The sequence below is a fragment of the Cuculus canorus genome, chromosome 2 (genome assembly GCF_017976375.1).
Source record: "Cuculus canorus isolate bCucCan1 chromosome 2, bCucCan1.pri, whole genome shotgun sequence".
NCBI classification, from domain to species: domain Eukaryota; kingdom Metazoa; phylum Chordata; class Aves; order Cuculiformes; family Cuculidae; genus Cuculus; species Cuculus canorus.
In genome coordinates, this window is record NC_071402.1 from 16,444,178 (window position 1) to 16,588,356 (window position 144,179).

Sequence of the window (144,179 nt, forward strand, 5' to 3'; positions counted from 1 at the left end):
CCAGTAGGTATCTTTTCTTATATTTATCCATTTTGGTGTATTACTTCAGCCAAGGGGTGACCATCAGATGAGCACACTCTTTAAGAATTGATTAGGACATTGATAAGCACAAGATCAGGAGGCCAAAGTGTTGTAATTTTTACCCCTTACATGTACACTGGAAATGCTATTTCTGCTTCTGTTAGCTTCTGCATAATATCAGGTACGGAACTGTGCCCCTCCTATGCTGGGGTTCCTTGTCACAGGAGGCAAAGGGTATCGCACAGGAGATGGGGTCAAATCTTAGTCAGAGTGGTTCCACACCTCATGTAGTACCATCAAGAATCAATATAATTTCTGTCCAAGTCCAGGGAAGTCCTGCATGGTCACTGGATCACACCACTCAGAATAGTCACATGATCTCTTCCAGATGAAATCACTTTTATGCTGTAACAATTGAGAGTTCACCCTGCTGGGCATAAATACCTCACATCTGGTAGAGCAGTAGGGGTTGTGCCATCGCTGGGCAACTCTAGAGGGCTGGGCAGGCAGTGATATCCCTGCCACAGATTCTATGGGACAGAAGAAAAATACACAGGCAGGCTAGGGTGCTTTACTGGATTTGACATATTTTTAATGAATTAGAAAGTATTCATGGTAAATTCATAGGTCTTTTCCATGGGGATCTCAGTCCTGCAGCTGGGATTTAAAGGTCCTGAAATAAGATGTAGCAGCTTTCCCCTTGGATGAGGCCCAGAGAATGTACTGGAAAGATAAATGCACACTTTTCTCCTCATCTTCTTTTCTACTCTGTAAAACATTTAGTCTCAGATCTTCCCTGGAGATAAATTGGCACTGTTTCACTCATTGCAATAGAGCTGCAAAAATTTACGAAGGGTCTATGCATTTTAAATCACATCAGTTATGGCAGAGACAGAGGGAATATTGCAATCCATGGTCCTTTCTGAACGACTACATCCCCTCCAGCTCCTGGTCCCCAGCTGACTGCTCTCCCTGTCTCCTCTTTAAAGCAAGGCTGGTTCTGACCTGGGTACAAGAGGTGCCTGAAGGAGCAGGGTTACAGCCCAAAGCAGCTCAGTGCCTGTGTACCCACACTAGACAAGCCAGTGGGGTCCCACTCACTGCAGTGAGTGCGGGCAAAGTCAAGGCTCCCTGGGAGTGGAACCCTGAGGACCCCACACTGCCCCTGCTGCCATCCCTGGGGCTCCTGAGGGGAGGTTGGGCTGTCTCACACCCCTTCCACTTCACAGCCAGAGCTGGGGCCCCGCGTCCAGCCCAGCCTTGCAAATCCCCCAACCTTCCCCTGGAGCCTTTGAGGGCTTTGGGGTTTCCACTTTGTGCCCTCTTAAGTAATTAATACAGAGGGCCATATGCTGATTCCTCAGAGCCCATTAATCACTTTTACGGAGACAGAGGGACTGTTTGTACAAAGTTTGCAGAGATTATCACACTGGCTCCAAGATTTGTCGTGTTGCATTACAAACGGTGTTTTAGTGAGCTCCTCAGTTCCCAGTGGGCCACAACCTGTCTGAGGCAAAGTCAAATATTGTCAAGCAGCAGAGGTTTCCCAAGAAGGGCCTTATCTGTTCCAGATTGCTTGATTATATAAATAGGACGTCGATATGAGATACAAGTGCAATTAATTTCTCAAGGGCTACATTTGATAATGGCACAGAAATTACTCTTCAGTCACAGAAATAACACTGGCTCTTTCACAAAGCTTAAGTAAAAGCCTGTACAGATATCTGCTATCTCACCAGAAATATTGCTTTATTTTCCCTTTTTAAAGAATTATATTATTATTATTATTGTAACCTACTGAGATTTCTTGTTAGAAAATGTTTTAATGGGATTTAATTCATTAGAAACTGAAGGAAAGGGCTCAGCAGCCACGTAACAGCCAAGCTGCAAGCACTGTTCTCCATAAGCAGGAGGCTGAGCCAATGCTCCTGGCTTTCAGACCCGCTCTCTCAGCCATAATCTGGTAGAAGGATGAACCAAGACTAGGTTCTACAAAGTCATCTAATGTCCCAAAGTACTCTGGTGTAAGTTAGTTGTCCAGTACCGTTGGGGAGCTCGTTCTAAGTAAAAAAATGGATTATTTCCCAGGGGCAACTGAGAAAATGTCATATGACTGTACAAGGAGGTACTGATCATAAACCCATTCCTGGAAAAGTTTACCAACAAGACAGTCACAGAATCACAGAATCACAGAATCACAAGGTTGGAAAGGACCCATTGGATCATCGAGTCCAACCATTCCTAACACTCCCTAAACCATGTCCCTAAGCACTTCATCCACCCGTTCCTTAAACACCTCCAGGGAAGGTGACTCGACCACCTCCCTGGGCAGCCTGTTCCAGTACCCAATGACTCTTACTGTGAAGAATTTTTTTCTGATATCCAACCTGAACCTCCCCTGACGGAGCTTCAGGCCATTCCCTCTTGTCCTGTCCTCTGTCACTTGGGAGAAGAGGCCAGCTCCCTCCTCTCCACAACCTCCTTTCAGGTAGTTGTAGAGAGTAATAAGGTCTCCCCTCAGCCTCCTCTTCTCCACGCTAAACAACCCCAGCTCTCTCAGCCGCTCCTTGTAAGACTTGTTCTCCAGCCCCCTCACCAGCTTTGTTGCTCTTCTCTGGACACGCTCCAGAGCCTCAACATCCTTCTTGTGGTGAGGGGTCCAGAAATGAACACAGTATTCAAGGTGCGGTCTCACCAGTGCCGAGTACAGAGGGAGAATCACCTCCCTGGACCTGCTGGTGACCCCATTTCTGATATAAGCCAAGATGCCATTGGCCTTCTTGGCCACCTGGGCACACTGCTGGCTCATGTTCAGTTGGCTGTCAATCAGCACCCCCAGGTCCTTTTCTTCCGTGCAGCTCTCCAGCCATTCTTCCCCCAGTCTGTAGCGCTGCATAGGGTTGTTGTGCCCCAAGTGCAGGACCCGGCATTTGGCCTTGTTGAACCTCATCCCATTGGTCTCGGCCCAGCGGTCCAGCCTGTTCAGATCCCTTTGCAGAGCCTCCCTACCCTCCAGCAGATCGACACTTCCTCCCAGCTTAGTGTCATCTGCAAACTTGCTGAGGGTGCACTCAATGCCTTCATCCAGGTCATTGATAAAGACATTGAACAGAGCTGGACCCAGTACTGAGCCCTGAGGAACCCCACTTGTGACTGGCCTCCAGCTGGAGTTAACTCCATTGACCACCACTCTCTGGGCCCGGCCATCCGACCAGTTTTCAACCCAGGAGAGTGTACGCCTGTCCAGGCCAGAGGCTGACAGTTTCTGCAGCAGAATGCTGTGAGAAACTGTGTCAAAGGCTTTACTGAAGTCCAAGAAGACTACATCCACAGCCTTTCCCCCATCCAGTAGTCGAGTGATTTTGTCATAGAAGGTGATCAGGTTAGTTTGGCAAGATCTGCCTTTTGTAAACCCATGTTGACTGGGCCTGATCACCCAGTTCTCTTGCATGTGCAAGAGTCAGGTAAGGACACTCATAAAGCCAAGGACATTATGAAGAGTAAATATTTTCAGGACTGTATTATACAATTTTCAGACATTCCTTCTGCTTTCAAATGAAGAGCAGAATTTCCACTCTTAAGCTTTTCCTTAAAGTAAACTTAGTAATTTGTATATACTTAAACGTAGTAACTATTAGTGTTATCCATTCCTTTTTTTAGGTTAGATTGTCTTTTCTGGGTCCAATATATCTATACATGTAAATGCATCCAGGGCCTTCCCCAAACTCATTTTCCATGTGGTAAGTGACAGCTGTATTCAGCTCACTGTCCATACACCGTGTATGTCCATGCAGAAGACCGGTTTTTCTGTGGCTTCCAGAGAGGAGAGGATGTGGAAAGAGATGGAGGAGAGAGAGGAGAAGAGGTGAAAGGAGATAAAAAATCTAGCTTTGATGCAGAGATGCTGGTGCAGGGGTACAGGTGGTGTTCATGTTGCTCTCCACACAAGTGGTGTTTACCACTAGGCATATGGATAGGATATCAAGAGAAATGCATCCAGGGACTGGGACATATAGTTTTGGCCCAATCACAGGAAAAAAAATGCTGAGAAATCCTTCAGGAAAAACAAATAAATGTGAAAGTAGGGCATTACTCTTCTTCAGCATAAAGGTACCAGATTTGTTTGTGGTGGAGATAAGTTTGTGTAAAATAGAAGGATAGCTGAGAAAGTCTTAATCAAACATAGATTAAAAAAAGCATACATGAAAGAAAGGTTTTGTTATTTAGAAGTTTGGTGATGATGTATTTTGAGCAATCCTACCACCTGCAGCTTGAGTCAGCTAGCTACTTCAGAGACTTTTGGAAGGCAAAAGTGAACAGATGGTATGTTTGTGACACCATCAGGCAGTGGGCAGTAAATCTTAGTAAACTGGCAAGTACCCACCAAAAATTATTCCAAAGCAGATAATTAAATAAGTTATAAATAACAACAAGTACAACAACAAAAGATAAGAAACCTCAATAGTTGAAAAGGAAGAAATGAGGGGAGGAAATGAGATTTTTTTTCAGATATATTATAAAATCTTATTTCTTACCTTTTCCTAGTTCATTACATCCACAGACCAATTAAAGATCCAATAAATTAAACATCCATCAGATATTGTTTACAACTGAAGCTAATCGTCTGCCATTTTGATATGGTCAAGCACATGTAATAACAATGTTCTAGTTCTCACTGGCATTAAGAAATAAACACAGACTTGAAATAAATTCCCCCAGACCTCACAAAAAGCTAGATAGAAGGAAAAACGTCTACTGACTGGCAAAGAGCAGTGATTTGTATTAATGTCATGTCCCTGTTTTAGATTTTCCATCTTCAGCTTAGAAGCTTGGCAGGCCTGCATGGGTTCCAATAGCACTGATCTTGGATTTTTTGTGCACGTTTCTCTGTGACTCAAGCTTGACACCAATGTTATTGTTCCTGTTTAGGGCAACAATATATCTGACTTCTTTTCTACACAATGCAAAAGGAAATATTGCAATCTGGTAAGCATTCTGCTGCTGATGCAGACACCTTATACCATTGTTTAATAACCAGGTTAATTGAGAAAAAAATCTCACAGAAACAAACAACTCCCATTCTTAAAACTCACTGTGGATACTGAGAGGTGAGGTCTAAAAGTGGGACAGAAACATTGTCACCAGATATGGGAGAAGATTCTGGCTATGGAAAGGCAGCCAAGTAGCCACTAAGGATGCCTACAATCTTGCTATGGCAAACAGAGATGCAGTCAGGAAGGCTAAGGCTCAGCTAGAACTGAAACTGGCCCAAGTTGTCAAGAACAACAAGAAATTGTTCTTCATATATGTGAGCAGTAAGCAGAAGCACAGGAAAAGCATAGGATCGTTGCGAAACAAGGTAGAGAAAATAGCTACTTCTCAGTGCAAGGCCACTGGCTGCAATGCTTGAAAAGCTGTGGAGGTCAGGGAATATCCGTGATGACTGGAAGAGGGCAACCCTCATACTCACCTACAGGAAAGGCCTAAAAGAGGATCTAGGAAACTACAGGCCCATTAGTCTTACTCCAGTCCTTGGGAAAATAACGGAATGACTCCTAATAGAAATTATCACTAACCAAATGAAACAGATGATTGGGAAAGCACAGATTTACCAATGACAAATGATGCCAGACTAGCCTGATCACCTTAAACAACAAAATAACATCTTGTCTTGACATGGGAAAGCAGTAGATGTTATTCACCTGGACTTCAGTACGATCTTCAACACCATTTCCCACAAACGTCTCCTGGACACACTGGAAAAATACAGATTGGGTGGGTGGTCAGTGAGATGCGCAGGGACCTGGCTAACAGGACACACTCAGAGGGTGGTGATCAATGGTTTTCAGTCAGGGTGGCACGCTGGCACAAGTGGGAAGACTGATCAGGGGGCTGGAGAACCTGCCTTGTGAGGGAAGACTGAAGGAGTTAGTTTGGTTCTCCCTGGAGAAGTTAAGGCTCAGGGGGACCTCATCACTGTATTCCAGTATTTAAAGAGTGACTACAAGTAGGACAGAGACTCTCTTTACAAGGAGCCACATGGAGAACACAAGGGGCAACAGGAACGAGTTGCACTAGTAGAGCTTTCGTATTAAGATAAGAAAGAAACTTTTTACAGTAAGAACAATAATTCAGTGGAACAACCTTCCCAGGGACATGGTGGATTTCATGCCACTGGAGGTTTTCAAGATGCAATTGAACAGGGTGCTGTATAAAAATTGACACAATCATTCCACAGGTGAGAAGACAAGACACTTCCAGAGGCAATGCCATTCAGCTCAGGCACCCAAGTGGTAAACCATGAATTGAATGCAGAGTTCCATTTTTATGCCTTTTCTTACAAGACCACTCTTGTCTATCCTCTTCCTTGAAGAAAATCCATCAGAAAGCAGAGACATTCTTGTTCTCTCAAGTGAGCCTGAATAAGCTGAAATCTTCTTTCCTGTTAGGTGTTACTGTTAGGTGCTGCAGAAGACGCTTTGACCTGGAAAAAAGATGAATGAGTAGAAATAACACAGAGGTCTATGCAGTTACGAGTGGCATGGGAAGGATGACTAAGGAATGACTGCTAAATGTTTCATCCATTACAAGGCCTAGCTACTAAGTCAAAACAGATATGTGAAAGTATTTTTCCTAAGATGTGTTCAAATTGTGCAACCCCTTACCGCAGAAAATTAAAAGCTTAAAGTTTACATGGTCTCAAGGAGACACTGGACAAACTAACGAAACAGAAATTCATTGTGTGCTGTTAAAAACAAAATATTTTTCCTGGGTCAGGAGCTCCCTAACAAATTGTCATAAAGTTGGAAAGTCATCTGGGGAAGTACGAAAAAAATGTTTTCTCTATTTTCATCCTATTCCCGAGGAACAGCTTTTGGCCACTATTGGAAGCGTGATGCTGTGCTAGACAGATTTTTGGATCATCTTGGAATAGCCCTGCTTGTATTCTTGGGAGCTGAAAGAGAGGTCAGGGGTGGAAAGAGGGAGCCAGGAATTCTAGAAACTGCTCTCTTCATGTTTTCTGAAAACTTGCCTGTCGAAATGGGCGCCAATTTACAAAGTGAAAAATTTCCTCAGTGTTTCTCCAAGACAGTCTGAAAGAGTAACCACCCTGAAGAGTCAAATCAGTAGCATCTTTGGCCCCAGAGGAATGAACATGGCAAAAAGATCATTCTGGATCAACTAGAAGACTGCAACATGAAACTTTTGAAGTCCCCTACTGAGTTCATGGAAGGAGATTATACTTAAAAAAAACACATACCATGCCTTGGGTCATGATTTCTACAGCCAGAAGAGTCTCAATCTATCCTAGGCTATTGCTGAAAGTACCCTCAGGGGCAATGAACTACATGGATTCACCCTACCAATAATGGCATGTGTAAGGTTGCTCCTGGATGCAATATCTGTGTGCTGGGCAGTGAGCCACAGGCAATGTCAGGCGAGCTTTACAAAAGAACGATTTGGCTGCAAACTTGACAGTGCCTCAAAGTGTGTAATATTGAAAAACCAGAAAGACAAAGAGTGTTTGGCATCCTGCATTCTGCAGGAACTCTCAGGCTATCAGCGCAGGAGCTGTGACTGGTTAGTCAGTCCAGCTCCCTGTTTTGAAAAGGTAGAAACAGAGTCAGAAAGGGCAATGAAGTTTTCTTACGGGTATTAGAAAGATTTTGTTTTCAGTTGTTTATGGTTTTTACGTTGTTCCTTGCTCTCCTTGACTGCTAAGCCACTTCTAGTTCACCTTTGCTACTGACCAATTCTTTCCTCCAGTTAACACCCAAAAAACCTCATATAAATTTTCTTCTTTTCTTGGTTTCTTTTCAACACCAGTGACTAATGTGCTGTGTCTTTCCTTTCCCCCAGCTCTCAGCTCTGGGTTGTTTTTGATTGGACCCTTGTTAACAGCTTCATTGTTTCCCTGTATCTGTACACAGAGCAGCTGCGTGTTTTCCTCAACTGCAGCAGAAGAAATCAGAAAATAAAGTTCCCCCGAGAAAGCCCAGCCTGTCTCTGCTGCTAAAAGTTGAAGCAACTTTTGCAAAATGACTGCCTCGGTAGGCAGACAGCTGAGCTCTCTGAGACAAATTTGGGGCTCAGAGAGCACAGACATAATAATTACCAGAAATACATCACAACCTCCTCTCCTGGCATTATTTAGGCCATTCCTAAATCACAAGGTGCACTCTCTCTCTCTCACTTCTGACTCTGGGTATGAAAACTTTTGCTTTCTGTCATTCTCTCTTGGTACACTGCAATTTTTCTCCCTCAAATTGTAAATGATAACACCTGCTGGGGCTCTTATTTGTTCATTCCTCGTATCTCCGACTGCTCCCTGTGTGAGATATTACGCCCACACAGAGGTATGAAATATACAGTAGCTGCTTGTGAAACTTCTATATGAAAGATGCAATGAGTATAAATAATGGTATTGTTCTGACGTTCTTCATCTTGTATCTGACAGAACATGTTCAAGAAACTCCAGGAACACTATAAAGCTGATGGAGAAGTCATTCACACTGCACCAGCATAGCTGAAAACAAATGAGCAGGACTGCTCTGGACATCCCATTTTCCTTTCACCACCAGAATGCATTTATTCTTCAAGTCATACCATATTCATATTTACTTTAATGATTCATAAACATACCAGGTTCCAGAAGCTTCTAATTAACTCATCTATTTAGTGTTGTTAACAGATGCTCAGTGAGTGATTTATTGTACAATACCGGATCACACCAACGTATAAATCCAGCCAATTGAATTGGCAGGCAGTCTGGGTAAATACCTTCTGCTGCTGGTAGATGAGACTCTGTCCTGAATGCAGCATTAATGCCCTGCAGACTGGGGCTGAAGCACTATTGTTCTCTTATTCTATTACTCTGTATATGTAGTATACGTTGTGCTGTACAGCACTGGTTATCCCTTTTCTTTAAAAAAAAAGATTTAGCGAAGTACCATATAGGTTTCAGGGTACACATCTACCCTGCCTGAGAAAGGAGAAAATCAATAGCCCCAAACAAGTTGTCACTCAATCTTTAATTTACCTCTGGCATTCTGTAGTTTCAAAACCAAAACAAGTCCCTCTGACACACTGCAGCAAAAGGATCCCAAACTTTATACTAGAGAAGTCACCCTGGGGACCCTGTCTATGTGGCCAGATCTCCAGACCATATATTGATCAATAAGGGAGCAGGACTGGCCACCATGGCTTTGGGCAAAAGACAGAATGAACAGCTACAACAACAGTTAGCTCTCTCACCACAGTGGTGTTTTACACAATGCTGAGGGATGCTCCCAGTGACTTACATTGCTGAATTATCAGAAGGAGCTCAGAATGGTTTCAAGTCTGGGCCAGCTAAACCTGAGAGCATTTACATGGGGCCATTCACAGGCAGCCACACCAGCGTGTGCTTACACAAGCCCAGCCCATACCAGCTGGGCTCAGTGTTACAGGCTGGTCTTAGCGTTACGGATTTAAAGGCATAAATACAACAGGCATTGGCCTGGTGGACTTGTTTTACTTGAAACTAAGGCAGTTTTTTTCAAGTTTCAAAATGGTAACAACACAGGGTCTGATTGCTTCTGTTCGTTGCCTGGGCAGGAGCTCTCTTCCAAAACCAAAAGACAAGTTATCTACCTCACTGGAGGAGAGCTGCAGCTATGCTGCAGACAAATTTTACAGCTTGTCTCTGAAGAGCTCACTCCTTTTTCATTCCAGTTCTTACCAATGGCAACACCATTACTCGGTTTAACAAAATACTAAGGAAACACAGACAAATATTGTTTTAAATTCCTTAAGGTGGGAGTCATAAGAGGGCTGTTAAAATATACTTTTTTGGCCGCAATTATGCTCATCCGTCTGTTGTCTTCAAAAAAGGTGTATGTAAGCTTTGCGTTTCAACAGCACTGAAAGGTACCATTGTAAATAGTTACAGTGGATTTTCTGCTCAGTTTCTAAAAAACATTTCTGCTGTTCCTACAGCAGTGCTTTCTGCAGGTGGCTTTAGAGAGGGGGAAGAAATACAAGCAATATTTGAGAGGGACAGGGAAGCAAAACTACATTAATACAGCACTGTGCCCAAAAAAATGAAGGAGAACAGGACAGTTTGAGAACAGTGATACACATTAAACAAATATGCTGCATTAAGGAATTTTTAGGAGTTATTAAATTTCTCCTCAGGATTTACTGTTAGCCACCAATGTAGGAACAATACCATGATGAACATGACTATAATGTTTAAAGCTTTTGCCTTAAGTACAGCACCCTTCCTTGCTGCTTCGCTCTCTCACAGTCAGTTCCCAAGGCACACATGGTCTCTCATATGGAAAAATAAAAGCACAATGCACTCCTAGCAGCTGTGTTGTGAGGAATGCTCTCAGCCTGGGGTTACAGCAGCAGTGTACCATGCTGCAAGTGCAGAGCACACTGATGTAGCTCCCCTGTGCTGCCTGGAGGAAATCTCTGCACGTTCTAGAGCACAACCCAGCAATTTCTGCTACAATTGGCCAACTCGCATGACTCCAGCTGATTTCTCAAACACAATCGAACAACTGTCCTTATAGTTTGAAAAGCCAAAAGAAAGTAGCACACATTCTAGCTCTGTATGTACTCCTGACACTCAAGAACCCAGACAGCTAGTGCACATATGAGAACCACTTTGAAAATGTATGACACGCAGGTTCCAGGACCGTTTAAAATAATGGCTTAGACTCATATAGGTGAAGAAACAGAAAGGTTTAAGAATTACACCTTGGTTAAGTAAAAATGTAACGAGAAAAGTAAAAAATCTGGCAAGAGGTGACTGGGAACACTGTTACCGCACCCCTGTGCTACAGCATGTACAATACTGCATACTCCTCTATTAGGTCATCTCAGTCACTCATGTCTGCCTCCTAATGCCACCCAACCTGCAAGGTACAGGAAAGAGCACTGAAGAAAATCAGGTACTTGAAACAATTTTGGCAGCTCCCTCCTCCAGCCCAGTTCTATTCTGTTCATAACCTTACAGAACAGTGAAACATGCATCAGGGTCCAGAGCCCCAACACTGTCAGCTGCCTGTATTTCACAACTCCTATGCAGCCGCGCTATACTGTGACAGCATTAGGTGTTAGTCAAAGCTATGATTCAGTATTTTTAAGTTGCATTCTTCCTATTTAAAAAGGAAGAATAAACTAGACATAAACTAGACGCATGAGAGATGCCATTATAATGTCAGGAATATCAACACAATTACATGCCCTTCCGGATCTGAATAAATAAAGATCATGAACCACAAATCTATCAGTTCACATGGAGTTTACAGAGTAATTTAGGCTGGAAGGGGCTTCCTGAGGGCACCCAGCCACTTTGCAAGAGTTAACTTCTGTATTCAAACAACACAGACAAATAAGATACTACGCTCTTTTAGGCCAATTCCACATTCTGTAACAGAACAACTGTCAAAAGTAGTTTTGGTAAGAATACTACCCTATATTTAGAAAAACGTTCAGTATCTCACCAAACCCCATGTGAAACCCACGAAGCATTTCTAAAGAATTGCCACCGATCATGTAACTCTCTGGCAGGAATTAAAATGCCAGAGAGAATAATGAAACATAAGTGTTCCTAAATATCTTGTCACAAAACCAATTACTAAACAACAGCATAAATTATTAGGACAATCACCTGCAACTCTTGAGATGCAGTAATAAGCAGAACCACTTCAGAAAAATAAGTTTTAATATTAACAACTTGATTTCACACGACTGCATATTAATCTTGTTTTTTGCAAAGTTCAAACAATGCTCAAGTCCTGCATTGTTTACAAAGATGGTTTTATTCCTCTTCATTCTTCTGCACTGACTGCACAGCTTCTGCTTTAATCCTATTTCGCTTTCTTTTTCTTCTTTTCTTCTTTTCGGCAGAAGCTTCCTGACCCTCCTGTGTTTTCTTCTTTTTCTTCTTCAGACAGCTGAGAGGATTGGGGCCACCTGCCCTTTTGCGTTTTCTTCTTTTTTCACCTTGTTGGTTTGCTAGTCCTGCTTTTTCTTTAAGCTCCACAATACTTTGTTTTTGGTGCTCTGGAACAAGCTGATTTGTCTGCATATTTTGAACAAATGCCAAAGATTTAGGAGAAGGTTTGTCTAACACCATAGTGTTCTGAATAATAAAGAGGAGAGGAACGCCAGCCCTCTTTTTCACTTTGTTTGCTAAATCCGGGTCCTGTAAAATCGAATACTTTAGTCAATATTATGGGATTAAACTATATTTGCAATTCAAATGTACCTACTTTTAACACAAAACTATGAAGACAAATTACGTTATGAAAAAGATAAGAAACTTAATCTAGCAGATATACATGGCGATGCCTTTCAGAGCAATTTAAATTTCAATTTTTCTCCTTCTGATTAGCTGTACTTCTAATGGAAAATGTTAATACATTTCCTTTTTTCATTTTTTGAGTAAAAAATCCCAGTTCATCACTATGTAGTAAAAGAAGTAAAAGTAAAATAATTTCTTCTATAACAAATAATTTTAAACTCCTTGTATCTTACAGAAGTATACAGAATTTTACGTTAGCCATTTCATATATAACATATATAATTTGCACACAGTCCCAGTAACAGACTAAGAAAACACTTGCTTTCTTACTTGTACACAAGTTCAACCTTTAGCCTTTAGTTAAAACCTCCACAATGTCTTAAAATTGAAGTTACATGGTTGTTTACCACTTTTCAGACTACTGTGCAAATCTGTTTAGGCCAGGAGATGCACACACAAGCAATATGTAAATTAACATTCATCAGTTGTTCTCTTACCTGTCAATAGGTACTCAGCATGTTTTCTATACCTTTTGTTAAACTAAGCAATATCCTTCTAGGGTAAAAGAATCTAGTCATTCAAATAAGACAAAAGCTTCCCTTCTTCATAATCGGCAAACACACTTCACAGCGAGCAAGGCTTTACAAGATTAATTCCCACAAGCTATTTAAAAATCTCACAATTGAGTTTTCTGCAGGTTTCCTTATCCTTTGATATCAAGGGATCACTTCAAATAAAATGGAGTTACATTTTCCATGAGCATTTACCTGTGTAGCAATAAAGAAGTGATGAGGGTTGCCTTCTCGAATCATGGAAAATAAACAGGCCGAACCACTCACAGGATCCTTGTGGTGAGAACAGTTCTTAAGTTGAAATCTTTGGGCAATTAATTTTGCCCCGTACAGTTCTTTCCCCAGCAACTCCAGTTCTTTTAGAACACATCTGAAAACCAAAAGCAACAGTGATTTCTAAACAAGAAAATAACTACACATTTTTTACAACAGCAAAAGGGTGACGTGAGTTAATTAGGAATGAGAAATGCCCAGTTGTTCAGGCTCTATGATCTGTAAATGGCACCCAGTAATTTGAGAGCAGTAGCACATCTGAAGATGTCAGCAAGTTTTGTTGGTTCCAAACAAGATCCACCAGTAACAACATTAAGCCATAATAAATTATTTAAAAATATTTTGTATCTGTGACAATGCTAAGCCTTCACATTTATGTTTGGATATCACCTAGCATATGAAGTACTACTTAACAAGTAAAATTACTTCAATTGGCACAAACTGATGAATCCCTGCATTCAAGTTAAATGCTGGATTAGCGTCCATCACCTTGCTTCAAACTTCCTACCAGAATACAATCAACTCAAGCAAAAAATGCAAGACTGCCCATATGATTGAAGATCTAATAGTTAATGGCGTCACAACATTCCAGTTAAACAACAGAACGCAAAACTAAATTGCTCCTCTTACCAGCACTTAGAGCAGACATTCATACAGGACAGCATACCATGCTATGAGGTTGCTAGTTTGGATACTCAGAAATGAACAGGAGATGAAATCTAAGTTACTTTGGCCACTGAGCCTTACTATTAGGTTAGTGCAAACATAATTGCCATTTTTAACAGAGGTTTTTTTGTTTTTTTTTAAAGGAGGTGTATCCCAGCTTATAATAAAAATTATCAATCAAAATAAGAACCATTACAGTTCAGGCATTTTTGCCAACAAGGAACAAGTCTATTATTCCAGTAGCATAGAATTCTGCAGTCCTGGAAACACCAAATTCTGCAAAGGCATTTTGAGCTGCCACTTGGTTGTGGAAAATCTTCTCTTGCAGGAGTTGCTGAGATGCTTGAAAATATGGTAATTGGTAGGAGAGGTCTGGTGAGTAAGCCAAGCAAGGTAGAGTTTCTCAACCTAGATCATGCAGCTTCTGCAGAGTCATTTGCAAGACAGGCAGCCAGGTGTTATCGACAAGAACTGGTGCTTTCCAACTGAACAATGTTGGACATAAACTCAGTGAAATAAACCTATAATGCAAAATAAGTATCACAGTTTACAATAACAAAAATGGCAACTGTTTTTGCACCAATCTAATACAAAATATAAACAGAGCCAGGAATGTATGTCCTTGAAATACAGCTTCAAGGATATGGTAGCAATTATTTTTCTTTCAAGAGAAGAAAGTTTAGCCTTTGCAGACAGTCTTTGTAGAGATGTTAGTCTGTTCTTTTTGCAAAGACACACAGTGAGCCAGCTCCTCTCCTCAGGGAAGCTCTGGTCATGCCACTGAGGTGCTGCCTCACCAACTTAACATTCTGACAGCAGAGAAAACGAGTCTATTCAGCTGCCCTAAGAGAAAACAGGTCAAAAAGATCCAATAGATACTGCTGAAAGAAGGAACCAAAAAGTGACATTTAGACATGACTGGAACACAGTTTGGATCAAAGTGATTCCAAAGTGAACCTTTCAGAACAGAAGTGTGAAAATACTTTATACTTTCTCCTGTTTAGAAGTACAGGCCAGTTCTGCATGTGTTGCATGATGTCTCAGCATTTTATTTTTGTAGCCTAGGGTATACATCTTTCTGAGATTTTCAGTAATTGTCTCCACGATGGGCAGCTGGTTATTTTGTCATTATCGAACTCCAAGTGAGGGAGATTTTATCATACCCAATATACAAAGTTAAACAAAACATTGTGAACTTCAGGTGAACATACTGTGCATGTTTTATTTCCATGCTTTTGCCTAGCACATCCCTGCTCTCCCTTGAGAACAGCCTTGCTCTAAACAATCCCTCACCGGCAGCTGAAACTCCAGCCACCCTGCAATTTCCTCCCTGCCCGAGGGATCTCAGCTTGCCTCTGTTGTTCTTACTTCACCAAGGAGACTCTGGGAATGGGAAGTGCTGCATGCAGATGTCCCTCACACACCAGTGTGAGAAACACTTATGCACTGATAAAATATTGAAGAGGACAAAGTCTTCAAAGCAAAGGCAATAATATTTTTATTTTACAATTCAGCGCTGAATCAGATGCCCTTCTAAAAAAGGTGTCCCATCTTACAAAAGCAGTAGGTATATATACTAGTTTCAGACAAAGAACCGTGTAAGTCCTCAAGGAATGTTTATTTTTTTAGGTTATCCAACCATGTCTGCAGATTCCCTTCAGGTTATCTCCTGACCCAAGACAACTACATCTCACAAGTCAATTAAGCACATCAATAGATTCTCACAGCTCTAAGACAGGTTATCTCTTGACCCAAAACAGCCACAAATTACAAGACAATTAAGCATATCAATAAATTCTTGCAACTGTAAGAGAGTGTTTATTCTTTCAAGTTATTCATTCACGTCTGAAGGCTGTCTGCATATTATCTCTTGATACAAGAAACATTTATATTACAATCCAACTAAACCTACAAACCAGCTGCAACAAAACTTATCAATGAATTCTCACACCGGGGTTTACCCCTCTAACCATTTCTGCCGCTTTCAGAACAGCAGCTGCCACAGAAAGCAGCCCCTGTCCTTCTGCAAGTTGAATCCTCAACATAAGAAGAAAATAGAGCTGTTGGAATGGATCCAGAGGAGGGCTACAAGTATGATAAGAAGGCTGGAACACCTTTGCTATGAGGACAGGCTGAGAGAGTTGGGCTTGTTCAGCCTGGAGAAGGCTCAGAACAGAACTTATAGCAACCATCCAGTACCTGAAGGGGCTACAAGAAAGCTAGAGAGGGACTGTTCACAAAGGCTTGTAGTGATAGCACTAGGGGAATGGCTATAAACTGAAAAGGTGCAGATTTAGACTGGATATAAGTAATAACTTCCTCACTGTGAGGCTGGTGAGGCACTGGAAGAGGCTGCCCAGGGAAGTTGTGGCTGCCCCATCCCCGGAGGTGTTCAAGGCCAGCTTGGATGGGGCCTTTGGCAGCCTGGTCTGGTGGGAGGTGTCCCTGCCCATAACAGGTGAGTTGGAACTAGATGGTCTTTAAGGTCCCTTTCAATCCAAACTATTCTGATTCTATGCAAGTGACCTAGAGCCCACAGCGCCCGCCCCTCACCACGACCACCGCCCTCGGGCCACGCGAAACCGGCGCCCCACGGCCCGCAGCCCCTGAGCGGAGGCTCCACTCCTCGACTGCGCCTCATGCGCGGGCTCCGTGGCCGCGCCCCGCACACGCGTACGGCGGCTCGCGCGCCTCCCGATTTCCGCGTTCTCCCTCGCGCTCCCCCGGCGCATGCGCACAGGACCCCGCGCCCACCCGGGCCTGTGTGCCTACCTACCCCGCGCATGCGCACACCGGCTCTCCCCGCGCATTCGCCCCGTAGCGGCCGGCCCTACCGTGTGGTGCAGAGCTGCGTGGCGCCGCCCAGGTACCCGGGCAGCTGCTCCCGGATCTGGATCTTGTTGCGGAGCGCGGCTTGGCAGAAGGTGCCGTCCAGCAGCACCTGGAAAGGCTCGCGGAACTGGAAGTTGTGCTTGTAGAAGCCCATGTTCTTTTTGGCGTGCTTCTGCCGCGTGAGCTTCATGGCGCCGCCCGCGTCCTGCGGAGGCGGTGCCGGGGCGGGGCCTTCGACACGCCCCCCGAGGCGCGGGGCCCGCAGGGAGCGGGCGGGGAGGTATCGGGTAGTTTGAGTTGGAAGGTAGCTTGAAGATCATCCAGTTCCAAATCCCCTGCCATGGGCAGGGACATCCCACCAGACTAGGCTGCCCAAAGCCTCGTCCAGCCTGGCCTTGAACACTTCCGGGGATGGGGCATCCACAGCTTCCCTGGGCAACCTATTCCAGCACCTCACCACTCTCGTAGTGAAGAAATTCCTCCTTACGTCTGGTCTATGTCTGCCCCTCTCCAGTTTATACCCATTGCCTTCAAGAGGAGGTTGGATGGGGCTTTGAGCAACCCGATCAAATGGAAGGTGTCTGTCCTCATGGCAGGGACGTTGGAACTGGATGATCTTTTAAGGTTCCTTCCAACCCAAACCATTCTATGAAACCTGCTCATTTCCCCAGGTTTGTGGTTCTCAACTTGCTCCTGGCATTTGCTAAGATCAGAAATACACAAGATAGGTTGGGTTTTTTTTTTTCCTAACTCAGTATGATGATAAAATTACCGTTACTGTCCCAGAGACCTCACTGTCACTGCAGTGTAATCATCCACCAGCATCTTTTCCTTAGGAAGACTTACACAATACTTGCTTTGATTCTTTGCCCGTATTGGGTACATCAACCAAAGCTCTGTATGCAGAAAATGAATTAAAGTTGAAAAGCACATATATTCTACATGTTAATACTCTTTTTTTTATGACAAATAGAAAATTTATTTTCCCTGTGGTGTGGGGAAATAACTGTCATTCAGGAAGCTAGATTGTACAAACTCCTCCCTGTTCATCAGCAAACCTGAGCACACCAGACATCTGGCAGTTAAGAAACTTAACTTAATGTCTGTATTTTAGGCAGACAAAGGGATGTGGTAGCTTAACACCATCATAAATTATAATTAGAGACATCTGTCTCACTGTGCAGGTACAATGACAGAGATCTTTCTGCCAGGGACGACTGTATTGCAAGCAGAAAATTGCAGGTACCTGCCAGTTAGCTCACAGCCATCAGCCAGACTGCGCTAAGGGCATTTAAGCAAATATCCACCTGTCATATTAGTCATTTTGCTACCAAATAGACATGGGAAACATCTGCTTCTAAGCAGGTTAGTTAGTGTTAAGATGCACTTAATTGTTATTCTAGAAATTCAGATGTTTAAATGGGAAGATACTTATAGTGGCTACAGGATGGCAAGTGCCAAGAACAGGTGACTGAGAGCATTTTCCATGGTGTGTGACTGTGCTATTGACAGTATTTGTTTGTCATTAAATCCTTCTTTCCAGCTGTCTTGAGGGCACAGTTGTGTGGGCTCACGAATATCATGGATATACACAGATACATGCTGTACTCTATGAGCCTGAGTTGAATTCATTGGTCTTTATTAAACTTCAGTCCTGTGGCTGCTATATTCTGATAGTGGTGTGGTGTTGCAGGTCCTCTATCTGACATCATAGTTTCAGTACTTAAAAAACTAAACAAAAACTCTCACCAAGAATCCAAAGTAAAACTTCATTAGATGATTTAGATGATTTTTTAATTTTTCTTCCTTTTTTCTTTTTTCTTTTTTCTTTTTTCTTTTTTTCTTTTTTTCTTTCTTTCTTTCTTTTTTTTTTTTTTTTTCCCAAAAGGAACTGTCCTAAGAGAGGCAGTTATTTCTTATTAAGATGTGATTTAAGCTAAACTGGAGTCAGCTTTGTACCTCTTAACTCAGTCACCTCTTAACTCAGTCATTCTAAGCAACTTTATTCTCTGAAAGATAACTGTATGTTTTTCAGACAGCATTCTTTCTAGAAGTGATAACACAGGGCATTGGTATGCAAAAAGGCCAATGCTTATTACTTATACCTACAGCAATCAAGGCCATCCTCAAGTGGAAAAGGGTGGAAAAGGGCCACACCTGTGCGGAGGGGCAAGTAGGGCAGATGACCCTAAACTGATAACAGAGTATTCCATCCCATATATGTCATACTCTGTATATAATTGAAAGATCCTGAGGGTATCATCCCTCTTTTCTGATGGCTGATGTCTAGTGAGGACTTTGTCTGTCTGGTTGCTCCTGATCCCAGATCTGTGCGTACCTGAATCCAGTTCCTGAGCTCAGCTCTCCCCTAGCTGTGGAACCATTCCCTTGTGTCTGCTCTGCAGTATTTGTGGTGATGTACAGTCATTGAAGGGTGGGGGCACCGTCTCATATATTTGTATATAGCTTATTACTTTCTAATTATTTTCATCATTATTATTATCATAATTTCTTTAAAGCTGTAGGTTTAGTTTCCAACCCACAAGTCTTTTTCCTCTCATTTTTTTCTCCCCTTTCCCTGGGGGTTGGAGGGAAGGGATGTGGGAGTTCCAGCTGCACGGCTTTAGCTGCCGAAATTTACCTGGGCTGGAGCTGAACTGTGAAAGTTATTTGGCGCTTAATGTGGGGCTTAAATCCACAACCCAGAGATTAAGAGTCTCATGCTCTATCGACTAAGCTAGCCAGGCCAAACTGGATCAAACTGACCTAAACTGGGCCCTTTTGAACCACTCTGGAACGTTCGCTAACCTAACCTGCCCAGATAGCTCAGCCAGAACTGTAGGGAAAAAAAAATCTGTGTCTTCAAGTGCAGGCAGTGGCTCAGCCGGCCATCCTTGGCCAGCTCTGCTGATAAGGGTCACTGGGCAGAGTGATAAGGCACTGCAAGCCTGAAGCTGCTGGTCTTGAAGCTTATCAGGGCAGATTTGAAAAGTACAATTGGAAAGTGTTACAGTTTTTTTGGTTTTTTTTCCTTGAGAGCTGAAGGGTTGGAAAATTAAAACAGACAGCTAGTTTATGTTGCTTTTGAGAAAATGATTACATTTTGTTCTTGTAAATTTTTTCTGACTGTTGATTAAAATGATAACATATTCAGTAATAATGCAGATACTAATGGCCGAAAAATGGATCATGGGACTTGTGGCCACCTGCATATAGGCCCTCAGTTTTTTTTGCGTGTTATTGATTGGAGGCACTGAGAAAAGGCAACTAACATCATGAATGTCCTAAACCTGATTTATTTGCTAGTATTTATAGCAAGCTGTTTCCCCAATGATATTTCCCTGTGTAATTTTGTTTACAGCTAGTTTCCTGAATAAGGTATGTGAGACAGGTGAGATGTTACAGCTTACTTGCTCTCCTCATCATTCTGGCAGTTACCAATTTTAATCACTGGGTAATAGAGATACTTGTTATTTGTGGTGTCATTGTAATGTACCATGCAATATGTGTAGCTGTGGCCTTACCTGAGAATTTTGGGCATTATCTAGTAAGCCTTGTTTTGAATTACACTTTTGGCCTTGTCTGGGGTAAGATCAACACTCAGTTTAGCTGCCAGCCTGAAGAGATAAACTGGGGGAACTACACTTCCTTGTATTCTACTGAGCCAAAGTCCTTGTAGATACTGGTGCACAGTGCACCCTATTGCCACTGAATTATAAAGGGACAAAATCCATCACTATTTCTGGAGTGACAGGGGCATCTCAAGAACTGACTGTAGTGGAGGCTGAAATGAGCCTAACCAGGAACAAATGGGTAAAGCATCCCATTGTAACTGGACCTAATGCACCACGCAACCTTGGCATAGACTTAAAAAGATCTCAAAAGACGATACTGTAAAGACCCAAAAGGGTATACGTGGGCCTTTGGTATAGCAACTGTAGAGACAGAGAATATTGAAGAGCTGTCTGCCTTGCCTGGCCTTACAGAGGACTTTCTGCTGTGGCATTGCTTAAGGTTGAAGACCAACGGGTGCCAATTGTTAACAGCACGGTTCATCAACGACAGTATTGCACCAACTTGGGCTCTGTGATTCCCATACACAATCTGATCCAACAACTGGAAAATCAAGGAGTGATCAGCAAAACTCGTTAACTCTTTAACAGTTCTACATGGCCTGTGCAAAAGGCTAAAAACAAATGAAGATTTAACGGTGGACTACTGTGGTCTAAATGAGGTTATGCCACCACTTAGTGCTGCTGTACCAGACATGTTAGAACTGCAATATGAACTGGAATCAAAGGCAGCGGGGTGGTATGCCACAACTGATATTACTAATGCATTTTTCTCTATTCCTTTAGCAGCAGAATGCAGGCTGCTGTTCCCTTTTCTTGGAGGGGCATCCAATACACCTGGAATTGACTGCCCCAGGGGTGGAAACACAGTCTTACCATTTGCCATGGACTGATCCAGACAGCACTGGAGAAGGGTGGAGCTCCAGAACATCTGCAGTATATTGAAGACATCATTGTATGGGGTAATACAGCAGAGGAAGTTTTTGAGAGAGGTGAGAAAATAATCTAAGTTCTTTTGACAGCTGGTTTTGCTATAAAGAGAAGCAAGGTCAAGGGACCTGCACAAGACATCTAGGTTTTAGGAATTAAATGCCAAGATAGGTGTTGCCAAATCCCATTGGATGTGATCAACAACATAACAGCCATGTCTCCACCAACTAACAAAGTGGAAACATAAGCCTTCCTAGACATTGTGGGTTTCTGGAGAATGCATATACCTGTGAAGCCTTTTCATGAAGTGACTCATAAGAAAAAGAGTCTTAGCTGGGGCCCTGAGCAATGACAAGCCTTTGAACAAATTAAAGAAGACATTGTGCATGCAGTAGCCTTCGGGCCAGACTGAACAGGACAAGACATCAAAAACGTGCTTTATACTGTAGCTAGAGACAATGATCCTATTTGGAGTCTTTGGCAGAAAGCACCAGGGGAGACGCGAGGTCAACCCCTAGGATTCTGGAATTGAGGATACAAAGGCTCTGAGGCCAACTATGTTTCAACTGAAAAAGAGATCTTAGCAGCATATGAAAGAGTTAAAGCTGCTTCAGAATTAATTGGTACTGAAGCACAGCTCCTCTTAGCACCCCAGTTACCAGTACTAGGTTGGATGTTCAATGGTGAAGTCTCTTCTACTCATCAGGCCACCAATGCTACATGAAGTAAGTGGATTGGCTTAATCACTCAGTGAGCCCATATAGGAAGCCCTAATCATCCATTAATCTTAGAAGTGATCATGGACTGGCCAGAAGGCAAAGACTTTGGAATGCCAGCAGAGGAGGAGGTAACACGTGCTGAAGAAGGCTCACCATATAATCAGCTATCAGAAAACGAGAAAATGTATGCTTTGTTCACTGATGGATCCTGCTGTCTTGTAGGAAATCAACAAAGATGAAAAGCTGCTCTATGGAGTCCTGTACAATAAGTCGCAGAGGAGACCGACGGAAATGGTGAATCAAGACAATTTGCAGAATTAAAAACTATAAAGTTGGCTTTAGACATTGCAGAACAAGAAAAGTGGTCAGTACTTTATACTGACACATGGATGGTAGCACTTGCAGCTCAGAAAGCCAACCATATCCTAGGCTGCATCAAAAGAAGTGTGAGCAGCAGGTTGAGGGGGATGATTCTGCTTCTCTACTATGCTCTGCTGAGACCCCACCTGGAGTACTGCATCCAGCTATGGGGCCTCCAACATAAAGAAGGAGGGACAGCTATTGGAGGGAGTCCAGAGATGGGCCACAAAGATGATGATAGGACTAGAGCATCTCTCCTATGATGAATAGTTGAGAGAGGGACACCTTATTGTGACTTTACAGCACTTAAAGGGGGCCTACAAGAAAGCTGGAGAGGGACTTCTTACAAGTACATGTAGTGACAGGACAAGGGGAAATGGCTTCACACTGAAAGATGGTATATTTAGATTAGGTATAAGGAAGAAATTCTTCACTATGAGCATGCTGAGGTACTGGCACAGGTTGCCTAGGGAAGTTGTGGATGATCCATCCCTGGAGGTGCCCAAAACCAGGCGGGATGAGGTTTTGGGCAACCTGGTCTAGTGGAAGGTGTCCCTGCCCATGGCAGGGAGGTTGGAACTAAATGATCTTTAAGGTACTTTACAACCCAAACCATTCTATGATTCCATGAAACACAAATTCCTGATCACTGGACAGGATATTGGTCTAGGCCACAGTTCTGATCTAACAATACAAAGCATTCTGTGATTCTGTGATTCCTTGAAAACAGTTCCTGTGACTTTATCAATAATACTAATACCTTATGGGTAAATATACAGTATTTATGAAAATAAGGTGTCACACTGAAGGAGACCTTCCATATATCCAGAGCTCATCCTGAATTTACCAGATCTGAGCAATGACAGGCGTCATAGAAAACCTGGCTTCACTCATTGCACTGCACACAGAACTTGCTTCAGCGGACTATTAGCTCTTCGCAGAGAAGACCATCTCTTGGCATGTATCAGTTCACCTGGTTTTGAGATGCTAGATAAAGCTGCAGAATAATTAAATAACATAAAATCGCCATGGCATGTATTACTTGAAATGAAAGCTGTTCTTTATCAAAAGAGCTTTGATTTCGGCCTAATAAAGAATTTCCTTAATAGCTGGCATTTGGCATACGTTTGTAGCTTGGTGAGAAAAAGATCTCAGCTTCTGTTTCTCCCAAACTTGCCATGTTTGGGAGACCTTTTTAATCTGAATGTGTTGCTTTGGACAAATGTGCTCTGTGCTTATCTGCAATAAGTTTTAGCACCAGACATGCTTAAATATGAAAAATGAACTGATTAACAAAAAAAAAAAAAAAAAAAAAAAAAAAAGATAGGGTTTTCAATTACAAGATTTGAAAACAAAACTGTAATAAATAAACACAGGACAGGAAAACATTATTGGAGTGTCTCTGAAAGTAATTTTCTTAGGTGTATTTTAGAATTTTTCTGAGGTATGTATAAGCCAGAGAATAAGATTCAGCAGTATTTAATAAGCTAAGTTCTATTTGTCAGGATGTTTACTATTCATAGCTGGCTTCTCCTTTTATCACTTTGAGGCTGGTTTTGAGCTTTTGAATTTTAGACTTCATCACATACATTCACCTTTTACAGTTCCTATTTTTCTGTTATCTCATGAGGATGCAGCATCTGGATTTATAATAAGCATGGCTGTGACAAGCCGTTTTTTCTTTATGGATTTGTATGAACACAGCAGATGAGAATTTTGTATATGCTAAAGCTTTCTGCACCTTTCTGGCTCTACTGTCACCAGCCTTCTTAGTTAGAAAATTACTTTGGTTTATATACCATATCACAGCATGTCCCACATTAACTATCTTTTAAATTGTGTATCAGAACAAACACAGATTTATTGTAGAGGTTAGGATATTTAGTTTCATTACAACTTGTGGCTTCCATGAATAAGAAATGGAATACAATGGATATCTATACAGGCTTTTAAGTGACTGCTTATAGTAGCAAATACTTTGGGGATGCTCTTGAGAACAAAGTTTTTGCAGGTAACTTTAGCTTTCTTCCCAGATCTGAAGGAAATTACAGGGTAGAAAATAATCAGTGGGATCCTTGACAGCTTCTCAAAATGGTGTATCAGCTTTTCTCATTTGACCTTGAGCTAAATTCACATGAATGATGAACAAAATATGATCTTACCTAATTTAAGTAAGCCTTTTGACGTTCTGAATAGATACACTTCACTGATACACATCATTAAGTTTATGCAGCATTTTTGGTTGATGCTACTCTCCAAGATGTACATGTTAAACAATTGGTTTCGTGCTGCTTTAAGGACACACACAGGCATCCTTTCGGAGCAGCCTTTCCTCCCTGCACTGTATGTTGAAATCTGCACTAGTTAGTTGCCATTCTGCTCCGTGTGTGACGTGCTGCAGTACTGCTCCCTCTTTATTGACAGAGCTTATGGAAGCACTTAAAAGAGATGTGAAAGTGCTGTAATCTAAAAAAATAAGAAGTACCCAGGACAGGAATTGTAACTTCAGTCTAGGGAGTGGGAAGAATGCAGAAGGCAGGAAGTTATCACACCAAACACTGGTTATGTGACAGCTGATATGCTAGGTAGACGGAGGGGAAGAGTGGAGTGATGCTTTACATCTTGGCTCCTGTTGTGCCTATGAAAGTATCCATTGCTTCATGTTGAGCAGAACATCCCTCTTCCCCCTTTTAGTATTTACTTTCTGATAGAAAGTAAATATACCAGGTCCATTTCAGTTCTTTTAAACAACTACATGATTTTCTTTGGAGATTATGGTAAGCTGGAAGTCATAAAGCATTTCGAATTTTTTGTATTCTTGCTTGTATTTGTTTCCTCATTTCTTGTTCTCCTTAGAGAAGGTTGTTATCTTTGGCATATGATAGCTCATGTGTCATCAAGAATCAGAAGGTGCATTAGTTGATTATGAAGATGAGGCAGAACAAATTGACATCAAAAGAGAAATTACATGGGAAGCCTATCTCAGACAAGAAATTAACGTCACAGCCAAAATTCTGATTTGTGCAAAAGAATTCAGTTCACTTGCCTGAGACACTATATGCATCTTTTCACTCTTTCATTGATCTCAGGGAGAAATCAGTTAACTAGGAACAGAGATTTGGAATTTTTACATTGTGGTGATAAATGATATGCACTCTCTATGCTTACATAATTTTCTACCTTGATGCTGCAGCAAGCTGGCTCTGCTTAGAAATATATAATGATTTTGTACAAATAACTTTTCTTTGTTTTACAGGCCAAAATTAGCACACAAATGTGTCACTGTTTTTCATTAACTACATTTTTGATTAGGTAATTTAATTGTTAATTCCTATGCCAAGATTTTGAAGTGCTATACTAAATGATCCATTAATAAGAAAAAATATCTACAAACACCTGGGATTTAAAGAGAGTGGATAAAAATAGAAGGTAACCAAACACATTCATAAGTTATTGAAAAAAGCATAGAAGAACTTGAGCAATGAAACCCAAAACAAAACACTTTCCCAAGAGCAGTACTTGTATTTTAAATATTTCCTTCATGTGCAGAAATACGTCATTATGCTAATGTCCAGGACAGCTGCTCCATTTTTTTAATAATACTTTTACATTTAGTCAAGCAAATGCTAAAAGGTCGCCAGTCTAAGAGCATGGCGGAAACCATGTGTGGCCTCTGAAACCTCCATTCTTACAGAAAAGAAATTGAATTTTCAAAGTTCACATTCTGGTCCTGTAGTTCCTTTATTGCATTTGATGTTTGTCCCTGGGGGCTTCTGTGCTGTTGCAGCTCCCACCTTTACCCTTTTTCTATCACTCCTGCACCTTATTACTTTCCATTTCTTATTTCAAATAAAAAAAAATCCAATAAAACTTATTTCTTCACTTTGATTCTTCTGAAGAAAATTAGAAAAAAAATTTAGAATGGTCTTCAGTATCAGCACAAATAACATCTAAAATCACAATTCACCTCATGACAAATACTAGCATTTAAGCATTCTTTGGCACAATGTGCATATGGATTTATGTAGCCTCATCTTAAATTTTCACTTTCTGTAAAGTAGTAAACACTGGAATATCTGACACTAAAGATTGTTTGTTGGTGAAACAGAATGCTGTAGATGCTGTAGATGTAAGTAAACAAAGCGCCTGTCATCAGTGATTTGCATCTGGTGAAGTGATCAGTGATATCTGAACAAAGTGGCAATGCAGCGCTTCTTTATTTATCCAGGAGAACTTTTGTTAACATAGGTTGATATGCTAGGGGATATTTCATTTACTTTGGCCTTAAAATGCTGCAGTCAGCAGAACACAAAAGGCTGAAAGGCCTGAATTACACAGGATTTATATGCAGTGCTGCTTACTGAGACTGCAGTTGGTATTTGGAAATGCCTGCGGTGCTACTGAATATAAGTCTAGTTAATGGAAAAGTGACAAATGCACTTGGCCAAACTGTGTCTACTGGAGGGACCCGAGGGTCCCCGGTACATTTTTTTCCCAAAGATTTTTTTTTTAAACAACGGCAAGAAAAGAATCACAGAATCACAGAATCACAAGGTCGGAAAGGACCCATTGGATCATCGAGTCCAACCATTCCTAACACTCCCTAAACCATGTCCCTAAGCACTTCATCCACCCGTTCCTTAAACACCTCCAGGGAAGGCGACTCGACCACCTCCCTGGGCAGCCTGTTCCAGTACCCAATGACTCTTACTGTGAAGAATTTTTTTCTGATATCCAACCTGAACCTCCCCTGACGGAGCTTCAGGCCATTCCCTCTAGTCCTGTCCCCTGTCACTTGGGAGAAGAGGCCAGCTCCCTCCTCTCCACAACCTCCTTTCAGGTAGTTGTAGAGAGTAATAAGGTCTCCCCTCAGCCTCCTATTCTCCAGGCTATTCCCTCTAGTCCTGTCCCCTGTCACTTGGGAGAAGAGGCCAGCTCCCTCCTCTCCACAACCTCCTTTCAGGTAGTTGTAGAGAGTAATAAGGTCTCCCCTCAGCCTCCTCTTCTCCAGGCTAAACAACCCCAGCTCTCTCAGCCGCTCCTCGTAAGACATGAACATTTAAGAGATTTTGTCTGTCCCATGGCTTCTGAAACTTGATTCACAGGTCTTCTTGCCTTCCTCCTGTTTTTTCCCCATCCTGTGGGAGAAGGGGGTGAGCAAGAAGCTGAGTGGGTGTTTGACTATTAGCCGGGGTCAAGCCACCACAGACAGCATTGACACAGAGGGACCTTCTCTGCACAAGGATTTTCACTCTTAAGAGTGTCAGGCAAGTGAGAGGCTACTATCAAATGATACCCAGTGAATAAGAAAGGGATTTCAAAAGAAGTAAAGAGACCATGCCATGTGTAGAATTATACAGAAAAATACTTCTACTTCCATGTAGGGATTAAGTCCAGCCTTATATTCACTACACTTCTCCCAAAAATAAGTAGTACTTTACACAGAAAAGATGTTAGATACTTCATTTTTAAGCGATGCACCCGCCTGCTAAGGCACAGTTGGTACATTACTTATAATGGCACATTGAAAAAGGTCAATGATATATTGATATGAAGATGTGTCATGTGTCTGTGTTTCTTGATGTTTGAAAGTTTAAGCCTGAATACCTCATCAGTTCAAGAAAACTAAGCTTTTCTGAAATTCATTCTTCTGTAAGGGTGGAAGACATTACAAGGGAATTTAAAGCCTGTGTTAGGAGAATCTGTTGCCACCGAGTTTTGGAGATTATTTTCCTGGAAACACTTTCTTTTTGTAGATAATTAATGTTGGTTTAGGCAATTGTAGCTATTAGTGCAGCTTTGTATTTGGGGTGGCATTGTGTTTCAGTGCAAGTACAGACTGCTATATGCGTATTTTAAGTGATTCTTCCCTATTCCTCTGTACTTTGCGATAATGAAATTAAGGTGTTTATTAGGCTTAGAAATATTTGGAATTGCTCAGAGGGTAGGAAGGAAAAACACAGAATTCTGACATGACCCATTTACTAACTGGTAACAAGTCATTGCAGGTTAGCCCATCTCTTGTAAGTATTCATGGGCATGGTCTTAGCCTACAGCATACACAAACGTAATTCAGGTTGGTTTAGCCCCTAAGGTAAAGTCAGTCTGACAATTTGGAAAGGATTACATCTTTGAACCTTTAATCAGATAATTTCTAGCAGCACTAGTTTTGCTTACAGCACTGATACGGTACAGCAGTGCTGTAGAGATAAATGACACATCTGAACTATACCAAGGTTTTTAGTTAAGCGGGACTGGGAATAAAAGTGGTTTGGTTGGTTCCAGCTATCTTTTGACTTGAAGCACCATTTAAAGATGACTAATGGACTTTGTGCACTACTTGAATTTTCTAAATTATTTTGTGATGGAAGTCACATGTTTTGTGGTTTTCTGAGTGGCTTAGGCAATAATACTAAAAATTTTCAGTCTGACATCCTTTTTGTGTTCTCCTTCACAAGAATTCACTATTTTCAGTGATGAAATTGTCTATGTCCTCTTGCTTCCAGTGATCTAGTGAGTTCTGTAAAGTAGAAAGCTCATATTTGTGTTTAATTTTTCATGTTAATCATAATTAACCAAATTGACTGAATTATTCTGGCAATGCATGAAGTAATGTGAGCCCTATGCCAGTCTCTCAAATAGGGCTATTTTGGATGCCCACAGCAACCTCTTTGAACATGCTGGTGTTCTGTACTGTAGGTACTTGTTGGTATGGTTTTTTTTTTTAATTACATTAAGTTTCTGTTCAAAAACTGATATGAAGGAATAATGTATCACATTTGTCTTATCCCAGGGTTATTTTTCCTTTTCAGATCCCTGTGAATTTGCCAGCAGTAAAGCACCGTGCATTTACTGAGAAAGCTTTTTTTTTTCTTTATTTAAATACCTTTCACCAACACCTTTGAAGTAGCCACAGATCTTCAGCAGTCCATGGACTGGAGTTGAAAACCACTATATTAACATAATACTGTTTCCTAATCCTAGGGTTTTTTTAATTAAAACTATTTGATCATATCTGTGAATTAAAACTGGATATGCATGCATATATAACAGCAAAGTGAAATATTAACATTGAACCAAGCAGCTTTGTTCTCTAGAAAAGCTTCAAAAAGCAATGCCAGTGGCAGTGCAACATTCAGGTGTGGGAACTTGCTAAGGATAGAACTCAAATTTGCAACACCTATGTGGTGGTTGAGCTCACTGGCCGCAGCATGCTGCGTTGAAACTCCGGGTCGTTATTGCATCAGCCTCTCTACCAACCTGTTTTTAGAACACCACCCTTATCCCGCTGTACATGCAGACTTCCATCTCATTGGGGCACAAGGCACACCAATCTCAGTGATGCTGAAATTCTAAACTTCACCCTTAATCTCCATTTAACAGATTTTTTCCAAAGGGAAATCTAAAGTGGGATTCATCACACCCTGCTTCTAACACGTATCGTGAGGTGTTCTTAGCTGAGCTGGTTTCCTGGTTGACTCAGTGCAGATCTGGTCTGCAATACCAGTGGCGTGCAGGTTTGCCTAGTGGGGGCAATTTATCATCCTAGATTCTTTACCTGAATTTGTTCCAGCCCTGATGCAGGCAGCTGATGGGGAATATTCTTGTGACATTAAGGCCATTTTACAGGAAAGCACAAATGCTGTGTCTGTCTGCTAGAGAATGCAGATACCTCTTTGTATTGGTGTTGATAAATATGTTCTCAGTTAGAATTAATGTCAGATACCTCGTTGAAAATGTTCACAGTGAAGTATTATGAGGTCACATATTTGGCATAGTGTCTGGACAGCTTTAGGGTCTGTGGGATGTGTGCCTTTCATAGCCCATTTCATGATTCAGAAGAATGTGTAGGATTTGAAATACTTAAAAAAAAAATCAAACAAAAAAGAGCAGCAAAGCAAACCCAACAGTTAACTTTTAATGCAACACTAAACCCCTTTCCTGACAACAGCACCCGTAATTGATAGTTCAGGAGTTTGTTTGTATCTAATGTTAAGATTTAGTATCCCTGCTCCATGCGCTGGTGGCTCCTTATTCATGTTCATTCACTGAAATCCAGAGCAGCCTGCTTTTTTTACAGCTGAAATCCAAAGCTTTCAAGTCTGTTCTCTTGGAAGTGCCTCTACCGCAGTACCAAGCACGTTTACTGGGAGCAAGTGGTCCCGCGACTGGAGTGTCTCCAGCCTTCCGCACACCAGGCCTGGCCCCATGGCATGGCTGTGCCTTTACATGATCGTAAGCATCGCAGCCACTCAAGGGAGCCATGGCCCTAGGTTGTCAGAAGTGCTTTGCCAGGTGCCAGCCAGAGTGTGGGGAGGAAGGTGGAGAGGAATCATAGCATGGTTTGGATTGGAAGGGACCCATAAAGGTAATCCAGTCCAGCCCCCCTTGCAGTAAGCAGGGACATCTTCAACTAGACCAGGCTGCTCAGAGCCCTGTCCAACCTGACCTTGAATATCTCCAGGAAGGGGCACCTATGACCTCTCTGGGCAACCTGTTCCAGTGTTTCACCATCCTCAGCATAAAAGAATTCTTACTTATATCTATATTAAACCTCTCCTCTTTTAGTTTTAAAACTATTACCCCTATGTAGACTGGACATTAGGAAGAATTTCTTCACCATGAGAGTGGTGAGACAGTGGAACAAGTTGCCAAGGGAAGTTGTGGCTGCCCCATGCTTGAAGGTGTTCAAGGCCAGGTTGGATGGGGCCTTGGGCAGCCTGATCTAGTGGGATGTCCCTGCCCATGGCAGGGGTGTTGGAACTAGATGATCTTTGAGGTCCCTTCCAACCCTAACTATTCTATGATTCTATAGTACTATGACTACAGGCCCTGTTAAGAAGTTTTTCCCCATCTTTCTTATAACCTTTAAGTACTGAAAGGCCACAATAAGGTCTCCTTGAAGTCTTCTCTTCTCCAAGCTGAACATCCCCAACTCTCTCAGCCTCTCTTCCTAGGGGGGTGTTTCAGACCTCTGATCCTTTTTGTGGCCTTCCTCTGATCCCGCTCCAACACGTCCGTGACTTCCCTGTCACTGAGGACTCCAGAGCTGGACACAGTACTCCAGGTAAGGTCTCACCAGAGCACAGTAAAGAGGCAGAATCACCTCCTTTGCCCTGCTGGCCACGTTTCTTCTGATGCAGCCTAGGAGAGTCCCTTGGCCCCTCTACCACCACCGGTTGGGTGAGTTGGGATGCCTTGCACAAGTGATACCAAAATGCCAATAAACTTTCCAATAAAAGCAAATAAACTCACTAAGACTTCTTTTGGAGTTTTAGAAAGCAAGCATCCTTTAATCAGGCCTGGGCAATGTTAGGGAGTTATCTCATCAATCCTGTGCAATGAGACAAGAGCTGGGTACAGAATATATTTCCCGCTTACATGCATATGCATAAGTTTTCCCAGAAATCTTTTTCATATTCTGTTACTTTCCATGGCCTAATTTTAATGTTATCGTGAACTTCGTAAGAGTCAAAACTCTTGCTAATTTGGAGCTTTAGAGCCAGCTCTCTGGCTGACCTTGCATTTCAGATAGGGAAACACTGCAAATACAGGTAATTACAGAAGAGACATCTGCTCAGCACAGGTCATACTGTCACCAAAATCGGGACAAGAAACTCCTTAACACCTATTTGGTATCTTAAGAAGTAGGCACTCTTTTAATATAGCACCAAATACACGGGGAGATCAATCCTCCTACTGTATATACCAGCAACTACAAGTAGCAAGCATAAACTGAATTTAGATATATTATATTTCTTGTAAAAATATTAATCACATTTCCAATACTAATTATAATAGGTGCCTTCCCCCTCGCGCATGCTCCACACAGTCCTTTAATGAGTCTGAGGTCTGCAATGCAGACCCTACTCTAATTCATTGGCATCTGTCCTCTTTTGCAGTTTCCATATAAGGTTTGAAGCAAGGATTATCTTGACCTCCCATCTTTTTTGGCTTCTAAAGTGCTGGCCAGATGATGTTCTTTTGCAGCCTTCATTGTTTTATAACTAAACAAGGACTTTTCTGTTCATTGATTTCTAGGATGAGATTAGGCATTAGTATAGACACTGCCTTTTACATAGCAGCTCATATTGGTTTACTCAGGAGTACAATGCTAAACATAAGATGTTATTGTCTTCCAAGAATGAACAGCATCTGGGAAAACACTGCTTGAAAGAAAACAAGCTGCTAGAGAGATATTCTGTCTAACTTTCAAAAAAATTATAGAATCACAGAACCACAGTTTGGGTTGGAAGAGACCTTAAAGATCATCCAGTTCCAAACCCCCTGCCATGGGCAAAGACATCCCACTAAATCAGGCTGCCCAAGGCCCCATCCAACCTGGCCTTGAACACCTCCAGGGACGGGGCAGCCAAAACTTCACTGGGCAATCTGTTGCAGTGCATCACCACTATTATAGTGAAGAAATTCCTCCTTATGATTAGAATAAGTCTGTCCTTCTCCAGTTTATAGCCATTCCCCCTCGTCCTATCACTACAAGCCTTTGTGAACAGTCCCTCTCCAGCTTTCCTGTAACCTCTTTCAGGTACCGGAAGGTCGCTATAAGGTCTCCTCGGAGCCTTCTCTTCTCCAGTCTGAACAAGCCCGACTCTCTCAGCCCGTCCTCGTATGGGATGAGCTCCAGCCCTCCGATCATCCTTGCAGCCTTCTCTGGACCCGTCCCAACAGTTCCACATCCTTATGTTGAGGATCCCAGAACTGGACATACTGCTCCGAATGGGGTCTCACAACAGAGGACTTAGATGAAACTTAATTCTACTTCAGCTTAAATAAGGAACGCCCTCTCTGTCACACAGCCCACTCTCCTCGCTCCGCCCGGGCCGCGGCCCCTCCCAGCGCGTTCCCGCCCGCCCGCGCGCCGCCATCGCCGCTTCCGGTGTTTCGTTTCTCTCTTTCCGGCCGGCGCGAGGGCAAAGATGGCGTCCCGCAAGGAGGGCTCTGGCGCTGCCGGCAGCGGTTTCGGCGCCTCCAAAGGCAAAGGCAAAGCCGCCGCCACCGGCGACTCGGCCGTCAAGCAAGTGCAGATCGACGGGCTGGTGAGCGGAGACGCCGGGGCCGCAGGGGGCGGGCGGGGCGGCCGCGTGGAGCCGCGGCGGGGCCGGGGCCGGTGCCCGTCTGTGGCCGAGCCGGGTCCGTGCCGGTGCCCGTGCCCGTGGGTCAGGACCGGGCTCTGTTGATGCCGTCCCCGGGGCTGGTGTCTGCGCTCCGGAGTCCGCCCCCGGGGTCAGGGGGGCGGTGTCATCCTCCTCCCGACCTCCCTGCCCCGCGGCCAGGCTCCCCCCCCCGCATGCTCATAGAATAAGGAAATCGTTTGGGTGCGGAAGACCTTTGAGTTCATTGAGTCCAGCCGTACCTGTCCACTACTAAACCTGATCTCTGAGCAACTCGTTACCCCTTCTTTTAAAGACCTTCAGGGATGGGGACTCCACTACTGCCCTGGGCAGCCTCTGTCAGTGCCTGAGAACCCTTTCTGTGAAGACATTTTTCGTAGTGTCTAATCTAAACCTCACCTGGTGCAACTTGAGGCTGTTTCCTTTCATCCTATTGCCTGTCAGCTCTGGGGATGAGAGCAACTTCTTCCACTTTGGAAACAAAGGTCAGGACAGGACAGGAGAGGAATTAAATACCTTTAAATATTTCCTTCCTTCTGCTCTGATGTACAGAGTTTTTTGTTTCCACTTTTCATAGCTTAGGCTGTTGAAAACTACCCAGGTGTGAGAAATGGTGAGCATGGTTGGGTTTTCCCTCATCTGTTGTGCTTTTTGCCTTCTCTGTCAGGACTACTAACACCAACTGTGTTTTATTAATAAGAAATAAAAATGAAATGATGGATTGAAGGAGTTTAGTAGAGGATGAAGCCATCGTAATAGAGGTGACCCATGCAGACACTAAACAGAAGAATATCTGCTGAAGTTGATTTCTGGCTTTGCTGTTGGATGTTTTAGTGTTAGTTCATGCCTTATACAGTTGACATTAGTCATAGTGACACAGAGTCAGGAAAGAATAATTACTTAAGCTTCTTGAGGATAGAAGCATTGCTTTTTAATTCTCCGTTATGGTTCTCTAGTGTCACCGTAACACAGTACAGCTGGAATGTGAAGGAGAATAGGTATACTGGTAATGAGAAGGAAGATTGTAATATTGGCAAGGTTTGAAGCCTGCTTGGCATTTATTAGTCTCCAACCATTATCCTGGCATTACAGAGTATATGAAGCGTTTGGGAAGAAGAAGAATAACTTATTTTTGTATAGTGGTTCTAATGATAGTATGATCTTTATCTATCACAAGTGGTTCTTATGATAGTTAAAAAATCTTAGGATTTTTTAGATAAATCTGAAATAGAGTATTTTCGCAATATTCTGTTCAATTCTTTGCATACCCGTGGCTTTGGCACACGTAGTGTTTTCGAGTAGTAGTGAAAACTGACCAGCCGTGAGACCGCTGACATCAGGCTGCTGTGAGCAGGCTACAGCCAGATACACACTGGTGTGTTTCTGGCTTTTTATTAGCAAGTTTTCAACAATGAAAAAGGGAATAGTTAAGAGCATGGTGCACGTTGGCACTTTTTATTTCCATTTCTGTGGGTGCAAAACCTGTTCTATCCGTTTTGGACTGAATGACCATGGTTAATTTTTATTCTTTTGTTTCAGCTTCAATGAAATAAAGAGAACAGAGTTTCAAAACTGTTCTGTATCAGATGTGTAATCTGCTTTGTGAACTACTGTTCATTCAAGTCAGCTGTGAGTGGCTCTGCTTCTCACAGCCCAACAAATGCCTGTGCTTACTTTTTGCTTTATGCTTTTGTTTTTTCTTTGTCCTTGTGTATCATTCGGATACAGCATGGAGGTGTGTCTTGCATGGAGTCTGTACAGAGGCAGGTGGCTTACTGAAAGCAGTGGAAAGCTTCCACTTGTAGAAGATGTCTCTCAATGGATCTTAAACGGAGCATTCTCAGGACATTAATGCTGCAGTTCACAAAGTTCCATGACTCATGTGGCAAAGCGAAGTATTGGCATAAATTTGCTTGCTTTGTAAATAAAGTGGCTCCAATTGCAAGCCCGTAGAATGTCTTACGGAAGTTCTGCTAAAACTTTTCTAATACCTGATTGAAATGTCTTACCTCTGCTCTCACAAAGTAATGAGACTTCATCAGTCATCTTGGTGGTGACCAGAGTGACTACATGCTGAAACCGGGACAGATTTTAGTGGGCATCAGGGAAGCTGGTTAGGAATCTCTTTCTCTCCACTGGTTCCTTATCTCTTGGCAGTGAAATAAATAATCCTTTCAAATGGGACTGCTTTGAAAGGGATGAGGTGTTCTAGGTTGCTTTTGGGTCTATATGTGCAAAATACAAGATGTGTTAGTCTTCTGTATATGTGAGAATGTGAAAGTACTTTTAGAAAACTTTTATGTCAGAGGAACAGTAAAGTAAAAGAAACTAATATTAGTAATAGAGAGAAGAAGTTCTAAATGTCGGTATGTTGCCTTTAAACATAACACATAATAATGCAGCAATACCCACTTTTATGGCCTTTTAAATTTTGTACAAGTAGAACATCCTATAGTTAGCTCCTTTCTTATTTGAATCAGATTAATTCATTATTTTATTATGTGGTGGTGTAATTTGGACTTAGATCAAGCACAGTTTTGTTTCAGGTAACACAATAGAAAGGGACCTGCAAGAAAGCTGGGAAGGGACTGTTTACAAGGACTTGTAGTGATAGCATTAGGGGCAATGGGTATGAACGGGAGAGGAGCAGATTTAGACTAGACATAAGGAGGAATTTCTTTGCGATGAGAGTGGTGAGGCAGTGGCACAGGTTGCCCAGGGAAGCTGTGGATGCCCCATCCCTGGAGGTGTTCAAGGCCAGGTTGGATGGGGCCTTGGGTAGTCTGATCTAGTGGGATATGTCTCTGCCTATGGCAGGAGGGTTTGAACTAGATGATCTTAGAGGTCAATTCCAACCCAAACTATTCTATGATTCGATGAATACAAGATTTCTGTTACTCTTTTATGACAGTATTGTGATTTGCTTGGGTTTATTTAGTAATAAAGATTAGTAGCAGCAGCCTATGCTTGTTCTACAGGTCACTGTGTTTAATTCATCCCTAGTGAGCAGGGGTGTGTAGTCTGTATAGTAATTTGTACAATTGTAAGAGGTAACATAGGTTTAGTTACATATTATGGAAGGTCCTAATATGTCACTCATTTGTGCTATCATAAAGTGCTTGTGCTGGTTCAGTGAACAAAGCAGCCCATGCTTTTAAGTTTTTGCATTAAGTTTTTGTTGATGTAGCAGTGTGTCAGAAAAATTTAATGAGTAAACCTCTAGTCAAAGCAGTTTCCAAAGTAGGTGGTCCAGTGTTTGTTCTTTGCAAGAAATGTTATAAATCATAGGTTAAAAAAACCCTCTTAAGTTCACACTTGCAGCGTGCTTTTTCTTTCAGATGAGATACAGACTTTGGTAAGATTTTGTGTACTAAGTTTTCAACCGTCCTGTGAAAAAGATATGAAGATGACTACACTACTTGACGTTCTGTTGTCTTCACTTCCTGTTGTGGAAATTTCAACAGTGTAATTTGGGTAGATATTCCATCGCGTTCTCCATTCAAGTAGCCCAAAGAAAACTTTAAGCTACTTGGTAGTAGTAGTGGTCATGAGCATAAGATATTTCTGGGTTTATTTATTTTTTTTTTTTATGGAGAATGGGAGTGGGAAGTGTTTGGCTTTCTCTAAGGCTGTAGTTAAGCAACTATTTAATATTTCCAGTTTTCTTGAGAGATTAGCATTTACCTGATCACTTGAACTTGTGATGGTTACTGTTACGAGGAGTTTTATGAAGAACCTTAAATACCTTCTGTCCATCTGCAATAATTGCAGAAGGACAAATGATGCTTTTAATGTAAGAACTGGGAAAAAAACCCCAAACCCTCCATGGCTGGGTTTCTGCAGCTTGGATGTAATTAGAGCTCACACCTTCTTAAAGCTGTTTCTCTATTTGGAGTACTGTGTTTTTACCTTGCGTGGAATGCTTTATAAGGACATCTTTTGAAGGTGAGTGAGCTTATTCTTAAAGTAGTCTCTTTACTCTGCTCAGCTATCTGCTTGCATTGAGTCCTTAAGAAAGAGACCTGTCTTTCTTAAGTTTAGTAAAGTTGGCAGTGTGGGTGGAAGAACTTGTGTATGAGCATGCACATCATATAAGTTCTAATTCTGTAGGGAACTAGGCTAGTAATTATACTGCCTCAGAGTCCTGTATGATTGGAACATGCACATCTGATGTGGTCACCCCAAACTCTTGTAGCTGTGTTTCAAAAGAAATAGAGGACTAAGATCATCTTATGATCATCTTTTGCCATTTGAGAACGTGACAGAACTCACTCAAATCGTTTGGTTTGTTATTAGTTCTGGCACCACTGCTTACTCTCACTTGCCTGGTGGTAGATCAGGGCAGCTGGTTCCAGGCATACCAGCAGCATGCACAGTTGATTGCAACTGTATTTAATTGCAGGAGTATTACTTAGAGATTGGAAGGGATGTGGTTGTGACCAAACATCTACGATGTCTTATCTCTTGTGGACAATAAAATTTTGCCTCTGTTCACCTCTTCTTTGAAGGAGAGGATGATATAATTGGCTTTTTCTAAGCCACATATGGAGGAGATGCAGTAGTGCAGCTCTAGGGTGTATGTGAGGAATGAATGGAAGGGGCGACTACAGGCTTTCTTCCTAGTTGCTCATATACAGCATTGTCTGATCGATTTTTCTTGCTGAAGGGAAAAGTAGCAACAGATGCAACAAGTGTTGTAATGTATACCTTTTACTACACTTGCTGGAGGCCCTTTTGATTTTTTTTTTTTGTGTAGGTGGAGGAGTCCAGGTATGTGAGGAAGTGTATTATAGCTCGAACATTTGCGTATTAAAGGAGGGATATAGGAAATATGGGGGTAGACTTTTTAGCAAGTCCTGTTGTGACAGGATAAGGAGAAATTGTTTTAAATTAAGAGAGGGTAGCTTTAGACTGGATATGAGGAAGAAATTTTTTACAGTGAGGGCGGTGAAACACTGGAATAGGTTGCCCAAGGAAGTAGTGGAGACCCTGTTCCTAGAAATATTCAAGGTCAGGCTGGATGGGACTCTTAAGCAACCTGATTGTGTTAAAGGTGTCCCTACTTCTGCAGGAGGTTGGACTGAATGACCTGTAAAGGTCCCTTCCAACCCAAAGCATTCCATGATTCTATGTTTCTGACAAAAATTATGTATCAAGTTTAGAGTAGGTTGTGTGTGACTCTAAGCCATTTCCTCAGAGTTTGTAAGCTTGCTGTATTTTCAGTTTCATGGTTGTATGAGCCTTCATAGCAGAGAACTCAAAAGCCACTCTCAGGATCTTCCCCCAAAGGGGTGATAATTATCATAGAGTCTTAGAATCATTAAGGTTGGAAAAGGCCTCTGAGATCATCCAGTCCAACCATCAGCCCAGCACCACTGTGCCTACTGGTTATTACACACCATCTGAAATAAATGTTGAACAGTGAAATAATTTTCTTACCTTTCTCTTTTTTTTGCAAGAGATGTTGGTAGATTTTTGTCTGGTGTATTTCTAGAGATATTTTAGTGGGGGCTGTATTTTTGTTAGCTGCTGAAATTAATCAGAGATGGCCCACTAACATTTTATTCTTTTCCTTCAGCAAGATAAGGTACAATAAATTTGAAACGGAAAGCTAATGGATTTTAGAAGATTAGGAGTAGTTATTCCTTTGACTGGAAAGAAATTTTCCGGTTAGGCATGGCAGTTTTCATTTATGAGTACCTACCTGTGCAGTCAAGCGACCTGTGTTAATCCATGAAAAGGTACTTGGACCATGCTGTTTCTTGCAAGGAAGCAAAGAGGAAGGTTGGATTACCAAATGATTGCATTTAGTAATGTCAAAATGCAGAATAAAAGTAATAAATTTGCTGTGATGTTTACAAGACTCTTGTACCTACACTTATTGGTCTGAGTGGTCTGAATTTGTGAGGTTGTGTATAATTGTTCATTCTTCTTGTTTCTACAAAACTGATCTTAAGTCTGAAGTTCAAACTTCAATTGCATACCTAAAACTTTTGTAGCTATGTCTAAAAATTGCCTATGTTCTGGGAATGTGGTTAGTGGTGCTGTGTTGATATATATAGATAGCTATGTTGTAGATAACCTTTTCATGGAATCATATTAACTGGTTCGGGTTTTTTCATTTCATGTTTTTTCCTTGAAGCTAACAAACAATTTTTCCGCTTTTTCGTTTGTGTTTCTGTATTCATTTGGGATCTGCATCACACCATGGAGATAATGCAACAACAAAAAGTTCCCTGGTTTTGTTTGGTGTTATGGCTGTATCGTGATGCACTTCTCTGTGCAGGGTTTTGGATAAATACTTATTTGTGGAATATTAATGTTCTCTTCAGAACACTCATTATCTTCTAGAGAAAAATGAGGGGGGAAATACTGTTTTAGTTTTGTGCTTATTGGATTAGTGACGGATACTTGGATTTCTTGCATCTGGAATTTTAAATAAGAGCCATTTTAACACTAGGAGAGAGTGTAATGAACAAACTTGATTAGTTGCATTTCCTGATATTTATCTTTTAAATTTTAAGTTTTTTTCAAAGATACTATTCTGCTGTTGCATTTTTTTATTCGGCCTTTTTTACATATGTACTAGGCTGTAGCCTTTAACTGTATGTGTGCCAACTCTTTGCTCTAAGTACCTTTACATTCTTTCTCTCATACAGCAAAGTGAGTAAATGAAGCAAAGAGGAGAAACTGATACTGAAGCAAGTGTGCCGTGACTATGAGAGCAGCTGGAGGAAGTTAGTTGTCATGGAAAAGTCTTGTCTTCCAGTTTGCTGCATTATTACAATGGAGGTTTGCAGGATAACCTTGTTTCGTCTTCACAGAAGCCCTTCAGCATTTGCTTTTGCAGTCATAGAATCATAGAATAGTTTGGGTCGGAAGGGACCTTAAAGATCATCTAGTTCCAGCCTCCCTGCAATGGGTGGGGACACGTCTCACTTGATCAGGCTGCCCAAGGCCCCATCCAGCCTGGCCTTGAACACCTCCAGGGATGGGGCATCCACAGCTTCCCTGGGCAACCTGTGCCACTGCCTCACCACTCTCATCGCAAAGAAATTCCTCCTTATGTCTAGTCTAAATCTGCCCCTCTCCAGTTCATACCCATTGCCCCTAATGCTATCACTACAAGTCTTTGTAAACAGTCCCTCCCCAGCTTTCTTGCAGCCCCCCTTCAGGTACTGGCAGGTTGCTATAAAGTCTCCTTGGAGCCTTCTCTTCTCCAGGTTGAACACAATATTGGCGTTCAACAGTCACATGTATGATGACGTTGTTTAGGGTCAATGTAACATTGCTTGGCTGGAAGTAGCTCGTTGATGGCTGTAGGGCATTGTAAAACTTCAGCTGTTTTTTTTTTATTTAGAGGCTGGTTTCCCATTATTTATCTTAGCCTCATCTTGCAAACTTGTACGCTTGTGTAAGCTTATTTCTGGGATATGCAACCGTTCAGTTTTATACGAGAAGGCAGCATGCAGGTTCTCCAGTTTTTAAATCATCTACTCTTGCAGTAGTGGGAAACAAGTTTTGAATTTCCATCAAAGTGTGGAGACTTTTCTAGAATGTTTTTGTGGTGAAATGTCTAACCCTACTCGGCTGTCTAGAATTGCAGTTGCCAAAGGCTGCCTCTACATATTTCTACAGTTCTCGAAATTTTAGTTGTGATACTAGGTGAGATATGAAACAATAAAAGCAGAGATGAACTGGTGTATCACTGACTTAAGATCAGATAGGATGAGTAACATTTTTACCAAGTAAGCATGAAAAGTTATGTAATATAGAAATAAAACTGATATTCAAAATTGGAGTTACTCCATGTAGCGGATTGTGGGCCATGTCTGACCACTAGTGCGTAGGTAACAGGTATATGGAAACTTTCTTCTGGGAAAATAACAGCTGTGGGTAGGAAGATGGGAAACTTTTAGCAACACCTCGAGTAGTTACAAAGTACCTTGCTACAGCAAAGCTATTTCATTTTTTGTAGATCCTCTGTATGAGGATGTTTTGGAAAAGAGAGTAAAATTAAAGGAAAATAATTCATAGAATCATGGAATAGTTTGGGTTGGAAGGGACCTTAAAGATCATCTAGTTCCAACCCCTCTGCCACGGGCAGGGACAAATCCCACTAGATCAGGCTGCCCAAGGCACCATCCAACCTTCCTCATTTAACTAAATCCTCAAGTGCCAATGTATGACTTTATTTTTTTCTTTTTAAAATCTTGAATGTATGGATGCATTCAGAAAATTATATCCATGCTTTTGGAGAACACAATATTGACAAACTGAATAAGGTTTTCTTATGCATTACTCTTGCATAACAATATAAATTGAGCCTTAACAATGTGCTAAAGCACTAATATGTATGCTGCTCTTATTATTTCATTAATGGCAATGCTGTTTCCTGTTCTATTAAACCACTGCATATGAATTCTTTTTACACTTATGCCCATTGCACACAGATTTTACATATTATAGACAGTAATAAAAGTGAAATTGGCTTCTCAAAACAACCGTAGGTTTCTGTTCCTTTGTTTTCATAGCCGTTGACATGGAAAGTCTTAATACTAATAACAAATAGCAATTCTGTACTAAATGAATATTGCTAGAGCTTTCAACAGAAGCGTGTATGGATAAGAGTGGGTGAGGCATGCCTGAATTTTTAGGCCATCAATCCCTAAGATGAGCATTAGAGGCGATGTTAATACTCAAGATGATCTTCTAATGTCAGGTAATATTTGTTCCAGCTACTTAATTCTATGGGTTTTTTAACATGTATTTAAGTGCATGTTTTAAAGTTTAAAGTATAGAACTTAGTTTAAGTAAGTTGACAAGGATATCTTAAGATTTATCTTAAGTATAAACATAGGTTAGCCAAAACATAAATTTGTTGAAAAATAGTTAGAAGTTGGAGGCCCTGTTTGCATTTATGTTTGCAGCAGTGTGGCTATAGTGTAGATGTTTCTCTTATGTTGGGTGTGACTGATTCACTCAAAGATTGTTACTGTAAGCTTCGTTACTTCATCCCTGATTTGGTGATGATGCAGTGTGCCTAATGGTTTGCATGCTCATCTTTGATATGTATGTTGTTTTTTTTTTTACATAGATAAAAGTTTTTGAGTCTACCTTTAAAAAAAAAAAAAAAACAACAGAAAAAAACCCAAACAAAAAACACAGCCCCATCCCAAGGCTGTCATTATTGAACCGTTTCTCAGTAGTTACTCACCTGAGTGATATCTGAGTTGCTTGTGCCTTGTTTTCTTATTGCCATGCAGTTTTGTCCTATAGTTGTGTGATGGAGCATCTCCAGCTGTTGATAGGGAAGGTCTAGTCAGCTTCTTGGGTGAGAAGCTCTTTAGGATGATTTGTCTGCTCACAGTAAATAAAACAAAACAACACTGTGTTCATTGAAAATCAGGTTTAGATGTTTTTTTTTTTAATAATAGATTTTGACCCTCTTGGGAGGAAAACAACCAATTTCTGTACTATGGCCAGTACCTGTCACTGCAAGTTGGTAATAACAGTGAAGTCTGTATTGAACTGGCTAAAGATCTTTGAGCTTTTTCTCAAGTTGTAACAATTGTGCTTTTCCTAGCTTTTATTGGGTTTTTTTCCCTTCTCCTTCACCTTTTTCAAAGAGTTGGTGAAAATGCCCAGACCATGTGTCCTGCCTCCTGTTCTCGGTACAGTTCCTTGACATTGCAGGACTGTAGAATGGGTTTTTAGGGTGTAACGTCTTTCTGGCTGTGCTGTGTTTTATGTGTCGTCCAGAGGAGTTTTAAAGGAATTTTTGAAGTTTAATCTCTTTGACTTTTCTTTGACCTGTTTCTTTAAAAAGTTATATCAGATTTAGCTGACATGGAGAGTTAATATGCGAATTAAATACTAGCTTGTTGTGTTCATGGATACATTGAACCATGGAGAAGCCAGAAGTGTTTTGTATTAGTTGGTTGATATGTATATACTTTCTATTAATCTTCAGGTACAATGAGTATCATGAATATAACCCAGAGGGGAATTTCTGATATATAATCCATGTTTACATTCAGAAGAGAAAGCATCGGTATGTGTTAGCAAGTTGAAAGGAGAAGCTACTTGAAATAGAACACTTCCCATTTTTCAAGCTTAGTGAAGTTCTGAGGCATCACACTGTGTTGGCTTTCTCAGCCTTTCTTCTCCCATCTGGCTGCGTCTGTTCGTAACACTTCAGCAGGACACTTTATATCACTCTATGGAAAATGTCCCACGGTGTCTGACTTGCTGGATTTTATGAGTCGGCTTTGTCTGTTATCGGAGTAACAGTGGTACAAATCAAAGCGGTAAAGAGTTGAATGAAGTGTGCCAAGAACACTGTGCTTTCTGTGTTCTTTATGCCTCTTTTTACATTGGCACATTTCTATTTAAAGTGAAATAAAAAGGATACATTTGTTGGCTTTTCTTTTCTTTTTTTCCTTTTTATTTTTTTTTTAGTTGTGCTGTGTCTGAGAGTGGTTTCTTCTAGCAAGGAAGAGACTTTATTTAAATTGTAAACTCTTGTTCTTGCTGTTGATTTCATTCTTAAATATAGGCACTATCCTTTGAGATTTTTAAGCTGAAATAGGTAAAGTACCCACATCATGGTGCTATGAGGATTAAAATTGGATTGTCTCATCAATGCAGCAGTATACCTGCTAACAGAGCACAAACTTTAAATGGCTTGTAAGAGTACATTAGTGCACTCAGCATCTACTAAGTGTCATGGTAAGCATACTCCAGTGAGGCATTTAAAACTAGACCATCTGGTATCACTACCATGCTGGCAAAAAGAGTTAGTCTGAATGTGGAGGTGATTTAAATGTGTTGAGCAGTGTTATGCTTCAGGACTTGAAGGGGCCTTTTTTAATGTGTGCAAAGAATAATGTGTTGCCCTCTACACTACTGTTATTGTGCACCAGACTGGTCTCTTGCCTTGTAAATATGCATACCTGTTGAAAACTGTAAATGGTGCTCTGTTGATACCTGTTTGGCTCTGCTAGTACTAAGGAAAAGAATATTTCCACCAAATAACTTTCAAATCACTTATTACATTTTAGTGAATAAAATATTGTCTCAGAAATACATGAGATAATAAGCATTACCTTTATGTCTTATTTGGATGCTAAATTTGACTCTAGTTATGAGTGCGGAGGTGAAAACTGCTGGCTTTATTGCTGAGAGGATGCATTATGTCCTTTTGCACACTGAAACACTGTTAAATATTCTTCTTTTGATTTCAGTTTACTAAAACATAATTAGAATTTTGCAGCTGACATGGTGCATGGTACAATTCAGGGAAGCTTATAAGATACAGCAGGCCATGGGCAGAAAAACAGGAGGTACAGATGCTGAAAGACCCTTTGTGGAATGTATAAAATGAACATCTTTTATTCCCTCATAGGTCTTAGGACTTTTTGTTCTGCTTTTCAAATAATAATCTTGTAGACCTTATGAGAGACCTTCTAAGAAGAGGAATAAGTCTATTCTTTCTAGTCTTTGAAACAAGATGATATATTTTCAACTTACTGTTGCTATAGTCTCTTTTTTTTTTTAATTAATCCTTCTTTATGAGAGATCCTTTTTGGATGTGATTAGTTTGTGTGCTGTTTTTCCAGATTTATGGACATACACAAAATACGTTCTCAATGTTGGTGTAGTTTTGAGCATGCTGTTCTTTTCTTTTTTTTTTTTTTTAATCATCAGGCAGTGTTAAGATTGCAAAGATGTGATACCTGCTTTAACAATACTTAGCAGTTACATTGTGTTACTGCATGTTAAATGGTATCGTCATAATGGAAAGTAAATACATTGTTAATGTAATAAATGGGAAAATGTGCCTGTATAGTAAGAACTCTTGTTAATATAATAGTTTGGCCTGTGCTGCCGCAGCGTACTCATCTCTGCCTCTGAACCACCTCCCAGGCTCCATGATGCCTGTGCTGCAGTACCAGGGCAGAGGCTGGTCTAAGCACAGACTTTGTTTTCTTCCAGTTTTTGTGAGATTATCCGTTAGTCTAAAATCAAGAACGCACAACAAAGACAATGTAACTGGTTTAACTTTGATTGTACCTTTTGTAACACGCATAGACAAGGTTATTTAGGAAGAAGTGCGGAAATCATAGAATTATAGGGTGGTTTGCGTCAAAAGAGACCTTAAAGATCATCCAGCTTCAACCTCCCTGCTGTGGGCAGGAGCACCTTCCACTGGATCAGGTTGCTCAAAGCCCCAGCCAACCTGGCCTTGAACATCTCCAGGGTAGGGCATTCATGACTTATCTGGGTAGCCTGTTCCAGTGCTGTACCATCCTCACAGTAAAAAATTTCTTCCTAATAATATCTAATCTAAATCTCCCTTCTTTCAGTTTAAAACCATTACGCCTCATCCTGTCGCTACACTCATTGATAAAGAGCCCCTCCACAGCCTTTTTTGTAGGCCTCCTGTAGGTACTGGAAGGCTGATATAAAGTCTTCCCAGAGCCTTCCCTTCTCTAGGCTGAATGAGCCCAACTCTCTCATATTGTTGAATGACTTGTATGTGGATGCTTATTTAAGATCAGCATTTTCCCTTTTTTTTCTGTTGATTTAATCTAATTTTAAAGTTAATTGAGAGGCTTATTTACTCACTAGAGTTTGAAGATGCACCTGAATTTTTCTGTGTGCGGGGAAATAACAGGGTAATTCTCTTTTATAAATATTTAGCCTTTTACTAGAAAAGGAGGGTTAGAATGTTGCTGTGAGCATCTAAGGCTTGTGAGTCTCTGCCTTTGTTTTGCTTACACTTTGTATCCTGCTTTGCAGTCCATTTGCTATGTATCCTTCTCATTCCGTGGAGCCCCATAGCTGCACAACATGCGATGTATATATCTATTCATGTTAAGCATTTGATGTTTGGGATCTTACTTGGAGACACGACTCGCCTGTTTTCGATATTGGGGTTTTTTATCTGTATCTGAGGAAAATGAGCAAAGTCTTTGACAAAACTCTTCATTAACATAGGGCTGAGTTTTAAGCACTTACAACTCAATTATTATTTACTATTATGTCTTTATCAACGCAAAAAAGCAACTGTTTTAAAGCTTTTAAAACTTCAGCTGACACATAGGGTATTTACTGAAGCAGTCATATCACTTTTTGGGAACAGTCTGAAAGCCATGCTACCTTGCTCCTAGTAATAAAATTAGAATGTTTGTTTTTAATCTCACTGTCACAGTATCTATTATTAGAAATAGAACTTTTCTGGAAGTGTTTTTCTCATGGCCATGTTCAGACAGATGGTGATACAAAGGTGAGTCTTATCTCTGTTTGAAAGATGAGGAAGCTGAAACTTGCCAGCAATAACTGACTTTCATGGATTTTTTTTCCCTCTATTTTATGCTTTAAGTTAGCAGGAAAACTGAGGCTCGATCCAAGCTCTGTTCTCTGGATTGCGGTACCTGTTACTAGGAGGTTCTGTTTCTGTTGCAGCCCCTCAGCACATAATGAGGCATTTGCCAGAAAGTATTAGTGTTTGAATATGGAAAAAAATGCTGCGTGAAATGTTATAAATTATTAAAATGACATGGAAGTCCTGTCCACTGGGTGTTTTACTGGTTATTTGGAAAATCTGTTGAAAGCATATGGAAGTCATGATTTTAAGACACCCTTAAACAGGATATGTATTCCACTTCTGTTGTGCAGGGTATGGTCTTTGAAAAAGATTAGTAGTCTCAGATCAGGACCTGCTCCCTCCTCTCCATCTTTCTCTATGCTGTTTTACTGATTTTTGAAGGTCAAATAGATAAAGGTAACTGTCTTGCAGTTTTTCTACATCTTCAAAATAACAGTTTGGCACAATCTGATTAAAAAATAGGCTGTTAAAAAATTTTGCTACTGCTGCTTTTGGCTGTCATCTTTAAATCATTTTATAGGAACCCGCTAGAAGTTAATGCTAAAGATAAAACCTTTTACTTGCAAATACACTACTAGCTCAGTGACCACTGAATATTTGAATGACAGTGATTCACTAATACATAGAACATACGCATTGGCTGCATGTTGAGGTATGAGTGCAAGGCCCTGGTGTATCAAGTGGAAAATGTTGAAACTGTGCCTGCCTTTACTGCTGCTATATAATTTCCATATGTTGTGCTGTAAAGGAGTATATTAATCAGCTTTCATTCTTGAAATGATGGTTGGGCATTGAATTCATTAAAAATATCAAATTGTATTGGCAATTTAAAAAAAATTGCCTAAAGTACTGAATGTTTTCAAAAGAATTGAGTTAAGTGAGATTTGTGAAATAGGAGAAACAGTATATGAAGTACTCCTGGGGAAATGCTCCATACCAGTTGTAACTAGCAGAATTTTGGATGTTAATCTTAGTACAGCCCTATCTCTGCCTCCTAACAGTGTGTTAATAACATCTAATGCCCTGCTGCTCACACAATTGAAATCCTAGGGCTGCCTTACAGAAATGTTTCTACAAGGAAGTAACTGCAGTGCCTGTGGTCGTGATGGTTTCCAAGGGAATGAGCGCGAATCCCTGTACTGTGAAATGTGTTATGAAACTTTGTATTGTAGAGCAATACATTACACTCGTATGTGAACAGGGCAATGGAGAATTTAAATACACAAATGTAATGGTGCATTTTTACTTACATTGAGGCAATATTTAAAGTTTACTAATGGTTTGTGAACAACCATGGAGATGGCTGCCAACCTGAACTGTTGTGCAGTCTTAAAACAAAGTGTAGTGGGACAAAAATCTGGAAGAGATTGGTCTGTTTGATAAAAAGCACACCTTGATTAACATGCGATATGTTTCTATGCTTTAATAAACTTTGCTTTTCTCCACTGTTTAATTGCTCCACTTTTTCCTTCGGTGCACTGCAGTTTGTGTTTAACTTCCTCCCTTTGCAAGAACAAGCAGCTCACAGTAAATAAGAGACTTAAACAGATGTTTCATGGTACCTACAAGACATAAGCTGATTAATGTAAGTTCCTAGTAGAGTCAAGGAAAACCACAGCCTCTAACCCAGTGATGTCCCATTCTGATATTGTATTTGTACAGAAATGGGCTTAGCGTTTGTACTGTTCCAGTTCTTCAGGCTACATTCCACCTATTTATGTCAGTAGCAAAATCTTTTTTGTTTTATATTTTAACTGTTTAGCAGTTTTCGTTCTGTGTTAACTCATGGTTTGTTTCATGTTCTGTGTCTGATTTTATATAAAATCAGGGATTTTATTAAAATATAGAGTAGCTTTTTTTATAGGCTTTATAGTTTTTTTTTTAAATCTCTGCAGCTTTTGAAGTGTCCCACTAATAGATTGAGTGAGCAGGTCACCCATGTGACAGCACTTGGGCGTGTTTCCAGTAAAGGCAATGCATGTGTCCATCACTTGGCAGTGTCTGTAGTGAGCATTGACTTGCCCTGTGGGAACAACCACCTTTGCTGGGAGACTGGGACTACCGGAAGGTGCAGGCAGGCTGTGTTGCGATAGAGGAAGGCCCTGTTCTTGTTAGACTGCGTTTCCCTCTTGCTTGAAGGGAAGTTCTAGAGCTTTCGAGTCACGGCAGGTTAGAAGTAGTTCTTAAGAAATAACAAAACAACTGAAGGAGTGGATACTTGTGAAGTATTTTATATGCGGCATTATCCGGTGTTTGTTTAAGCTTTGCATGCCATTTGCATGGAAGGTATTGCTGAGATCCACATCTGTGTAACAGTTACAGAAAGTGAAAAAGGAACTGAATGTCTACTTTGAGCTTCAGGATAAGCAAGGTGCAGGTTTTGCAGCTGTGCCCCAAAGAGTGCCTATAACCAGTTAATGTTCAGGAAAGAGTGAAAAAATGCTACTCGGCCTGTCACTGAATTTGAGTTGTGTTTAGAGTCAGCCGCTTACTGAGATAAAGTGGCAAGGTATATTCTGTCTATGATAATGCTATGTATGGATATTGTTGCCTTCTTTGTACTGTTGGGGGAAAAAACCCCACAGGACAGTGTTGAGTTAGATGGCTCTAAGCACTTCATGAGGCAGGAGGTAATACTGAAAACCATAGAGATTTCTATTATTACAGGGTGATAGGGTTCCTAACCCAAGTAGAAGTGACTGAAAATATTGATGTTAAATCAATAATCTGTTGTGATTTGGGTAGTTTTCTTCAAACTAACATACATATTGTAGAGCTGCACTCCTTTTTGAAGGTTACAGATGTTCCTTTTTGTACTCCAGTCTTCTGAAATCTTGATGTTTGCAGACTAAGAAGGTGATATGGTACCAGCTGATGTAGTAAGTCATCCAGGGAATAAAATCCTTTTAATGTTTTTCACATCCTTCCTAATATTCAAATTATTCAAATAGTACAGGAGCGTGTAACATTGTCCCCCTTACCTGCCTCCTTCCAAAAAAGCCCTGCAGTTCAAGATGAAATATTTTCCATGCAGTTTAACAGGGATAGCCAAAATGATTTGGTACTGAAGACCTACATGAAACAAAACCAACAGCATCTTATGATTTATAACTTCTGTCTGAAAACATATATAGTATCCCTTGCTTGAAGACCACCTCAGATCAACATGCATTGTTCATAATAGCTGAATTCAGGCTCAGCTCCAGAAAACTTCCACTCTCAAGTCAAAAAAAGATTTTGATACTGGCACCTGATTGAGATGGTATGAAATGGCATGCATCGTTCTTTTATGCCTCCTATGTAATTAATGTTTTTAAGCTCCAAATTTCTGTCAAGTTCAGAAATAAGATTTGAACATCTGGTGTTTATTAGCTGTTGAGTGACATAAAATGTAGGCTTACTATTCCAAGAACTGTATTTTCAAAGGCTTTGTCAATGTTGGTGTTAGGGCTTTAGCCAGTCAAGATAGAGATAAAACATTGTGGGGTGTTAGAGGTCCCCTGTCCAAAGGATGTCTACTGTATTTGATAGGCAGAACAGAAAGACCTAAGACTTTTTATTTCTGTACTTGCTGTTCAGAAACAACATTTTTGAAAGTTACCTTGGTTTTCAGGTCTATTCAGCGTTGTCCTTTTGGCTTCAGTTTTTGTACAGTATGTTCAGATTAAGTATCTTTCTAATTATTTGTCAGGGAATTAAAATACCATTTTGGCCACCAGTCATAGTCAGGATTGAAGATATCTGTCAAAACAATTGCTTTAAGATGTTGAAGGTCTTAATGAAAACAATACTTTGAGATGCTTTTTTACTGAGATAAAATTGGTTTAACAGTTCGAAGTGCTTTTATTCCAGAGTGAAGTGTGAGAAAGGAAAGTATACATGTTTAGACATTTATCATGTCAGGAACAGTCAAAAATCAGCACTGCTGAACAGGACAATCTAGAAAATCTCTGCAGAAGATCTAGAATATGCATTTAAGTGGATTCAGGGTTTGATTATCTATAGAGATTGTCATATTTCTCAAGATTAGTATAACATGGAAAGTTTTCGTCTCTAATGTACAGTTTCGTCTCTAATGTACAGATCACCTCATGGCACGGCTTTGTAGTGGCAGTCTTGCATCATGAAGCTTCACATCCAACACCGAGCAGACTGTACTATCAACCTGTTGCTTTTGTGCTTTTGATGCAGTATGTGTCAGGCAGTACTTTCTAGAACATGTTTCTGTGGACTACACTGATTAAGTTGGAATTTTCTATGTGTATCTGTAAACATCTGTCTCCTTAATCATCTGGAGGAGAGGGTTATGTGTGTTAGACATATGTTTTCTTGCTCTTAACTGTTGCAGTGGTAACTTTAATTTACTTCAGAGTTCCTTTTCCCCTGGCAGGAAAGTTGAGAGACTTTGTTACCGTCTTATCACGTTGTGATATAGCCGGGAGACAGATCAGCTCAAGGCAAGATTTTGCTTGGTCAGCTTCCAGAACTTGTCTTTTCTAAGTGTAGAATTACTGTTTATCTGTAATGTATATATATATAACACCCCCCCCGAATCAAATAAAACACCCCTCCTGCCAAAAAATAAAGCACACACACAACCCCCAAGCCAAAACCCCACCAAAAAGTTAACATAGCCGGTCTTTCACTATAACTTGCTGTTAGTTTTATTTATTTATTTATTTATTAAGACTTTTGGTCTTTCTTTAGAAACAAGCCATACCATGCTTACCTGAGGATTTCAGAACTGTTTAATTATATTTCATTTTTACATAGCTAACTGGTTGAGTTTCAGCACAACACAGCTTATATTTGCTTTTGGTGTAGTTCAGCTGGGGAAGCAGTCAGGGCCACTAAATCAGTACCAAATTTGATGTGTAAAATTTAGTATGTCCGTTTGGATATTATTGTACAGAGTTAATTAACTATTTTACAAGAGGTGCCATATATGCATTTTATCTGTATCAGGTAGGTGTCTTGATTGTAAGCTTCCTTGACTTCAACACAATTAAAACTCAGTTGCATGAATCGTTAGCAATGATAGTTGAGATCTATCCTTTTACAAAACTACATTGTTCTCTCTTGAACTTTGTCTGTTAGGAGTTTTAAGTGAAATTACTCATACTGTAATATTTAAATGTAAAAGTTCATGGCTTGAGTTTTAAGAAGTGGTGTGGGGAAGGTTCCATATGTGATACAGATGTATTCAAAATGTATCAGACTATTAGTGGTAGTAGATTTCAAACCTCTATTGCTAAGCTAAATATTGATCACAATTTCACTAGTGTTAAATATCGGAGAGGATGTGGTGGTATTGGAACCTTCCACATTTGATGCCCATATCAGTTATGGTTGGTTGGAAAATAACTACATTAATGGCAGTGCTATTTACAGTCTCTCCCCATCATCTCCTAGATGCTGGCAGTTGGTGTTAATAGTTGTGCCCACAATGCTTTCTTAAGTGGGAGAAAATGTTAAGCATTCGAAAAGGTTTAAATGCTTGATTTAAAACTGTAAATCTACTTGTTACGTCATGTATTCAGTGGGCTAATAGAAGTGCTCTCCTGTTTGCTATCACATCTGTAAGATAGCACAGGTACTGGAAATCTGGTTTCAACGTGGTGACCATCAGCTCTCTGGAACACAATCATACATGATTCTTCTGTGCTTTGATTTGCAGTTGCCTCTCTTTAGAGAAATATAGAAATGTGCATCTTGACATACTCATGTCCTTACAGTGGACTTTTCTAGGACCCCCAAAAGCTGACTGTTCATGTTATAGGTATTTCTGTAATGAGATGCAAACTTTTGAAATTAACAACTGTGATGTTAGGATGCAGCCAAAGTTAAAATTTGGCATTATACCCCTACAGCTAAAATATGTATCTTTGAAGTGTTTAATAGTTTCAGAATGGTTCTTTTTTTTCTAGTATGACTTCATTCTTAATGTTTGAGCAGTGCTTTGAAGATTAGAAGCACTGCTGAACTGCAAGCTTTCTATTTTGTTGTTCTTAATTGAGGATTAATGGTCATTAAAATCTGACAAGTGGCTACTCCAAGTGATTAAATTGCTTTGGTACTTTGAACACTAAATTTACAAGACTGGGCGACTCTTAAGTTTGATTTAGTATCCTTTTCTAAAGGGTCTTTGTATACCGAAATGTTTCTTACATACAAATGGTATTTACTACATCAAGCTGCATATGATTATTGACTTGTGTGTTCAGAGGAATCAGAGTTTCAAAATCTGATTGTGTATGGTTGTAGTTCTCAGTGCGTTCTGTTACTTGCATTATTTACATTATCATTTCTTACATTTGTTTTCAGACTAACAAAACTATTCTGATTCTGTTGTGATGCCTCATAAACATAAGATCTTTTTGAGGAAACATCTGGATACAAGTTAGTGTTAATTTTTTTTGGAGATGGTGTGGTTTACTCAATACGAAGTATTGTTTTGTGCAGTTAAATCAGAACACGTCATGGCAGTCTGTGTAGTAATCAGCTCTTCCTGCTGTACCAAGACTAACAAATAAATGCAAATGATGTTTTTAATGTTTGCTACTGGTTTTGTTATCACAAGAGAAGTAGTTCTACTTTACACTGGATGGTCTGGTTTAAGTACTGAAATACAAGTTCCAGTGCATATTTCCCTCTAGGTCATATGGTGGTATTTTGATGGCAGGTTTTTCAATGCAAGTGCAAGAGCCCGCTATACTAAAGACTTGTGTCTTATCCACTAAATAAAACCCTCCAGAACAAAGAACAAAATGAAAACAAGAATCGTGTGTCACTGGATGCATTTCTCAGACTTGTTCATTTATCTCTTTATAAAGAGATTTCAGTAGGTAATGTATTTTCCAGTGCAGTCATAAACCTGAACTTCTGCAGCTTGCAAAAGGGTGTGAAATTTAGAGTAGTGAGTTCATGACCTTCTCTGCTGCCTTTCTCAGACTGTTAGAAAACAAAGCTGCAGGTTAGGCCTAAATTGGGGTCTGCATCTCCCTGCATAAAAACTGCTGTAGTCCTAAGACTGGAGCTTGAAAACTGCAGACTTGTGTATGTTACTACTTCATAGTGTATTGGAGTATTTGGTTAGCGTGTAAGAGTTTTGAGGTCCTAGTTTTATCTTCCTGAATAATCATTGATACTTGATGACAGCCCATGTTCTTTTTATTTATGGCTGCTTTCTGTGAGCAATTATCATCAGAAATGCTCTGATAAAGTTGGTGTTGTATCACAAGTGCTCCTGGAATGGAATCAACAAGCAAACAGCATTCACTATGGCAGGGACAGTTGTGTGCATAGAAAAAGCAAATGAGGAGAAAAATACTGGAAAAGTGCAAACTTTCAAGACTATAAAGATGTGGAGAATAGTTCTGCAATAGGCAGAGAGCCTGCTGTGCTGTAATCTGTCCAGTTACTTGACTGTAGAAGCTAGTTTATGGCAAATACATGATAAATTCTAACTTCAAACTAAATGCAAATTGAATAATATTTATATGCTGGCTCTTTGGTAGAAGGCATCTCTCTCCTACATCTAGGTGTCCTGAAACTGGTGTTCGCTGTAATGCTTTCAGCATTGCTAACCTCTGCTTCACTGCCCGCTGTTCTTGGTTTCCTTACTGTTTTTCCATGAAATGTGATTTATATGACCAAAGTATCTCTCTGTCTCTCTGCCGTGCAGATCTTTCTTAACAGATTGAATAAAAAGGTATGGCTACAAAGGACCTGAGGGACTGATGTGAATGTGTATTGGAGTGAAACAGTTATCTACCCGTGAATGAGAGGCTTCAGTGCTAGTCTGTCTAGATGTAAGAGAAAGCACAAGTGAAGTGGTGGTGTGAACAAAGAATCAGTGGGTGTTAGTCCTGTTCAGTACTTGTATCAAGCTCACTTGGAAAAAGGTATTTATTTTCTATTGTCCCTCCACCCCCAGAAGCAGGCTGTACATAAAGGTCTTGTTTTCCCATTCTACCCCAAGAAGGCAAGGTGTTTGTAAAGAATTCCTTTTCTAGTTGGTTTTTTTATTTCCTTTTAACCTATATTGTGGCACTTCAATTCATTAATAGTGTTTTTAAATTTGTGACATAAGATTCTGCTAAACAACCAAGGATAAAGCTAGAGGAAAATATGTTCTTGATGAGAACATATATGAGCTTAACTCTGCCCCTGTTTTCACTACATAACAGTATTTGTATAAGACCTGTTCTTGGCCTATTTGAGCTGAAATCCATTAGAATAGTCTGCCAACAGGCATTGAAGCAGTACTGCTTTAATGACAGCGTAGTCATCAGGCATTTTCTGGTGCATTTTGCTTGGAGGGATTAGGGTTTAGTGAAATAAAACCTACTTATGCTGGACAAAGCACTAGTTCTTTCAAGTCTGTTTGTGGTTAGTGTCTTATCTTGCTCTGGCTCTTGTTAAGCATAAAATTTTACTGAAGTGTAAAGTGTTTCTAGCAAATGACTGACTGTTTCTGAATGTTTTTGTTCATACTGTTCCAATTTACAGTATCATCTCCTGAGAATTATTCATTGTGGAGTTCAGATACGGGGAAGGAAGTGAGAATAATATTAAAAATATGATGAGTAATTTGTGCTCCTTTTACTTTCATCGTTGATTATTCTTAAATTTCCTATGACATGCATAGCTTACAAAATATAAATTACGTTATCATCTGAAGTAAAACTGCAGTGAGATTTAATTTTGAAGATTAATGCAGCTGAAATGTAATGCGTTTTGTGCTTTTCAAAATTTCCTACCAATTTCTGCATAGTTACTTTCAAGGCATTTTGATAGTTTCTTGTGTAGTGCTTCCCACAGGAGAGAGTTTATTGCCCCTACAACATAGCTTTTACAGTTACAGCAACAAGGTAAAGTAAAAAGGATCAATATTTCATTTCAAAAGGGTATTTCGGAAAATTGGTTTAGAACTGCATTTTGACTGTTCATTTAATGGTCTTTTTTATTCTTCTGGAATATTAGAATGGCCACCTGTTGTTCAGCCTGTGTTAGAATTGCTGGTATTTAAGCCAGTGGCTTGCTTGGTTTGTAGCCCTAATTTATGCAACACTTCAACAATGTAAAAATTCTGAATATATAGTTTGAGGACAAAAAAAAACATTGTATAATAAGTTTTCTTTGTGTTCTAGGTTGTGCTAAAGATCATTAAACATTACCAAGAAGAAGGACAGGGGAATGAAGTGGTCCAAGGAGTGCTGCTGGGTCTTGTGGTTGATGACAGACTTGAAATCACAAATTGCTTCCCTTTCCCTCAGCATACAGAGGATGATGCAGACTTCGATGAAGGTAATGGTTACAGTTTTTAAAAGCTTTAGGTTAAGAAAATATCCCTATGTGCAAAAGGAGATTTTTTTTTTTTTTTTGTGCAGTGACCAGAAACTTGTATGTTCTCAGAGTGTGTTTTTATTTGGCTTGAGTCATCAATGGGTTATTTGCAATGGCATCCTGCATATCCAACTGAAATCTTGTCTATGCAAGCAAAGTCATAGGGATAAAAACTGTATTACATAGACACACTTATTTTGGAGTAAGACTGTCCACAACGCAAGTTACTTAAGTTTTCAGTCTGTAATTCATACAGACTTTAAAGCTCTTTATGAAAATGGCCGTGTGTTTCTATACATATGTATATAAACACGTACGTATGTATGCAGTCAGGTATATAGATTGCCTCTCTGTAGTTTTATTCATATGTGTTTAAGTACTCATTGAAAGCCTGGAGAGCAGAGCTTTTTAAGTGTACGAGGCACTGGTTACTTGAAATCTGAGTGATATCTTTTTTTCAGGTGAGCTAGAAGTAGCATCAGTGGTTTCTGTCTGTCTTGGTGTTTCCTTGCTGGTCGTACTAACATCTTGTTATTGCCACTGGAAGTTGGTATAATTGGCTTGACACAGACAGGTATATGATTTATAAAGTAAAGATGAAAGGCTTAGAATTCTGGTCTTGGTAATATATATGTGTGGTTTTTTTAAAGATACCAGTAGAAACACTCCTTTGTTAGGGCTTACAGAGACCTTCAAGAGTAACTAAACAGGCAGTATAGTCAAAGTAGTTGTGGTTGGGAAGCTTGATTTTTATCTAATTTTGATAATTCAGTATAAGAGAGATTATTTAAACTGCTTTTTCTTCCTTATAATGAGTTTAGTTATTATTAAATGAATATATTATCTTATTATAATAAGAATCTTATAGTCTGCCTTTAACAGAGATAATTTTAAGAGTTCTTTGCAACTTGGTAAGATTTCTTAGCTATTTATTACTTCTGTTGTGCAATTATACAATTTGCTATGAGGAAAAAAAAGCACAAGAGGATCTTAATTAATATGATCCTTGGGTCAAAGCTATATTCTATTAAAGTCTAAAAGCTGTTTTAAAAATTCCTTCTCTTCTGGAGCTCTTCAAAGGACTGGAATAATCTAAATTTTTAATTGGAGCCCATACTTCAGTTTTTCCTGCAGAAAATGACTGAATTATTTCCATGTAGCTGATTGACAAGCAGAGAGTGAAATAAACGTCTTAGTTTCCGAGATGAGTTAATATCACCATATGATGACTACCACACTGAAGTTGTAAGCCTTTGATCTTGTATGCAAGTTTCAATTGTTCCTGCTTGGGAGAAACTTCATTATAGGAAAGTGACTCTTGTTGCCAGTCTTTCTTTTTTTTTCATTTTTTAGCAAGTAGGCAATAATCCTGGCATTAACTAAGGTGCAAAAGACAATGCTTGTGGAGCTTTCCTCGCCTGGAGGTCTTAGCTTGTCAACCTTCTGTTCCCATACTGCAGGCACAGAAAGAAAATCAAACTCTAGCCAGAGTGGAAAGTGAACCTATGATGGTGATGCTGATGTGTGCCTCTAGCAGTGACAGGGAATTTGCAACCACATCAGGGTAACTTGCCTTGCTGAATCATACAATCATTTAGGTTGGAAAAGATCTTTGCAATTGTTAAGTCCAACTGTAAACCTAATACTGCCAAGTCCACCACTAAGTGATGACTCTGAGCACATCTACTATGTGGGTCACAGAGAGGTTCTCTCTGTATCATTCTCAGTGAAATACAGTGAAATAGACTGAACCATTCAGGAAACACAGTGCTCGTGTTCATTCTGCATTCCATTTACTTAGGGCCTGTTCGACCTTTTGACCTATGCAGTAGAGGCTAGTGGAGATGAAACCCCCAAAAATATGGCTCTTGAGGTTGCTAGCAGAGTTAGGTACCTCTTTTAAGCTTTAGATGGAGTTGTCTTCTGTCTTAACAATTTGAAAAATAATGATGTTTTATAAAGCCTCCTTGTTTGATTTCCCTGGAGCTGTGTTTCCCTGTGCAAGCATCCTGCCAGATTTTCAAAAGAATTTTTTTTTTTTTTTTTAGATACACATATTCCAGCAGAGAAATCTCATTATATGCCAGAAACTTAAAATTCCAGGTGCTAAAACCCAAACCAGACAAGGCAAATCTTTTCCCCCTAAGACTTCTGTGTTACATCAGTATCACAACAGTCTTTATATATTTGCACAGATTCACGCTCAGAGATATGGAAAGAAAGAATAAGGTTCTTGACATTTCAGTGCCTCCATCACTCAAAGTTATATTTAATGTTGTTCTCTTTGGTCAGAATAATGTTATAGTGTCTGATCTTCTCACTTAGTGTATATATTCTTTTTTTTTTTTTTTTTCCTTGTCTAAGATTCTGGAATCGGAGCAACCCTGTTGAGACTCCCAAGTTTCTGGGCCTGCAGAAAGCATTTCTTAGTGAACTTTGGTGGTAACTGATCTTGTGTTAACGCAGGGGCTGTTGCACTGGCTGAAGGGCTACAGTACTCCAGCTGCCCTTCTCCGGAGGGGAGGAAAAAAAGAGCAACTGTGATGGGGTTATCTGTTGGCAAACTCTTAACCTGCCATCCTGAGAATTGATTAAACGCATTCAAGAAGTAATTTCTTCTGTATCATTTTGCAGGAGCCTTGTGGTCTTGAAGTGATAGCTGTTAAGAGAATTGAGCTTACTTACAGCAGGGTGATATTCAAGCAAACAAACTGTTGGATAATTGGCAAGAGGCATTTAAGCTAATGTTTTCCTTTTTTAAACTGAACAAATCTAATATAAAACACATTTTTGAGGGTGCTAAGAAAATATCCTTAATTTGAACCTGAAATAGGTATGCATGACATTTAAGAATCAGTTTGATAAAGATGTATTTCTTACTTGTTAGAAACAACCATTTCTTCAAATATGCTTAGATGTGCCTTTGTTATGGTGCCATTTTGTCTCTTGCTGCTAATGCCCGAGATAAGTAGTTTTGGCCATTTGCCTTAACAGAATTCCTTCAAAAATGAAATTTTTGATTTAAAGAAGACATGCTCAAACTAGTTCTTTTAGTGCAAGAACATTTTTAGTGCAGTTTGAAGTGGACTATTGCTAGAAACTGCAGAAAACAAGAGGGTTTTTATTTTAGCTTCAAGCAACTCTATTATAAATCTGTGAGGATTGTCTACCATTTATGAATCTACAGGTGTTTTCCATCTTAAAGTTTCTCCTGCAGTGTCATCTTCCTGCGATTCTCTTTACAAAGTGTAATTTTTTGGTAAGATTTTCCTGTCAGGGAAGTCTCAAACACCTAGGCTGGCCTGCTGCAGCACAAGATTTTTTCGAGGGGGTGGGAGAGTTCAGCCCAGCTCTTTGTTAGAAATATGTAGGTGATGTTTAGTTGATGATGTGTGAGCTAATGGAGGAAAATTGCGGAACAGGGGTGTGTTGTTGAGTTTTCGGCAAAAGATGCTTTGCATGAATGTTTGATGTTTTGGGGCTGGCATTTACCTTTCAGATAAGTGTGTTTCCTTGCTGCTAGCGCACTCAAATCCTCATAGGTATTGAGTTTATTTCTCAAAATACAGATCTTTAATTTAAGAAGATAATTTATCAACAAGTATAACCCCTACTTCTGTGCCTGTCCTCTCCCATCCTCCATCCCATGGATTGAACTCCTGTTTATGGAAAATCAGATTTCTGCTGTGAGCAGTTTTGGCTTAGGCACTTCTGTGAAATGATACAGCACCCCACCTTGTCTTTGTGAGGGTAGTTTTCGGAGAATTACTTTGACTTTAGGGCACTTCCAAGCTTTTGCTGAGAATAGGTTTGGTTTCTTTCAGTTAAGGATTACAAAAAAAAAATGCTGAGATGTATCTTCTTCCTGGGAAATGAATTTATTATTCTTGACCATAAACTCTGTCTCTGAGAGACATCTTATGTACAGTCCTTTGCACATCATTGTTTTTACCGTCAATTTTATCACTGACTGGCTCTTCTCCTTTTTGAAAGGAAAGTTATAATCCTTGCATGGAAAGCAATAGTTAAAAATGTAGTATACATCTTGTAATTCATTATAGATCTTGTGAGACATTATTTTGAAAAGATATTTTGAGGCAGATTGTATTTCAACCTGATATATTTTAGTACCTAACTTACAAAGCTGAGATAATAAATTAAGTGCTGTGGTAATTATGCCAACAGAAACTTTGAGGTAGTTATATAATTATACATCAAAATAAGTTCTAGAAGGTTGTAACTTTTTCTTCTTGTGTAGCTATGCAGAGATTTCATTAGAATCACTCTGAAATGCTTCAGCTGGAAAAGACATGCTGTCTTCTCCTTCCTCCCCTGCCACCCTTGACATGATTTTTACTTTCTTAACTTGGGAGGTTTTTTGCTTTTCAGTTTTTAGGTTAGAAGTATCTATATGATTGAAGGTCCTAATATCTGTATTTGTCTGTGTTGTTGGTTATTTAGCTGCATAATCAGTCAGTAACAACTAGAAATAACACATTGCAATATTTCCACAACTTCAATTTAGGTTCAAATGAATGCAGTTACATATGGAGAAACATGTTGTAGCCTCTGTATAGCACTTTTTCAGTATTTTAATTAGCCAGGGTTAACAACGCTTCATACTGCCAAGCCTTTAGCTACAGTGTCGCTGGTACAGTGATCTGCAACATGTGATCCTTGCAAAAGCAGAGGCTTCAGGTAGCTAAAAGGAAGGTGCTTAGAAAAGTTAATTTAAAGTAAAGCAATGAACTGCGTGTGTGCTTTCGAACTGTTGCCTGCTGTACTGAGAATGAAGTGAGTGTTGGCTGTATTAAGGCCCTTCCTGTTTCATTGGAGGACTCATTCTTGAGGTTGCATTTCTTGAAGAGAAGCCTGTAGTCTGCTACACCAGTTTGGTCCTGAAGCCCCTATTATGTCAAAGTCACACTTTCCAGCAGACTGTCTCAGTGTGTAAGTGTGGTGGTGTTTGGCAGATTGTTTTGGCTAAAAGCATCGTAATAAAAAAGGCAACTGCTTTCTAGAGGTGTATTTTTTTCTTATTATTAAGTTCCTAGTGTAGCTCCACTAACAGCCTTGTGAGTCCAACTGGAGGGGTGGTATGGACCCCAGAGGTGCTTGAAACCCCTGTGTGGTCGACTCAGAATCTCCCAGGCGGTACGTATGTACCTATAGGGACCAAATGGATTATGTGTAGGTTGATTTCTTTTACCAGTATTGCTGTAGGAATCCTGATGTTATTAAATCTCAGCCCCCTAGCTGTGCTGATTCATCTCCTTAGTGTGGAGCCTTCTGTCAAGGCTAAATTTTGTCAGATTTTTCTTCTGAAAACAGCTTCTAGTTATTCCCATTTTAAATCTGCTAGTATTACAACTCAAAGGTTTATCATTGTAGGAATATCTTTTATTTCTCTTGTATTGTGGCAGGACAGAACTTGAGCATGCTGGAACTGTGCTCTGAATAGGCAGAGGCAATTTTAGCTGATAATTATTTCTTTGGCTGACAATTTTTTTTTCTTTTTCTTTTTTAATTTGGATTTATTCTCTTTAGATGTAACGGTAGGCAAGAATAAGAAGGTTGTGTATATTGTCTTTTATTGTAAGAAAATAGAATGTTTATGAAATGTAGGAATCCAGTTATATGAAATTTTAAGTTTTATTTCACTAAGGGCAGGAACAGATGACCCAAAAGCTCCTAAATCACAGCTGCAGTCATAGTCCATTTATCTGAATTCCCTGTTTTTCGTAAGTTCCTATAGTAATTTAGGAAGAAAGCTATATTATGTAAATGTTGACTTTTCAGTTACTAAGTGCCGGCAAAAGCCCATCAGGTTTCTGTGTGCATTTATGAAGTTTTACTTCTGCTCTATGTAAAAAGAATATTGACTTGGATTTCTTTTCTTTATTGTTTGGGTGTAAATAATTAATGAAATAGTCTGTAGACATGGTGAGGATTAATTTATATAAGGAGTTTGGATGATTATGACAGAGGGTGCACAGTCAGTTGTTAAATATGTGAAACGTATTATCTACCCTTCCATATTTTGTTGTTTGTTTTATTTTGTTTGGTGGCTTGCCAGAACTGCTATTGGAATGTACTGATGGATGGAGATGTTGGTTATTAGACATGATTAATTGTCGTGTAATAAGATGTATCACCTAATCAAGATTTTTTTTTAATAAAGCTGGTAATCACACCTGAGTTATTTTATATTTTACTTGTCACTAGTGCAAATTCTTGATTTGTTTCCTAAAAGGAAACTAACCTTGGCACTGTTTGCGTGACTGCGATCGTTCGGCGGAGCAGCCGCCGTGTGAGCTTTGGGTGAGGTTTTACACCGCGCAAACTCATCTCTTCGGATATATTTATCTTTATTGGGCCAAGAAGCAGCCATGCTGATGAAAGGCTGCTTTTCAGGGCATCTGAAGCGTGCGAACACACGGACTGGTCTGTGTCACACAGCTCCGTGCCCGAAGGATGGTGGTCTTCGGCATCCAAAGCCGACGTAGCAGCGCTTTCGCCGCGGCCCCGCGCCGGCAGGGGGCGCTCGCACGCCGCTCCCTCAGCCGAGGCGCCCGGCGCCGGCAACGTGCCTTGCTTTGGGTCAGTTCCCTTTGGCTCAGTGTGCGTTCCTTTCCGAGCTCAGCCAAGCTGTGTGTCCTAAGGAGCTGGGTGGATCGGCAGAGTTTAATTCAGAGCCCTCTCTGCCTGTGTTTGTGTCCTAAAAGCAGCACAGGAGCGTTTGTGTTTTGCAGATTCTCCGCTTCCCTATTCTAACACGTATGACTCGGAAAGGGGAGATAGCATTTGGGGTGGATCTTCTTAGCTTATTTTCAGTAGGTTTATACTGCTAGACCTAAAATCTGCATATAAACCTGGCCCTTTTCTGATAGTATTGCCTGAAATTCTTTGTTTATTGCATTTCTGGATTTTCAGGTTCATTTTTATGGTAGAGGCAGTGCTTTAAAGTGGTAGGTAAATCCTTTTGTTTAAAGTCTAATTTTGAATCAAAAGAGAAATCATTTTGTTCTTTTAAGCACTAGGCATATTAAAGTGGTTTTTATTTTTTTTTTATCTCCAGTTCCATTAAGATTTTGCTGCAAAAGAAGTTATTGTAATTTGCTTTGAAACACAGAAATGCTGTACTATCTTTTTTAAAAAAAAAGTAATCGGGTTTTTCCTTGAGTAATTTTAAACATAAAAACCTTGTAGTTGCCTAAATACTGAAAACTGTCATGCTTTTTTTTGACTCTTTTTTAAATAATTCACAATTGCACTTGATATTAGCTTATCTAATCAACTTTCATGCTGAACTTAACTGAAAATTATGTGTAAGAGTGATCATTTACTAATCCTAAAAATGAAGTTACAGAAGCATCTATTGTGATAGGTCCTTTGCTGTATGTTACTAGCTTTCAGCAGCAGTAGAACATGCTGCAAGACTGTATCCCTCTCTGTTTTGCATTTAACCGTTTCACTATATGGGGGTTTTGAACATGAAGCCAGGAGGTTATTTTACTTCATAGTTTGTGCTCCATCTTAAATGTATTGTTTACTTAAAATCATAATATATGATCACTTAGTTTGCTATATAGATATTTCCTGTAGTTTTGTAACACTTCCAGAAGCTCATTAGTTTTTATGTAATCAGCAATATGAAAGTGCAATTTCTTTTTTTACTTTATATAATTCAAATTAGCTATCCTGAATTTGATTTTCTTGCTAATATAATTAGCTCAACTCTGACTAAAGATATTACAGTGCACAGAAGATGATAACTAAATAATTAAAGTATATTCATATGTTTAATATGTTCTTTGACTTAAGGTATTAATCTCTGAATTTTACGCCCATGTTATAGTTTGTGATAGTGATTTGAAAACATTGTCTAATGCTTTCTGTTTATTAGGGGAGGGAAAATGTACAGGTTATTTACCTTGAGTACTTGAAAGTTTTAAAAGCAGTTTTTGAGTTATAAAGAATTGAAAAGTTGTTTGATTTTTACGAATTAATGTACTGTTTGTTCAGTTTCGGGAATACACAAAAAATCAACTATGGAAATATTTTATATTCCTCCACACTCTAAGTCACACAGATGCAAATGAACTCATGTTTGTATTTCACATGATTAACTTGTGGCAATATTATAGTAATCAGTATCTGCCGTGCTAGTTTGTGTTAAAAGCAGACTCTCCAGTAATTCTTTTGGCTGTTCTACTACAGGTTAGTTTATGAAACGATGTTACTGTGGACATACGGCAGAGGTGAAACTTCCTGGCTTCCCCCTTCACATACTGTAATTTACTAAGCATTGGAATTTTGCTGTCGTGCAATCAGGAAAAAAAATAGTCTAGGTGTAACCATTTGTATTTTAAAGAAATGGAGTTTTTTCAGGCAATTGCTGGAACATGTGGTAGAGATCTTGGTGGATCCTGTATTCATCCTGTCCAACTTGAGCTAGTTCTAAAAGTTAGAAAAGTAGTAGCTTTAGGCTACCTGTGTGTTTGGAGAAAGTAAAGCTTCAGCCAGAAGGAAACACAGACTGTGTAAAGATGATGATGTCAATTCTGATGATAAAAACTTTCTGCTTTGTTATCCTTGATTAAGACTTCTCATGCTGCAGGACTGTGCATTTCCGTTGGGACTGCCTGGATCAGTCTCTGTGCTCTTTGCATGTTTGGTTTGTAGCATGTCCTTTCTTAAGAGATCATTTTTTTGTGTTCTCCCTTAGCTTTGGCCAGATATTTTGACTCTACACTTGTTAGTTCTTTTAGTAACGCTTCTCCCAGTATGACTAGACTAAGAGGAGGAGAGCGTTCACTTAACACCGTCTTATTACCTCTTTCCATTCCCTCTGCTTTCCTTTTTTGCTAATGCAAGTATTTGGCCATTTCCTTCCCTGAAGAGTAGTGTAATAAACTTGAGGGAGCTGAAGAAAAGCGCAGCAAAATGAACAAATCCCACGTGCTAATATTTTATTCTGAGAGCCGAAATGAAGGAATTGCCTACAGTTCTATTGAACAACAATTCAAATCACTACATCTGAGTAAAAAAAAAATAAACGAATTGAAATAAGCAGTAATATTAAATTAAGAAAAATCTTTTTTGTTCTTGTTTCTCGCTTCATAATGTTTTATGGATTTCTCAGCTGTGTAAGCTGTAAAAATTATGTAGCGTTATTTGCTTCTATAAGAAAACTGGATACTCAAGGCATAGAACACATTAAAACCAAGTCACACCTTTTTTGTTTATAGCATTTATTTTATTGATAGAAAGACGGATACGCATTACTGGCCCAAAGTTCAGTACTGAATATTGAATTGAATACTTGAGGAACAGACTTGAAATCCATTTTGCTAACAGGAAACCTAGTGCAATAATGGTGTTGAAGGGATGAGGAATTGATTCACAAAGACTGCTAAACTTTACAGATTTACTAGAGAAATGCTAGTCTTTGGTAGAAGAGGGAAAAATCCTTAGTAGAGTGTAGTAGAGTTGAAATTTAGATCTATATTTTATCATTATTTATTTATAATTAATATATGTTGTTAAATCCAGTGATGCAGTCAATAATACATGGAAAAACTGAAAAATACTTCAGACTTGGCAGATCTTACATTTTACTGTAGTGAGGTGAGCCAGGGTATAGAATCTTAATAACAGCAACATTTAAGGAAATAAAAAGGTCTTTAAACCTGTACTGAAAATGAGCTGGGTGTGCATAGCTGCACGTGTAGTAGTGTAAAGAAGCTTAAATTTATATAATTCCTTCTCAACTGTATCCACAAAATGTATTTACTGCAGATAAGGTTGTTCTCATTCATCTAACTTCAAGACATTTACTCTATTTTAGTTTGTGGTGTGTACGTTGAGAAGTTGCTGTAGTACGCAGCTTGTCTTTTGTTTCACTGTTTGCTGAATACACAGTTTGATTTCTTTTATGGGATTACATGCTTCAGTTCAGCGTAAATTCATGCAGTAGAAAAATACACATTAATATAGATTGTTTACTCTTCAGTAAAATACTCATGTTTTTGTAGGTTTAGTATGATAGATCCTCGATGCACATATTTATAGCCAGTATGCAGCATTGCGGAGTTTTAGTCAGTAATAGAAATGGAAAGATTTCTTAAAACTTTTTTAGAAAACAAGACAGGCATGTTCTTTGTGCAGTATATTTAGGTCATAAGGGACATCTGCTAAGGATAATTTTTTAACACTTGCTAACAGTTCTAATATAATATGGTCTATTCATCAGTCATATTGTTCCTGACTTGGCTAGTGTGGATTTTAGTGATTCCCGATGTGCATTCAGACTCTTGTAATTGCTAGTTTCTTGCTGTTCTATCTTATTGTTTTGTAGGACAATGCATAAGCGGGCACAGAATAATCAAAATGGTTTCCTTGGCCATATTAGGCACCTAACAGAGATATATTTGCTGTGCAGTGTGTGTATGTTTTGCAAGTGGAAGTCTTGCTTAAACAAAATAAATCCTGATGGGAAAATAATTCAACGGGATTTGAACATGCTATTCGATGTGTGTGTGTGAATATATATATATATATATATAAAATATATATCTGTTTATATTTATACGTATATATATTTATATATAAAACATCTAATCCATGCAGTATATCTTGGAGCTTTTATAGCGTGCATTTTGCAGCAGAGAAATGAGAGTGGTAAGTTAGGGAGGCACTGCAGACACTGTACGTCTGGATTTGAGTTCTCGATAAACTGTTATATTGTGCCAGTTTTGTGCCTTTGGTTTAGAAAGAAAAGCTGGTTGAGATATATTTGCAGTGTAACTGAGATCTGATCTTTGTGTTCTCTTGAACTCAGAAATTCCCTTAGCTGTAAGGCGTTTGACTGCTGAAGAGACGCACATAAAGCTCCTTGAACTAGCACGTGTGAGGCAGCAACAAGAGGGGTAACGGCAGGCTTCCTTGTTTGAGGGGAGAGAGGCTGGGTGGATTTTAGAATTGGGTATTGTTGAAAAAGAAAAACTGATGAGCTGAAGTCTGGCAAAATAACTGACAGCGATATCTGCAATCTGACTTCCCCATGTAGTTGGAAGTAGACAGCCCCCCCCCCCTCCACCTGGCATGTTTGGGTTTTGGGTGGTATTTTTGATGGTTTTGGGTTTTTTTTAGCAGTTTGTGTTAATCCATTCTGTGTTCTTACCTGTCTATAAACTAATAGGCTATTTAATGCTTTTGCATAATTGTTCTAGTCCATAAGTATTTTATCTTAATGCAGTTTATCTAACTCTGAATTGTTTGTGATAGTGAAAGGAAAAAAAAAAAGCAGCAGAAATTGTAGCTTTTGCAGCAGTCAGGGAGAAGCTTTCTTTATAGCTTACTCCAAGTGTTGAATCTTGTTGAAACTGAAGCCTTATCCCTCTGATCAATTTTGGGAGAAAAGAAAAAGACTTCATTTGCTAGATTTGTTACTCTTAATTTTTCACTCAGTTGTTTCAGCCAAGCACAATAGATGGTCTTTGAACTCCTGCATAGCTGCAAAACATGAAAATGGAGTACGGGTTTTTCTTCTAATTCTTCAAGTGATTTTTAGTTCTGCTCTTTTAAAGCATGCTTACGAAAATTGGTTTGGACTATTAAAGCAATACCAGTGATTTGGAATAAGTCAGCTTGTGGCTGTTAGGTCATTTGTTGAGTACAGTTGAAAGACCGTAGTTTATGCAAATGTTGATTTCATTCAGAGTTTAAGTCTGTAGCAGTATGGCTTACATGAAGAACTTATCGGACTTGATAGTTGTTCTCCACATTAAGTAGCTGAAAATTTGATTAATCTATGCACTGTTGATTAAAACCCCCAAAGCTTTGTCGAAAGTGCTTTATTTAAAGTATACTTTATGTAATGTGCAGTTTAAGCATAGAGCTGGTGATTTTCTATGCCTGCAGCCTGGGAGGAAGGAATGAGGGAAGACTGTTTGAGAAGGGAATTGAAGATGCTGTTGTAAGGATGCAGTTTGGACACTGGGTGCCACTCCTGGTACACACTGAGGCTTGAAAGCCTTTCACACGCAATGGAACAACAAGCACTCTTAAAAATGGAGGTCCTTGTTATTCAGGAAATTTTGAAGGTCTTCATCCCCTGAGCCAAGTGGTTCTTCTAGTCAAAAAACATATTGCTGAGTCTTACAAGGAGTACTGGAAGCTACAAGGGCAGGATTTCTTTTTATTATATTAATTCTACTGGGGGTGGTTTTCTTGTCTTAGAATATGTTGCTCTCTTGTTACATTGCTCTCACTGTGTACAAGAAAAACAAGGTCACAGCAGCATGTATTCAGGAACTAGACCAAACGCAGCAGTCCTCAGGAACAGGAAGACTCATTTCCAAACAACAACAATATAGTAATGAAATATGTCCTTGGAAGTACTGTTTTGGGGTGTCTTTTGGCTATGTGCTTGTTAGAGTAGTACACTGTTAAAAAGTGTTGAGTGGCGTGTTACTGGTGGAAGATTAGATAAAAAGACAGTTGCGGATCAGCTTGAGATTGATCAAATTACAGAAACTACTGTTACTAGAACTGGTGGCATATGGCAGTGGTTTACATTGGCCACCAAAAGCTGAAGATAAGAAGAATGCCAAGGGGATGAAGAGAGGAGTGGGAGCAGGAAGTCTTTAGCTGTAAATTGGAACAAGGTTAGTGCTCCCGTCCCGAAAGCTATGTACGTCTCAAACTAGGAAGCACAACATGATTTATGTTTTGCTGTGCTCATGCCCAGAGGTGTCAGATGGCTCTGGGTGTCCTAAATATTGTACAAACACATACTTGCTCAAGTGTTTTAGAAACAGCACAGGAGTTTAGGTGTCCAGGTCTTAATGGCTTTCAGTGGAATATTGGCATCTGTACCTGGCTAATTTGGAAACTGAAATTTCAATTATAACTGAAAGGCAAGTGGGGGTTTGGAAAGCTAAATGTCATAGGATTTAGAAAATGTTAGAATTCTAAACCTGATTTCCGTGGAAAAATTTTATCCACTCTTTTGTTTGAACAGGAATTGAAACAGTGGGTCAGAAATTAAAATGCTCTTTGAAACAGGGGCAAGCAAGACGCTGCTTGAAATAATGAATAGCAGGGAGAGGGATGACAGAGTTACTTGTAAAATTCTACTTGGATGGAGTGGTGTAGAATTAAAAACAAAAAGGCCCTCCATCCTCAAATGTAGAAATTTGAGCTCTCAGTTTTACTTTTTAAAATGACATTTGAAAATGGGTTCCTCTTATTCACAGTGCTCCATTCTGTGACATTTGACTCAATCTTCCAAGTCACTTTTCTAATAATGATGTTTCAAGTGAAAAATTAATTGATGTATTTGGATGCATAAAGCACGAAGTTAAAATGAAGAATAAATGTCAGGTCAGCTGTGTGTTTGTTTTTTTTTGTCTGCTTGCTATCAGAGCTTATACTCCTTTTAAAAATAAAGACTTAAAAAAAACATTAAAAATATTGACTGTGGTTTTAATCGAAGCTTGCAGATTAAGTCTCTTAAAGTTATCATTAAATTTTTTGGACTTTCCAGGACAAACACATTGGGACACACAAAACTATGGCAAACATGAGTCATTAGCTATATCCTTTGTAATTAGCTAAGCTTTATGTAGATAATGAATAATACAAAGCCACATTGGTTTCTGTGGTTTTGCCAACTGTGACAAAAAGCTTGGCTCTTAAAATTAAATATTTTTTAATTTTTTTTCCCATTTATATTAGACCTTCTTATCAAAAGGCCCCAGATACATAAGCAGAGCCAGAATTGAAAGCACTGGCAACAAACTTTCTTTTGTTGACACCTGAAAATCTGTTAAATGGGCCACTTGAAATAATGAGTATGGCATACGATAAGCTAGAGCTACCTGGGTTTTGTTAGGTTACTTGATGCTTTGATCGCAACTTCATTTAAATAGTTGTGTGTTTCTAGTGTCAATGTTCCTTGTCATCACTGTGATTTAGATTTTAATCTGACAAAATATAAAGAGGGACTTCAAAAACCAAGACAGCACTTGAATTGGAAGCTAGTATGGGAGAGATGGTGGTTCAACTTGTTTAACAGGTGCTTTTGTTCCGAGGCTGACTAGATCTGTAATCGGAAAGCAGAGCAGAAGATGATTTTTGTTGGATGTGGGACACATCTTCATCGTGCCATGGAGGGCAGCAGCAATGGCTTGGGCTTGCTGGGAGCAGACAGAAGTTCACACAGAGAAGTCTGCTCCTATCTCAGGCAGTGGGACGGGCAGCAGTTAGGACATGTCAGGAGCTAATGTCAGGAATAAGCATGGCTGCAGCGCCATGTGACCGGCTCTGCATTGCCCTGGGAAACATTTGAGTTCCATTCCAGCTTTGGGTTCCTAGTGCTGTGCTCTGTACGATGCAGACATGTTCCTCATTATTTTCCTTTGCTTTCCCTTCACGCATTTAAGCATTACTTTAACATGAAAGAAAGAACACTTAGGTCTGTCCTCTGATCCTTCTCATTCTTGCTAATAAATTAATAAAATCTGATCCATCTTAATAACTAGAATATGGGAAGTGTCTGTCTTTATTCTTTCTCTTAATAAAAATTTCATGCAGTTTTACAGAGATGAAACAAACCCATCACTACATACCAAATGCCTAGGTTGTACTTTTTGAGGCCTTAATGATTGGCAGGACTGTGAGAACTGCTTGTTTGATAGCATCTCTGTGTTTGGTTTGGATACTTAAGCAACTTATTCAGCCTCTAACAATACTACTTTTCTTGCTAAGTTTATCAGGCATTCAGCACTGCTGCTTTAATTTCCCCTGTTTCTTAGTGTATAACAGGACAACAGCTAATGTTTAATAGTAAGGATAACAGTAGTTCTCAGTTGGGATTTTCTTTCTCTTGTGTGTTTTGGGGTTTTTTAGGGTGAAGGGCAAAGGGACCTTTGTTTAAGTCTCCTTTAAGAAAAAGGTTTGAAAGAACATTTTTTTTTTCTCTGCCCAAGATGGCAACAAGAAAGAGCAGTGGCTTGAATTTTTATCAAGGGAGAGTTAGGTGAATCACAAGGAGAAATGCTGTAAGGGCAGTGGTATGCTATGGCAGGCTGAGGGGAAGTCTGTGGAGGTCTCCAAGTGAGCCAGACACTCACTACAAACTATATGTAATGGAAGGAAAGAGCTATCAAATGACTTTTAGCTCTGTCCCTATAAGTTTGATATCCTATTTATCCTGAATCCAAAGGAGACTTTTAAATTACCAAAATCTGTGTGTTTCAACATCTCTAATGTGATCAACTTGTGTGGCAGTATTTTCCATAAGCACACCCCCAGTCTCCCATATGTAGAAGATTTTATTTCTGCAGAGGTTGATGTGAAGGTGGTTTGATTTCACTGAAAATATGAGTTATGAAGTGGAAAACTGAACTTTGCATGAAAACATCACAAATGTTGTAGTTCAGGTATGTCAGAATAGTATAAGGAAAAAGTGGTTTTCTACCTAATTGTATGTGTTTGTAGTTTTTCCTCTTCTGACAGAGGAAGGTAGTTGGTAGGAATGTGGTAAAAACAGTGTATTGTACAAATGCCTTTGAGATCCACTACGTTACAAAATGACAACAGGTCATTTGGAGAAGGGTATTGGGGGTGAGGGAGAGGGAATAGGACAAATCCTCCCCACTTTTAAATGTTTGTGTTTTAAAATTGTGTTTTTCTATTTCCAGATTACATATAAAAGTTAAACCTGCCTTCTGTATTTTTTGCTGTAAAAACCTAATGTTTTTCTTGATATTTTTTAGAAATTTGAGTGTAAAACTTAAAGTTCATTAAACATATGCAAATATGTGCTTCATTAATCTATGTTTTCTCTTTCAGACAAATAAAACTTTATTATTAAGCTAAATATTTTATTAGTTTTAATGTTGATATTTTTTGCATTTAGAGAAATGTAGTGATAGCCGCAGGTCTGTATTTTCAGGTCATATGCATACAATGTATAAATCCCCTTCTTGCTTTATTTCATCTCCTTTCTTCAGAAGTTCTCATCATTGTGTTACTGTCCTTCAGCTCACTTCAAAGCGTAAGCAAACCCTGTCAAACCTGTGTCCACAGAAGATGCTGAACTGGCTCCTGTAACTCCTGCCAGTTGTGCTTTAGTTATTAGCAAGGGCTCCAGCTGGTTTGTAGTTAGTGCTGCTGCCTGGTCGTGAGTGGGCAGAGGTTTTGCATGGTTCGCATGAGCAGTTATTCCAGGGAGATGTATAGCTGAGCACTCGCTTGTACAGCCGTGAACTGGAAAGTGCCGTATAAATGGGGATAAATCTGTGGCTCCCTGTGGTTATCTGGACCTACCCATGTATTTAAGACACATCCAAATGTCTTATATGCATCTATTCCTATCTGGGTCAGTTCTCAAATATGCTACTATGCTTAGTGTGAAAAAGGTGGTGGCCAAATAAAGGAAACTAGTACTCAGTTTTTGTATTCAAGCAATGCTAATGTCTGCTCCCAATCCCAATTAACTCTTTTTTTTTTTTTTTTTTTTTAAATTAAGCTAAAATAATGAAACTTATACAGTACTCTAAATCTTTATACCAAATGTGTGTAAGTATGGAAACCAGTTGATCAAATGATTATTTTCTTTTATTGTAAATTTGGGTAAAAATAGTGGTAGTGCCTTTTAACAGCACACTTTAGTATAAGCTGATACTAGGAAATGTGCTGTTAAATTCTGGGCATTCAGGTTAGGTAGAATTTTTTGTTTTCATTTCCTAGTAAGGTCTTGCAGATCTTTGGCTTAGCTAAAGACTCATCCCCATTTTTAAAAAATTACAGGAAACTGTTACAGGAATAAAGAAATACAACCTCCACTCTCATGGAAGATTGCTGGCATGTCTCAAAAATGAGATCACCATTCTGGTTTTATCGAGAAATGGCTAAAAGTGTTAATTGTAGATGTGGTTGTGAAAAACTTGACTAAATGTATGTACTGATACTAAATCTATTTCATCTATAAATCCATTCAATCTCTCGTATTTAACAAAAAAATCTATTTTTGTTATGTAGGAATAGACTTTAAATATCACAACATGAGCAACATAATTGATCAGTTGTATTTAAACACTTCAGCAGTCTTTTAATTTAAAAAATATTAAATATTTAGAAGCGTAATTGGTATTTTTCTTCCCAGAATATTTTTCTGCAGTCAGGACTTACGTAAATTTATATGCGTGCTTCCTTCTGTCTCTGTATAGCAGAAAGGTGTATAGCGCACTGAAAATCTATAAAACACTGTTGCTGTTGGCTCTGTGAAAAGGGAAAAATATTCATGAGAGACTTGGAAGAAAAGAATGGAAAAGGACCTTTGTTTCAGGCCTGGGTAACTGCAAAGCACTTCTGAGCTGCTAGAAGGGAAAAGAAAAAAAAGGCGGCTTTGTTTATAGTGGTAAATCATAACTACAAGCTATAGTGAATGAAGAACTGAAGTGGCTTTAGCCAGTGTTGTGTAACTTTGATCATCATTATGGTTTGTTTTGCATTTCCTTCATAGTGTCCCACCAGGCTGTCTTTGAATCAGCTTTGTTGTCATCATGTCATCCACACGTGCAGACTCTGAAACTGCTGTTCTTCCATCCTATGTGGAACCTTGCAAATGCTGTGTTTTCTTTAACTCTCTAAAGTATTTTGCTTTTTCTTCGCTCTTTTGTATGGAATACCACTTTATGGTAAATTAATTTTTACTGTTGTCTTTTTTCTAAAGTCTTTCCAATCTCAATTCCAGATTATGGCATTAGGGTTACAGTTGATTTGCAGCTATTTCTGTCTCTCTCCTTGATTTTTCCCTTTCCTTCCCTGAGTTTGTCCTGTTAATATAGAGCAGATCTGCCTTTGCTGGCACCGCTGCTCTTTCCTCTGCAATTTCTCCTTTGAAACCTTTTCTCTACTTGATCCTCTGACCTGCAGACCAGGCTGATAAAAGCGCCTTCCCTTCGCTGCAATGTCCTTTTTCCTGCTTCTGCTGGGTCCATCTTGCTGCTGAATTGTCACTGCAAGTTTTCCAGTGTTTTGTGTTATTGCTTGCTCTAAATTTACGATTGTTTTATTAATTTAGAGGGAAATCTTAATCTAATAATTATTTGAATATCATTATGATGAATGAAGTGTAAGTGTTAAAACTGGTTACAGACCCAATGCGTGTTTTGAAAAGTATGCAATGAAAAGTTAAACTTAAAAAGATGGCCAGTGATCCTTGTTCTCCTCTTACGCTACAGCTTTTATGCAAGTTAGATGGTATCTGGCAGCGTATCTGTTACACGCAACTGACTGAAGTTTCATGGACTTCGTAGCACGGCAGCCAAAAATGCGATGTCTGGATGCAGCTTGCAGGCGGTGGATTTGGACAGCCTACCTGAAGGTGCAGATGCCTTGAACCAAATGCCCTGTTTCATGCAGGAAAGCGTAGGTAGCTGAACCACAAAAGAGCACTGTGTCTAAGGTGTCTGCTATGAGGAACCTAGCCAACGTGTGTAGTAGCGAGTTAAAATGGTTGTAAAGCTGCCAACACTAGGTAGAAGGTGGGATAAGAGAATGATTTGTACCTGAAGTGTGAGATTAATACCCTGCACTTGCATAGCACCTTTCATTTGAGGATCTTGGCAGGCTTTATGATCAGTTAATTGCCTCATAACCTCTCTGTGAGGTAAACTATCACTAGTTTACAGTTAGAGAAGCTGATGCAGAGAAGAATTTAACTTTTTGGAGATGTCTGGGTAGTTGTGGGAGAAATGTGTGAAGTTTGTCTCTTGCTTATTTTGGAACGTCTAATATCACAATACCTGATTTGCCTGAACAAAAGGGAATAACTGATTCTTGCTCTTTCTTGCTCCTCCAGCTCTTCAGTTTTGTGGGTTTGTTTCCTGTGGTTTTTTCCGTATGGTCCTTTGAATTGTGGTCTTACAGGTGGCAACTGTCGGGAACTGTTGGAAAGGGAAACAAACTGCAACTTGTCCACCTTTTTTAGATGAAAAGAATTGAAGTCTTTTGACTTTCCTTCCATTCTCCTCAACATACAGCTATCCAAAAGCTTCTCCCTATCTTCCCTATTGTTCTTGTCACTTAAAGAAGTGCTACAGTAATCCTATTGCACCCAAGTTACTATAGTTGTTCACTAAATGTATGTATTGCTGGTGACAGTCTAGCACTGCTAGGTGAGCTAGACATTACTAACTAGTAATGCTTATGTTAAGGGCTTTGTTAGAACTTAAAAGCATTAAATAAAATTACATTTCTGTTTCAGTGTGCGAATGCACCTCTCTGTGGCCCAAAGAAAACTTTCAAAGTTAGTTTATACCAAATTGGCCTTTTTTTTTTTCACATTAGGAATAAAATGATCTGAGCTATCTCTTTAGTTGTTTTAACAATGTCTGTGTAAAATTCCTGCTTGTCTGTACTGCTTTTAAAGACAAAAGTAGAATTTAATATGTACCAGGATAGTGTACATCACGTATTTGGTTGAAGAGGTGTTGGAATATGAAAATTAAATTTATCTTTTAGGGAAACAGTGCAACAGGCTCCATCCTTCGTAGAAGTATATATAAAAAGCTATCTTTGGAAAGGCGACTGAGAGCAGTAATTCTTAAGACAGAAAAGTACTTCAAGTATTTTGGGAGCTATGACAATTTATATTCTGGTTTGAAGTATTCATGGATAAAAATGGACACTGCATACACACACCATGCCACCACCAACTTCATAAAACATGATTTCCATATTATATTGATCAGTCTTGTTAGTAGTGGCTTTCTGGTTTTAAGGCTCTGAACAGTGAGAGGTGGTGCAAGGAAGCTTATTGAGCCATGTGCTCAATAAACGAAATGTATTCCTTGACCTTAACTTTGGTGAAGAAAAAGTAAACAAGACTTTGCCTTAAGATACTGAAAGGTACTTGACAAGATTGATAACTGGTTTAAATCTTCCTTCAGCTGCTGTTGCCTCACAAGATAGAGTATTTTGTATTCTACTTCTTAATAGGCAATAATGCATCTCATGCTGCAAGGCAAAATCATAAGGTCAGTTATTCAAGATAGACATAATTTTGTCCATTTACATATTTTTTTACCCTAGACCTACTATTTCATTTTTCTGCTTTACTGATCTGCATCGCGTTTAGCAAAGCTATACAGTACTTCTTCCTTAAAATAAGAGCAAATAGAACTGAACATAATTTAACTAGTTTCTTAAATAGAGATCTCTTGAAACAGATGTACAAAACATGTCTTTGTTATCAGAGACAATTTTAGAAATTTTTGAGATGGCACAGAGGTGACTGTTGTGGTGGGAAAGGTGATTGATTGTTTCCAGGGAGAAAACGTACCACGTCTCAGTTCAAAAAAGCCAAGTTGAGTAGTTTTGAGCAAGATGTATCTGCTGATGCTATTTTTTAAAATGATGCTTTTTCTCCTGTAAAGTGTTGCGTTTGTGTGATATTAACCAGCTCACTCTAGCTTATCATCCTAGCTCCAAGAATGTTAATTAGGTTCACATTAGGCACGTTACCAATTTCAGAGGTTCAGTATGGTAAGCTTTCAAACTTGTATGATAGATAGTTGACCAGAATTAATCCTTTGTCTTGTGAGTATACCTGCAAACCTTCTGACCATGGCTGTTTTCTTTGAGTGTTTAATGGTACTTGTTCTGCATCTGGGATGTAATTAAAGAGCAGGTGTTATTGGAGTATCTGTTGCTGTAGCTTCAGTAAAGTTAGGGTCATCTTCAAGAAAAATAAGCTCCTTTAGTTGTTTTTCTCTTCTGTGTGGTTCAAAATATATGGGGTTATGTATATATGGGGACTTTTTTTTCCACTTACGTGCTCCTTCTGCGTGGGGTTTCTCTCCCAACTGACTTGCATGCATTTTTCATTGTCAGAATGGTATTGATGCATCACCCATTTTCAGTGCTCAGTTAATTTGTCACACAGAAGATAACTGACTCTGCTGGCCATAAAATTTGTTTTATTGCCAGTACATTTAAACACTTCTGATTAACTTTTATTGGGGTCATTTTATTAAATTTGATGCCTGTGAGTATCATGCTGAGGTAAAGATTGCTACTTCAGATACCACAAATTTTATTAAATTGTTATTTTAGAGCATGGTGGTTCTTTGTTCCTGGGCTGGACATCAAATTGATTTGGAATCTGGCAAAAGAACACATTGCTTCCTTCTTTTCAATTAGTACCATGCTAAGTAGTAGGGCCTCCCAGGTATTTTACACAATTATTTCTAAAGAGATGCAGAACCTCCCAGAAATATGAAAAGACTTCTTCTAAAAGCTTGGATGGCTCATGTGAAGGACAGATTTATTTGCATTGCCTCTCCTACAAAAGAGTCCGCAAAATAATAATGCCTGAGAAAACGTACCTCTTAGCAGGTAGTTTTGTTGTTTTTACAGAAAACAATCCAGCTGACCTTTTTGAAACATATTTGCTGTTTCCCTTCACAGTGGGCTGGAAATGAAGTTTTTAGTATTTAATGATTCAGCCCTGGAGGAGATTTTTTTAAGCTGAACTGGCTACTTTTAGTGCAAGTTAATTAGATTTTACTCCCAGGAACAGTAAGACAGTAGTAGTCTCACTGCAACTCGGTATTGATTTGAAAATTGCATTTTATTAATTTATACTTGAAAAATAAATACATTTTCATTATTTAAGTAACATTGCTGTTAGAGATAGTTGTTCTTATATTTATTGATAATAAGTAATTTTTATATAACATAATGGAAGTTATATGATTCTATGTCATGAAGTCTTTATGTGGTAAGTGATTGATATTGTAGCAATCAAATAGTATTGCAAATCCATTCTGCTGAGGAATAGAGATGTGCCAAACAGTTACATACTGGACTGGAGCAGGCCAAGTAGGTTATTAATTTTAAGTAGTAAATGGGATACTGGGTATTGTTTACCTACAATTTATCCTGAGAGAAAGAATGTCTTTAATATGCTTCTGGAGAAAATTTTAGATGGATTAGCTGTGGTCTCCAGAGGCAAGCAGAAAGGCAAAGAAGAGTTGGCAAAACATATCAAACAGTAATTCTAAAGAGAAATGAAGAATATGATAGCTTACTACTTTTTTTGTTTAGAAGGCAACTAGTTACTTTTGTATTTACTCAGTGAGAGCTGCATACATAAACAGGCAAAGCTTAAGCAGCAGGGACAATGAAAGTAATATGGGCATTAAATTGGCTAAGAGGGAGATCACAGCAACAGAAGTGGAGAGAGGGGAATTTGTACATGGAGAAATAATGTATTTACTGTGGCATGAGTTGTGATTTCGTGTTAACTGGGACTGAAATGGTGATGGGAAGTGGAAGTTACAGAGTGAAGTATTGGTCTGTGTTTCTGAGCGTAGTCTCAGATAAGGGTGAGATAAGGCTAAGATGGGGAAGTTTATTTCCTACACTGTAAAAATCAGAGGATTTGATTGAGTGCATAAAACCAGCATTTGAGAAGTTTGATGACCTGTGTGCTAAGTGATTATTTTACCTCCGTGAGAGACCCTGAGGACCTGCAAGTTTTTGACACTTCGGGAAACGTGTAATACTTTAAAGTAACTCCTGCTGCTAACTTAAGTAAAGAGAGAACTTTCATCTGAAAACCTGATATATGTATTCCCTTAGTCATACCAGACACGCAGGTATGGTGTTTCACGTAGGCTTTTCTGTGGATCCCAATAACAGAATTGCTGAACATCTGACAGCAGTGAACATGTTTCAACAGAAATTGGTAATAATCTGTGCTTTAGATGAGAATAGTAGTCTTTTATCTTTTATCACTTATTCTGATTTTCAATTTTTCAGTTACATAAACACTGCAAAATCAAAATGTGGGCATCTGTTCTAGGACATTTGGTGATTTATTTTTTTAATAGTAATTTCTATTTTAAGTTTGTGTTTTCTGTTTAAAAAATGATATTTTTAATTTTTTAGTTTTACTTCCTCAAGCTTTCATGGACTGATCTTCTCCCTTCATGTTAAACCACAACTTACCTTTTTTAAAAATAAAACAAACACCTGTGAAATGTCTAAATTCTTGAGCATTAGGTAGCTCTTTGTGTGAAGAGCTAAAGCATACCAGCCTTCTCCATTTCTTTTTTTTTTTTTTTTTAGAATCAGGGAAACATGCTTTGTATGCTTTTTAAAAATGACTAAAAGTACTTTCTCGTTGTGTGTTCCATTGTAGTAGACGGTATTTTGTGATAAATACATGTGAGGTACAGATTAGAAACACATAGTGTACTGAATAGATGTTATGGAAGGTGTTCTGTTTACATACTAGAAAAGACGTTTGCTTCTACTCAACAAAAGCAGATTATTTTCTCAAGCAAGAGAGCTGTTTATACAAAATATTGTCATTTCAGGATGCATATGAAGCTAATGACTAGATTAATCTGTTTGAGGTGCCATCAGATGGTGGTATGCGTTTTTGGCAAACCATGCTTACTAGGAGTCTGATGTTTCAGGCCAGATTTTATTTTAAACATAATTTATCTGAAAACTGGGCATGTAAATAGTGCTCCCCCTCAAAAGAAACAGTTTTTAAAGATTTTTTTTTTTTTTTCTGATGTGTTTAGCTGTGTTGTTATAAAGCCAGCTGGAGAACAAGACCATATCAGATACAAAAGTCACAGTATTGGAAGTCTGCTGTCTGCTGGTTTTGTAGGAATAGTTTTCCTTTACTAGTAAGAAGAAAACAATTTTTAGTAACTATATATGAAGTTGGATGGCCTTCGTGGAAGTGAAAAAGAAAGAAAACCAGCTGCCCTGCTAAGACGTGGTGTCATTTATTACTGAAAAAAAGGATACTTCACAGCTCTTAGAAGACAGTGAACAATATTGTAACCAGCTAGAGGAAAATGGTTTGTACGTAATTCCAAAATAAATAAAGCTTATGATTTTTAGTGTTATAGTGAATGGGATGGGGGAAAGTAAAATCTTTAGAAATATTTTAACTTGTTTTTCTAAGCGTAATTAATTAATGACGCCTAAGGGTTTTTTTCCCCCATGTTATTTCTGTGTGTCAATTATGATTAATGGAGGAAAAAACACATTTTCAATTATTTTGTATAAAATTCCACAAAAGTTGATGAACTTTTCCTTGTGGTGGACAGATTAAAGCAAGATTTTTGAGCATTTCTTTAGAAGAAGACACCTACCTACCCAATTCTGGAAATTTTCCTACTCTCAGAGAATTTAGGGAAAGGACACTGACAAATTGACTTGGCCCTAATATAGACACACTCAACACTTAATGGTGTGGACAAAAGGAATCCTACTGTTTTTCTGACTCCTTTTTCAACTTCCTTAAATTACATTAAAGTAACATGTAGGTTTTTCTGGTACTTCTAGTCTTTTGGATGTCTTGGGAGCTATAGCTGCCGTGGAAGTGATGGGCAGTTGCAGGAAAGGGGAGCAGTTCACATTGCACTAACAAAGGGGGAGGAAGGATAAAGTAGTAGCTTGTGCATGTCCCTTGACAGTATGGCAGAGGCCAAATTTATTCTGTTGAGACAGATGTGCCTAGGCTCGCTTTTCGTTTATGAGAGGGAGAAGCTCAAAAAGAGTAGTTTGTTTGGTGGCAGGGAAGAACTCAACTGACATCTCATCCCAGAATGAGAAGGTGTCTGTTCTGGCCATAGTCAAGGCACATCGCTGAATGGAATTAGGCTACAAATGGTAGAAATAAATATTTACAGTAGTGCATAACCTGCTGAATGTTAAAAGTATTTGCTGAAGGAGATGATAGTTTTTCATTCCAAGTTTATAAGGTAACACTATATTACACCCTCACAAAAACATGTAAGTGAAGAGAAGATAAGATGTCTTGTATTTTACTAGACACAGGCATTATTTTTCAAGGCATAAAAAACTTTCAGTGTAACAGCATTTGTTTTAAAAGAAGGTAAATCAAGTTTTTCCTGTGCTTTAGCTGGTACATTCTGATTTTTTTCCCAAATCCCTCTTAATTTATTTGTTAAAGCACATCTTGAAACTGTAATGGCACTTAATGTTATGGTGAAATCGAGAAGACTGTATCTATGAGTGTTTTTTCAGCTATGCATTGAAACAGTTTTTTAAAAATATTCTGCTATTTGTGTCCTTCCCAGTATCCAGTTCAATGAACTGTCTCTGTTCAAACACAAACACATTTTCTCTATTGCTTCTTTTGTGCCTAAAAGCTGTGGCTTTTTCTAGTCATTCAGAAACTGCTTACTGTTTTTTCCACAGAATTCAATCTTTTTCCCATACACTCCATTTTTGTGGCTCAGAAGTTGTAAATGAGTCCTTCAATACCTAGGAGTATGGAAAAGTGTCCTCCTCTCTGCAGCATCCATTTGGTGGTGTAACAGTTAAAACCTCTATAAAAAAAGGTGGGCCCAAAGGGGTTGCTATGCATTTACTTATTTATGTTAAGATTTGTCAAAACAAAATGCGGTCATGTTGCACTTGTGCAATGCATGAAGTGCCGTGTTTCCCTGCTTGGAAGTGTTAGCATCTTGAGCACGGGTATTAAAATAGATCTGATACATTAATAGACTTTCATCTTGCTTTCTTAAGCATCCTAACAGAGGAGTGGTTTCTCAAAGAATAATGAGAAGCATTTACAGCTGGTTTTGTACAACTCTTCGTAAGCAAAATGAGCAGTGTTTGTGCTTTTCTTCGTAAATGCATTGCAAATATTTTTAAAGGTAATGGGGATGAGCATAGGAGGTGTGGGAACAGCTAAAAGGAAATCAGTCTTCCTTTTCGTAATTCATGAGAATTCACGTGCAAAATATGGAAAGGCAGACAAAAGCCGTGAAACAATATATATCAGCTTACCTTTGTTGTAACTGTAACGCCTCTGCCTTTTTGCTTTCGTCTTCCTAATACTTCTAATACTGTATTAGAGTGTTAAAGCACTCATATAGGAGAACGATTTGTATCAGCTTTGTGAACTGGTGTGAAAAAATTATTAGTATACTGGTCAAAGCCAAGGGAAAGCAAATGTCAGATTTATAATCAAGAAAATATCAAGAAACTGGATCATTTAATTGTCCATTTGTTGCTCCTATACATAGGAATGTCTGTGCTTGAAATTGTGATTGACTTCTCTTAAGGATGAGTCTAGGACAGAACCTGAGTAGGTCCCCATGTGCTGACTGTAAGCAGTATGTTCAGTGAGCTTTATGTATTAATAAAAGCAGATGTATTCCAGCGTGGGATTTTTTCAAGTAAAGTAGTGCTTGCTTGAATTGACAAGAAAATGAGCACTAGGGAGTGTCAGTCTAAGGAGGAAGGCCAGGTTGAAAGAATATGATGTACTGGCTATGATTTTATCAGCTGTCCTATACAGAGAGGAAATTGAGAGGTTTTAAGAAATGAGGAAAGGTGATTTGGGCTGCTGGTATAAAGCCTGAGCTGATGAGAAGTAGTGTTCATTCAGTAGAAGGAGAATCAAAGATGTCACTTCTGTAGAAAGAGCATAGAGGTGTTAGGTGGTGCTATGGGAAAACTTGGGCTGTTGTGGTATAATCTGAAGGGTCAAACTGAATATGGGGACCTGGTCCTGTGTTTTCTGCAAAAGTAAACATATGCTTGAATCCTTCTCACTGTTCTACTATTTTACCAGTCTCCCAAGAATAGAAATCTCTGTTCTCTTTCACAAGAAAAGCAATTCACAGTCGGAGTTTGAATAATATATGAGTCATCTTGTCCATATAGAGTTCTGCAGAGAGGAAGACATTTTCTTTGATGGTTCCCATCTTGACTTATTTCATGTAGTTGTTAATTGGTCATAGAGTGAAATACAATGTGTACCATTATTTCTTCTGCATAATTTGATCCTACTCGACCTGCCGACAGCACCATGAAGTTATATGTATGAGGGGAGTAGTTTGCAGGCACTGTGGGATGCAGAGAAGAATGCAGAAGGACTTAAAGCAAGATATGTTGACATTTCCAAGCCCTGAAACTCTGCTTGGCTATATAACTTTTCTGAGGAACTATTGCATAATAGTTTAGTTACTCAAATCAGTAATTCTAACTCCAAGCAGCCAGGAGACCTTGAGTATCGATGCAGTCTTCCATTGCATGTCTTTCTATTTTGAACTGTTTTGGACCTTTCCTTTATTTTTAGACTACTTTCTGTAATGATACAGACTACCCTCAAAATATCTGTTTTAGTTGACAAAGCAAATGCTTATATTTTACAGGGCTTTTTACACAGAAGACTTTTTTTTCAAGTAAAGATTTATACTTTTGGAATTCTGACATTCCTTTTAAATTATTCACTGCATAAATCCTGTATCCATATATAGGACACTCAGTATGGGTTTGTCTTCCTTCACATTCTAAAGTTTAGCAAATTGAAGTTTCCAGTTAATGTCACAGGGCTCTTTCTTTGAGTTTTAAAGCCTTTTTTTTTCAGTTTCTCATATGTGAAAAACAAAGTAAGGCTGTACACATGTATTATTTGATAAATCCACTAAAGTCTGAATGACTTTAAATCATTTTAATATTATGTAAGTTTCTTTCTTGTGATTCTCCTGATTAGTTATAGCTCTTGCTGTGGTGTGCATTACTGGAAGCAGACCATTTCATTGCACTGTGATTTCTGAAGTAAATGATTGTTCTTACAGGGAGACCTTTGTAGGTAGTGTTTAATTTAAATATGTTCTTACAGCAGTCTCCTGGCTGTTAAATTTTGTAATTCAAGCATCTGTCAGTCAGAGCTCACTTCCTGGCAAAGCAAATCTTGGGTAACAGAGGCATTTATATTGTGACACGGAAGCAGCATTGTATTGATTAAGTTGGGTGGTTTCAAAAATGGTAAATTAACCCTAACATGTAGTTTACTTATTCTTTGTTATTTTTAGGACGGGTTTTTTTTGAATAATGTATAACAAAAAGGAAATTGATCCGTGTTTCTAGTTACAGTACTGTTCATTCTAGGAGGAGTGATTTGTTATCTGCAGGTGAACTTTCATAATATGTGTAATCTAATCTAACCTCTGAGAGATGGGAGGGGTCCCAACTGCTCCTCTGTGCGCTTGGCTGTGTGTTCCTGCCTCCTCTCTTGCACAGGATCTAGTGTCTGAATGACCACGAAGTGACTCAGATTAATTTGTTGATGTGCTAGAGAGTGAATCGCACAAGTTGATGCAGCTTACATAGCTGGAGCAAGTGGATTGAGTATGGACCACCCCTTTTCAGCAGCAATTTGTAGTAGATAGGATTGAGTGTAGCATGAAACAATATAATTTTTTTCCCTGTCTTATTTACTTTGTTGTCTTTTAACACATGGAGAGTTTTGTTAATGATCAAGAGCTAGAAACATTATTGGGGTGGCTTGTTTTAGCTAAATACCTAGTAATGTAAGCTACAATAATTCTGAAATAAGGTTGAGTAAAATATTATCTATATCATGGCTGTAGACTTATTTCCAAATCATGTAGAAAAGGTAAGCAACTATTGTGTTTAAGGGAAGAACAGAATTTAAACTCAGAAAGACAGGTTAGCTGAGCATTTGTCTTTAAATATGCTTTGCTTGAGATTCCTTCATACTGCTGTACATGGAGAAGGTAGTGTAAACAGAATGATTTATAGATCCTAGCATACAAATTTAATGGGGCTACCCTTGTGAGAATAATGCTTTGGTCAGTTGTACTTGTTTCATTTTTGTGGTGGTGTTTTTGTGTTGTTGGTGTCCCTTCCCTCAGCTCATTTGAGTTATGAAAAGCTTTTGCATCCCATTTATCTTCAAAGTATTACAAAATTACGTTGCAAGGTAGACTATTTGCCACAGTTATTTGAAACACAAGTTGAAGCTTGCTTGTCTTGGAACAGAACAAACGTAAGTGCCCCCTCTACTTCTTGGTTTTCGTTGTGTCAGAGGTGGTCCCTTACTTTATCCATTCTTCTTCTGGAACCTTTCATCACTTTTCTGCAGGGTGTCACGGAGCCTAATATCAACACCTAATAATTTGGTATGCTTGGTATTGCAGTTCTGTTTCTGCATGATAGATTCTTGGTATTGTGCATGACTTATATCATAACACTACTTGCTTAACCACGTTTTCCATGGCCAATTCTTAATCTGTTTTCCCTAGTTGACTATATTACATTTGTCTGTTTGCTGCTTTTGTCTCATATCTTGCATAAGGTACATGTAAAACTTTCTTGGTGATTATCATAAAGGCTAGTATGCACAGGTAAGTGGAATAAAAGGGCCCCGTACTGAGTGAGTTCTGTGCAATGGTTTGTGTTAACGTGTGGTCTATTCAGTGGAAAAGTTTCAGTGTTCCTGCGATGGCATTAAACATTTTAATCACTTTCAGTTCTACTATGAAATCTTTAATCCAGGAAAAAGAAGTTTGGTTCTGGATATCACTTCTTCCTCTTCTAAGTTTGAGTAACTAAATGCCCACTAGGGTATTTAGCTTTCTGATTTTTGTCCCAGGTTTGATGTTAGAATTGTTTAGTGACCAAGCTCTGTTTCCACTGTCAGTAATGTTCCTACCATTTATAACACCGTATAAAATCCAGTCTCTCTTTCATCAGTACTAATGGAAGTGAATGATAGTATGAGGTGATGGAAACATTTTATTTCCTAAACACTTCTCAGTTTGCCGTTGATTTTGGTTACTCTGAAGGACTGATCTTTCACAGCTGTTGCAAAATATAAGTGTTTTTTTTCCCCGCTGTGCAGATATCTGCCTTTCTCTAAACTCTGACACAAAAGGGTCTTTTTAAAATGTCAAAAATACAAACCAATTTGTTGGCATTAAATGTAAACATTTTTCTGTCATTGTTTATGGAAAAAAATTGAAAGTTCAGGAGTGAATGGGTAAAAAAAGATAAATATTGAGCAATCTTCTTGTAGAAACAAGAATGCGAGTTACACAGTTCATTCTTTAGGAAATGTCTTACCTTCATTTTTATTAGCTACTACTTAAAAATATCTTGGGTTTCACTTTTATATAATTACAGAAACTATGGCTTTTACTGTCTACTATTGGTTTTTTACAAATAAGTTTTGTCAAATGTAATGATGTACGGATGAATTAATTGCTGTAAATTTGCTTGTGGTCTAAGACTAGTGAAAGTTATATGTATGTACGCATATCTAGTTTTACCTATATATATGTGTGTGTGTTTATATAAAAAAGCCTAGATAAATGGTTGCATATGCATAAAACTGCTGACACCCTCCCCCCCAATATAAAGTAATAGGATAGATTTTAAGTGAGATAACTTTACTTCTAGAAATTATTTTCCACCGAGGGTTAGTGCTGGACATTAATGCATACATATGGAAGCACACTGTTGATTCAGATGGGAGAGGAAATATCAATTTAGATTGAGGAATGTGTTCTCAGTTATCCTCCCTGTTCTCAGTTATTCTTACAGAGCTTTGCATAGAGCTTGTAGCTATGGTGCGGGAATACTAACTTCAGTAGCAGATGTGAGCCTGAAGCTTATTACATGTTTCACCAGATGTTTCATTTATCTTTAGGGCAACCTTCTTGTTTGTATTTTGTATCAAATACTGTGAGAAATCAAAATTCAGAATGTATTTAAGCACGTTATATGTATTTGGAGATAAAGGAACCCTTTTGTAATCTGAAGAAGCATTGTAATGTCTCATGTTAAATATATTTTTCTCTTAAACTATATTTCAGCAAGATACTTTATAATTTCATGTTTTGATCCAATTTGATTTATACTAAGCTTGCTTGTAAAGATAATTAAACTGAGGGGGTTTTTTGTTTATATAAACTTACTGTCTGCTTTTATATTTCTTTATTAATAGTTCATGTGTCAATATCTTACATATTTGCTGTTAAAATTTGTTTACAGCTTAAATTTGTCTTTTAGTTGAAGAAGCCTCAGCATTTTTTGTAATAACTGTGAATCTCAAGAGGAGATTCCTTAGAGTGATTAAGTTGGTAGTTGTGGAAGGAAGTTGATCGTTGGGACGCTTCTATGGCTTGCTGTCTTTGCACAACAGCTGTTGTCTCTGTGCAGGATAGGAGGTTTCAGCTGCTGCGTTCCTGCAACTGCTCACATGCTTAGAACAGCATACTACCCTTGCCACATTACAAGATTGTCTTAAAGCTGGTGTGTGTTTGGTATCTGTTAATTTTAGTATTTGTGACTTGCGGTTCAGGAGTATAACAAAGCCACGTTTTGAGAAAATTTTACCAGTGGAAATTGTAGAGGACAGCAACTGAAATGTCTGTAAAGTCTATTTAGTAGTTCTGTTCATCAAGCATGTGTAATGTGTTGCTCAGCAGGCACCATCTGAGTCTTCTGTGTTTTCTTTCATCACTGTGTTGGTTCCATGATAAAGAGATGTCCTGTTTGCAAACTTACTGAAAACCAGTCAGAGTCAATTGTTAGTCACCTTCAACTAGAAAGTAACTAGGAACCAGGCAAACATTTAAATCTGGCTCTGTTCTGTAGATCTGAATATTACACTTGAGTTCAAGAGAAAAATTTTCAGACTGCAAAATCCAGCAAAGATGGAGTACAATTCTTGCACTTGAAATGCAGCATCAACAAACAAGTTCTTTGTTGCTCTTGTCCTTGAAAGAAGTAGTAAAGGAGTAATTTTAAAAAACACTTTGGATCAAGAGTTTGTGAACTCGTGTGTGACACGAAGCAGGTCTTAACAAAGACTGTTCTGTGTACATAGTCTTCCATTTCTAAATCTCCTTTGCGGTTGTGCAAGCGTCTCTTCTCTTTGGGATGTAGACGTAGCCTCCTTGTAACAGCTACAATTGCTTACATTGAAAATTAATATTAGGAGAGTATTTCATGTATTTATAGCTATCTTTTAAAACAACAGCTGGCTACCAGAGCCAGCGTGATGCCATCAGCACTTGCTCTCCAAAACAGAATTTGGAAATCTATTTTAAAAGCTAATTGGAATATCTTTCAGTCCAGGGTAGTATTCGTGCTCCTTCTCATGCTTCCAAAGTAATGCCTAAGAAAGGAGGATAAGACTTTCATTGTCATGGCCTTGTGGGGATAAGAGTAGCAGAGAAAAGAGGACAGCCTGAGCTCCACTTCTCATATAAAAGATGACAGTGGAGTGGGCGAAGTTTCAGTTGTGACAGAGTGATCATGTAGCTAATTTAGCCAGTCAACTAAAAATCTGACTGAAGATCTGTCTGTTGCAGAAATGGTATCATTTGCCATGGACTGGGTTACACTGAGTCTGTAATGGAAGTCTGGATTTGTGAGTTGTGGTTTTAGCTTTCCCATGCTGAAATTTTGGTAGTGCAATTGTGAGTTTGTTGAGCCTTTCTAATTCACAGGACTTTGTCGAGGCCATTTTTTCACATGGAATCTTCTCTTCCACCTGCCAAAGGAGTGGGACACGGTTTCCAAGACCCCTCGGTTCTTAGTGTAAAAACTCAAGAAAGATCATTTGTGGCAAAAGTATCTTGGACTCCTAAGCTAAACAGTAACTGAAATTATTTACTATGCAGAAAAAAGTATCATGTTATCAACCAATGTGATCTAGTTGGTGTTTCATGGCTAAGGACTTTGTGCACACACCTCACAAACTCTGTGTCTATGTAGATTAATACTTTCTAATAAGCAGTGCTGTCATTCACACAAAAGGAGGATTTTTTTCCAGTCTCTTTGAGTGTATTCTTATAATAAAAAATGGAGGAGGTGTTAAGTTTTAAGTTTTAAGGTTTTAAATAGGTGTTCGGAAACTCTGGAAATGGTATAAACTTCTTTCTTCTGAGGCAGAGAGAACTTTTTGACAGAGTTTGCAGTATTTCCTGCAGACAGCTGATACTATGATTGTGATACATGAAAGTGAAATAAACTGGTAAATTTAGAATAATTATTTGAAGTAAACAGAAATTGAGCTTATTCTTACTGAATTATCACCATTCCATATTTCTCTATGTTCCCACTGTTAAGCTTATTACCTGAACTGTTTTTTGATGTGTATGTATATCTGTGGTATGTGTAAGTTTTTGGTTTTCAATGAAATACTTCAGGAAATGGTGTTCTTTGTAATGTCTTGCAGAGCAAGGGTTTCCAGCAATTCATCTAGATTTTATTCCCATTATAATATTATTATTCAAGAGACTTTGCTGACTTTGCTGTTGATGGCTACGACAGTATTTCTCAGTTTTCTCGATTTAAATGCAATTTTAAAAAGAGGACATCATGGTTGGCGTGCTAAGATGCTTTTTAATTAGTATTTCTTTCTGCTGTGCTTCTGCATCTGTTGAGCAGAATGAATTCTCTAGGCCTCTCTTTTCAAGTCCTCTTGACATTGCAGTTCAGCACTATTCAGTCCTTGGCTTTGTTTCCTTTCTATCCTTTGACAGTTCTGTATTTTAATGTTTGCTTACCATATTGAAGTGCAGTCACAAATCTAAGCGCAATTTGTGAAACAAAATATTTTCGGACTGGCTTCCCCATGTTAATTTTTTGAAACCATTTCTGTTGCATTTTTGACATTCAGTGAGAGTGGCTAAAATAAATGTAGTCTGTGGCTGTTAACCAAAGATTTTCTACCTATTGTGACTAGTGTCTTGTTAGCATTTGAAAAAGTATTTAGGCTAAGTCCTTTGAGAATTATATAGTGCTTTGCATAATAGCTTTTAATGTTTTCAATAACTAAAAAAAAGATGAATGCAGCACGAAGATAACCGCTTTTGAAACATGAATAGTCTCCTTTGGTGAAATTTCACACTATGGTGGTTTGTTTCTAAAAGCCTTTTTTTTTTTTCCTACTCAAACCAAACTTGGATTACTTAGATCGCCATGTTTTTTCTTTAGTGTATAGCAGAACTTCTGTGATCTTGGCCTCTCTAAAAAAAAAAAAGTAAAGAAATCAACCAGTAACATTTTATGTGACATGAATTAAGGTTTTGGTGGTTTTGTTATTTGTTTTCTTTACCATGTTCTAACTTACTAAGCCATTTTTTCCAGTCAGAGAATCATGGAGTAGCTGAAGTGGAGGGCTCTGGTTCCATCTCCCTGCTCAAAGCAAGGTCACCTAGAACAGGTGGTACACTTGGGTTTGATGACCTCTAAGGATGGAGGCTCTACAGGTTCCCTGAGCGGCCTGTTACAGAGTTTACCCATCTTCACAATGAGAAACAAAACAAACAAACAAAAGGTATTTTTTCTTATGTTTAAGTTGAATTTCCTAAGTGTTTATGCACATGGATAGGATTCCCCTCAGCCTTTTCGTCTCTAGGCTGAGCAGCCCTAGCGCTCTCATTCTCTCCTGGTATCACAGATATCTCCTGTTCACCTTCATGGCCTGACCCTGAGCTCTTTCCAGTCAGTCCGAGTCATCTCTTGTACTGGGGAGCCCAGCACTGGGTGAAACACCTCAGATGTTTCTCTGCAGAGGGAAGAGAGACCTCCTCTGGATTGCTGGCAACACTGCCTCATGCAGCCCAGGAGGTTGTTGGCCACATGTTCTGCAAGGGCACATTGCTGGCTTATGGTCAGCTTGGCGTCCACCTGGACACCCAGGGTATTTTCTGCAGTTTCTTTCCAGTAGGTCAGTCCTAGGATGTGCTGGAGTTTGGAGTTATTCCTCTCCAGGAGCAGGACTTTGCATTTCCCTTTGCTGAACTTCAAGATTCTCCAGCTGTTGTCGTCTCCTTTGGATATCAGTACAAATCTTTTGATGTATCAGCCACTCTGCCCTGCTTTGTATCATTGCCAGCTTGCCAAATGTGCATTCTGTCTGAGTCATCCAGGTCATTGATCCAAGATCAGACCAATACAGAAGAGTATTGGACCCGGTACTGACCCCTGAGGCATCCCACTAGTGACTGGCCTCTGGGGTCTTTATGCTGCTGACCACAACCCTGCATGCCTCATTATCACTGTCTTTTATTTGGGTAGTATTAATCTTGATGAACGTTTTTTCTCAAGCTACAATGTAGATATGTAAATGTAATTTAGTTGTGAAGGCATTTTGGCAGTCAGTGAAATATAGGTACCACCGAGAGATTCATCCATCTTTTCCTCAAAGGGAAAGGTGCTTTGGGGCTGTGTTCAGAATAAACGGTGAATGCTGTCCCAAGGGTTTATAATCTTCAGAGAAGAAGCAGGGATGAAAAGAATTGACTCATCCAGCCCCCATCAGGGGGTCCTTTAGCTGAGTGAGCAGCGGAACCGCAGCCTCTCGCCTCCCTCTCTGATGTACTGCACGCTACACTATGCGCTTTTTCTCTTACTCGTTAGAGAATTGATTGCAGTGGGTCTGCCCTCTGCTTCCCAACTTATATCCCATGCACAAAACCTACTTTAAGTTTATAACTTCCTCCTTGGCACAGAGCACTTTTTCTGCCTTTTTAAACAGGGTGTGAGTTTAGTTCTTGGCTACTTTAGGAGAACCAAGCCACACTAGATATAAAAGGTTGCAAGTGCTATGTTGCTGAAATATTAGCTTTGGCTTGCTGAATCCGGCCATATGATGTTATGAGCCCTAGAAAAGAGAGAAATTCACCTTAACTCTGTGATCTAAAAGCCATAAGCTTTATTTTCTGAACTTAATATTCTTAAACTGTTGAAGGTTTTAGTTTCGTTTAAATTATTTGATATCGTTAGTGTTTGAACGTAGTGCATGATCTCAAGTTGTTAGATGCCAGAGGCTGCTTGTAAGAAGGCAATGACTATCCTTCACCTCAAATATCTAATCACTCCTGATTTTATTATTCCTCTTGCTGTGCTATGGAAAAGAGTTTTTGAAGCTGGGCTGAAGTCATTGTTTCTTTGAGGACACACTGAAGAAGTTCTCCTAATGACAGGCATTGGTAGTGTTAGCCTGGGCTTTAGAAACTCATAACTAAGTAATACTGATGGTAATGCCATTCAGCGGATACCTTATAGTGTTACAGCTCCTAACTGCAGCACTAACACGTGATGAAACGGGGATTTTTGTTTTGAGTTACCTTGGTCTGAATTCCCTGACTGTTATGATTTATTATTATCTGTGCAGCGGTGTGAAACCATAAGCTGGATTTTTTGGTTTTGTTATTGGGGAATAGAGATGAACCTTGTAATACTGCAAACAAACACATGCTGTCAGGCTTCTGTGTCTTCTTTGTTGCCGAAAAGTTGCCTTTCCATTATACACTTGAACTTACTTCACAAAACCCTTCTTTCAGGTATATAAAAGAATGGTCATATGTGTTAACATTTACCGTGATATCCCCTTGATTCTTGGTTAAATGCGTATTTAAATATTGAGGAAGCTGTCTATATTCTCTTCCTCTCTCACCTTCCCCCATTGTTATATAGATGTGTGTATTTATGCAAATACCTACACAAAAGTGAAAACTGAGAAGTAATAAGTGGTGATGAGAAATCTGATTTCCTTGGGAAGAAAATGGGACTATAGTGATACGAGAAGTAGAATTCCCCTATTACAAAAAGGGGAATATTTTTGATTTAAGCTAAAGTAGAATTAATTTTCATCTAAATAATTGTATTATTTTTTCAAGTTAGACAGAATGTCCCTCTGATAGCATGTTTTCTTTCAAGCAGTGTTTTTCCAGACACTGTTCATTCCTTGAAGATGATAATGTCTTGTGTTCAGTATGATCTGTGCTGAACAGATGTCTCCTCTGTAATCACCTCTCTACAGTGTTTCCCTATCTCAAATGCAAGGTCAGGCAGAGAGCTGGAGGCAGCTCCAAATTAGCAAGAGTTTTGACTGTTGTGAAGTTCATAATAATATTAAAATTAGTCCTTGGAAAGTAATAGAATATGCATAAGATTTCTGGGAAAATGTATACATATGCATGTAAGTGGGAAATACATTCCTTAACTAGCTCTTGTCTTGTGGCACAGGATTGGTGGAGATCACTCCCTCACATTGCCCAGGCCTGATAAAGGTTTCTAAAACTCCAGAACAACCCTAGAGAGTTTTATTTGCTGGCATTTTTGGTATCAACAGCTAAGTAGTCGGGTTGTCTAAGACAAGGTTGGAAGTCTGAAATAAAAATAGCTTGGGGATTTGTAGACTATTAATGCATCAATACAGTTCTGATGGATTTGTCTTGGCCAGTCGAAATGTCATTTAATTCTATGAGGTTTTACTTTCTTCACATCCCTGTGGATGTGACTCTGAAGACTAAACAATGCTTGTTTAGGTACTTTCAGTATGTTCTTGTGTATTAAAACGAGGACTGGTGTTTTTTGTTAGCACTAGGATAGTAAAAGCTGAGATTTTTCCCTCTGTTTTAGAGTTGCCTGGTGATAATAAGTGATGCTGAATGTCTCTGTAGCTCAAGCACTAAACCAACAGGGAACCCTTCACTCTCACATGTTTCTACGTGCAGGTTAGAGAAGGGTGAAGTTTTTTATTGTAGTAGGGATTGCAAGCAAGAGGGATTGATTCATTTTATTGTAGTAGGGATTGCAAGCAAGAGGGATTGGTTCATTTTATTGTAGTAGGGATTGCAAGTAAGAGGGATTGATTCATTTTATCTGACGTCAGTGCTTGGCAAAGTGAGTGACCGACCCTGCATCTCACAGTGGAGAGAGATGTTTTCTCAACTATCTACTAGGTAAGAGTTTGCCTGGGTTCTCGCCTACCCGTGCCTTGTCTGAATGAAAGTTATGTTGCTCATCACTTGAGGAGTTGACTGACGGTGATGAGGAGTGCACATAGATGAGAGGCTCTCTCCTATGGTGAGAGCCCAGTGAGGCCACCTTTGCCTGGCATTTTCATGTGGTTTGATTATTGCTCTCTAAGATAGCCGGATGGGGTGTGTCACTCTTGCTTGTGTCACTTAAATGGGTACCTGCTGCATGTGATGTGTTACAGAGGGGTGTCAGGTAGTGTTTTAAGAGTGTTGCAGGAGGCAGACTGAAATGTCCCTGACGCTGTTCGCTGTTACAGAAGGCTCCTAGTTCTTGCTTTACATGAGCAGTGAGAGTTGAATGCTATTTTTACTGAAAAGAAAGCATTTTACTTCTGTTTGGTCAGTGAGTAACAATGCCTGGGCTAGATAGAACTAGTGGACTTGGTAAAACTAATGTCACTTTTGGGGGTTGTATGAGGTCCTCCTTACTTCCTTAAAGAAGCAGTAGATGTTAACTGCTTTGAGCCTTCTTGGCATGGTGGGAGATCTTGCTCTGCACCAATAGGTCCTCAGTGGAAGGTGCTGTAAGCCTGAGGCTGAAGATACGCTAGTCTCTTTTTCCAAGGGCACCTAACGCATTTGAAAGCAAGATACTTGTGTAATTTTCTTTCAAAAGATGTTTTTAAGGGAGTAGCTACCATGTTTTTCTGTTTTGCCAAAAATTAGAACTTTTCTTGACTGATTATCCCTGCTGGATTTTTAATAGTGGTATCCCTACATGTTGGGCTGATGGAGGTCACTGAAATCAAACAGCTTGTGTGGCTTTCAGCTGAAGATTTCCTAAAAAGAAAAATCTTCTTCTTCTTTTCAGGAGAAGATGGGGGATTTAAAAGCCCCAAAATCCTGCATGTGAAGTCATTATTGTTTTTCTTAGCCTATTGAAAAGTTATTAACAAAATGAGACTTTCTCTTGATGGGTGCTCTATGAGATTCCTGATTTTCCAAGTGCAGCGATTACTAGGTGGTTTGCGTTTCATTGCCCGTCCCCATTCTTCCTTCAAATTGTTGAATATGAAAATCTGTGTTAAAAATAAAAATGATTCTGTAATTTGTCAATCTTTAAGCATTTCTGATTTTTTTTCAGATAACCTCTGAGCTGTCATGTAATAAAATTTCATAAAAATACATTATTTTATTGTGTGCTTAATTCCTTTGTAACTTGTAGCACTAAGGTAGATATATTGATGATATTTTGTAAAGAGCTTTTACCTGTGAATGTAGTCTCACTAGAGCAAATAAGCAAATATTAGTGGCCAGTAAAGAAACCTAAGGAACTTCTTTCAGAATTTGTCTTCTTAGTAAGCTTTTTAAATTAATTTTAATGGGATGCTGAATCAAATATAAGTTTACTCTAACAAAGAGTTGATTTTTGACCCTGTGGGTTCCTTTTCATGCATTTAATCCTACTTTGCATTGTAGCAGCTAGAATCATAATCAATGGACAAAGATAGTATAAATAAAGGCTTCAAATACTGGAGGTCATGTGAATCTATAACTAATTGAAAACATTTGATGTTTTCATTTGGCATTTGATGTTTATTAGGAAATGCGATAGCATCTTCTTGCTTTTTTGCAAGAAAAGCAAGAATTAAATTGCCCAGATGGCATTTTTAGTAGCAGAATTTACTGCTTTTATGAAAATGTAGGCTGACTGAAACTTTCCTTCTTGGTAAAAATTTTGATCTGCTATCAAATCCATCTTCAATCAATTTAAAAATGGTAGTGTAGTAAGCCAAATGGGTGCTTGGATGAGGATAACGTTTACTTGACATATAGGAGGAGATTGAGGATTAAGTGGTGAGTATTTGTAAGATACCTGGAAGATGGAGCTTTCTCTATAAATGCCAAGGAAACATCTCAAAATATTTGGCAGAAGACCTTCAAAATGTCTGCTGGCACTTGTGTCTTTAAGAGCATCATCAAGAAAATAGTGATATTATATTACTTGATTTCGGCTTTAATTTCGAGATACTTGTTTAAAATGGATTTCTGAATTAAAAAAAGTGCTTTTAGAAGACTCAAGTGTTTTCATGTTTCTGGAAGATAGTCTTGGAGTAACGTGGCATACCTTAAGAGACAGTTTTGTAAGTCATCTTGACAGTCCTGCCTGTCTTCTTTAAACTGTTTTTGAGGCTTGGGGGTGTTTATTTAAAAACAGTACAAATTTCCACTGTCTTTGAGTTGTGCTGGGAATTGTGTGGTTAGGGAGATTTATTAGGTTCCCCCCCCAAAGGTTTATCTGAGTGTTTGCTCATGTGTTAATAAAATTGCTTGATAGCTCGATTGGTTTGACTGTCTCCTAATTCAAGTGGTTATGTGCTTAGACCAGAGCCCAAGCTTGCTGTCAGAGAACACTGGGCGAGTGCCAGCACACGTGCAGGAAGTGGTGTGCTTCCATTTGCTGCTTTCCTGTTGCCCGTCACGCACATCTCCATGCTCCCATCCCTTTTTCTTTCTCCTCTTCTCTGAAAACTTGTCCTCATCCTCCTTTATTCCCACCAGCGACAGAGCTACCCTTTCCTACCTTGCCCTACTTTGGTAGTATGTCCTTGTGTGGTCCCATGTGTTGGAGCGACCTCTGTAAAGCAACAAGGTAGTGGTGGGCAGTTACTGCTTGCATCAATGTGGTGTCCCAGACTCCAAGACAGTTACCTCTGCCTATGCAATTCCTGCCAAGCCTCTGGCCATCGGTTCAGGTGGAAACTCTATGCTGGGTAACTGTTGTCTAAACCAGTAATAAATAACAGTCTGGAGATGCAAGTTAAGTCTTGGTTTAGGATCTCCAGCCAGAAGCACTCCAAACATGTTGTTTTGTTTTTATTACGTTCCTGTTACTTTTCACTGTTCACCTACTGACTGCAATACCTCCTCTGCGTGTCCCATACTTTGTGTAGAATGAGCTCTCAATATCATACAGTGCTGTAGTAAAACTTACACTGAATTGTGATCAAGGTTAAAAATTAATGAGTTTGTTAAGCATATACAGTGAAGAGGTTAATTTAGAGTTTTCCCCCTTCTGTTTCTCCCTTTATAAAGTGAAGGGCTTTTTCTTTTTAGAAAGCATTAAGACACTAGCAAAGCTTCAGTTGCTGTAATGAGCGTGTGCTCCTACTTAGAGCGGTGTCAGTGGCATAGATGGAGGTGATTACTACAGGTTTGCTTTCAATTTATCCCATAGTCTATAAAGAAAATGCAAATTTGTGAAGTCCACTTTTCAAATGGCTTGCAGTTTTTTCACCACAGTTTGTAACTTATTAAAATACAAAAATTCCTTAAGAAAAAATTAATCAATTTTAGAAAAATACGTTCTCCCTTTCTTTTTTTGTCCTTGAATTTAGCAATTAAGGTGAAGTTAGATTAAGTCTTTTGACTCACTTTTGTTTTTGTGGTCTTATGATTGACTTGGGCTTTTGCCTATTTTCAGGTGACTTTTTTTTTCTCATCCAGTTCCTCACAGGCCCTGGTCTGCTTAGCTTCCAAGTTTCGAGGAGATCAGGTGCTTTCAGCCCAGTATAGCAAAAGTGCATGAAATAGGGTACTGTTTTGTAACCCCGACTTGATATTTCAGAGGAGGAAATGAGTATTATTGAGGAAAGCAATATTTACTTTTAATTTTTTTCTTACTGAATACGAGAATTGTTGAGTTACTGAGCTTGTGCATTTGTTTTGAGGAAGTGGGGGAGAGGTTGGATACTGATAAAAATCTGCAAATACGTGCATGCACACTTAAGAAATAAATTTCAGCAGTAGCTAAAAGCTTTTGCAGGTAAAACATTGCCAGGATTAACTGCGCATTCTTGTTTCTCTTTGCCCTTCCTTTTTATTTGTGGGGTTTTTTTAACCAGAATAAACTGGTCGTGTTACTAGTTATATTTGTATCTTCGCAATTGGAGTTATTATCAATAGATGGAGTTATTGTGATTCACGTTTTTTTAGACCATTAATTGATATTGTGTTTGTGGAGGGAAACGAATTATTTGTTGTCTTCATAATTCTCTGTGCTTAATTAAATTAAATAAATCAATTTTCCTTCTTTTCAAATGCATATGCTATTTCCTTGAACTAACATCTGCTGACTTGTTTTAGTCATTGAAGATACTGTCTGAAGCATACATGTGGTTTGGCAAAGCTTAATATGTATAGAAAAACCAGAATTTTTTGTGCTGCTAAAAAGTACCATGTAGTGTACGGCACTTGTAACACATGGTAACACTTCAAAAGAGACAAATTATTGCCTTAAAAATACTACCCACATTAGTAGTGGTACAATAAAAGGGATATTTCAGCTGTTTTTCACTATAGTTTGACCAGAATGTGTTCGTGTTGCTAGTTAAATTCAGAGAAGTGTTAGCGCTGAGGCTGAATGCTGCTGATGGACTTTTGTGCCCCTTGGAATATATGCCGAGTCTTGAGTAAATTTTAGTTAGTGACAACTCTGAGTTTTAGTTCACCTGTCTTCTGGATACCTGATTCTACGAGGAAACAGTATCCATCCCCAGATACTCCAGAGAGTCCTTTTGAGGAGGGCATTGTGGGTGAGGGAGCAGTAAAGGTCTAACTGGTTCCTGAATCAGTGACCTGCCCTCATGTCGGCATCTGTAACTTCTGCTGGGTGAGTTCATAGTTTTAAGGACAAATGTGTGAAACATGAGTCAAGACAAACATTTAATTGTGAAGTGCAGACTGAAGGCTATGTAGGTGTTAAAGGTTCATGGCATGGAGTTGGTTGTTGCCACCTTTGATCGTGCTGCCTGTGTCCAGTGCACGCTGTGGCAGTCTGGGTGAGCATCAACGTTAAACCAGTCTGCAGCATGAGAGGTAGTGGGTACAAAGTTCTTCCACTTGGCGGGGCTTGGCTTTTTAAGGGCACATGTTAGTTGCTGCTCCTAAAACCAGATTTCTTAAGCTGTATCAACTTAATGTATGTTTTGAAAATTAAGGCCTTGAGCATCTGAGGTGCCATCAAATGTATTGCCTCCAGGCCATCTTTGATCAGGGGGTTGCATGTCATAATATTTACCAGCAGTCTGAATGTGGTCAGGCTGAAAAGCATCTCATCTGATGGTAATGATAACTACTTAAAGACTAAATTTTGGCGACAAGTATGTTGATATGCAGCATCCTGAGAGCTGGATTTTAATGAATACTTTATAAGGAAATAAAAATAATACAGTTTTAGTGATAAAGAAACTTGCATCATGTGTTGTGTTGCTACAAGAACACTTGTTTTGGAAGCATTTTAGAAATAAGCTGTTATTTCAAGACGGATGTGAATTTGTGAATTGTTTGTAAATTCTGGTGTCTTAGATTTTTTGCATTTTAAAATTATCATGTGGATCTTTTTTTCCTTTTTTTCAGTGCCTCAGTTGATTTGACCTATCCTTAAATTAGGTTTTCAAATAGTGGAGTTATTGACTGAGGATATTTTAAGGTATTTAGAGAATGTGGCAGAGTTGTCCCAGTGTTGAACGAGTCATCACATTAAAGTTCAGTTCTTGGCCTTATCTCTGATTTATTACATAATTTTGGGTATGTTATTTTCTTATTGGTAAGGTATTGGTACTTCTGTATGTTAAAGCCCAGATAAAGTTTCTAATGTCAATAATTTTAGAAAAGGAAAAGATGTTTATGTTATTTTATTTTTAGTTGAATTCAGGAGGGGAAGGTACCCATTGGACTGCAGTAATAGGTTTATTGTATCCAGTCAAGGAATTTTGTTAGTATGAATTCACACAAGTCACTCATACTCAATCAACCATGCTGCATAGTTCTGCGCTTTTTCTGCTTTAGACAAATTATGGTAACACTTTCTAACTGTGCTAATGCTGCCCCCATTTGTTTGCAATCTAATTAAAAAAGTGCACTTTTAGAGGAAAGAGGATTTTTTTCAATAATCCACCTCAGAGAGGTGCTCAGGTGCTCAGGAGACAGAGGCTGTGCATTCCCAGTGTAAGAAGCATGCTGAGAAGTGCAAGTGTGTTGGCTTTCCTTGTCATGAGGACATTCCTGGACAAATAATTTGCTTAAAAATATTGACAAAAGCAACTTGGGGGGCTGTTATCCATTTGTGCAAGTTGGCAGCTTGTTGGGGCTATCTAGCTGCTAATACATGTTATGAAATATATATGTTTCGTTAGAAGAGTTTCCATTTGTCCCTGGTGGGGGACTGCATCATGTTTTAATTTCTGCAGTTGTTTTCCCAAGGCAGAGATGTTAGCTATTGATGCTTTATTGGTTCTTTGAGATTTTTCTGCTATTGCCTTCATTATCATCTAACTGCTAACAGTCATGAGAAGAGGAACTGCTAACTTGAAATCTGGATGGCTTTCAGTGAGTCCTTTTGCTTCTAGATGGAATCACTTACACTGATGTTCAGTTACATATTACTGCTTAAACCGTGTTTAAGAAAAGTAGTTGTCCTGGAACCTGGTTACCACTTACCTCCCAGGTAATTGCTTTTAAGAGCATTATATACCTTTTTTCAGGTTTGTAAAAAGATCTGGGTGTTTTCTTAGGATATTCCCTTTCTTTAACATTATATCTCTTAATTATCTGGATGGGTCAACTGCTTGATTCTATAGGAATCATATACAGTTATCTTTTTCCCATTGCATGACCTCTTCTGTTTTGGCAGTGAGAATTGCCACTGCAAGGAGCAGTCTAGCTCAGCTCTCTAGATGTCCACGTTTAACTTGATTCTCAAAATAAGTTTTCTCTTTCAGCTGCTTTTGAAAATCCTTTTCTAGTTTTTCCTTTTCATGACTTCATTTGACTAGAAAGGATCTGTGTAATTTAACATGTTAGTATGTTATAGCACGTCCTGTGAAAAGCAAGTCTTACTTGCTTTCCACACAGGTAGATCTTCGAAAAGCTTGTTTTAACCAAAAAAGTTCATTCTAGCTACATTTAATAAATGGATCATAAGCTTTTTCAGTTGAAAATCTTGGTCACAACAGGAGTCCTTTAGTTTTTTCCAAGGGAGGTCTGTGTTCTTTGTGGCTTTGTTTTTGTTGAGATGCTACCTGATAAATTGTCGGGGCTGCTGCGTCAGGAGTATTCTTGCAACTGGCCAGTATTTCTGGAAGTTGTGCAGTGAGAATGGGATTCAAATTTATTTTGATCTGGCAGGGGAAAGGACTTTCAGACTGACTTTGAAATAGTTGTTTGATCAGTTCTACTCAGTTGTCTCTCCTGGAGCATGTAGTGGCTTCTTTAGATTTGCCTTGGTTTAGACAGACAAATGGTGCGGGCCTTTTCCTTGCTTGCAGTGTATTGTGGCATTTCAGGCTCTAGCCTGGCTGGTTTTGCTGTGTTAGTTTGGAGGTGCTTTATTAACATGATGTTCTAGCTGAAGCACATATGGCAAGTAATTTATATTCAGATATTCTGAAATGGAGTGCAAGCACCAACACATGCTGATGGAGAACGTCTGGAAGGGCTTACTTAAGTGTACGTAGATTACTTTAAAAATACAGTTGGTAAGATATGGCAATTTGATGCAAAGGGCCAGCAGCCTGCAGAATGTAGTTTTGGCTGTGAGGGTGATAAGTTGGAAAAATATTTATCCAAACTCAAAAAATGTTTCTTTGTATCTTAAAAGAATATGGTTGGATTTTTTTTTCATTTGCAAGGGTATTGAATGCAACACATTCTGTTCACTAATTATATTTTCATCATTATATTTTCATCTATGCAAGGAGAAGCTTTGAAAACTATTAACAAAAATTATTACAAGGAGTAATTAATAAAAATTATTTACTTTGCAGATTTTGCAGCTGCGAATAAAACTTAAGAATCATGTAGTATTGTTGCATTTGATTTTCTATCAGTTGGCTGTGAGAATTCATTCATCTGATAATCACTCTGGAATCTATTACCTTAAATTTAACCAATGGGCATAGTGTCTGTCTGATTAAAAGGTCTGATAAGTGAAAAGGTGTGTTGATCTGCTCGATGGGATTATGTTAAACATTCCTAAATAGAATTATGTTCCATCAAGGCAATCTGTTTGAACGAAGCATTTAGTAGAAACAGAATTTATGAGTTGGTACGATGAAAATTACAGCTGTTGGCGTAATAAGCCTGACAAAAAAATGTTCTCTACTGTCTAAGGTAACCTACTGTATTAAAATATCTGTGTGTATTATATATAGTATACACATACAATGCATACTTACGCATTTCTATGTATCCAAAAAGAAACTTTGTTGAAAAATTGAAGATAAATGAAATCCAAATTATTTAATAGCCTCAGCTGGTCCCCTGAACTAATACTGAAAATATAGTTTTACATTGTAAAAAAGACATAGTAGTTTATCTTCTATTTCATATACTGATTAAACAGTTCTCCTTTTGATTCCAAAAGTTATCTAATTCCTGACAGTATTACAACTTATATCACAGTATTTCTTTGTTAGCAAATGGTGAAATGTTACTGCTTAATGAAACCCAGTATGGGAATCTTTTTTTTTTTTATGAATGAGCAAGGTAGTGCACCCTGTAAATGACGTGTAACAGTTTGTTGATCACTTTAGCAATTAAGTGCAGCTGAAAAAAGTCTGCTTATTCAGGCTAGTCTTACTCTCATTCTCCGAGGAAGCTCTGGATTTCAATGAAGGATAGTTCAGCAGTGAATAAACAAACTTCTACACAGCTGCAAAAATGAAAATAAAATAAAATACAAGTTACTCATTTAATATCAGCTGCACTCTCTCTCTCTCTCTCTCTCAATAGTACAGATTGTGTAAATTTACTTTTTAAACATAGTTTTTATTTAATCTAGTTCAGTACCAGATGGAAATGATGCGAAGCCTTCGCCACGTAAACATTGATCATCTTCACGTTGGCTGGTACCAGTCCACATACTATGGCTCTTTTGTCACTCGTGCCCTCCTGGACTCCCAGTTCAGTTACCAGCACGCAATTGAGGAGTCTGTAGTTCTCATTTACGGTTAGTATGAGGTTTCCTTTATTATTCTTTTCCCCTCTTAATATTATTACTACTATTTTTGTATTCTGCCTTTTGCCTGTAAGAGTAGCCTGGCAGGCCTTTTCGAGTAAATACCAACCCTGTGTCTACGGCAGCCTCAGCAGCAGCTAAGTCTAGACAGGGTTTCCTTCTTTCTGTTTATTTTTCTTGCTATCAGAGCCCTGATGTGTACGTTTTGGAATGCTGGAGTAGCTGCTTCATTTTTATTCCTTCATCTCCCCTCCCTTGTTGAAGGGGCTGGTGGAACTCGACCAGATGTCTAACAAACCCCACTTGCTAGCGTGTCTGGCTCTGTACGTGACTGACCAATCATCGCACAAATTGCCAAGTTTTTTTATACCTCTGACAGAAGCATACAAAACCTGGACTGTTTCTTAGCACAAAGATTTTTTTCTTTTCTGCCTATTTAATGGTGTTTCCTCAAGCTCTCCAGACCAGATGTTCTGTGCTGTATCAGAACCGTAGGCAATTTAACAGCTTTATAGCCTCCCCCTCCCCAAACACTCACAGTTTGCCATATCTGGCAGACTTGCATATAGTTTCCAGCTGAGAAGTAAATGTAACGTCCTGAGTATCTGTCAGAAAAAATACTAATGAATACGATCAATCTTATGAGCTGCCCCAAAATTGTTTCAGTATGTTAACAATTGGATTACAGTAAAGAACAAGTTGTTAAAGTATACTTATATTGGCTGGAAACATTGCATCATCAGACCTTGATGAATTTTCCACTTGTTTCAGTCTATTTTGGTTTTCATTTTATCACCGATTGCTAAAAGTTTTACTGTGTTAAGTTTCAGACAACATGAATGTTAACACAACTTTTATTCTCATGTTGGCATGCCTCAGCCGTTATCATGCTGCAAGTGTTAAGCTTCTTTGTGCTAGGAATGTAACAGTTTGTTTAGAATATTTCCCTCTAAATTCAGTAGAGTGTGTCAAGGCAAAACTGATCTTTTTATATACCAGTTACATTGTTATGCATGAAGCAGCAAAGCAACTTATTCTGAATTAGCTTATTGCTACAGTTTTTTTGGAGAAAATGTAGATTAATGAATAGTTTAATTTACTGCATAATGACTAGAGGGAAAAATCTTTATTTAAATGAGGTAGCTCTTACATATGTTCAATAGATAGTTCCTATGAAAGAAAAGAAAATGAGTATTAGACCTTCAGTAGGGAAATAATGTTGTGAATAGAATGGCTCTAGATCCCCTCATGTTCTCCAAGTTAAGTTTATTAATTAGCTTCACTGTGTATAGTTGGATGTATTTTACATTTCAGTTCAATAGGTATAGTTCCGCTGCAGTGTCTTTTCTGTGTTGGTTGTCTCAATTTTTTTAGTAGCACTACTTAGCTATTTTCTTCCTGTTTATGTTGTTCAGATATTAAAAAAGAAACCCAGGCAATGTGGGGTTAATACTACTACTACTACTACTACACATCCTCTATTTTTAATTATAGATCCCATTAAGACTGCCCAAGGGTCGTTGTCACTAAAGGCATATAGGTTGACTCCCAAGCTGATGGAAGTTTGCAAAGAAAAAGACTTCTCTCCAGAAGCGTAAGTAACTTAATGTTTTCTCATAGATTTTGCTGGATTGTTTGAGAGGCAAAAGGGTACACGCACTTTAGAATCTCATGTAACAGCATGTACTAGGGAAACTAGGTATATAGCGATAAACACGCACTGATACAGTGGGCTGTTTGTCTTTGGGCATCTAAATAAAGGCTGAAGTGGTGAAACGTGAACAGGTTTTGGAGGTGGTTGGCAGGCTGGCTGCAAGAGTGATGGTGAAGATAGCTGTGTCTGGGAACAGGGTCAAAAATATAAAAAAAGAAAGGGAGAAGGGGAAATAGCTGGTGTGTCTTTAAGCTCTTTTTTTCCAGAAGGAAAATTGTACAGGTATTCTGGAATAGCTGTTTTGATGTATTTATTCCAAATTAACTCCCCCGTGTGGGCACAGTCTTCTGGAGTAATATGGATAATTACTCTTTCAAAAGATTAACTGCTTGTAATTGATGTAGGCCTTAGCTGTCATCTTGTTCCTCAGACAGCTTGGTGTTCAATGGCAAAAGCACAAACACTTGTTAAACTTCCTTCATTGAGGGAAAACGGAGTAATTTCATTGCTTGGTGTCTAAACATATTTCCATGATGAACAAACAAATCTGTGCTTAGTCAAAAAAAAAAGGGGGGGGAGGAGGAGGGAAAGGCGAGAAGCGGAAGTTTTTATTCCAAAATCCAATATGCATTCAAAGAAGTTAAAGATATATTTCCTTAGAAATATATAGATCATGTCTTTATTTCCACATATTCTCAAAGCTACTGCTATCTACTGTATTATAAAACAATAACGATAGTTTTTATGTGTATATTGTAAAGAAAATATACACTGAAAATTTGTATTTTAATATTCACCATGGAATTTAATTATTTCAACACATTCAGTGTTCTGTCAATTTTTTGGTCAGTAAAAATTTTAATTATTCAGCCATTGAGGAAATTGTTTTTCATTGTGGTAGTTATTATTTTAAAGGTATTCCAGTGTCATGTGACAACTAACTGTTCACTTCTATTTAAGAAACCCTTATGGCAGGGAAATCAGTATAATATTTTGGAAGGGGCAGAGTTAATCCTGTCAGTACAGTCTTTTGCTGGAGGCTTTTTCATGTAAGTAATGTATTAGCAAGAAAAGCAGCTGCTCGACTTCTGAGAGTTTTTCCTACAGCAACTTTTCCTAATCTTTGTAAACGGGAGGTTTTGCCATGCAAATGCTCTCTTACCAAAACTTGACTCTTGCTTGATTGTGGAACTATGAAAATCATGAGTTTTTCCAAAACTGCAAATTGTTGTTGGAGCAACTATTCAACAAAAATAACAAGAGAGTTACTGGTTATATTAATAAATAATTTTTAAACTTTTTTCACAGCTTGAAAAAAGCAAATATTGCTTACGAAAACATGTTTGAAGAAGTGCCCATTGTAATTAAGAATTCATACCTGATCAATGTGATGTTGTGGGAACTGGAAAAGAAATCCGCAGTAGCCGATAGACATGAATTGCTCAGTCTGGCTAGCAGGTAAGTACTTGTTACAATAATGGATGTATTTTTATACGCTTTCCCAAACCACAGTTTAACACCTTGGGTGAAATCCCAGTCTCATTACAGTCTGTGGAAGCTTTGCCTTGACTTTTAATGGGGTTAAGACTTTAACCTTCACGTTCTTTCACTGAAAGAAAAACAGCATGGTAAAATTCTCTAGCATTATATTCAAGGACTAAATTCAGTCTGTAGCAGCATATACCTATGCTGCTTGAACTGCATAATCTTTTTAGTAGTATATTTTAATTCAAGAAAATACTGGCATTCAGAAAATTCAAGCAGATAGAACTGAAAATAAAAATTGATTTTGTTAAATATTCCTTAAGTAACTCTTTAAATTATTTTAATAAAAAGTAAATTTACTTTGTTCTACTTTGGTAGCAGGATGCGTTTGAAAATAAAATTAAAAAGCCTCTGAGAAGCTGGCAAAAATTTTCACTGTTGTGGCAGCTGATATTCACAATGTCAGAAATTGAAGAGTTTCTAAAGTGATCTTCTCATAACTTTATCTAGGGATAACTTTTTATTCTTGTAGCACTTTTCCATGAAAATATATTTATGATAACAAAATAGGCATGACCTCTAGCAGTGTGTTCAGAAACCTGCTTGTGCTTGAATCTTACACAACACAGAACAATTAGTTGGATTATTATTGAACTGAGGAAAATAACCAGATACTGCATCATTTTGTCTGTCTGTTGCGTATAGAAACTGACATGTATTCACTACAACTTTTGGGGGTGTAACACTTTCTTTTTACATCAAGTTATTGTCTGCCAAGATTCTGATCCTCTTTGACTCTGACAACCAAGTTAGCCCAATACTAGTGGGCTCTCTAATTTTTCCCTTTTTTCCCTCCTGTCTCATCATGTAAGGCAAATGGTTAATGGATCCATATTGCTAGTGGTCCATATGTTGCTTGAGGTAGCAGAAATTTTCCACTCTTGTTTTCTATTCTTAAGCTTATGTGGATGTATTGAGGGGTCTGATAGATTTTAGAGAAATTGGTAAAAAAAGAAAACAAGTACAGGGTTGAACTCTGCCAGGGAATTTACTAATGTTGAAAGAAATATTTTGTTCAGTAATGTTGAGAGTTTGCACCTTGGAATTAATAAAGTGAAGATTTTTTGCCAAGATGTTCAGTCCACCTGATATTGCAGGCTTTCTATCAGGCTCTTTCCTTAGTCGAAGATAAAAATAAAGCTTTTACCATCTGAGGAGAGAGTGGGCACTGGATATAGGAGGCAACAGTGATTCCTCATGAGATCTACCACTTTACTTTGAAAAGGAGGGCTGTGCTTAGTATATGGCAGGTTTCCATGTGACCTGACAGTGTTGTCCTCGGTTGCTTCTTTGCATTTGCTCCTGTAAAAAGGGTTGGGATTACCCAGCACCCCGGTTCCTAGCACGGGCTGCTGCTAGTCACACAATACAATGCTGGAAATGAAAATTGTTCTGAACAGATCACAAAACACAGGTGAAGTTTTTCATCAGTTTTACATCCTACATAGTAACTGTTTTGTACCATTGCCTTGACTCAAGATAGAAGATAAGAACTTTACAAATTAATTTCCTTTCTGGAATTATGGTGTTAATAACCTGGTAGAAGATGGGTTTTGTGTTGGTCCTCACATCAGTAAATGTAAATAAAGAGAAGTGAACAAGAAAAACATGAGCCCCAAAGGAAAAGGGAATCCCATCATTTGCATTTAGGGATACTTCGCAGCAGGAAAAAAGGACAACATTTGTCTTAGTGAATCAAAGTTTCTTTTCAGTGGATGTTTTCATGGAGCAATACAGTGCTGTTCTCGATGGTGACACAGGTGGAACTGAGCTCTTGATAAACGTGTTTAAAAGTGCCTTTTCAATCAAATGTGAGTTTTTTTGGCTTTTTGAGAAGTTAGTATCCTATATACTGGCAGTGTTTTCTTGAGCTGTTTGAAGTCTAGGATTTTCCAGCAATGGGAAATTAATTGAACAGATTCAACAGTTTTCAGAGGTATTTCCCTGGCAGTATTCTTCTGGCTCACCTGATCTATTTGTGGAACTTAGAGTGTTTAGTTTTGTTTGAATCAGAGTAAAGTTCTGGAAGTTAACCCAATGGGTTTATTTGCAGGTTTTTGTGTGTGTCTTTTTTTAATATTTGGTAGCTGCTTTTAGTTACGAGGCAGGTCACACTCAGTGATATCTTATGCTGGTATAGCTCAGCTGGCAAATTATAACATTTTAATTTTCATTTATTTAAGGTTGAGTGAGTTATAATGCCTGCTGAAGTTTTTAACTAGTTTTTACTTGAATTCAGCAACTAAGATTTCTCTGTCAAAGAGCATGTTGCCTGAAGTAGGGGAGTTCAAACCTCCACTGTTTTGGAGTTGTATTTTCATTTTTCATTTCCTTATTTTTGTCTTTGAAAGTTGTGGCTAAAACATCTCAGATATTAACTTTTAATTTTGGTGCACCCTCCTTACTTAACTTTACTATTGTAGAATTAGTTGGCAGTAACTTTAAGTCTACTTTTTTGGGGGGAAGTGTTTTGAGTTGGGTTGGGTTTTTTTTTTTTTGTCCTTTGTGAGCATCTCTGAATCTTTTTTTAATCTTCTGAAGCAATGGTTTTGGCAGTGAAATTATTTACCCATATTTTGTCTCTGCTGGAGAGTTTGTTTCATCAAGATTCTCACATGTTCAGCCACCCACCTTGTCTGAGTTTGAAGCTGTACCTATCTGAGGTACTTTGCCTGCACCTTAATATCTTTTGCCTTTTGAAGTACATTTGTGATAATTGTATAGAGTAGTTTACTTTTTGGAGTATAAATTTGTCTTTTTCTTGTTAAGTCTCAATTGACTGGAATATTCTAGGGAAAGAGTTGAAGGCAGAACAGCACAAGGCTAGCAAGTAATAGCAAGTAAAGGCTCAAACTGTTTTCCTCATGCTACCCTTAAGGACCAAAATGTCTTGAAGACCCTGGAATACTGCCAGTCTTTTGATAGAGACTCAAGAATTAAAATCCTGTCAGATAATGTTCCAGATCTTCAGAGAAATAATTACAACCAACATTCCCATTCTCATCCATCTCTTCTCTATTCTATTGATGATCTAGTTTAAATTTAAAAAAGCTTTTTTTGTGGTCTAGCTTCATAATAGGGTTGTTCTATAATATCTCAATTTGTCTCAAGTAATTTTTCTAATAGTGTGCGTCAGTAGAAGCAAACATGTGCTGAACATTTATGGCAGTAACATCTACTTGGCAGATATATTTTTTAAACATCAGATGCAATATTTTTGCTAAAGTGACATAAGGAGGGTTACTTTGGCTTTTGAAAACAGCATGAACCTTTATACGTTGTGCTGCTTATTCAGAAATCTCAATGTGCTTAACGGATTATTAAGATAATTATGAAAATCTCTAATTTGCAGATGGGGGAAGCTGACACAGAGAGGGTAAATGTGTTGCCCAAAGGCACACATCAAAGTTGGAGTAGGAAAGGGAGTGGGGCTCAAGACTCCCAACTTACAGATCTCATTCAAACAAAATCCTCTTAAAAAGAGCACAGGTTGAACTCAGGCTGAAATGCTGATATACAAACAAGTTCTGCGAATTGGTGGGAACACTCCTTTAGAAATGTTTAATCAAAAAGATGTGCCTTGCCCAGCAGTACCTCTGTAATCCACCCAAAGCTGTTCCCACCAGGAGAAGAAATGCTGCACAGGGTGGACAGTGACTGAGAGGGGCTGCAAGAGTGCTGATGTAAAGTGGAAAAATGGAGCAGCAGATACAGAATTTTCTTATGTTTCCTTTTGCTGCTCCTCTTTTCTCATCTTCCTTAGCCAGGGTGCAAGCAAAATGAAATGAAGTAAGGGAGAGGATCTTTTTTTGGTGATGGAGGCAAGTTTAGGGGACCATCTTTTTTGGACACCTCCAGTTTCATAATTATACCCCAAAATTGGATACAGCACAGTGATTCAGATCTTGGGGGCTGGGCACCTCTGCTTCCTCCTGGGCCAGCTTATGTAGCCGATCTTCTCCAAAACTACAAGCTGAGGCCCACAAGCTGTCTGTGGAGACAGTTATAACTAATGAGCGGGGTACGAGAAGCTGAGAATGATGTGAATTACTGCCTCTCTTTAAAGCTTCGGCGTCTGACTTGAGACTGCATTTTGGGTTTCAGACCTTTAGAGAGCGTGTGTCTGGAGTCCTGTCCTGATTAAATATGCTGAAGTAAATGTGGGCTTCATGTGTAGTTCCCCATTATGAATGCTACAGAAGCAGAGCCAGTTTGAGGTTCCAGCCCCAGCTGCTTGCATCATTCCTCCCCACTACCCCCATTTCATCTCTACACCCCTCCCACCCTCAAAGGTTTTTATTCCCTCATCTGTTTCAGAATATGGCTGTACAAATAGCTTTGTGGGATAGTCTGATGGAAAAAGCCAGGCTGCCACTCTTCCCTTCCAGCCTTTCCTCAGCCTCTGTGAAAAAAAAAAAAAAAAAAAGACCAAAAAGAAACCCCAACAGAGGGTGTTTTTGCATTTACACTAGACTATTTCACTGGAAGAGTTTGAAGTGTGCCCACGCAAACAGCTGAATCCATACAGCTGAGAGTGCTGTAATCCTTGGGCATAGGTGGGGGGAGAGGCAGGAAGATGCTCATGCTGGAGCCTCTTAAAAGTGGCTTTACTGGCAACAGCAAACTGTACCTTTGCTCTCCTTAAAATATTTATCTGCAAAGGGAGGCTCTGGTGGTACGAGCATTCCCTCACGAAGAGGAAGGCTTGCATTTGGGTCTCTTGGCCAGATCTGTATTTTAACAAGATGCCCTTGTGTAGCGAGTGATCCATGGGTTTAGTTAATGCATAGTTGTTGTGGATACTAAACCATAACGCTGCCGATGCAAGGTACACCAGCAGGAGAAACAAGACAGAAAGGATGATGACTGTTATCTGCGGAATAGGCTATTCTGCTTGTACATTTCTACTTCTCACCCTCAGAATTATTTGAGAAGTAATCCATGTGTCAAGAACTTGATTTCATCTCTGACATTTGGGGTGAAGAGTTATACCCCTACAGGTCTAAGGCTGTGAGGGCAAAAATGCACAGCATGAGAAATTGCTTTGTGGGCTATACTTTCTAGTCTGTTGTTTTGGGTTTTTTTTCCCTTCTGAACAGACTTTGACGGTTTCCCTCAGCAGTTTGTATGTGTTTGTCTTTTTTTGGCATTTCAATTATGTCATCCAAGCTACACAAATTAGTCTCAAGTGATACATTTCCGGAAGTTCCACAGGTCACTCGCTACTGGTGAGCAATCTTAATAACAATTTTGGTGAAAGAGTGCTCTCATATTAGGTTATTAATTCATTAAATGTGTAAGAATCCATAACATGTTTTTTGACTGTGCTAACTGCAGGAGAAATTCCATTCTGTTTTTTTCCTTTTTCTTATCTATATTTCTCAAAAAAAACCCAAAGTATCCATGTGTGGATTTTCTGATGCTTGGTATGACAGCAATTCTGCAGCTGATCTTTTTCTACATCAAAGATTCGATGATACCTGAGGTGTAGTGGTCTCCTGGTGGTGTCTTCAGGTGGATCGATGTCTTTTAGTTCAATTGAAGAGTGTGCTCAGATCTTTGCCACTGGGTGATCTCAGGCCTATTTTCAGCTTAGTTTCATCTGAAACAGGACTTAAAGAGGATACCAGAAATGGGCGTGCAAATCACTAGATCAGGTCAGAACTAGTGATGAGAAGCCCCCCTGAAACACATGTAGTGTAGCCACTGGTTTCTCAGCCCCAACTGTTTTGTTTTATAGATCTGTTCTTATTGGTCTATGCTACTCCCTACTCTAAACGTGAACTCAATGTAATCGACCCTTTCACTGAATCGGCTGACTGAAATGCATCCATTGAAAAATGTTTCTTTATTATCAGTGCTTTCAGAACAACAATAAAATGCTGATATAAATAAATTAATATTTTTACATTGAAGCACATGGGGCGTTTAGGTACCTAGCAGTGTGGGTTTTTTCAGATCTGCTGTAGGAGTGCCCAAAGTAAGGAGGTGCCTAAGCACTTTTGGGCTAAGTAAGCGTATGACAAGTCTTATGGGCTGGAGCAATGCAATTTAACTTTCTAAATCTCACCAGAGTAAACTTCAGCAGAATAAAACTTGTTTAAATGTTGTATATATACAGTTTACAAATTATTTCCTATTGGTATTTCTGTGTTAAGAAATGGAGCAAAAAAGGCTATCAGCCATATGAAAACTGAGGAAAAAGCTGGTCCTGTATTTGCAGTATACTTATCACTTCATGTCTCACTTCACATCTGTTTAAGTTATCTGGTTTTAGCTTTTTGTTTCCCTGGCAATGAGAGCAAACACTATGTTACTGCAGCTTCTAACAATAACTCCCTGTTTCTGTATTCTGCTGCACTAAGCTGATCCCAAAGAGATTCACATAAAACCATTCTTTGTAACCAGCTATATTTCACTTGGACACTATCTGTAAAATAGTTACGTATTTCTGATGTCCACATACCCTACAGGGCTATTTGTATGTACCTATGTAGGCATTTCTGATAATATCCAGGTCTAACAGTAACTCTGTATAATGTAAACTCTATAAAAAATATGAAATTATGCAAACCCCTAGCCATGGCAATATTCCACAGTTCTAAATATCATGTGCTTGAAATATTCAACCAAAAAAAAAGCCCAAGAAGTTTAAAAATAATTATTATAGTGGCGCCTTTCTTGCTGCTGTGTAGCTGAAGTCCTCCTCACTGTCTGCCCCTGTATGCAACTGGGATTTAAAACTCTGACTTGTGAATAAATTGTGGTCTGAAGTAACTGATACTGTGTTCAGTGAACAGGCAGATCAGCTGGTGAAATAGCTGTCTTAGTACTTGAAGATAAGGGTCTCTTTAGCTGTGTTCTCAGCAGGTATCCTCTAGTGCCTCACTGTGTTACCAGCTTCTGTCTCCAGCTATGAGTTCTGTGGATTTGGGGAATAATTTGCGCTTAAAGCAGTATGCATGCTCTTATGTATGTGGTTCCCCTTCCACTTCATGCCTGTCTATTCCGCCCAGTCCACAGGCTGTAGGGTGGTGGGAATGCATTGTAAAAGGCAGAAAGAATCTCGGATAACATGGAGAAACAGTGACTAAAGGATATGATTCTGAAATAAAAGTGCACCAAACTTTATTTGAAAGAAACTCTCGTGAATAGTAGTGAATTTCGTTTGAGGAGGAGAGGGATGGAGTTTAGCTTTTTGAGTTGTTGTTCTTCAGCCAAGACTGGGTAAGGCTTAGATTGAAGCCAACAACCTAGCTTCTGATCAAAGAGATCAACAGAGAGCAGTAAGTATCCTTCTTTCACTGCACTACCCCGTAAACACAATTTGGGATGAATACTGTATCCATGGGCACCAACCTAAAAACTTCCAAAACTTTGACTTGGAAGCTGTACCTTAAGTTGAACATTCCTGTAAAATACTGAATCCATTGCTAAAAATGGCTACAATAAAATTTGTTTAACAGACTGCATTTGTCTGGCCAAAGCAGTGGATCGCATAACTAGAACTGGACACACCCAGCCTAGCTGCTTCCATGTTGCCTATGGTATGGAATGTCGAGCTGGCTGGACTGGATGCAACACTCCCTCTCAACAGCTAAGATCTAGCGATGTCTGCTGAACTTCCAGGTGTGGTTTGATAGACTAGTTCATGAGATGGAGTCCTGAAGAATATTTAGTTATCACCGTAGAGGGATAGTTAAATATTTGTGAAAAAGCTAGTAGTAACTTGAAACCAAACTCTTTGAACACATCTCCTGGAACATTGTTCAAGGTTGCATGCCACAAAAGCATCAGATTTTTTATTTTAAAAGTTTGACCTGCATCAGTAAATTTGTGCGTTGTCTTTTCCTGACTATGAGGTTCCTTGCAAAAACCAAAATACTTAAATTTGGTATTTGTAATATGGCGAAGATGCTACAGGAGAAGATGTCATAGAATCATAGAGTAGTTTGGGTTGGAAGGGACCTTAAAGATCATCTAGTTCCAAACCCCCTGCAATAGGTAGGGACACCTCCCACTAGATCAGGCTGCCCAAGGCCCCATCCAACCTGGCCTTGAACCCCTCCAGGGGTGGGGCGTCCACAACTTCCCTGGGCATGTTATGTAAAGTATCATTAAGTAAATATATGAACGAAGATAACTGGGAACTTAAAAAATTGCAAACTGTGCCATTAGTGCAGCAATGCTGGTCAAGTGACTTGAAAGGAATTTTAAATTTGAAATCTTTTTTCAAAAAATAAATTCAGTCTTCCATGGATGTTTCTTGTATTTCAGTAATCACCTGGGGAAGAGTCTGCAGCTCCTGATGGATAGAGTGGATGAGATGAGCCAAGACATTGTTAAATACAATACCTATCTGAGGAATGTAAGCAAACAGCAACAGCAGAAACACCAGGTTGGTAACATGGAAAGCTTGAATAAGAGGTTTTTTCCTACAAAATGCGATTTGGGTGGTGTTATGTAAGACAGATGAATTTAGATCTATGCAAGATAAAATTCTTACAATAACTGTCCATTAAATAGTTTTATAAAATGTGCAAGTCAGGGATTATCAAATGGATTCACTTCTGTTGACATATTGTGTAGGCTGGTCTTTCTTTGCTATTTTACATATTTGTTAGTGATTAATCATAAACCTTTTTGTTTTGATAAATATGCTGTGGACACAGGGATAAGAGGTTTAGTAAATTAAATGAAAAAGCTGCAACTACAAGTGAATTGTTCCAAAACAGTGTTTTGATACTATCACATATAGCCATGCATCTAGAAATAAATAAACAGTCCATCTTTAAAAGACAGTGGACTCATCTCTGATCAGAAATGGCATTTTAGTTATGTTTTGTTGGTAGACAGTGAGACTGATCAGGTGATGCTGACCTTTAATTCCTGATGCCGAAAGGCCTCTTTAAAATCCAAAACAGTCTGATTAGAGAATATTGAGTTTGGAGACTGGTTCTAGGTGGTCCTGCTTGAGTAGAGGTGTTGGACAAGGTGACCTCCAGAGGTCGCTTCCAGCCTCAACTGTTCTTTGATTTTGAGACAGTATTACTATATATGCTGTTGCTGCATTTGATAAAGCAATACTGTGTCTAATTATAGAAGAATGCTGGTAAATTGGAAAAAAGCACTATGAGAATGATTTAAAAGCCTGGAAGGGAGATCTTGGTGAACACAATTCACTTCACATGATAAATTAAGTTAACGAGTGACTTGCTTACTCAAGAAGTACCTGCATGAAAAATAAATTTGAACTCGTTAATCTAGCAGACAGAGAGATGACAAGACTCAATATCGGCCAACTGAAAATGGGCCAGGCCACTTTAAAGATAAAATATTGCAGGTATTGCTACACAGAGTAGCTAATTATTAAAAAGAGCACCCGTGGTTCGTGTGAAATGCTTCATCACTGACTATTTTAAAATCAAAATTGACTTAAGTGTAGCTTCAACGGGGAGTGCTTGAGGGAAGCAGGACACAATCAGTGGTCTTTCCTGGCATTGTAATTCCTGAGGACATAGAAGCTTCACGCATGTTATCTTCAGAAAATTTATTTTTCTTTGCTGCCTAGTTTGAATAGAAAGTTGGCATCTACTTCAAAGGTTTTTTGTTAATAACAAGGCGATCTATTTATTTTGCAAAACAGAGCAAAGTAGGTTCCATGGTGTCTCACTTCATTTCTTTACTAACTATAGCTGTTTCAGTAGTGGCTCATTGCAGCATAGTTAGTGGTCTTAACTTCATTTTTAAAATGGAGCAATTGTGATTAAGAGCAAGCCGTTTCAATAGAAAATAATAGGCAGACTGCTGAGAAGTGAATGGGGTACTGCAAAGAAAGAAAAAGCTAGATGCAATTCACATACAAATATGGACATTTAAGATTTTATTTTTAACATTCTCCAAAAACATGTATTTGTCACTACCACTGGAAAAAAAATTACTTCATTTGAGTATACCACCAAACATGAACTGTTTTCAGACTGTTATGCACAGATACATTTAACTAAGTGAAAGAAAACATGCTGTACTCTTTGGCATGTTTTTGTTAAAGATTTTTTTGTGTGAAAAATGAAGGCTTTGATAGACAAACTTTAGAACTGATTCCTGAGTGTGACATATAGTACGAAATATCATATACGTGTTTTTGAATATATGTGCTTCTACAAGAACAAATGTTTATCCGATAGCTGAAGAAATGGCCTTCGTTTTTATAAAGTTTGAGTAATCTACACGGCAAAGGGAAGCACTGAAAACAAATCTGATTTCTATTTTTTCCTAGCAGAATAATTTCTACAAACAGCTACTCTAGTAAATCCTCTGGTAACCCACAAAGAAACAGCATCAAAGTAGCAGAATATCTAAGTATCTGGAATGGAGAAATGAACCTTTATGCTTTTTTTTCCAGCTGCCACTTTGTTCTCAGTTTAGAGTTAATAATTTTTGGCTTAAAATACCTTGTTTAATCACATTCTCTTCCCCTTTCACATTAATATTGTTTTGAACTTTAACTTGCATAAAATTGAGTATTTCTAGTTTGTATAACTCTTTGAGGTAGTGGCTTCTTATACCTACATATTCCAACCTTATTGTCCTTTTTTTGCATGGGAAATGGTGGCCTTTATCTACCATGCTGTATTCTTTCCATCAGATACACTATTTATCTCTGTGAAAAAAGAATATTAAAAGCTAACCCCGCCACCCCAGTACCACGTAATTTTCCAGTGCCTCACTTAAATATTTAAGATGCCAGCTTGAGGGGATTGGGAAGTACTTGTTACCAGTGAACTGAAATGCTTGTTACATAGTGAAATAAACTGTGAAATGCATTTGCATTATTTGAAATAAACTGAATTGCATTGAATAAGTATAATTTTTAAAACATATTTGTGAGTTAGGTAAGGAGCATCTGAAAAGAAAACCTTTTGGTGCTTTGGAAGTCTGTTGCATTCTGTTTCTGTTGCTTTGTTTTCAGTACCAGCAGAGACGCCAGCAAGAGAATATACAGCGTCAAAGCCGAGGAGAACCCCCTCTTCCTGAGGAGGATATCAATAAACTTTTTAAACCACCCCAGCCACCTCCAAGAATGGAGTCGCTCCTTATTGCAGGTAAGATTCTAGCAGTGTTTTCACCTCATCTTTTCGTATCTGAATGTTAGTTTGGGAAATAGTGCAGTCATTACTTTAGAAAATCTTAACTTGCCATTGCCTTTGCCATTGTGCTGTGATGTTCTGGCATTGATAATATTCCAAATTCATTTGGTCAAACACAGTGGTTTCAATCAGGCCCAGTGTCTGAAGTATTAAAAAACCAACCTCAAAACAACAACAAAAAAAATGTACCTAAGAAAAACACCCCTATTGCTAGTAGGCAGTTCGTGCTTCTGTTAGAAAGCAGGCTTCCACATACAGAAGAATTTTTAGGCATCTAGGTAAGTAAGAGACATGTTACACTTGCAGATATGAACATACATAATTTTTTGAAAACAAGCCACTGTGTTTAACCAGGATGGCTGCATAACACTTTAAACTTGATGGATGAAGACTTTCTCCCTTTGTTTCATATTTTGCTGTGGTCAAGGTCGTGCTTGACCATCTGTGCCTCTTAGGTTGATGCAAAAAGGCAGGAACAGCAACCAGAGCCCCTTCCTGGTGCCATTCTGAGAGGGTGAAATGGGATTTTAAAGGAGAGGTGGAGAAATGCCCTACAGAGCAGGCTTTCTGCACAAACGGGTGTAGTGATTACTGTAGTTGATAAGCTGCTCCCTGCACTTACATCCCAGTTCCTTCCTCAGCTCCAGAAGTTAAGGGGATGTCCACACAAGGGGCAGAAATAAGCTGTTTGAGCAGGACCTACTGGTTCAGAGCAGAGTAGTTGTTTGCAGCCCGAAGTTACTAATATCATCCCTGGGTGTTGAGCTGGCTGTTAGAACAGAGGAGATTTTACTTCTAATTTTGCACAGAAATGGTGTAAATTCTTTGATTACTACAGCTAGAGTTTCAGGGAAACTGACCCCATCTTCCTGCACCTCAAGGTGAATGAAAATGTAAACAAAGCACACGTTTAGGTCTCACAGACCGAGTTTCTTTAGTTTACTGGTATGCTGCAGTATGTAACTACAGTTTGGTACAAAAGTCAGTGCCTGTCCTGCGCCTCCTGGAAGGCGAAAAATATCTAGGACCTTCACAATGGCAACAGAGAGCAGAAAACCTAGATGCCCTGCCTGCTAAGTGATCTGAATTTGGAAAGTGTCATGAGAAAGCAAATTGTTCAACTATAGCAAGTTTTTTTGATTGGTTAGCTATCACCTTGTTTTGTACTGAGAAAATTGAACCAAAGTTCAGGTAATTTAACAGAAAAGAGTGTTTAGACATTAAAAAAAACCCAGTGAATTTGAACTCCCACTGTTAACTTCTGGAGTGACCAAGAGTTTATTGTTTTAATATTAATACTGTTTCACACTGCTAATAAGTGCTGCTTTTAGAAGAAATAATGTTCTTGATTTATTATTCCTTCCAGAGTCTTTAAAAAAACCTATTGTTTTAATAGTTTTTACCAGTTAATGAATCCTAGCAGCATTACATTATTTAAACACTCAGCTTTACCATAGTTTAAAATTGCAAAGGAAGTGTATGCGTGTGTACATATGTTTTATGAAAGTGATAGCTTAGGATGAATCATCTAAGAGGAGGAATTGAAAGCTATTATACTTAAAGGAAAAAATAGTTTTCAGCCAAAGCAGTCTTTGTTTTTTTACCATAGTTAGGGGAAGAATTGAAAGCATCCACTTCAACTAAGATGAAGTAGTTTGTAGATAAAGAATAAAACTTAGCTCTTTTGTCTCTGAGGCATTTAAAAACTTTTTAACTAGAGCATTAAATTGAGAGTTTATTTGCCTTCTAAACAGCCTTAATTTCGATTAAACTGACTTCATGTTTTGCTGTTCCTAGCTAACAAGGGAAATAACTTGTAGCAGTACGTGTATAAAAATGTTTTGATGGTCACATTTGATTTGTAAAACACTGACAAGTCTTCATGCCCTGATGATTTTTAAATAGCTAATAAAGTGAAATATTAGTTGGAAAAAAAGGCTAGCAAGTTATCAAACAAGAGTGCCGCAATTTTCAATCTGCTACTGAAAAATTTTTGCTACAAGTATTTTAATAGGGACAGCAGATGCATAAGAACTGAACTGAAATTCAGTCTTGTAGTATTTTTAGAAACTAAACCGAAGAATTAATATGATTAAGCTTCCAATACAGCAGCAAGAATTGTTTTTATTGTCATGTGTCTTTTCTGAAATTGTACGTAAGAGAACTGTAGTAATATTAAGGAGTTTTGAGCATACCAGTTTACCTATTATGCTAATTTAGTTTCTTCTTCCTCCCAAACCTATTTGGGAATACTGTAAATGTAAAATTCCTAAGTGTAGAGTAGTTGAGCTGTTCTGGTTGCTTTTCTGTATAAGGCATGAATGATTCATACGCATTTGGCTTTTAAAAAATGTTGTTCTAGGATGTCTTTCTGCTTTTCAAAACTGACAAGGGTTTACTCTTCTTTCTTATTGACAGGTCAAATTAATACCTACTGCCAGAACATTAAGGAGTTCAATGCACAGAACCTGGGCAAGCTTTTCATGGCTCAGGCTCTCCAAGATTACAACAATTGAAGAAACTGCTGTAGCTCTCCACAGGAAAAAGTTATTTACAGTTTTATACTGTTCATGATCCTCTTGAAAATTTAGTATATTGGGAAAAGTCCTGTAAAACAGAGTCATCTTGATTTGTGTAGAATTCTCCTGTAAGAAAAATAAAAGCAAATTTTAATGATATTTTAGTATTTCCTTATTTGTTGGCCAGATTGGACTGGAATTTTCTGTGGTCACTCAGACTTTCTGAATGTTTGGCAGTTATTCATGTTTGGTCATAGCAAATAATACAGATTTTATTTAACTTGGAATCTGAAATAAAAACAAATTATTGTAAATGTTCAGTATAGCTGACTTCACAGAAGAAAATGAAAATTTCTCAGTTTTGAGAAGTTATAACCATAATGTCCTAGTCACTTAGAGCATCTTAATCTGCTTGGTTGGTCTGATGGGAAGGGCCTTCCATATCACACATATTTTGTAGGCTTCACATTTGGAGTATATAAAATTAGTCTTATGTGGAGACTGATGCCCACAGTGTCATGCTAAGCTGTGTTCCCATTTTCTGTTACCACTATCAACTGGACTGAAATCCAGGGATGCTGCTGAAGTCTTCATGACAGAAACTGTAGCAGTAGCTGACCTGGAGTAGCTAGTGTGGAGTAAATGGACACCATACCTACTCTGCATTAACTTTGCTGTCTGGATGTGCCTTTATTCCTGCACTTGGGCTAAATTTATCTTTTTAACAAGAATGTTAATTTATAGGTTTAATACGTGGCGACTCATATGTTATTGTCATTAATTTCTTCTTTTTCCTTGAGTTTTCTTGCATGTTACTGTGCGATGAGTTCTGAGAGCCTAAAATGCCTGAAGGAGTGTGGTTTGGTGTTTTAAAATAAATAACATCCTCTAAATATGGACCTAGCATGGAATATTTCAGCCTCTAAAGTGAATGTTTTGGACACTCAGAAGTCTGTGAAAACTGGGAGTTAGACCAAGAACTTTTTTTTTTCCAGTGTAAACTAAGGTGATTACAGGATTGATGTGAAAATGGATGCAAATTTTGTTCAGCTCTTGCATATCTGGCAAATCGCCAATTTTGCCTTGGAAACGTCAGGCACCCTTGTATTAGCTTCCATACAGTGAACTTCTCTGAAATCAAAGATCAGTTAAGTATCCCACTACAGTGCCAATGGATTGAGTTTTATTTCCTAGGCAAATAATATTCAAACCATGTTAATTTTCTGTCTTTCTGAAGGACCAAAACAGCCACCAGGGAACAGAAGTAGCAGCAGATAATTAGACTAAGATGAGACATTTGAGAGAGAAAAGCGATCTTCTCGGTAAGTGGGAATGGAAGACTGACTCTACAGTGACTGTGTATAGAAGGAAGCAGCAGTAACATACATACATGCTAGAAGATCTGCAAAGGAGGTGTTAGCAAAATAAGTACTTGGAATAGGTTAAAAATAAGCTGTGTGTTTTGAATTAGTTCTTTGAGGATGTAAGTGTGAGAAAAGGGGCAGTAATATTCTACTGTGCTGCAGTTTAATGGGATCGGTGAATTTTATATAGCCAGATCGAATGTGCTAAATGTAAGTTAATGTCCATGAAGAAATATGAAAGACTTCAGTAGAGATTTGTGACTTCTAAAGGCATGGATCCGAGTCAGACGGGAATGGGATACAAAAGTAAGTGAGATGTAAGTAGTCTTTGGAGATGATTTGACTATCCCGATAGGAATCACACTTTGGTTTCTGTCATGGTGGAATTAATTAGAGGAAGCCTCCCTGAGCAAGGGAGGTGGAGTCAATTAAAGCTGTTGGTCTATAAATGAGGATCAACAGCTGTGGACATGAGGAATTAAAAGGAATGGGGCTGTGTCCATGCTGGGTTTGGCATGAGCTTTCCCGTTATCTCTGCATTGCTGGAACTTCACTTTTACATGTTCTCTGCCTAATGTTATTGAGCTGGCAGCTCATTCACCACAAGACATGTCCTTTCCATTTCTAACTCTCATAGCACTACCTCTTTTTTTCTCCTTCCTTGGCTGTGAAAGGCTTTTCTGTGCGCTAATAAAAATGTAGTGACTTTGGTGTCTATAAAAATCGCCTCTAACGAAGTTAGAACTTCTGTCAGCAAGACTATTGTCATGGCAGAGGCAAGCAAGACCTCTGTTCTGTAGTTCCATCTCCATCATATGTCCACAGGTAATACATATGCATGCAGGAGACAAAATGTGTGCCTAAGGGAAAATCTTCCCTGCAGTCCTTAGTTATACACATAGTCCACTTCTAGCCATCATCTCTCCTGTCACGGTCCTGACCTTGCAGGTCTGTGTTGAGATAACTGTTTTGTAATTGGTTCTTGTTCGTGCAGAACTACAATCTGTGTAAGAAAATGTTAGTTTGGAATCCAGCTTTGATTGGAAAGAGTCTTACAGGCAAGACTTCTAACCTAGATGTTGTGCAAGTCTTTCAAAAGTGAGGTTTGAAAGGAGAAAAAAAAGAAGATGATTATTTTGGTTTTGATGCTGAAGGAAAGCAGCATTTCTTCTAATTGGTTCATACTTGGGATCTTCATCAGCATAGCATCAGTTTCCCTGTGACTTTTTTGCATCTGTTCCACTGCTACTTGTAAAATGCTCTAATTGTACAGATAATTTGAGTCCGTGTGGGATGTGAGGTGCCATCGCCCTAAGTCATAGCACTAGCTTGGCCATAGTGCCATGACTGCCTTATTTTGGGAAGGTGTGGTCTTCTGCCCAACTCCATTTTCCCCTGTAGGCAGTGCCACAGCTGTGTCAGAGACTAACTCTTAACATTAATGTTTAAGGAAAATGAAACTAAATGGGAGAGCTTTTCTGTAATCCAAACATACTTGATGTGCTCTTATCTCCACATCAGGATACATTTTCCATTCTCCTTTTGGGGTTCTCAACGTTGGATCAAAATAAACTGTAAGCATTCTACTGCTGACTGCCTGCATGGAGGTAACCTGGGGGATTTCACTACATCTACACAGATTATCGTGTTTTTTCTTGTTGGCTGCACATAATGTTCCCCCAAATACTTAATACTTAAATGCTGCGTCCTGTCAAAGTCTGGACTTCTGTGCAGAGCTGAATAGTGTGAGTACAAGGTGCTGCCAAGTAAGAGTGGGTAGTGTTTGTGCAGGTGTCAACACGTGCACAGAATACAGAGTAGAGGATGTCTGGGTGAGGTTACAGATGATCCTTTTTTGGTGTTAACAAACAGGTTGGATGGGATTGGCAGTGGCAACCAGTAGTACTTGTAAAGAACATCTGGCATCTTTGTATTTATGCCTTTTGTGCTTTGCAAATTTCTGAGCACGGAGTAATTTGTTAATCTTGTTGGTCAGTATTGCCTGATTTTTTTTTTCCTCATGGTGGATCTCTGATATGACAAATTACTGGTGACAATCTGAGACATCTTTAAGAAGCAAGCACTATGAAGTGTTTCTCACTTATAGTCAAAGGACTCCTGGTGCTCTGTTAAGTCGTTAGGAGCTGGTGATGCAAGTAATATCACTAGCCGAAATATGAGCAATGTGTGCAGTAAGAGGAATCAAATTGCTCTCTGTAGAACTCCTTCTCATCCAGTTTGCCAGCCCTAGGGTGAAAGATACATCCCTCATGATTTTCTGTGCCTGTGCATTTTCTCTCCCCAGATTTAATGCTTCCTTTTAATTTTCTTCAGACTTTGCCTATAGCTTGTTGATTTTTAAGCAAAAAGAGCATGCTGCTCTAAACCAATGCCTTCTTTCTTTACGTGCTTTCCTTTTCCGTGAATTCATCTGAAAAACTTTGTCTGCAACTGGAAAGATACTTTAGATTTTGTGAGCTGGACATCAAATTCATGGTGGAAGTTCCAGTTGCTGAGGTGTCAGGTATGGACCAGTCTGATAGCCTTCTATGATACCATGACTGGCTGTATAGATGAGGGGAGAGCAGTGGATGTTGTCTACCTCTACTTGAGCAAGACTTTTGAAACTGTATCCCACAATATGCTCATAGGTAAGCTTTGGAAGTGTGGCGTAGATGAGTGGACAGTGAGATGACAGAACTGGCTGGATGGCAGAGCTCAGAGCATTGTGATCAGTGGTGCAGAGTCTAGCTAGAAGCATGTGGCCAGTGGTGTTCCCCAGGGGTTGGTACTCAGTCCAGTCTTGTTCAATATATTAATAAGTGACCTGGATGAGGGAACAGAGTGTATCCTCGGTGAGTTTGCTGATGATATAAACTTGGGAGGAGTGGCTGATAACACTTGAAAGCTGACCTGTCAATCAGTGAGACGTGGACAGGCTGGAAAGTTGGGTGGAGAGGAACCTAATGAAGTTCAAAAAAGGCAAGTGTAGGGTTCTGCACCTCGTGAGGAAAAACCCCATGCACTAATACAGTTTAGGGCTTTCACTGTCTGGAAAGCAACTCTGCTGAGGAGGATCTGGAAGTCCTGGTAGATAACAAGTTGATGATGAGCCAGCAATGTGTCTCTGTGGCCAAGAAGGCCAATAGTGTCCTGGGGTGCATTGAGAAGAATGTAGCAAGCAGGTTAAGGGAGCCCAGCCCAGAAGGCCAACTGTATCCTGGGCTGCATCAAAAGAAGTGTGGCCAGCTGGTTGAGGGAAACAATTCTGGCCCTCTATTCCTCTCTTGTGAGACCTCATCTGGAGTGTTGTGTCCAGTTCTGGAAACCTCAACCTAAGAAAGACATGGAGCTGTTGGAACCGGTTCAGAGGAGGGCTACAAGGATGATCAGAGGTCTGGAGCACCTCTGCTATGAGGACAGGCTGAGAGAGTTAGAGTTGTTCAGCCTGGTGAAGGCTTCAAGGAGACCTTGTAGCGACCTTCCAGTACCTGAAAAAAACCCCAGGGGGGACTTTTAACATAGGACAAGGGGGAGTGGGTTAAACTGGAGAGGGGCAGATTTAGACTAGACATAAGGAGGAATTTCTTCACTATGAGAGTGGTGAAGCACTGGCAGAGGTTGCCCAGAGAAGTTGTGGATGCCCCATCCCTGGAGGTGTTCAAGGCCAGGTTGGATGGGGCCTTGGGCAGTGTGATCCAGTGGGAGGTGTCCCTGCCCGTGGCAGGGGGCCTGGAACTAGGTGGTCTTTAAGGGCCCTTCCAACCCAAACCATTCTATGATTCTATGATATCATGTGCTATCATGTGCTGGGTGATCGCGAATTGCACAGAGCTGTATAGGGATGTCTTTAAAAACAACAGCTTTGGCAAAAGGCTCCTTGGTGAGAGAAAAGTTAATGTCTTATTTCAATTAAAGCAAGCACTTACATGTAAGGGAAAATGGCTGGATCTGTTTTACAATTATATTAAAAGGCATTTGGGTGTCAGTAAAATAAACAAGGAAGAGCAGCAGTGTATTTATCCAGCAGAAACACAGCTAAAGACTTCAAAGCTCTATAAGATGAAAAGAGTGTGTGCAACAAGGATTTCTGTTCTGGTTTAAATGATCGATTTATTAATCTTTCACCATTACTGAGGGTGGTGTTCTTTAAATATCATAGGATATGTCAAGCTTTTGATCTTTTTTTTTTTCTTCTGGATTTGGGTAATAAAAATTTAGTCTGATATGCAAAAATGTGTCCCATTTTCATCATCCAATGTGTGATTTTTACCTTATATCTCAGTAAAACTGGCAGAGAATCATATCCAACAAGGTAGAAAGTTGAAAGCTGATTGAAAGATTCAGGGGTCTTGTTCCAAGTGTGGTGTTTGCTTGCTTGGATATACTGATTTTGGAAACAAATCAAGGGATTTAAAGTAGTTTTTACCTGTCACAGAATTGGTTAATGTTTTTTGTTCCCAAATCTTTCACTTGCCTTCTTTAACGTTTGCAAATTTAATTATTAGTTTGCAGATTGCATCTTAGGCAGAAAAACATGTTATATAACTGGAACGCACCAGGTGCAACGAACTTGCCTGTTTCAAGATGTGGTAATAAATATGCCTGAAAATGAAGTCTAATAATGACCAGTTTATCTATTTTAGATGTAAGCAATGTGATGATAAGGCTAGTCTGTCTTACAACAGATTGTAACACTTGAACAATTTCTGCTTTGGACCAAATGTGTGACATCTACACAGATATTTTTTTTTTTAAGCTTACCTTAAGCAAGAAGTATGGTCACATTAATTGCTGTAGCATTTAACATAACAGATTTGCCTGACTACTGTGTTGTTACTAGCTATAAAAAAACTAGTTTCCAAAGGGATTAGTAAATACCAGCTTCAATGGTCTTAAAAACATCTTTATATGGACTACAAGGTCATATTCAATTTAATAATTTTTAATGTGTCTCCTGAAGTCATGTTCTAGGACTATCTAGGTTTTTGGTACAATTAGGCCTTCGATCAGGGATAAAACCCAACAGCTTCCACTTTATAGAAGAGCACTTTCTACAGTTACATATTATGTGAGCACAAGTAGCCATGGACTTGGTTTCTTGTGGCTTTTTGGTCTTTTTAGTTCAACCACGAATAGCTGTTCACAATGACTCCTACGCATAACAGCTGTATTTTATTTTCAGGTCCTTCCAGGAGTTTCTTACTCTCCCTCTTTTGAGGGTGGGCTGGTTAAGCCCTGCGCCTCAGCTGGCTTTGGACGGGCCATGCAAGTGGCTTTCCCTTGCTGCCCATTCCTAGCCTCTTGGGCTGTGTATCGCGCAGGGACCTCAGCAGCTCAGTCTACAGATCTGTCAGATCTCGTTGAACTTGGCCAATCAGTTTAGAAGTTATCAGAGTGAAGTTTAAGCACCAGTATAACTGCATAAGCCCCATTTCCCTTGAAAAGCTCAACACAACCCTTTACTTGTGCTGATATCAGTAGTTGTGTATGTATGTGTGAAGCACTGTGCATGTGTGAAGAGGAAGTTGTGCGGATCCGAGCTTACATTGACCATCAGCATCCATCCTGGGATGGATAACGCAGGTTGTAGTCGAACAAGATACTTGCAAGTGAAAAAGTATCCTGTTTGCTAACTGATTTTAATGAGACTTCGATGAATCTTTAATGAATCCTTACTTTGAAGAAAAGTTTTCTATTTTGGAAGGATACCCAGGCATTTTAATTTATGTATCTGTAGAAGGGATATAAAGTGATCTATGAGAAGAAAAGAGGCTTCTGAATTGAGCAAAGTGACTGAAAAGTGCCTGTCTGTAAAATCCTATAGCATTTGTTGGTTTGATATTGCTTAAGTCATAAAAATTCTCATCAGATCACAACATTATTAGAAGAAATATTTTTCAACTATCTTAAATGGCTGAACTGGTACAAATCAGGCATCTATCTGAAATTTCTCATCCCTTTTGTAGGCAGCTGCTGCTTCCTCTCTTGTGACAAATGAAGCTTTGCTTTTCTCCTACAAAATGTGGGAGGGCTTTCCTCATTAGAGGTGGCAAAAGGGCCTTGGGCTATGGGCTGAGCAGTCCCAAAAGAGGAAACCACCACACCTGTAGAGAAGCTGGTCCCTGTCTGTGTCCCACTATCCACAAGCTCTTCTTGTCACCCTCTCTGCCTGCCGATCAGGCAATAGCAGTAAATTTGCCACTCCGGTTACTAGAGTGAGAGTGGTGATATTGGTAGCCATAGGTGAATAGAATCAGAATCATAGAATAGTTAGGGTTGGAAGGGACCTTAAAGATCATCTAGTTCCAACCCCCGTGCCGTGGGCAGGGACACCTCCCACTGGATCAGGCTGCTCAAGGCCCCATCCAACCTGGCCTTGAACCCCTCTAGGGATGTGGTGTAGCCACAACCTCCCTGGGCAATCTGTTCCAGTGCCTCACCACTCTCATGGTGAAGAAATTCTTCCTACTGTCTAGTCTAAATCTGCGCCTCTTCAGTTTATACCCATTCCCCCTTGTCCTATCCCCACAAACTTTTATGAATAGCCGCTTTCCAGCTTGCTTGTAGCACCTTTCAGGTAATGGAAGGTCACTATAAGGTCTCCTCTGAGCCTTCTCCAGGCTGAACAAGCCCAACTCTCTTAGCTTGTTCTCGTATGGGAGATGCTCCAGCCTTCCGATCATCTTTGTGGCCCTTCACTGGACCCGTTCCAACAGCTCCATCTCCTTCTTACGTTGAGGATTCCAGAAGTGGGCACAGTATTCCAGATGAGGTCTCACAAGAGAAGAATAAAGAGGCAGAATCAGTTCCCTCGACCTGCTGGCCACGCTTCTTTTGATGCAGCCCAGGATACATTTGGCCTTCTGGGCTGCGAGTGCACATTGCTGGCTGATGTCAAGCTTTTCATTGACCCACACTCCAAAGTCCTTTTCTGCAGGAAAAGTCATAAAAAGAGATTTCCCTATGAAGATGGCAGCTCCTCTTGACAGGAAACATGAGCTGCTTCATCATTCACAATTGCCTGGCAATGTAAACATAAGGCTAGGAGGGAATCCTGTGTCTAAATTGGGATTTGGTAGATCTGGATAAATGCTTTGAGCAGGTCCTTGTGTCCCTGAGCTTCACTCTTCCAGTGCAATAAGCAGCGAATCTGTCTCTGTTGTATTTTCAGAGTGCAATCTCCTTAGAACAGATGCTGTCTGTCATATGCCTTTAAAGTCCTTTGTGTGCTCAGTGCAGCCTGTGCTCAGCAGGTCCTTGATATCATTTGGAGAATCTAAGTATAATTGCCTGATTATTATATCAATTATGGAGAAAATAGTACATGATTAGGCCATTAAAAGTTTTTGTACTGAGTAACTGGATTAAGATTGCTCTGACAATTCAAATTCTTACTATCTCTTGAGAGCTCAAATTTCCGAAGTTTTTAGTAAAGCAGATTTTATCGTATGAATCCATGTAGACTGCCGTGCTGGCAGTATTTTGAAGTTGTATAGGAAGCTCAGATATCCTCTCTCAGAGCTAGAGAGTGGAAATCGGTGGCACAATGGAATTCCCTGCTAAGTGTACCCAACACAGAGAGGTGATCGTGGCTTTCTTTTCTACTTGCCAAACAGCAAAGATGTGATGAATGCTCCTAGCCTTATAATCCTTCCCATCAGACAAGGTTGTTTTCTGTAGTTTCTTCTTAGCTCCCGCCTTTAATTTCTTATGTCTCTTAATTCTGTAATTAGCTCGTCACGTTATTTCAACAGTAATCTGTGCTCTTTTTCAGCCTTCTTCCTTGGTTGTTCTTTGAATTTTAAGCAGGGTAATGACCAAAACTCTTGTTTTGCTTATGGAAGTATCAGAGCTTTTCATGTGAAACTAGCTTTTCTATTTTTTTTCATTTTCTGTAACCTCAGTCTTGGAAATAGTTGAATCCCTTGAGCAAAAGCTTCCTAAAAAAGATCCTATTAGTCAGACAGCTAACATCAGGAACATTTAGCCTGAATTGTTCAAAGTTATCCTGAAGCAGACTATTACAATGGAAAATGTTAAGTGGCCTCCGCATAAATGCGGCTACTTGTGCTGCCATTAATAACCTTGACCTTGTAGAGAATGTTCTTGTGCTCGCTAAATTAGATTAAACAATAAATTTTCTCCATCTTTAACATCTATCAGAGTTAATATTTCTGGGCTTTAAGCCTGCTGCCACTAAAGCCAGTGGTAGAACGCTTTGATTCTGTGTGAACGTGGACTTTTCAGGAATGATGTCAGAATTTCAGACTGTTGAAATCTATAAGCATTAAAAATACAAGACTTATAGCCATTATAAGGCAAAACTGAAGTGAATGGCTTTCAGACCACACTTAAGTGTGAACATAGATGTGTATGGCATTTCAGTCAGTTTTAACGTTAGCTTGTAAAAATCTTTTAAGTATGTTAAGAACACAGGAGTCCCCATAGCTTCTGGTAAAATTGCATTTTTAATATTGTAGAAAAAAAAATCATGTGATGAAGGGTTCAATTCCGTTTTTCTGAGTGCTTCATATATATGAAGGATTACAACTCTCAGGAGAGCGTAATATAATATCAAAGTTCATATTGGTATTTAATATTTTATCATTGTAGTTCTACTAGAAGCCTCTGCCCCTTATTCCATAATCTGCAGACATGCTGTGTGTTATTAAGATTTAAACAGCTTTTACCACTCACTAGCAAGAAAGGCATTCCAAGAATATTGTCTACATTGCTTGTTAACAAACATGTTAATATAAGCTGCTGCCCTTTTCAACTGGTGATCGCAGCCTGGTGCCACTATCAAATAGCAGGTAAACAAGCAGCATCCCAGGATCTCAGCTGGTGTATTGCCGCTCAGGCATAGTAATATGTGCTGTACTCCTGAATACAGGTGAGACATTTATAGATGTAAAATACTGAGCTATTTTGTCCTGTGGTTTTTAAGTGCTAGGCATTTTTTGTGTCTCCATGAAAGTCTAGATTATCTTCAATACTGTTTCATGTTGGTTTTGTGTTCCCAGAGGCTTTTTACAGAGCTAAATACTGCTGTACCATGGCATAGGCAGAGCTGGCTTTGGGAGCAAGTAGTTCGATAGGACGAGTCTTTGTCTGAGATAACTCACCTTGCTGGACTGCTGTGATATCTCAGCTAGCTGGAATATTTTCACGCTGCTCTCCTGTACATAGCATAGACAGCATTCAGTCTGAGATCCTGCAGGCAAAATGCACTGTATCTGCGAGCTGAACCATTCTGCTCAGCCTGTGCTTTGCTCCACACAACATTCCTGGGAGTAGAGTGGGAGGCGAGAGGCTTCAGTACATCTGGGCTGGGAAGTCTTCCTCCGCAGTTTGAAAGTGAGAGGTGGTGTGACTGAAGTCAAGAGTTTAATTGACTGTACTTGGAGAGCAGGAACCTATTCCAGCAGAGGAGAGCTGATGTCCTGGAAAATGTGCAGGGACAGGAGTAACATCCAACCCCCAAAAGACATATTATCCACACACTCACATCCGTTGTACAGAGAATTCATAGAGGGTGCTCATACTGCAAAGAGATCAGATCAGGTACAAATGAGCATCTCTCTTTTGGAGTGCTCTGCTGAGCTAAACGGGAGAGCCTCTCTGAATCTTGTTTGTGTCTGATTTTAATAGCAGCCTCTCATCTTGGTGTGCGGGACTTAAATGGTGCACATCACATTAGTGCTAATGGAGTTACGCACCTGAAGTCCTGTGCATGGAGATGAGACTATAAATCTAGGGTTACAACCTCATTAAAGTTGTTTATTTCATGTGTAATAGCCCTTTTGCCACCCGGATACCTTAATTCATTTTTTTATTTGTCCCTTTGAATGAAGTCTCCTCATCTCAAGATCACAACTGCCTCTTTTGGGCCGTGCCCTGAGGTGACCACTCATACTTTTCTCCATCTCTATTGCTCAGTATAGCAAAAAAAAAGCCAAGAGTCATCTCCCAAGAGTTATTGGGAGCCTGATACAGAGAAATTAGTATTTTTTGAACCTTTTAGGTGTTGCCGATTACTGTGTTGGTTTTCATTACAAACGCTGGAAGGCAGTGCTAGGCTATGCGGTTTCTCGGCACTATTTGCCATTGCTTTTGGAAACCAGGCTGTATTCAGCAACCCCACTGACAAGTGTGGGGTAAGCGGGGTGCGGCAGCAGCTTTACGCTGGAGAAGATGCAAGTGTGCATCAAGGAATGAGCTGCTGTGGCACGTGGGGTCTGAGGAAGAGACACTTTAAATAAAAGCAGGGGAAAAAGAGAAGGTGAGACATTCAGGAGAGGACTGGGACTTGCAGAAAGGAAGAATGCTTACTTTCCTGAAGAACAAGTGCCAACGACTGGTGGGAGAAAAAAAATTGGCTTCCCCAAGTGTCAAAAGTGTGCTGAAGTCAGGCAGTTTACAAGAGAGTGGTTTTTGAAGGGATGGAGTGTTCTGATGGCACCAGGCAGAGGAGACGTCTGCTCCAGTCCCATGTGGCAAGAAACTTCTGACAAATATCCCATCTCTTCTATGAAGATGGATGCCTTGATCAGCTGTCTTGTGGTCCTTTCAGCCCTGAATCCTGTTTGTCTCTGAAGGGTGATATATAAAGGGATAACAGAGCTTTTTCAAATCCATCATAATTAGCAGATGATAAAAATGCAAGGATGCTTTATTCTAATGGCCTTTGTTTTGAACTTCTTATTTTTTTTTCAGCAAGGGTGATTTTGTCTCTACTGGCCATGAAAAGCTTTGCCATGTCTGAGACAAGACTTTCAACAATGGTTAATAAACTGAATGCCCATCACAGGTTGTCTTAAAAAGTCTGGTTTGCCATTAAGTGGAGCCTGAACACTATAAATGGTGATAACAAAGTTAATGCTTATTTAAGAATATTGGTCTTTTCTGGCATGGAAGGGTTGGAAAACCTGCTTTAGGTCCATGCTTCTAGATTTGGATTTTCACAAATGTTGTGCTTTCAACAAGGGGACACGGAGATTACAGGGAGGACTGGGGGGAAGAAAGTGTGTGCGCTCTGGCCAGCCTGGTATGTCGGGGGGCAGCAGAGATAGGGCTGCAGGGTCCTGCTCGGAAATGAGTTACGTTTCAAAAAAAAACAGGTAGGAAGATGATAATTCAGAGGACAAGCAAAGGGTGCATCACTTAGGAGTGTTTTGGAGGAGAAGAAGAAAGAAGAGGAATGAAAAAGGTGCGGAGCTATTTACTTACCCTAGGAAATCAGATGACTTGAAGAAATGCCCATATGTGAGGAAGACAGATGGAAATGTGGATTTTTCATATTGTTGAGTGGGAGGAGTGCTACATGGATGAAGCTGAAAGTAGGTAGAAAAATCACAAATGTGAACAGACTGCAGCCAGTGATAAGCAGTCTGTTGCAACCAGTCGGACAGTGTTGGTAAGCTGGGAAGAGAAAGTAGAGATTTTTGCTGAGGCAATGCTAAACGGAAATGAAATTGGTGGAATAGGAAATCTTTTCCTAGGTTTTAGTAATTTTCTTTCTAGATGACACTTTCTCCTGGACAACTGAAGTGTGTCCTTTGCAGTTAGATCTGCAAAACTAGAGCCCAAACCCTTCACCAAGGACTCTGTGTTTATTGCATCCCCCTGTGGTGTCCAGTGATTGCAGATTCTGCTTGTGTGTGTGGGTCTTTTTCTGAATAAGCTTTGGCATTGCAGAGCTTTCACTTTACTTCTGCACTCGATTTTCAATATGCAACTCACTGAGTCAATTTGCAAGACTAGTTATGGTTTGAAGCACCTCATTTGGAGATGGATCCAGATGAGACAGCAGCAGGTATTGAATTCTGTGTTGTGCATAGAAATAAAAAGCACAACAAAGCTTTACCTTGTTCTTTCCATTTGTATTTTATTTTCTTATTAATGTAAGTGAGTAAGATGCTGGTTGTCCCAAAGTACCTTATTCACCTGAGGATATATGGTACCCTGGGCAACTGCACCTATGGAAGCCAACTTAGAGTTGCTTTAAATTCATTTGAAGACTTGGTTATTTGAGATAGCTCAGATTTCAAACGTGCTGAATGTTTTTCTCTGCTCCACTGTGATAAAAGTATGCCTGCCTTTGGCACATGTTCAAGCTATGACATCACAAACTCAGTTATTGTCCAGGCACAGCTCTCCCTCTCCCCATCAATAACTGACCCCATCTCTTCTCAGCCATCCCTTGGTGCCCCACTGGCAAGGCAAGTAGCTATGCTGGCCTTGCAGTCATTTAATTTGTGCAAGCGTAGGGAGAGTGAGGACCCTTCAGTCAAGGACTTTTCAGAGAAACTGCTGGCTCTACCCATTTTGTGATAATCACAGATATTTATCTATTAAAAGAAACAAATACAGACACTGTCAGTTTATACTAACTTTTTGTTCTTCTGCACTGATTTGGTTTGTTGTTGTGGAGCTGTTTAGTTTTTTGTTGTTTTTAAGGGTTTTTATTTTTTACCAAATCTGCACAAAGCAGGGACAGTAAAAATCAGGACATATTATTTTAACATCTGGCTCTGAGTTGTGTTTGACACTGGCAGAGAATAAATAAAGGAACTTTATTTTTTCTTTGTGGAAAGATGTATTTTTTTTTTCTGGGCATTTAGGTGTGTACTGTGCTTTGTAGAAAGTATATCCCGTAATTCCTCATGAAACTTTCCTAATTGTGGGCTGGGTAGCATAAATGTTTAGCAATCGACTTGGCAGGCAAGTGCTGCCAGGAGCAACCACCCAGGGAGTACCCTACCACCTACTTCTCGACCAGATCCAGTAGTACTGGTACCACTGAGATCCTGGCTGCCGTGCCACCTGGATTGCCAGCTGCTGGCCTGGGCAAGCCCTTTGATGAGGCCACACAAGCTGGCTTTCATCTAAAGGCTACCATGTACAAAAGGCTCCTGCTTATTATTCACCCATGGTGCGATCCATCTCAGATGGCTTCTGCTGCCTATATTGGACCTCATTGTCTGGGCACTTCTCAGTGAAGTGTGCGATGGTCATCAGGCGCCATCATCTACGTTCAGATGAGCTGTTTGTGACCTGAGCTGTGCTGACTGCAGAGGAGACATGGGATTACCTGCTTAGGTGAACACAGACTGTCAGTCAAATGGATACAGCCTTTAGTATATCCAGTAAGATCACGGTAAGGTTGGGGGTCCCACCTGGTTTCTCTTTGCTCATTCATATCTTCCATATGCCCTTTCTGTGTAGACTCATCTCTTCATCCTGGGCGTATGCTAATCTGAATTTTCACCTGGAAATGCAAATAGAGAGAACCTGCATATGAGGAGTGTCCTCACTGATCTGTGCCATCCTCAGCTGCATCTACCAGCAGGTGCTTTGCATATGCGCTCCTGCGTGCTCTGAAAATTGAGTCCCCACTGACAATCAAGCTTTGAAACATGGTACGTGACCATCCTAGGGAGAGAATAGAGAATAGTATCATGTTGATGACTTTGTCGGTATTTTTGTATAGCTGCAAATATTTTCTATCAAGTTTTATTAAGTGAGACCCACATACTTCATCCAGCTGTGACTGTGCGGTCTGTTCCTACATAGCTGTTCACCCCGCCCTTGCTCAGCAACACTTCACAGTCATGCTGTGGTGCAGATGAAGAATTCGGGTTTGAAGCTGGCAATCTGATTCCCATTAAAGCTCTATGGAAATTTGCCACACACCTGCCTAGGAAGCTGGAATAAATAATTCAGTGCTGCACGGTGATACCTAATGGCAAGCGGATAACTTGAATGACCTTGTACCGAGTTAAGCTCATCAGCATTCTGTCCTTTCATGAGAAGAGAAGGTAAAAAAATCCCTAAGACAGATGTAGGAAGGTTAAAAAGGGCTGCGGACTTTCTCTCTGTTGGAATGTATTTTCAGCCCTTCCAAAAGGAAGGGACTGACATCTGGTGCAGCTGGAGAACGTAGCATTGAGAGCAAAGTATGAGACCCAGTGGCGCTCACTGGGGACAGTCAGCAGTAATGAGAACATGGTCCAGTTAATTGCTACATGTTGATAACCATGCAAGGCAAAAAAAAAAAAAAGAACATATATATCTTTGTGTCTGATTCTCATTTTCGGAAATACCTCTGGACTTCAGGACCAAGAGTCATAAGTAGAATTTGGACTCTCAGTTGTCTGGATCTCTTTTGTAAGGAAGGCCACCTTCATTATTTGTATTTATTCACCATTAACTGTGGGAGCAACTTTCCTACAGGCATGACTGATTTCCACTCACTTGGGTGCAGTTACAGAAAGTTATTTTGAGAGGTAGGTATGCTGGAGCTGTGGGCAGAAACTGGAGTTAAAGTCAGCGTCAGATCTAACTGCTGTTGTTCATTTCATATTTTATAGCTGTAAAATGCAAGGCATCTCCTATGAGTTGAAGGCATCGTGTTTCTCTTTTGGAGTTCATAAGCTAATCTATGAGAAAATAATCTTTACAAATACAGATTTAGATAAATAGATTTGCCTAAAATCATGTTAACTCTTTGTGACATCTTCTAATTACCATTGTTTCTTATTTGTAGAAGTGAAATAATTCCTGCTTCCGGGCTGCTGGTGATCTGTAAATTACATTGGAGACAATGTTTTTTTTTATTCAGCAGGAATAATGAACAAAGTCAAATGCATGGTGCAGCCTCTGAAAAAAGATAATCTTATCTTGCTGAATATATGAACACATTACAAATGTAGTAACTTTAAGAACTGAAGGCTTTGACTCCAGGCTCATGGGCTTCAGTGACAACTCTCTCCCTCCTGCCTTGTTGCCAAGCCTCCACCTGCATCCAAAGCACAGCACATCACTATTGTTCATTGTCACCAGAAGCTAAAACTCTATCAGCTGCATAGAGACACCCGTTAATCCTTCCCAACACTTTTATCTACAAACTTTCCATTGCAGGCCTGATCTTGAATAGGACGAAAGAAATAATCGATCTTGGATGGCATCAGGTATACCAACCCAAGATGAAAAGGTGACTTATTGCAATGTTGGCTGCCCTACCCTGGAAGTGGTGGACTCCTGTCCCCGCTGGACGGCCCCAGGACCCTTGCAGGCAGCGAGCCCCTGGGGGGAAGAATAAACTGTAGCTACAAACATAGCCATGCTTTTGAAGCAAGCAGGAAAAGAGTTATAGATGCAGACAGGGAGAAGACTTGCTGCACAGGAACATGTCATTCTCATGTAGTCACTTTCCAGTGCTGTAAACTCTCTGGTCTGACGTAAATAATATCAGTGAATTAAACAGAAGTGGTTTCTACTATTACATAGTTATTGTAATTATTTCCAAGTTGTACGGCAAAGAGATTTTTCCGGCATGTCTGTGTGCTCAGAGGCAAACTGTAGGTAGGTCTGTGTGCTCAATTTCAACATTTAATCTTGGGACAAGTAGGTTAACAAGTACTCTCTAAATGACATTACAGTATATTGTGTTTACGATGTCAAACTAAGGCCATTCTGATTTTTTGACTACTATAAAACACCCCATATACTGTAGTAGGAAATAGTCACTTTTTTACGTATGATGTGCCAGGTTGGTATAGCGAGACAGTTTTGGTACATTTCCAAAGAAACTAGACTTCTGGGATTTTTTTATTTCATTCCGCCCAATGCAATCTGATCTACTGCTGGTCCCATGTGAAGTCAGTTTATGTACCTTTGGCCACACAACCCCACATGATTACTAGCTGACTTTCTTGGCTCTTAGAAAAACTGTCAGGCAATTTTTTGATGTTAGTCCCAAACAAGGAGAAACAGGGAGCTTGCTGGTCCTGGTTCAGCACAAAAATAGTAGAGAAAAAAAGTACATCTTTTGTTTAAATGAAGGGTCATTTTGGGGGAAACAAACAAACAAACAAAAACGCAAAACCAAAAACCCCAGAACTACTTTTTTCTTCTGTCTGAGCAATCATAAGATTTCTTTACTGGGGAGTAACAAGATTCTCATATCCCTAGCTGGAAAATGGAACGGCTCTTGAAACAGAAAAATCTGCTTTACTAATAAAATCTATTAATCAGCTAAACATGCATACCAAATAACTCCTAGCAGGTCATGCTAACTGCTTACTGGAAACCTGTGGGGTCAAAAGAACCTGAAAATATTTTTACATGTTATTATTTCACAGAATCACTGAATGACCTGACTTGGAAGGGAACCACAAGGATCATTGAATTCAATTCCTGCCCTGCGTAGGACAACCTCAAAATTTACACCACACACCTGAGGGGGTTGTCCAGAAGATTCTCGAATATTGTTAGGCTTGATGCCATGACTGCTTCCCTGGGGAGCTGTTCCAGTGCTCCACCACCCTCTGGGTGAAGAACATTTTCCTAATATCCAACCTAACTCTTTCTCAACTTTTGCTTTCATTTGGTGATGTCAGGATGCCAAATTTATAAATAATGTGTCCTTTCACCTTTTATTGAGCTACTAGATAAGCTGCATCCCTCTGGTTGCAGCTGCCATGTATCTCCATTGCACTGGAGACCATTCAGGGTTAGGCATCTTTTGCCCTGCTCCTGGCCAGGTGACCACAGGTGGGTTGAGCCCAGGGTGGGTAGGTGAAGCAGCATCGCTGCTGAAGCAGTGACGTGGGATCCAGTCTTGCCCTGACTAATGCTACTGACCAGGGAGTTGAGGAGCAAGGTGGGGAAAAGTTTTGAGGAAACATGACTAAAGATGCAGATTTGCAGGTTGGACCTACTTCAGTTGCTGGCTGGGGAAAATCCTGTTGGTAATTTCTGGGAGATGGACAGTTGGGAGATGGACAGTTGGGAGGAGGTGGCACATTCCTGACTACAGTGGAAGAAGGTGCAGGCTGTGGGAGCCAAAGTCACATCTCTGCACTATTTCACAAAAGCTAAATGAGTGTTTCTCAATCTTGTAGAATCAAAGGATCTACAAGCCTTTTTGATCTGAGCACCAGCCGCCAGAGAGCAAACAGTGCCTCTGGGCAGGCACTGACATAAGCGCCTGCCAACTGCGTGGGATGGTGTGTATGTTGTTTTGGTTTAGTTTCTTAATTATTTTTCTGCAATTGGTTCACAGACCACCTTCTGGTGCCTTACAGATTTTGGGTTGCCCATAGGCCCCATGGAGCAATGCTGAGCTGGATGAATATTACTTATGAACTTAGGCTGCACTGGAGGCATTTAGATGAATGAATTGTGTGCTGTTACATATATTCCCTGAAATAATCACCTCCGTCTCAAGTACTTTGATATTGATAAGTAACTGAAGTTGAATCTGTGGTTCCTCTCTAGTCCTGCACACCTTGTTTTGCAATTATCCAGCTTCACTGGTTTCCTCGTATTGGCTTATATGTAGCAATTATTTCTTCGCAATGATCTACATTAATTCAGACATTGCATCCAAAGGTCTAATCTAATCTGTGCATTTCAGGTGAAACATTAGAAACCTCCTGACATCTGTAATAATTTTTCTGTATTAAATGAAGGGTTTTTTTAATTTAGCATTGGAAAAATGCACTTAAATAATATGAGCCAGATTCAAAGTGGCTGCAGATAGGAAACTGGAAGGTAGACGCTCTCTTTTTAGCTAAAAATAAATTTTCACGGATCTGGACTTCAAGGCCAGCTGAGTGTGGTCGTGGTTTGCTGAGCTTGCTGCTTCACAGGAAACGTGAGGTCCCTCCTGGGGATGGATGAAACTCTGTCAGGAGACTGGCAAGCATCTGTGTGACTTTGTCCTGGGGAAAACCGTGTGCTACTGCTGCTGCCCTGTACCCCCATTAATTGGGGTCCTTCTGGGGGAAGTTGGTTCCCGTTGTGTCAAATCAGTGAGAGCTCGTGGACACTTGAGTCAGTAGTTTTAGCTGCTTGTCAGCAGCTTAAACAGAAAATCCTGTCTTCCCTTGAGAAGAAGTCATCAAATGCACTGGGGATCTGGCAGGAGAAGGCATGGCTAGGGCAGAGCATGAGAATTGCCCAATTTACATCACTGCATTAACCACCACGAACTCCTGTGACCAAGGCCTTGGGCAAACACTAAGAAAAAGCTCCTCTTTCCTCAAAAATGCATTTCGTGCCCATGTCTAATGCACTGCTTGCGGCTTCAGGCTAAGACCTGGTGGTCTTGTAGCAGTGATGGGTTTCCCCTCCCCACATCCATTTCCATGTGGACCAGTCCCCAGTGAAGAGGAGGTGCAGGTAGGCCAGGAAAGGTGGGTAATGATATGGTAATGATAATGAAAAGTAAATAAATATGTGTGAAAACGGTAATTAATGAGCAAGTTACGACTTAGCAGCCTAGCTTTTAATCTGTTTGCTCAGGACAGTTTTTTCAGGAGTGCCTGATAGGCTGTAATGCTTGATCACTTGTGTACATACGTCTCGTTCTTCAGGTAACTTAGCTGAACTGATAAATTTGGCTACACTGCAGTAGAGCTTAACCCTGCTTGTGAATAGCCATTGTAAAAACATCTGGGTTATGAGCTGCGTTTTAAACATTGATGTCATGGCTGGTTTTGTTGCTGGAACACTGGAAGAAACAAGGCAACAGGATTATATAGTCCTCCAAGTCTGTTTCGCTTGTTCCTAATTTTAGGGTGCTATTTTTTCGGTCATAAATAGCATTGTTTTAATTTTCTTTTAATTTTGTTTTCTGCTTTAGATGTCAGATCTGGTTTATATACCCAGTGTAAACACACATTCCTTAAAATAGAAGGATCCTGCTATTTTGCCTCAGGCCCCTTGCAACCCATTCCTAGTTATAGCAGCAGCAAATCTACTCACAGACCAATATCATTCTGCCCTGCCAAGTACATGACCCGTAGGGGTGTTGGAGCAGGCTCTCCTCATACCCTGCCTGCCCTTCTGTCCTTTAGCTAAGGAAAACGAAATCTTTCCTCACAAATGAGAAATTATGACTTTTTTTGGTCAATGGAGAGGATGGGGAGCGGAAACCTCCTCACCTGTCCTCTAGGAATGTGGACTGTCCTCTATTCACTTGGAAAAGGGATGGTGCAGCAATTTTCTTGTGTGGCTCTTGGTGCTGATTATTTTCTTTAAGCGTCATTTCCTGTGGATGCAGGAGAATCTCAAGTTTAATTTTGTATTAGAGGAAGGTAATTTTCTAAGCATTGCTCTAAGTTTGTTGAAGAAAAACTTGAGAGAAAATCTTTATGACTCAAAACGCTAAAGGTGAACAAGAAGAAACCCACAGGATACTATTAGGAAGACAAACAAACAAGCTAACCAACCTAACAAATAAAGACCATCTGTCTCAGTTTCTCATCAGGGCTGGCAGTGCTGTAGATGTCTGTCTGTCACACTGGTGTTGTCAATACTCCCTCTGTTCCTCCTCCTCCTCCTTGTCTTCTAATTTTGTGAACGACATTTTTATAAATGCTTCTTCTTGGATGTGTTTGTCATTGGTGATGGGAGAGATCAGGAGAAATGACACCATGCGGTCCACTCTGGGCTTGGTTGTGTTTTTCGGTGCGTTTCTTGCTTGCTGACCATGCTGCGTGCCTCCCTGACTGCGTGTGTTCTGGGTCAGCAGATGTCAGCAGCTTGGGAGGGTGCCAGGTCCTCGTAAGGCTGATCTGCTTGGTCAGGACACATCTACAAATATGCCTTACATTGATCCAAGTGCCCTCTTCCCTGGCAGAGCTGACATTCTTCGGACCTCCCAGGATGTCCCCTCTCCTGGTTTTTGTCTTTTCTTCCATCATTTTCCATTCTCTTTTTCTGCTAGAAGAGCTCAAGACTGAGCTGGAAATGGAGATATTCTGGCTGTATTAAGAGGATCTGGTACTGTTATTTACATTCCCCATGATTTCTGTTCTAATGGCCATTGCAGCTCATGGTTTATTTCAGTCTGACATTTGACAATTCATTTAAGAATAATGAATGCTTAATTTAAAACTTTGCCTGAAAATATTCATAAGGCTTATGTTAGGAGTTGCCAAACTCATAACCCCATAGAGGGGAAGTTGCTGCCACGTCCCCATGCCCGACCAGCAGCGAGACCGAGCACGAGTTCCCAGCAGGAGCATATGTGCCCACCCGTACAGAGTGTACACCTATGTGCATGGCATAAGAGTAACACAAATTAAAGTAGATAGAAATACACAAACACAGATGGCACAAATGACCTAATCCTATCCTCTTCTCTGGCTCAACAGGATGGAGATCAGTTAGTAGGAATATATAGATGTTCATATATACAAGGGGGATCCCTCCAGCAGCTGGGCTTGGACTGGTTTTCAGTCTCCCCACTTGCTGGCATCGACACAAATGAGGTCTCGAGGCCACAGTCCCACCCTAGTTGCTGCATTCACACCATATTATGCACTCAAGAGACCCTCACTCCAAGAAAAGAGTTAGAAATGGAGTTGTTTAAGAAGATAAGACAGGCTGCTGCATGGCCAGACAAACATATAGACCAGATACCTTTTTATGTGCAGCTGCCCTCTTTTATGTCTTTTCCCATCTATTTTCCCACGTTTCTTCCTCCCCAAACCACATTAGTCCCCCATTTCCCAGCCTTTGACTCCTTCCTTAAACATCCCTTACTAAGTCTCACACAATTCCAAAACACTCTTCTTCCATCTCCCATAATGAGTCCTATCCTCCAGAGCCGCCCCTCCCCCCAGTCTGTGCAGTGTCTCAGAGTTACCCCCAGGAACTGGTGGTGCTGAGTCTCACCCAACCCATCGGGTTGGTGCTCTCCTGGGACAGCTCAATGGGGACTGGAACATGATTTTGTGTCTCTGACTGGGGCACTGAGGCTTCTCCACTGCCTCTGCTCTTCTGAGGGTGTGGAGGTGAGCCTTTTATCGTATAACTTAACAGGTTATTTCTGGAATAAGAATTTGTCTAGAAACACTAGAGATTACCCCTAGGTCAGCTACAACTTAGGCATGTTCAGAAATGCCTGACTGACTTAGTAGCTTCGTGTCCTTCCTTGATACTTAGGAACATAAAACTCATAAAAAAATGGTTGCTGTTCGTGATCCCAGGTTGCTTTCAAACAGGGGCTGAGGTTTTCCTCTGCAATATTTACTCCTACTTTGACTAGTAAAGCCCAAGTAATAGATTTTATACTATGAAAACTGCTCCAAATACAACAATTTATAGTGAATCTGCAGCACATATTTTAGAAAGATAGAGACTTTGAGTCAGGACTGGATAAATAATGGAAAATGCATCACACCATTTAACAAGTTGTTCCAATAGCAACTTTGTTCTAACAGAAAGTGATTTGTCAAAAGCTACTGTCTAAAGCCTAATTTAAATGGGTTGCACTGATTGACAGAGCTGTAGTCAACAACTTTCAACACAGAAATAAGCAGGATATTTTCTTCCCTGTGTGCTTGTTAGATTAAAGAGCTCTCAAGGATCAGAAGACATGTCTCTGTCTAAGGAACAGAGGCATCTGTGAATGGTAGGGGTGTAATTTCCTACCCACCTCCAATTACACTCTCTTGTGATCCATCTGTCTGGGAAGCTATCAGGTATTGTGTTTTATAATTACTGCTTGTTAAAAAATATCATCTTTGTTGGAAGATTAAAAAAGGAAATCTCAAAAGACCATCAAAAATGAAAGCAAAGGTACTTTAAAAAAAAACCTTTTAATGAGAAAGATTAAAAACGGGAACACTTTACACAAGGATTCGGATCGAAAAAAACTCAAACAACACATGTAGAGCAATTCAATGATAAAAAAATGCACGTACTTATGAAAAGGTTTTCTGTCAAGAAAGTGCATTAGAATATTTAGATGAAGATGTCTCAGTGTAATTGCAGGATTGTATCGAGGGGTGTCCTTTGCCTGTTCTGGTGCAAGACTGAACTCTGAGCTTGATCTTCAAGGTAACAGCTGTGCTCAACTCCCTCTATCTGGGAGCAAAGTGGTACATCTAATGGACAGGAAAGATGGATGTATTTGCTAATGGCATCTAGGTCTCCTTAAATAAGTGCCTGATTTCCCTGTAGACCTGAATTTAGACAGCAACAGCAGATGCCACACAGCCCCAGTTTTCCATTCAGCCACATGAGAGAGGATATTGCTAGGCCACTTTGAAACTACACACTTGGACATCTTTCCAACAGAAAGAAAAGGTTGTGACTGAGTTAACACATCTGGACCTAGGACCTGGAAACACTTCCTAGGCCTCCGTTATAAATATAGCCAGGACTCACACTCTGGAGGTCTCTGAGGCCACTTCATTTCCATAATGAATAAATAAGGAGTTAGGAGAACCATTACTTTAAGAATTAGAGGAGTATTAATTAGATGGATTTTATCCCACTTGGACCAGTCTTCACCCCAGTGCCACTGTGAACTGTTTAAGCAGGAAAGAGCACTACTGGGTAGAAGGGACTGAAAACTCATGCATAATGCTAATGATTGCAATGGCACAACTCTGTATATATGCAGATTTAACAACAGAATTTAGCTGGTATTTCTTGATGAGATTATGGCTTTTTGATACATACTGCATTCTTTGTCCTTGATTCAATATCACTATTTGCTTCTATGGAAAACTAGATGTTCCCATGTGTCTGAGAAAACTAATTCAGTTGATACTGTCTGCTCTTTCCAGCTTTTTCCTGGTTGCTTCCTGTCCTCCCTTCTTGGCTCGCGGTCACCCAGATTATCACCCAGTCATCTACAGTTGCAGAATTGCATCACTTGCCTGTGTGACCTCTGTTGCAGGAACTGATCTATCTACACCAATAACAGCCTGAAAAGCCACCTAAATCCAGCTGGTCTTGCCCCTTCCTGCAGTTGTACACGCCAAGGATGCTTGTTGGGGCAAGCAAGCTCCCTCCTCATGAACTGGTATATAGCGACATACTGGAAGGTGTTGAGCTGACCTATGCTGCAGTGATACAGGGAGCTGGATTTATGCAATCAAAAGTGGGAGGCAAGAAAGGGAAATGACCAATTGTAGTTCATTGCCATAGACTAACTGTGATTTTGGAACTAAGGCCATAATACTCGAAGCTGTATTTATCTGGCATGGTGCTTTCAATGAAGCCACGCCGTTTTCTGTGGACTAACAATGTGGCTTAATAAATGCGTGGCTGTTCCTTCCTCTGAAGATGGTCAACATGGGAAGGAGAAAGTGGGGTGGATTTTCAGACCAGAGTTCATTGTGGCTAGTCAGCATTAGAAAGAATAACCTTAGGCCTCTATAGGCCGGG

The 144,179-nt window shown here is 39.4% G+C and overlaps 2 protein-coding genes across 2 annotated transcripts; one reads left to right on the plus strand and one right to left on the minus strand.

The window, feature by feature from the left end:
• Nucleotides 1–6,539: 6,539 nt before the first annotated feature.
• Nucleotides 6,540–16,900, minus strand: UTP23 (UTP23 small subunit processome component). The gene is made up of 3 exons (XM_009571404.2): nt 16,665–16,900; nt 13,087–13,261; nt 6,540–12,220 (listed from the first exon to the last, which is right to left on the minus strand). Exons 1-3 carry the CDS (start codon nt 16,850–16,852, stop codon nt 11,834–11,836), a joined length of 750 nt encoding a protein of 249 aa, XP_009569699.1. The 5' UTR covers nt 16,853–16,900; the 3' UTR covers nt 6,540–11,833.
• Nucleotides 16,901–33,143: 16,243 nt separating this feature from the next.
• EIF3H (eukaryotic translation initiation factor 3 subunit H) lies at nt 33,144–119,775 on the plus strand. Its single transcript, XM_054058968.1, has 8 exons — nt 33,144–33,300; nt 55,921–56,077; nt 102,572–102,739; nt 104,243–104,342; nt 105,711–105,860; nt 114,225–114,345; nt 116,920–117,052; nt 119,516–119,775. The coding sequence occupies exons 1-8, from the start codon at nt 33,181–33,183 to the stop codon at nt 119,611–119,613; spliced, it is 1,047 nt and encodes a 348-aa protein (XP_053914943.1). The 5' UTR covers nt 33,144–33,180; the 3' UTR covers nt 119,614–119,775.
• Nucleotides 119,776–144,179: the final 24,404 nt, after the last annotated feature.

Excerpts from the sequence above, each read along its gene's own strand:
- UTP23 (XM_009571404.2), bottom strand. The coding sequence starts at position 16,852 with ATGAAGCTCACGCGGCAGAAGCACGCCAAAAAGAACATGGGCTTCTAC. Across the intron at positions 13,262-16,664 it reads ACGCAGCTCTGCACCACACG|ATGTGTTCTAAAAGAACTGG; the intron begins GTAGGGCCGGCC and ends TTTGGTTTTCAG. Across the intron at positions 12,221-13,086 it reads ACTTCTTTATTGCTACACAG|GACCCGGATTTAGCAAACAA; the intron begins GTAAATGCTCAT and ends TCGATTTTACAG.
- EIF3H (XM_054058968.1), top strand. The coding sequence starts at position 33,181 with ATGGCGTCCCGCAAGGAGGGCTCTGGCGCTGCCGGCAGCGGTTTCGGC. Across the intron at positions 102,740-104,242 it reads GTCTGTAGTTCTCATTTACG|ATCCCATTAAGACTGCCCAA; the intron begins GTTAGTATGAGG and ends TTTTAATTATAG. Across the intron at positions 117,053-119,515 it reads GGAGTCGCTCCTTATTGCAG|GTCAAATTAATACCTACTGC; the intron begins GTAAGATTCTAG and ends TCTTATTGACAG.